Source organism: Dendropsophus ebraccatus, chromosome 2 (genome assembly GCF_027789765.1).
Source record: "Dendropsophus ebraccatus isolate aDenEbr1 chromosome 2, aDenEbr1.pat, whole genome shotgun sequence".
Lineage (NCBI taxonomy): Eukaryota > Metazoa > Chordata > Amphibia > Anura > Hylidae > Dendropsophus > Dendropsophus ebraccatus.
Window position 1 is genome coordinate 40,172,420 of NC_091455.1, and position 139,665 is coordinate 40,312,084.

Consider the following 139,665-nt stretch of genomic DNA (forward strand, 5'->3'; position numbering starts at 1 on the left):
GAGGGTAGGGTGGGGGCAGACGGTCTGCACCAGTACCTAGAGCTGACTAGTTTACAACAGGACCAGGGTGGGAGCCAAAGGGGGGACTATTCGGGAGAGTAGGCGTTAGTAAGTTAACTGTGGCAATGAATTTGGAATCTAGCCAGGGTTGCCAAAAGGGCTCTAACTCTGGACAACTCCACCAAATATGTGTCAGGGAGCCAGTGTGGGTCAGACACCTCCAGCATTGATCAGTAGTAGCCAGTTTATAGGTGTATAACCACTCTGACATCTATTATACCACCTTGATAGAAATTTAAAGGTGTTTTCCTGCAATAAATGCACCTAGAGTACCCATGTGAATGGGTCAGAATTGTGTGGACTTCTGTGTCTGTTAGTGTGATTTTCAGTTCCTTCCCCTAAGGCCTTATGTACACGTTCTGTAATTTACGGATCCGAGTTAGTGCACATTGATGTCTATTGGGCTATTCACACTATCAGTAGCAGAAATGGATGAAAATCAATCCTGAAAAAAAAAGGACATGTCCTAGTACGGACCCTGATTTTTTTTTTTACGGATTCTCTCATTGAAATCAATTGTTTATGGATTGTTTACGGATTGTAACATGTTGGCATCCGTATTTCCGCAAAAAAATACGGATGAAGTGCATTGAAAAGCATTGGAGTAGTAAAAATGGATTTACGGAAATACGGATGGAATACGGATGCAATACGGATGTCCAATCCGCAATTTTTAGCGGGTTGTTTCAGGACCAGAAAAAAATTACTGAACGTGTGCATAAGGCCTAAGACTGGAAGAAGCCCGGCTTATAAGAGGACTGTAATGAGGTGAGAAGTTGGTATAAATGCCAAGTGGTTCTAGTTTTCCTAGTATACTTGATACATTTTTTCGAACTTCGTAGGTTCCCTGGGGATCGTGTTCTCAGCCAAAAGTTGCTTAAAGCATTTGGCGATGTGAGCCTTGTGGAGAAAGGTCACAAACTTTCCACTTTCGGCAGGTCAGGTTTGGAGTCAGCATCTAAGAGGTCTGCCAGTGGCATATGGCTGAAGGATTGTCATAAATTTAGGCAGGTTGGGGAAGGGTCCTTTACTACCCAGGGAGCGAGAGAGGCAGGCACCTGGAGTAGTCCTTTGAGTGTCGGAGGTAATAGAGGATCGTTTATCCCTCCTTGAGGGATTTCTGGTATAGAGAGTCCCCTAGCCTGGGGAGTGAGGAGGGGCTGGGTTGGGGCAGGTAGTGCCATGTCCAACCACTCCACCATCCCCTATTCTGATTCTGATTCTGTCCGGTTTGGTTAAAATGTTAAAGTGGGTTCACACCAAGGAATCCGCACGGAAAACCCGCTGCGGATTCCTCCCCTCGCACTCATCTGCTCCCGTGCCATATACATGTCAATTCTTTCTGCAGACAGGAGAATTCGCCCGACCATAGAATGGAGTCTATGGCACAGGCGCAGATCCATGCGGGCGCAAGCGGCGGGTTGTATGCCCGGATTCCTCAGTGTGAACCCACCCTTAGGGGGCAGTCTCATGTTCGCAGAAATCTGCCCATGCATGGATGGTGTTCTGTGGACCGCACCTTGACATAAGCGAGTGCTAATGATGCACTATGTAGGGGGCGGGTGGGGGAGCGGTTAATGTATTCCTTTATGGTGAGGGGTGCACTTATTCTTTTTTTTTCCATGTCAGCAAAATTCTCCACAAACTGGTCTGGAGAACATATATCCAGCTGTGCTTCCAGAAAATGCTTTTTACTCTACAGTGAGTCAAATAGGCTTTCCCAAGCTCCTGAAGTGCAACAATCTGTAACACCTCCTTACCCCCCTATATCTGACCCTGCTTGGAACTCAGCTTCCAGGTGTCAATTAAACAATTAGCTTGCAGCTATTCAGGGTCATGGAAAAGCTGGGGGGGGGGGGGGGAGGCGATCGGGGCTGCAGGCGGGCGGCTGGATTGAGCATATACTTTACCTGATCCCGGCTCCGGCTTGCTGAAGACACCGGGAACCGCCGAAGCAAGCCGGAGCCGGGATCAGGTAAATTTTTATTAAAGTATTGCATTGCCCCCAAAAGTTATACAAATTCCCAATATACACTTATTACCTGAAATGCTTATAAAGTGCTTTTTTCCCTGCACTAACTACTCCATCATGGCTTCACTTCCTGGATAACATGGTGATGTCACTTCCTGGATAACATGGTGATGTCACGACCCGACTCCCAGAGCTGTGCAGGCTGTGGCTGCTGGAGAGGATGATGGCAAGGGGATACTCAGTGTCCCTCCAGTGCCCTGTGTCCCTCAGTGTCCCCCTGCCATCATCCTCTCCAGCAGCCACAGCCTGCACAGCTCTGGGAGTCGGGTCGTGATATCACCATTTTATCCAGGAAGTGAAGCCTTGATGCAGTAGTAAGTGAAGGGAAAAAAGCACTTTATAAGCATTTCCCGTAATAAGTGTATATTGGCGATTTGTATAACTTTTGGGGGTTAATACAATACTTTTAATAAAAAAAATTTTGCCGGACTTCTCCTTTAATGATTTTTCTAACCAGGGGTTATCCACAGCAGACAACCCCCTCAACCAAGTGTCCAGCTTCTTGAGAGGCGGACCTAGCTCCCTCCACCTGTCCATAAATAGAGTTGTTATTATTATCGCTGGCAGATCCTTCCCACATCAAACTCAGTATAGTTAGTCTATGTTTCTGGTATTCTCTGTAAATCTAGTATAATGTACACATTCTAAAGCTACGCTAAGCTACATATTAGCATTAACCCTCTAATCCAAGGAAAGGGCAACTCTCCAACCATGGTGATCTAGAGGTTTCCTCCATAGGGGGTTTTGCTCTTTTGAGTGCTGGGGGTGTATCCTCACAGGGCCATGTGATTTAAAATAAAGTTGTGGCCATATGACACCTGATCACAATGTGTTGCTTCTCTATTTTTCAGTCTTTCATTTCATTCTTTTTTCTTGAGAGTTGGGATCCATCTTAGGGTGGGTTCACACATAGCGGAATGGCAGCTGATTTCACACTGAGAGTTCGCACTGTCAGTTTCAATAGGTTTACATAATCGCAGTGGAATTTTCATCCTGACGCAAGTGTATAAACGCTGCCCCCCATAACAAGTCACGGCCGGGGAAATACTTCACAACTTGTATAATTGTATAAATAACGGCCATTATTTGACCTCAAATTGCCAGCCTTCTTGAGAGATGTCTGTCAAATGGCAGAAAAAGACATGGTGGGAACAGGTTATGGGTATTTATTTGCCCCAGTTGGTGCCCCTATTGACCTACCCAATGATAATGTTCTCTTCAGGGTGCCTTCACACGTCCCGTATCGCTGTGTATTTATCGCTGCGAGTTTCTCGCACATAAATCCACAGTGATACTGATTGATATAAAGTCAATGTATGTGTACTCTCGCTGCGTGTTTGGTGCGATTTTTACATGTGAGTTTTGATTTTCACATGATATTTACAGGAGAGTTTAACACCGCAAAAAAACGCAGCTACTTTCATGCGAGTTTCATGCGATAAATACGCAGCGATACGGTATGTGTGAAGGCACCCTCAGTGTGGATTTTTGGGGAGGAATTTTTACAGATGGTAGAGAGTATATTATCTCATATTTGCAAGGATCTTAGGTAATATTACATCACCTATGGGAGAGAACCACAAATATCAGCAAGTACGGGCTGAAAACAAGAGGGAGAAATAGTCTTGCAGGGTGAAGCAGTTGCCCATAGCAACCAAAAATGAAAGCTGAATCCTGATTGGTTGCAATAATCAGCTGCTACGTTGAAACTCTGAACCAATTTAAAAACGTTTCCCTCAATATTTCATAGTAATAAAAAAGAACTACAAATCCCAGCAAGAGGCATTAAAGCTAGTGTTTCCTAATCAGAGGCTTTCCAACTGTTGCAAAACTGCTCGGACGCATGATGGGAATTGTAGTTTTGCAACAACTGGTAAGTCGTAGGTTGAGGAATCCGCCATCTTTCTTCCTGGATCCCTTTCCCACGTGACCGTGACGTCAGCCAAGGTCCCGTCCTGCCCGGTTTCTACCTGGAGGAATGAGTGAACTGTGCTCGTAGGTTTACACGGGGCTGTGCAGGATGGCGGCCGGGGCACGGGGCTCCCTCCTGAGCTGGGGACGGCGCCTAGGACGCGGCTATGTCACCGGACTGACGGGCAGGAGCTCCTCCCGCTCTGTGAGCACTCATGTAAGCGGGCGGGCTGGATGTCCCATATGTATATCAGCTATAGCCCTGTCTGCGTCCTGCTGCCGGGACAAAACTACAACTCCCAGCATGCCCCGAGTAGCGCGCTCTGGATGGGAATTCTGGGAGATGTAGTTTCACAATAGCAGACAAGTTACAGGTGGTTTTGACAAGATTTAATATGAGATACAAATCTACAATACTTTGATAAGAGGATGGTGTAGGTATTGCTTTCTGGGACTTGTAGTGCTTCATCCTTCTTTGCTTTTTCCAGCTACAAAAAGCTCATATATATGTCATAGAAAACCCTGCCAATATCTGAGAGAATTATCTGTCCATCATATAGCATAGTATATGCTGATGATGGGAGTAGTAGTCTCTGAGGCCTACATGGGGACATTGCATGCTGCGGTTTTAACATGCATATTCGCCCTATACAATGAGGAAATACTGTATGGTAGTCAATCACCAGTTTTTATTTATTTTTTTTTTATATTTTTTTTGCTCCTCCGAATCTTCGAATCCATGTTGGGAAAATGTGCACCATAGAGACTACAGTGCAGGTTCCTATAGAACATATTGGGACATCAGCAATGCTTTGCTGGAGCTGAGTCAGTGCTAAGGTCCTGGATCCCTGGGTTGGGTTTATTAGCTGGAAATTGCAGTTTGAAGCTCTCCCTCCTGTAGTTATGGTTTTCTATGGAGAGGGGAGGGGTGGAGGGAGATGAGGCACCAAACCAGGACAAGAAAGAGTTAATTTACAGCTACATCACTGGGCTATCTCCTCTGACAGTCAGCACTGACCTCTGTAAACCGGCTCTCGCACAGGTCCCACTGTGTAATCCTTTGCTCTCTGCTGGTGACTAATCTCCCCCATCCCCTCTCCATAGGTAACACAGGATCCGACTGATGTAAAAGAGTCGAGATTTGCTGATAATGAGCAGTGGATGAGAGGGAGGAGGGGGGACTTGGGGAAAGTCTTTTTGAATGCAGATAATGGCATATTTACCTAATAAACCCAATTTAAAGTTTTTTTTAAAATCGCCTGTACTATTGATATCTGCAAAAAAAAAAAAGTGACACTTTAAAGAGTCATCTTCAGGAAGCAACAGAGAGATGGGTAGTGTCACCGGAAGGCACAAAAGTGGACGTCCTTTGGCCACATCCCACACTGATGACCGATTCATTGTGAACAAGTGTCATGTCAGACCATTCAAAGTTGTTGACATCAGCGTGGTCTGTATGCTAGATGACCTGCAAGGATACCTGACCTCACCACCAGGCACAGGCTTCATCGTCTGACACGGGCCAGGGAGCATTTAAGCTGGGCGAGGGAGCAGCCGGCCTCGGTGCTCCTTTAATGCCGGCTGTCATGATATCATATCACATTTTCCATAAATTTCACCCTCAAGCCAAATATCCCTAACTTTTTGTGCGAAGTGTATATATATATATATATATATATATAACACAATAATGTCTTTTTGTTTCTGCTATAGGTATCAGGGAAAAGTGCCTTATTGGAGAAGGGTCTTGTGTTGTCATCCCTGTCTTTGCTCGCCATTGGATCCTATAGATGGAAGAGCAGGCGTGCTGTTGTATACGCTAGTATTAAAGGTAAATGTATAAATTATTCAAATTATTCACCGCACCCGGTGTGCCCCCCACAAAAAAGAAAAACATATTTGCTTAAACCTACTCCCATAATGGGTGGTGTTGCTCAGGTTGTGGACCTCTTCCTCCTGTGGCAGCACTGTCAGCATTGGGGTGCAGGTTATGATGCAACGAGGAAAGTATATAGTGGGATACTGGATCTGTGCTCCACTGTCATATTAAACTGTATAGGGGTTATCCAGGCTTAGTAAAACACTGTTTAGTTTTTGCAAAAACAGCACCACCACTGTCCCCAGGTTGTGTGTTGTATTGCAGTTCAGCTTCATTCACTTTAAGGGAGCTGAGCTACAAAACCCCACACCCAAACAAGAGGCACTGTTTGGAAGAAAGGGCCATATGTTTCACAGCCTGGATAACTTTTTTAAAAGGTTCTGATAAACACATCGCCATTAAGACTTAAAGGGGTAGTGCGGTGCTAAAACTTTATTCACAAAATAACACACATTACAAAGTTATACAACTTTGTGATGTGTGTTATGTAAGTGAATGGCCCCCTTCCTTGTGTTCCCCCCCCCCCACCCACCCACGCTAGACCCGGAAGTGTGGTGCATTATACTTACCGCATTCGTGTCGACCCCCGGCCGCCATCTTCGGGACGTTGGCTGAGCATAACTGTGCTCAGCCAGTCGCGGCAGAGGGGGGCGGGCATGAGGGACGGCTGGAATGCGGTAAGTACAATGCACCACACGAATGCTGTAAGTATAATGCACCACACTTCCGGGTCTAGCATGGGTGGGGGGGGGGGGACACGGGGAAGGGGGCCATTCACATACATAACACACATTACAAAGTTGTATAACTTTGTAATGTGTGTTATTTTGTGAATAAATGTTTAGCGCCGCACTACCCCTTTAAGGTACTATTACACGGAACGATAATCGGCCAAACTGGCCCTATTCGGCCAATTATCTTTCTGTGTAATAAACACAATGATCAGCCGATGACATTGAACATAGGCTAATCGTTTATATAGGTTTGGACTTATAATTGTTGGGCACTGACCTTTACGTGTAATAGTGGTGCGTGGCTAGCGGCTGACGATTTGCTAATTGCATACATTACCTATCCATGGTCCAGGGCTTCTCCTGCATTCTGCTTCTCGCCAGGTCCCGCACACTGCAGCTTCAGAGTGGCCTGTCTTAGCTGACAGGCCGCTCTGAAGCTGCAGCGCGTGGGACCGCAAGAGAAGCCCTGGACCATGGATAGGTAATGTATGCAGTTTAAGCAAGGGCTGCAAGGACATCGGTAACGATGTCCATGCAGCCCTTGTTAAATGATTATCGGGTCGTGTAATAGGCCCAGTAAAGCAGCGCCGATCTAGCAGATCAGTGCTCATTTACAGCTATTGACGGGCCCCCATCGGGCCATGTAATACCACCCTTACTCAGTTGTATTTATTCATTGTTTCCCCCAAAAACCTATTGAATCCTAAAAGTCAGTGTTCTCAGATGTTACGTTTGCCAAAGGAAAAAAGTGAGTGTATAAAAATGTTACTACTGTTACGTCTGCACTGACTTTGTAGTGTATGAACTGTCAGAGCAGTAAAGGACTCCAAGCATTGAACTATTTGTATTACAGTTGAAGACGTGAAGGAACAAGCGGATTATCTTTACGGAAGCGCAGAGACCGAGAAGTTATATGAGCTGTTGAGCCAGCACAGGGACAGGTAATGTGGGCACCATGTTCATGACCTTCCAGCTGAGATTTGTGATTATATTTGGATTCTCTTTGTACTAGTAATACTTTACATGGTCTAAGAATTGCAGATTTTTTGTCTCCCCCACTGAGCAAAGAAGGGATTGTGCTTCACATGCTGGGCAGCAGCTCTGATCAGCGTTAAAAGAGCAGAGCTGTGATGTGTGAAGAGAGTAAATATTAGCATAAATATTAGATAAATTTCATGGGAATTGCCTTCATCAGGCCATGGCAGCATCCATGAGGATAATGCTGAAAATATCATCTTCTGATCTGTTGTGGTCCACATTCACATATATGGATACTTTATTTACTGTTGGTTTGGAAACACCCCCCCCCCCCCCCCCTTAAGGGGCCATTAACTTGTATCTGCTATAATTGATGATCGTAGATCCAGTGAAATGTGACTGCTAACAACACTAGAATGGCCAGAATGGAGCACTGTTCCCTCTTAGGTTTTTCCTAGTTAGTCCATCAGTGACTGGCCGGTGTGGGGAGGACTTGTATACAATAATGGCAGAGCATGTGCGTGGCTGCTCTTCACAAGTCTATGGATTTTTCTTTAAAATCCACTGATATTATAAAGTTATACAGATTTGTAATTTACTACCATCTCTGGCCAAGACAGGAACTCTTTCTTGGTTTTCTATGAATCCCCATAGAAAACCTCTCCTGCTCTGGACAGTTCCGGTCTTGGCCAGAGATGTCAGCAGAGAGCACTGTCAGACTGAAAATAAAACAACATTTCCTGCAGGACATACAGCAGCTAATAAGTATGGGAAGACTTCAGATTTTTAAATAGGAGTAAATTACAACCCCTTTTAAAGTGCACCTGTCACCGAGGAACTTTTGATACATCAGAGACATGTCAAATGTTTTTATCGGTCAAGGTCTGAGTGCTGTACACTGAGATGTTGTATAATAATCCACAGAACGGGTATATAATCTAATGCTGCCATCTTTCTTGTCAGTAATGATGCTGAAATCCTCTGGAGACTTTCCCGGGCGTCTAGAGATCTGGCCCAGCTCAGCAAGACTGCCCCCAACGATAAGAAGCGATTGGTGTATGAAGCTCGAGATTTTGCCAACAAAGCCCTGGAAATAAATGAGTCCTGCTCTGCCGCCCATAAGGTTTGTGTACTGACCCGCGTCAGCATGGAGATTGGTTTAAAGGAGAAATCCGGCGAAAATTTTTATTAAAGTATTGTATTGCCCCCGAAAAGTTATACAAATCACCAATATACACTTATTACGGGAAATGCTTATAAAGTGTTTTTTTCTCTGCACTTACTACTGCATCAAGGCTTCACTTTCTGGATAACATGGTGATGTCACTTCCTGGATAACATGGTGATGTCACTTCCTGGATAACATGGTGATGTAATTTCCTGGATAACATGGTGATGTCACTTCCTGGATAACATGGTGATGTCACTTCCTGGATAACATGGTGATGTCACTTCCTGGATAACATGGTGATGTCACTTTCTGGATAAAATGGGGATGTCACTTCCTAGATAACATGGTGATGTCACTTCCTGGATAACATGGTGATGTCTTGCCCCGACTCCCAGAGCTGTGCAGGCTGTGGTTGCTGGAGAGGATGATGGCAGGGGGACCCTGAGGGACACAGGGCACTGGAGGGACACTGAGCATCCCTCTGCCATCATCCTCTCCAGCAGCCACAGCCCACACAGCTCTGGGAGTCAGGTCGTGACATCACCATGTTATCCAGGAAGTGACATCACCATGTTATCCAGGAAGTGACATCACCATGTTATCCAGGAAGTGACATCACCATGTTATCCAGGAAGTGACATCTCCATCTTATCCAGGAAGTGACATCACCATGTTATCCAGGAAGTGAAGCCTTGATGCAGTAGTAAGTGCCGGGGGAAAAAGCACTTTATAAGCATTTCCTTTTAATAAGTGTATATTGGTGATTTGTATAACTTTTCGGGGGCAATGCAATACTTTATTAAAAATGTTCGCTGGACTACTCCTTTAAGTAGCTGTCCAGTTTTTTTTCTATTCTTCTTCCCTGCTTCTGGCTGGCAGATATACTTACCAATGGTAAGTTTAAATGCCAAAAGAAAAAAGAAAAAACAGCGTCCCACTCACTTAAAACCGCCTACAACCAGAGTCCACACTCCAAAGTGTACACCAAATGCACTTCAACAACCACAATAAGGAAAAAAGAAAAAACGTGGAGAAGACTACAATGGTTGTAGATACTATGTAGACAATTTATACACAATTAAAAACATAGGGTAAAAACATCAAAAGGTTTTTCAAAGCATACAAAAATACAGCAGCATAAAATGTCCCAAGATGGATACCTGTGATTGCGAGCTGATGTTTGCAAATGCCAATTTTACTCACGCTATCCGGCCGGATAAGCAGCTATAGTTCAAGAGCCTAGTCCATACGAATGGAACAACCAGATGGTATAATCCTCGGCAGCTGATCTCCCGGACGTCGTGCCGTGGCCACAGCACGTGATGTCCGCTCGTGGTATAATTGGTTGTTCAAGACGCAGAAGTACTCCCAACAGAGTCGTATTGGAATCACAGTTAAAGTAGATTCAGTAGGTGTATGATGGGGGTAGTTGTCCACCCGACTGTACTGTGCTAGACGCGTTTCGGAAACTCTCTTTCCATCCTCAGTAGCGAAATGGTTAATTCATTATTAAAGGAGACAATTTATAGTAACGGGAAAATAGAAAAAATGTATAACAAAGTAAAAAACAAAAAGATGAATGGACGAATATGACCTGGGTCTTTGGTGGATTCTAAAACCTGGATCCTGTCTGTTCGGTTAGAATTCGCACCTGCAGTCCTGCAGGGAGGAGGAGCACCACCTACACACAGTATATAAGGCACTTATTCTAACCGAACAGACAGGATCCAGGTTTTAGAATCCACCAAAGACCCAGGTCATATTCGTCCATTCATCTTTTTGTTTTTTACTTTGTTATACATTTTTTCTATTTTCCCGTTACTATAAATTGTCTCCTTTAATAATAAATTAACCATTTCGCTACTGAGGATGGAAAGAGAGTTTCCGAAACGCGTCTAGCACAGTACAGTCGGGTGGACAACTACCCCCATCATACACCTACTGAATCTACTTTAACTGTGATTCCAATACGACTCTGTTGGGAGTACTTCTGCGTCTTGAACAACCAATTATACCACGAGCGGACATCACGTGCTGTGGCCACGGCACGACGTCCGGGAGATCAGCTGCCGAGGATTATACCATCTGGTTGTTCCATTCGTATGGACTAGGCTCTTGAACTATAGCTGCTTATCCGGCCGGATAGCGTGAGTAAAATTGGCATTTGCAAACATCAGCTCGCAATCACAGTTATCCATCTTGGGACATTTTATGCTGCTGTATTTTTGTATTTTTGTATGCTTTGAAAAACCTTTTGATGTTTTTACCCTATGTTTTTAATTGTGTATAAATTGTCTACATAGTATCTACAACCATTGTAGTCTTCTCCACGTTTTTTCTTTTTTCCTTATTGAAGTTTAAATGCCAGCCTGCATCAGGGGGAAGAATAAAAAAAAAACCTGGGCAGCTACTTTAGAGGGAATCTGTCACTAGGTTTACGGTGCCTTAAATGAAGACAGCAAAAACTAGTGATGGAAATGCTGAACTGATTGGTGTAGCAGTTTTCCTAACATGTAGTAGAATAGGATTGTTGCCACACACAGTTTCTGACTATACACAGCATGGATAGATAGTGGCAGAGTTTTCTGCTTCTCATGAATATCCAGGACTACTGAGTTCATGCACATAATGGAGTGAACTACTTATTGTCCAGGAGAATATCTCTGGATCAGTTGCACAGAACTATGTAAGTGATACATCATTCTGTTCATCTTCTCTGTCACTAGTTTATGCTACCCTGAGATAGGACAGTATAATTCTACTGACAGAGTCTCTTTAAGATTAAGACCTCCACAGCTGTACAGGTGTATGGACAGACAGGAGATATTTTTACCCTGCTAACTTTTTCATTATGTATACTATTTCCTTTCCAGTGGTACGCCATATGCCTCAGCGAGGTGGGAGACTATGAAGGCATGAAAGTGAAAATTGGAAATGCCTACATCATCAGGGATCACTTCCAGGTAAAGGACCTAATAAAAGGATTTGTTGTCCAGACAGCACAGGGTTAATATAAGTGCTAGTATAAGACCTACAGGTGGTGGAAACAGATCGGTAAAGGTGGCCAAGTTGTTGACCCTGATGCCCACTTACATGTTGTTTTATGGAGGGGGAGGGGTGACAATTGGTGAGACTCCTCAAGCAGTATTTACCTTGTGGGCCAGGGTGCGGGAACCATAGACAACAGGAAAGCCCAATATTGTCATTGTAGATTCTTTGCTATGGTAAGGGACAGCCTTTGAGCATACACATTATAGTATTATACTATACTGCTCCTTTCATTGCAGAGAGCCATAAAGCTGAATCCTAAAGATGCCACCACTATCCATCTTATCGGCGTTTGGTATGTATGAAAAGAAAAAAAGTTGATAACTATAAATCTAATATTGGAGGATTATTCCAATGTGCAGCCTTTGGTTAGCCAGCGCCGTCTTGTCCGCTCAGCGCTCCTTCCCCCGCTTGCTGCCTGTGCTATTCTACGCACAGACAGCAAGTGTGGATCAGTGGGAGGCTCCACCCAAACAATCATTACATCGTTCGGGCAACCCATTGAGGTCAGTGGCGATCTGCTACCGCTGCTCCTATTGCACGGAAGGACCATAATCAGCTGACATCCGGCATGTCGGATAATCGTTGCCTTTTAACATGCACTATTACGCTGAACAATTGTCAGCCTGAACAGTTGGTAAGTGACCAAGTATGGGCGATAATCATTTAGTGTAATGGGGCCATAAGACTAGCGTTATGTATGAGAGATAACAAGCCCTCCTGAGCCTGAAGATTAGGCAGATTTCAGTGAAACGGGTGAATTTATAATGTGTTTAATGAGAATATGGTGAGGCTGGTTCTTTACTACTTAGGCTAGGTTCACACTGCGTTTTTGCAATCCATTTTTTTCATCTGTTTTTTTTTTCTCAAAAAAACTAATGAAAAAAACGGATGCATTTGTGTGCATCCGTTTTTCCATTGACCTCCATTGTAAAAAAAAAAAACGGATCCGTTTTTTTTTTTGACTGACACAAAAACGTAGCTGACACTACTTGTGTCCGTTAAAAAAAACTGATCCGTTTTGATCTGTTTTTTTTACAATGGAATTCAATGGAAAAACGGATCAAAACGGATGCACACAAATGCATCAGTTTTTTTCATCCGTTTTGCAAAAACGCAGTGTGAACCTAGCCTTAGTTATAGCGTGATCTCTGCCCATATATATTGCTGTCCTGTCTGCTGTATTAACAGGTCAGTATCTTTCAGGTGTTACACGTTTGCTGAGTTACCCTGGTACCAGAAAAAAATAGCCGCAGCCTTATTTGCAGCGCCGCCTTCCTCAACGTTTGATGAGGTAACAAATCTGAATACACACAAGCTTCTTTTTCTTTGTAATCACTATAATTATTTTTTACTTAAAGGGATTTTCCAATGCATAGAAAGGCCTTTCCCACTTCAGAAACATGCAAGAACATAAAGATGTGGCTGCAGGTGGGAAAGCATTACCCACAGAGCATCAGAGTGTTAAAGGGGTTATCCCGAAATTACAACTGCTCACTGATAAGTAATAGATGTCAGCTGGGACCCCCACAGATGAGAATGGGGTCAGAGTGCCCCTGTTTGAAAGGAGTAGTGGTTGTATATGTACACTGCTACTCCAACACGAAGATAGCTGAGCGCTGTAAGAAGTATATAAAGATGTGCAGAGGTCATACACTGACCCTTACATCCATGTCTGTATCTGCTCCCTCAGATCTTCACTTATTCAACAAGAAAATGAAACAAAAATATCAATGATATTGATGGCTGAAGTTATGGCTTCAGCAGGATTTGATCCTTCTTTCTCATGTTGTTTGCAGTTTGCCCTTGCCATAGGCAGGCTGTACTAGTAGAAAGCACCCATTGAACAGATCAATGCAATACATATGTATAGCATTGATCTGTACAAGCAATTATTGCATATAAAACTATATAAAAAAAATATATATATACTTATTAGTATAGTGGTATCGTTGTGCGGGGGACACCCAAGGGAATGTGCTAGTTGAGAACAAGTTGTTTATTTTTTATGCAACAAAAAAATATATAAAAATATAAGTGCCTGGAGTACCCCTTTAAACAGTGCCGTACCCTTAATATTTCACATAAATATAAATCATTGGCAGCTCAGACTTAAAACACTTTTACACTCTTACACTTTTATGGTCCCCATACTCCTCAAACTTTAGTCGGATGTATCAACCACTCGCGATGGGGTCGGTCTTCAACAGGTGATGTTGATGGAGATAGGGGTCAGGTGTGATGGAAAATCACTGCCCAACCCCTTTGTCTGGTGGGAGAGAAGCCACAGCCAGAGCTTTCCCCTTTCCTCCCCATAGAGAATAAAAGAACGCTCGGCCATGCCAAATGTTCCTGTGTATGGGGAGGATGGGAGAGATAACTGACAGTCAACAGGTATTGAAGGTCTGTGGGGAGCGTTATGTACATACTAGACATTAGACTGAGGCTTCTATATAACTGATATACTGTACAGCTACAGGATACACTGCTTGATGGTAATTGTTTCTTCTTTTTTTTTTTTTAAGGCTTTAATATATTTTGAAATGGCTGAAGAAGGTAAATGACATTACCTCAGTGATGTATAGATGGATATTTGGCTGTTAGAAGTTTTTATGTGATTTTAACCCTCAAAAGTGCAAAATAATCCTTACCTAACCCTACCACCCCCTCCAACTAAGATATCCAAAGTGTATAGTACAATATTATACAAAATACTGATTTTATGTCTTTAAAGGGGTTATCCAGCGCTACAAAAACATGGCCACTTTCCCCCTACTGTTGTCTCCAGATTGGGTGGGGTTTTGAAACTCAGTTCCATTGAAGTAAATGGAGCTTAATTGCAAACCGCACCTGAACTGGAGACAAGAGAGGGGGAAAAGTGGCCATGTTTTTGTAGCGCTGGATAACCCCTTTAATGTTTTTTTTTTCACCCTTTGGTAGTTGATCCCAATTTCTACAGCAAAAACCTATTATACTTGGGGAAGACGTTTCTAAAGCTGAAGAACAATGAGTTGGCCGTCCAGTGGCTGCAAAAAGCCAAAGCCTATCCTGCAAGAACGGAGGAGGACAAGGAGGTAAGAGGAGGTATTGCGGGAAACATTACAACCTCCAGTGATGTGATCTTACGTTTCCTGTCTGTCAGGATATATTAGAAGTTGTTCCTGGTCTGATATGCTGAAAACTTAAGATTGAACAAATACATTTTGACAGGTTTGTGAATGGGGACTTAAGGGTCGTCCAGGAGTTGGAAAAAAAACTATACATGTTTTCCGGTAACGACGCCACTCTTAGATGTAGGCAGTGGCTGGTATTGCATATAATCTCTCCTGTAAATTGGGGATAATATGGACAATAGTGGCACTTCTTCTGGACGTTGTTATAACCTATAATATAACTTTTCCCTCTTCTTCTTTAAAGGTGTATAAGGAGGCTACTGATATTCTGAAGTCACTGGGAGAAAAAGTCTGATTCTGCAGCCTACAACAATACAAAAATGATTTGATTTTAGTGTAATTTTTGTTTCTATTTCATAAAAATTTAATTAAATTAAAGCATACTTGTCAATTCAAAAGATTTATAAAAACCAGCCTGGTTTGGTTACATTTACCCCTCAGAGTGGCGTGTTTGGTGCTCCTACTACTGTTATTGAGCCCCTGGCAGCCCCCTCCACGGTACACAGCTATATCTCATTCACTCCATTCCAGGGGGTGAGACCAGAGCTGGGGCTGCTTGACAGTAGTATACATATATAGACTTCCCTTACCTCTCTGCTTTGCCTTGAACTTGTGATGGTGAACTTGACTGAACAGACTGGCAATGTGTCGGGGGATGATTTTCACAGTACAATAATACATATAGCATGTGGGGAAGACAAGGCTTATTGATGCACTGGCTTTGCACTATACTTTGTGAGCAGAAAGTTAATAAAAACAGCTGCATCACAGCAAAGGGAGAGGGAAGATTACACCATAGCACACTCTACATACTGCAGTAAGTACAGAAGGGAAAGCTACCCTAAACCTTCAGTAGTGAGAGAGAAGCCTTGATTATCCCTCCACCAACAGTATGGATAATCTCAGACTTTCCTAAGCACACTCTTTCTCCTGCCCAAAGCATGCGCTAAGCCCCGCACCCACCTCCTGTATTCTGCGCTGATCTAGCTGTTAGCAGAGACAGGATTCTTCCTACAACACACAGTAGACAGCAGTTTTCAGGGAAGTGAGACACCTTGTGGCCAATACTTTGGAGGTGTTTTTCTCAGGTTAAGGAGTCATTTATGTTACATGAAGTCATTTGCAAATACTGTATGAATCACTTAGGTGATTGCATGGAGGGAAGTTGTTTAATGAACGATAGTGATCATTTAAACAAAACTAAAACTGGAAATTTCAGCGTGATGCCTTAACCAACACAAGCACTTGCAAATGTGGAGCATAAAAGGAAATTTAATGCAGGATGGGGGAAGGGTTTTTTTTTTTTTAGGTAACTTAAGTTTTCCAAAAAATGTACCACCTATGTCTATAGGCTGTGTCTGGTGCTACTGTTTTGCATTGTTAAAGGGGTACTCCAGCGAAAATCTTTTTCGTATAAACTGGTTTAAGAAAGTGTTATAGATTTGTAATTTACTTCTATTTAAAAATACTTACTGTAGGACATACTTATCAGCTGCTGTATGCCTTACAGGAAGTGGTGTATTCTTTCCAGTATGACACAGTACTTTCTGCTGACACCTCTGTCTGAGACAGGAACTGTCCAGAGAAGCAGCAAATCCCCATAGAAAACCTGTACTGCTCTGGACAGTTTTTGACATGGACAGGGGTGTCAGACTGAAAACAAAAACACCACTTCCTACAGGACATACAGAAGCTGATAAGTACTGGAAGACTTGAGATTTAATAAAAGTAAATTACAAATCTACATAACTTTCTGAAACCAGTTCATTTGAAAGAAAAAGATTTTAAATTTAAAAGCCTGAGCTTCAATACCTGAAGAGTCTATGGACAGAAGTGGGGCCTGCCATGAGAAACAAATGACTTTTTATATCCCCTCTAATTCCAGACAAGATCTTTTAACAGAAACAGGTTTACAACAAAACAGCTATAATGAATGAAGAGAAGATGTCCCTATACATAGTAGGCTGTACTGTGTTGTAGAGTTAGTACAATATACTGTTTGCAATGACTGCCGGTCACCATTTCACTTCTATAGACATGTACAACTTGTTTGGGGAGACCTAGAATTTGCAGCTCCCTGCGGTCACCAGAGGAATAAAGAATTGCTGCAGATGTGCAACTACTCAGGGTTCAGCATTACACCATGTACCAAAGGAATGATGTATTACAGTGATGAAACAATGCTAATAAACTATCATGGAATATCTGGTTTACACTTTGTCTCCTTTGATCAGTACATTAATTTGCTACCATCTCATGTGGTAAAAGACATTAATAAGTAAAATCTTTTTGGTTTGGTAAGGAATATGTGCAAAACTGAACAGAGGATTTAGCATCGCTCATCCCCAGAGCAAACATGTGGGCTGTTAGGTGGACCTTTTGTTTGGGCACTACTTCAAGGGAGCAGAGGTTTGTAAGTGGTAGAAGCATATATAGTATTGGAGGACATGGAGAGTATGTATATGTCATGCACTATTAGTTACAGTAGGCAGAGCAGTAATCTGTAAAGTAAAAATGGCTCAGATGGCTGCAGTCTGCCTGGGCTAACTACAAGCATCTATTTAAAGTGTCACTGTCATTTAAATTTTTATTTTTTTGTTGTTGCAGAAATCAGTAGTACAGGCGATTTTGAGAAACTTTGTTATTGGGTTTATTAGACGAAAAATGCATTTTTATCATCAGAAAGTAGTTTAAAGCTCTCCCCCCGTCTTCATGGTTCTCTTATGGGGAGGGGTGCAGGGAGATGAGGCACCAAAACAGGACAACAAAGAGTTAATTTACAGCTACATCATCCTCTGAAGTCAGCTCTGACCTCTGAATACCGGCTTTTACACAGGTCCCGCTGTGTAATCCTTTTTCTGCTGGCAACTAATCTCCTCTCTCCATAGAACAGACAGGGCATGTCTGATGTAAAAAGACATGATTTCCTGATAATGAGCAGTGTATGAGAGGGGGTGGGGGAAACCAGGGGAAAGTCTTTTTGAATGCGGATAATGGCAAATTTGACTAATGGAGATGAGTGAACCTGCCGAGGTTCGGGTTCGTAGGAACATGGACTCTCGGCGTCTGATTCCCACTGTCTGCCCGCTCCGTAGAGAGGGTGGATACAGCCGGAGGACCGCCTGGGAAACAGCCTATGGCTATGGCTGTATCCCAGTTTTCTAGCCGGTCCTCCGGCTATATCCACCCTTTTCACGGAGCGGGCAGACAGTGGGAATCAGACTCCGAGAGTACATGTTCATACGAACCCAAACCTCGGCAAGTTCGCTTATCTCTACAAATAAACCCAATTACAAAGTTTCTTAAAATCACCTGTACTATTGATTTCTGCAAAAACTCGACAGTGACACTTTAAAAGTTCTTGCCTGCTGGCTTTAATAAAGCCTATGGCTGAATCCAACTTCTACAGCCACTAGTAATCAAATACTGAGTGATTGCGCTCACACAAACCTGAACTTACTGTAAGTTTGCTCATTTCTAGTTATGTGCCAAATACAATGGTAAGATCGGAAAACAATTTAGAGGTACTGTCTTTGTTAGGGCTCTATTACACAGAGTAATAATCTGCCAAATCAGGCCGATTCAGCAGATCATCTCTTTGTGTAATAAAGACAACAATCATCAGCTGATTGTGGCTTAAGGCCCGGAACTAAAATCAGCGGCCAGGCACGCATCGCTTCGTGTAATAGTGATGCACAGCTGATGAATCTGTAAAGAAAATATTAAAGTTAATACATTCCCTCTTCCTGCTCCCCGGTGTCTTCCTGTCTTCTCCCGGCAGCTTCAGAGGCAGTGTTTGAAGCGACAAGCCGCTCAGCCAATCTCGGGACAGGACCAGTGATTGGCTGAGCAATCACTTCACACACCACCTCTGAAGTTGCGGCTGGGGGAAGACTGGAACCCTTTTAAAGCAAAGGCTGCACGGACATCACTAAAACACACACACAGTCCTTGCTGCACAATTATCAAGCCATGTGATAGGCTCAGTAAACGAATGGTGATCTAGCAGATCAGCGCTCATTTACTATAGTGATCGAGCCATCTACTATGGCCCTTACATGGATCTTTCCTCTGAAGTGTCTGTGTATACCTTTTGTCATGTGTACTGTAGCTCATCTGCGTTAATTGTATTGGTTTATGGGCTATAAACCTCTTCATAGTAATCCGATAAGACATCTTAGTATTTTTATCGGCTTAATCTCGTCTGTAAAACTAACTATGTATATGACATAACAAGCGCTTCTGATATCACAGCCTCGAAATTTATAATGTGATGAATCTGTACACTGCTGTCCTGGGGTCCTGTCCATTGTATTAACCGCCTTGTATCTTTTAGGTGTGGCATTACAAACAAATCCAAATATATCACTAAGTTCTTGTCTTCTGGTAGGTTATATAAATTTGTTTAATTAAGATGAGCACAACTCGTTTGGCATTTGATTACTGGTGGCTGAAGTTGGATGCAAAACATGGATACAGCCATAGGCCAGAAGCTTGTTTTCCAGGGCTCCACACAACTTCAGGCACTGGTAATCAAATGCCGAACGATCAGCATGTTTGAGTTGCACTTATCTACAGTCTGAGTTCACACATAGCAGAACTACTAGGTTATAGTACAAAACATCTTCATGGGGTTCCCAGATCCATATTCTTTTATGGTAGAGGGAGAATAAATAGGTTCACATACAACAGCTAAGTAAATAAAGTTTACTTGATAAAGAGTAATGGCCCCATTATACCAACAGATCTGGATTTTTTTTAAGCCAAAGCCAGGAATGGATTTGAAAAGAGGAGAAATTTCAGTCTTTCCTTTTTGACCTGTTCTCTGTTTATAATCCATTCCAAAATCTGTCAGATAATCTGCTGGTGTAATAGGACACTAAGGGTCCTTTTACACTTGCCGATCCTTGGCCATAAATAAGCACGATCAGCGAGATTGGCAGTGCCTTTACAAAGCACAATGTGTTTGACTCCCCGCCGCTGCCGTAGTTGGGTGCTGCCCTAGGGCTATATCCATGTTCTTCAGGACTCCCTAGGGCGGCACCCAACTACTGCAGCGGCGGGGAATAAAACGCAGTGTTTGAATAACATTGTACAAAATTAGAGAAAAAGGAGCTGTTGCACATCACACCTATGGCTGGAACGAATGCCTCTCGGCTACATTTAAAAACCAACGCCAGGATCTTGGTATATACTTTGATCAAACCATATTGCCTCATGTACCGCATGCAGGTCCCCTGGCCCACGAGTCCCTACACTAAACCAAACACTGTGTCAGTCAGCAACCGCCAGTCCCACAAAGCAAGCAACAACAGGGGAGTGGGGGGGGCTCAGAATAACCCTGTGACCCCACTGTAACAGGTCCAAACCCACTGGGCCCCCCACACCCCGCAGACTGAGAAGGCGGCTGCCAAGCAACAAGTGTGAACAAGGTCTTACTACTCACCACTGCACCAGCAGGTAGAATGGGAAAAAGAGTAGGTACTTACCATATGTGCACAGGTGCTACCTGCTAATTGGGGGTCACATGGGTTTTACAAGGAAGAGTGCTAGCCACTCAAAAAGAACATACAAAATTAGAGAAAAAGGAGTTGCTGCACCTCACACCCATGGCTGACACTAATGCCTCTCGGCTACATTTAAAAACCAACGCCAGGATGTTGGTATATAATTTGGTCAAACCATATTGTGGGCTGTGAGGGGCCCAGTGGGTTTGGTCCTGTGACATTCGGGTTGCAGGGCTATTCTGAGGCCCCCCCTCCCCTGTTGTCACTTGCTTTGTGGGGTTGCCGGTTGCTGACCGACACAGTGTTGGTTTAGAGTAGGGACTTATGTGTGCCAGTGCAGTTCTGCTGCACAAGTAGTTATCTGACCATCCAGGAAGTGAAGAAAACTGGCCACCCTGCAATCCAATCTGTCTCCTGCTCCCTCTGCTCTCCCCGCAGGAGAATTAGACCGTGTGACCATCGTCTAACACTCGGTTTGTTTGCTGCCCACAGACTGAGATGCAGATGTGCTTGAGTGTAAGGGGAAAGGGTCGTGGCATAAATGCAAGCCAAGGAAAGGGGTGGGGTAAGTAAGAGGGGGATGGATTAGAGGAGTAGGAGAAACAGGATGTTCTAAGTGTGCACGCAACGACTACTGGGAGATGTAGCCCGATAGCAGTGCAGGGGAAGAGAAACAGCAAGAAAGATGGAGCAGGCAGAAATCAGCATTAGAGAAGCCGGACTAATGTACAACCACATGAAGATTGTCAGGGGAACATACACTCACCGGCCACTTTATTAGGTACACCATGCTAGTAACGGGTGGTCTTCTGCTGCTGTAGCCCATCTGCCTCAAAGTTGGCCGTACTGTGCGTTCAGAGATGCTCTTCTGCCTACCTTGGTTGTAACGGTTGGCTATTTGAGTCACTGTTGCCTTCCTATCAGCTCGAACCAGTCTGCCCATTCTCCTCTGACCTCTGGCATCAACATGGCATTTCCGCCCACAGAACTGCCGCTCACTGGATGTTTTTTCTTTTTCGGACCATTCTCTGTAAACCCTAGAGATGGTTGTGCGTGAAAATCCCAGTAGATCAGCAGTTTCTGAAATACTCAGACCAGCCCTTCTGGCACCAACAACCATGCCACGTTCAAAGGCACTCAAATCACCTTTCTTCCCCATAATGATGCTCGGTTTGAACTGCAGGAGATTGTCTAGACCCTGTCTACATGCCTAAATGCACCGCCATGCGATTGGCTGATTAGAAAGTAAGTGGTAACGTGCAGTTGGACAGGTGTACCTAATAAAGTGGCCGGTGAGTGTAGGTAAGAACCTTTCACCGTTTTGATATTTTTTTTTATTTCAACAAGGCTGCCTGGAGTTCCCTTTAAAGGGGTTATCCAGCGCTACAAAAACATGGCCACTTTCCCCCTACTGTTGTCTCTAGTTTGGGTTGGGTTTTGAAACTCAGTTCCATTGACGTAAATGGGGCTTAATTGCAAACCGCACATGAACTGGTGACAACAGTAGGGGGAAAAGTGGCCATGTTTTTGTAGCGCTGGATAACCCCTTTAAGTCAGTGAGATCCATCAGATGCTGTTCCTATCTTGTGTGTAACGGATCTGCCAGCAACGGTTTATTTGTCATTTACTCCAATGATGGGACAAGACAACGGAACCTCCAAGGTAGGCGTGAAAGTAGAACATCTCATTAAAAAATACATACAAACAGATTTTATTTTGGCTAGTGTCCTTAATAAAAAAAAAATAAAAAAAAAATTCTAATCCCTAAGTATTCCTGTTACCGCTATATGACAAACACCAATTGGCCTTACTTCAGTTTACCAATGAACCGTTTTACGACGTCGCTAAAGGAAACACCCAAAACCAATGAGGTTAAAAAAATTTATTCAACTTCTTTTTAAAGTTCTGCATTGTATTTTTGATATTCATCCAAGACATTTTTTTTTCAGTCTTGTACCTAAAAATCTTGCTCGTGGCCTCGCACGCCACTTGTTCTCTCGCTAACACTTCAACGTAAGGGCGCGAATCACAACTCACTGCGGCTGCGAGCCCCTCCGCTAGTATATGTTAAGAATCATGATAAAACTACCTCTGCGCGACTCCACTCTCGGCCTTGGCTACTTTTGCTCCGTTCACAAAAAAAAAAAATATATCGGCTATCACACTGAAATAAATGAACGACAGAACTGTGCGTATTCTGCCATCTTATAAAGCCAGCAGCAGTTTTTTTTTTTTCTTGTACATTTTACTCAAAAGATTTTTTTGTATATTTTTATTTTTTGGCATTAGCTTTCAACAGCTTTGTTGGCAGCCATGCAATAAACATCTGTTGAAAAGATGTCATATGTGAACAGCCACTGTTTGCAGGTTTTATTGTACTGAATAAAGCAAGTCCAGGCCTCATCAAATGGCTGTGATGTCTTATAAGACCTCGAACCCTATAAAACTAGAGTTCTCGGTACGTACACATAGATATATAAATCTTAAAATAAAGTTTTCAGTCAGCATTTAAAATTAAAAGTTATTTTTTTTTTCTATTCAGTCATTTTGGAGGAAAAAAAATAAATAAAAATAGAAAAAGGCTAAAGTGTTTGCATATCTATGTGGAAGAACAGAAATCTCTACGCATTAGTATCAGAAAGATCACTGTACAGACTACACAGCTTATGTACAATTAAGAGTGTGCAATTTTTCTTGGCTGGGCAGAAAATAGATGTCCATAACCGTTCAATGCTCCTGTTCACACACAGCAGCTGCTACTGCTGCTCATTCCTGTCCAAAGCCTTCTGTTTCTTCAATGGCAAAAAGCAGCTTCTCTTTTAACTGTTCGTAGCTTTTATACGGTGGTAAATCCAGGCGATTGAAGCTGCGGAGGAAAAGAACATTTTAAAGGTCAGGATCTATAAGCCACAAATCTTAAAGGGATATTCTGAGATCAGGAAATTGCATTTAAATAACACTATCACCTCAAAATATATAATTAACTAGTATATTGGTCCCACAACTTGTACTGGCTTCAGCATGTTTTTGCTTGAATTATGCCTTATAGGAAGTTGTGTAGTCCTTTTATTCTCAATGTGGTATTGTCTCAGCATCATTCTCTGATGTCACAGAAGGCTTGGCTAGATATTGTCTCTTAAAGGGATCAGTACATTCCCTTTAAGTTTTGAACACTGATAGAACGGCGCCGGTGTGGGGAAGCCTGTGCCGTGGTCCTTTTTTGAACTGTGGCCCATCAATGAAGTCGCAAGATAGAGGGGCAGGGGTTTCCTTCACTGGGGGCGGCCCGGCCCGCATCCAGTGCTTCACCCCCTGGCCAATGCCAAGGAATAGAACAGTGCCATACGCTGGAACTGGCTAACAATTAAAAAAAAAGGCGAAGGCACTGGCTTCCCCGGCGTCATTCTATCCATGTACAAAACTTAAAATGAATGTACTGATGATACACTCGCTTTAAAACAAGATTCACCCACTGAGAGAAGTCGGCACCTCTGGCCAACTCCTCCAGCCTACATCACCATCTTCTTTACAACAAAAACATATTAGAGATGAGAGCAACTCAAGCTCAGATTGTTTGCCATCAGAATCTCTCTCATGCACACAATTAGCATTATTAGAAATTAGCGCAACTCAAGCCCAGATTTGTCGGCATTAGAATACCAGTGGCTGAAGTTGTTGGATGCAGCCCTAGGGAGTCCGGAACTCCCTAGGGCTGCATCAACATTCTTCAGCCACTGGTATTCTAATGCCGAACAAGCAGAGCTTGAGCTGCACTCATCTCTAATCTTGATGCTTATATCCGCAGGATCGGTGATCAGTTTTGATTTAGTTAAAACCGCTTTAATGGATTGTAAGCAATTCAGAGACTTGTGTAGTTTGTAGAGACTTGTAAGTTTTTCAGTGATCAATGTGTTCTTAAAAAAAAAGATAGATAGATAGATAGATAGATAGATAGATAGATAGGCATAGCTGTGATGTCTGCATCCTGGATGTAATTCATCATTCAGAGTGAAATTTAACGTACCATGTATGACTTCTTGGCAGCCATGTTTCCTTCCCAACTTTTTCAATGCAGAACTTCTGAGGACCATTGCTTCCTGTAGTGATAGAATTGTAAATGAGTAAATACAGAGTAATTCACTGAGATTTAAGCTGCCGATCTAACACTCACCCATCAGCTCAGCAAATCCTCCTAGAGGTAATCTACAGGTGCCAGTGACAAACTGCAGCAACCGCAGGCGGACCTCATTGTCCATCTCCTTCACAAACTGCAGGAGAGAAAGAAACTCTATATAATCCAAAAAAAAGTGTGAAGAACTCACCTGAGCAACACATGATGTATAGATAAAGATATAACGGGGAAGCGTACAGATTTAAAGGGCTTAGAAAAACATAATTATTTTCTTCCAAAAACAGCACCACTCCTGTCCTCAGTTTGGGTGTGGGGTTTTGCAGCTCAGTTCTATTTAAGTGAATGGAGCAATACCACACACAACCTGAAGACAGGGTTGGTGCTGTTTCTGCAAAAAAGTAGCTGTGCTTTTTCTAATTCTGGATAAGCCCTTTAAGGGTTCATTCCGGGGGGGGGGGGGGGGGGGGGGGGTTATAAACACCTGCTCATGTGCAGGTGTAGATTTCTGCTATGATTTATGCCTGTTTGCACAGAAAAATGTGCCTTTTTCTGTGGCACACGCCAGGGGGCTTAGTTTATAAATCTGCCCCATTGACTTATTTTGGGGCAAAAACACTACAAATTTTCTGAAACAAATCTGCAGCGGATAGACAGTGTGTGAACAAACCGTAATGCTGGAAACCCTTACCTGCCAGAACCAGATGATCTGCTTGCTGTTTCTCGTGTAATGGCGATAGACTGTGTTCCGCTGCCAGTCAGACAGATCCACTTCTTGCATGCCGCACAGCATTACCTGAGAAACATTACACAGGGCTTACATTTCTTACACTTGTTTATCAGAGGCAGCGAAGGTTAACACCACAGCAGAAGAATGACTCAATTGTAAGAGTGAAACACAGTATAAAGAAACTTCTCAATACACGGCCTCTAATGGCTATGGACACGTCAGTGCATTATTTTGTTCTTCTTTTCTATTTATTATGGCAGATAAGATTTTATAATACATTTTGTTCCCAGGGAAGTTCCATCAGGAAAACCGGAATTTTTTTTTTAAAATTAGGCATTAAAAATGTAGACATTATAAAGTACCAGTATATGAATAAAGTGCAAAAGTATTACTACCCTGTTTCTCCAAAAATAAGCTCTAGCCTGATTTTTGTAGGGTTTTTGGAGTAGGCCTTAAATATAAGCTCTACTGGAAAAAAAAAACAAAAAAAAAAAACTTGGGGTAAGTGAAAGGAATCCAACATAACAAGTCATTGTTTTTCATGAAAAAATAAGAAGAAAATAATATAAGACCCAACTCTGTCTTGTTTTCGGAGAAACACTGTTCATCTGCTCAACATGCACAACTCTACTCCACCACCACCACCCACCCACATACACTGACATTCAGTGTGTATACTCCCATGTTACAGTATGTGCAGTGTGGAGGTGGGAGGGTTGTGTGTGTCCTAGAGCAATAACAAATAGATATGTATATATGTACATTTGTAGGAGCCGAACCTCTAACTCTTTTTCATCAAAATACTGCAGCCACTGTAGCGGAACGACGGCATTAAAGCCATCAAGAAATGCTTTGGTTTGTTCTTCAACACCTCGCGAAAATCTCCATTCAGCCATCAGACTAGAAGGGAAGAAGAAAGAGGTTCAGGACAGGAGTCAAATGAATTACCTGGATATACACCATGTATTCAGCCATATTACCACAGGCTTAACCCTTTCCTAACCACAAGCATTTTGGACCTTCATGCTGAGAGGGTTTTTTTCTTTTCTTAAAGGACAAGTGCCATGAAAAACTTTTCCCCAGTAATTGAAGCACATTACAAAGTTATACAACTGTGTAATATGCTTCAATCACCTATCTGCCTCCCTTCCCTGTCTTTTCCACCCTCCACCAGGAAGTGTAAGAAACTCACACAGACCTGATTACTGTCGTCACCGTCACCAAGCTCTTCTCTCAGCTCCTTCTCCTGTTACAGCAGCCCCCCCCCCCTCCCCTGCTTTGTCAGGTGACTCAGCTTGCTCAGCTCCCATTGGCTGAACAACTGCAAGCCATCACTTGGACTGGGGAGGGGGGGGGGCTGCTGTAACAGGACCTAGAGCAGCCCTCCTGCTGATGACTCATCCTCACAAGAAGGAGCTGCCTGGTGACGGTGACGGCAGTCATTAGGTCTGTGTGAGTTAGGACACTTCCTGGTGGGGGGTGGAGGGGGGAAAAGACAGGGAAGGGAGGCAGATAGGTGATTGAAGCATCTTACACAGTTATATAACTTTGTAATGTGCTTCAATTACTGGGAAAAAGTTTTTCATGGCACTTGTCCTTTAAACCTTTTATGCTTGTTTTATATTTTACCCATTTTTTTTTTTTTTACAGGACACATAAGAGCTCACACCTGTAGGCAAATGCAAATTATATTGTGGAGGTTCCACCTTATTGTTATAAAATGTCAATGTAATTTGGAAAATCTTTTATCATGCAGAAAAATGTCAAAAGTTTTGACCGGTCAAGGTCTACGTGCTCAGAGCTAAGTTTGTTTTTGTTTATACTTAATTTCTGAAATATACATAGATAAGTTTTTCTTTTACATTTTACTATAGTTATGAATCATTCTCTTTACTATGAAGAGGGAGGTTGACAGGAAACATTAAGTCACCTGTTGTCACCATATAACAGAGATGTAATAGTGAGAGCCCATTACATTACTGTTGTCAGTGCCCTAGGTACCAAGCACTCTCTGACCAGACCACTCGGGCAGTCTAAAAGTGCCCTTATTTCCATTGTCTGAACACCTGCTTTACTATACTACTCATCCTCTGAAGACAGAGAATCAGTAACACCCAGTACTATAAGCAAGAAACAGGTTTATAGCATTTTTAACCCCTGCAACATACATGGGATCATCAGCCTAGTATTCTGCACATCCACTTTCAATCCACTTACCCAATGTATTCTTCCTTGTTCTCCTCAGTAACAAGGATATTAGACCCCCCAGGTTTGAGGTCATGGGATGTGACTTTTCCTAGTATCTCCATATCCACAGAAAAGTACATCTCCAAGTTACATTCTTCAATGTTATTGTCTCTGGAAATAAGCAGCAGAGAAGAACATTAACACAGGGAACCCCACAGACAAGATGGAAATCTGCCAGAACTGCTATTATACATTCACACAACATGTATAGGGATTTCCTTTTCTTTTTAACTCTTGGAAGGTGCTAGTTTTCCTGGCTGGTGTATGGAGTCTCACTGGTGATGCTCCTGGGAAAACATGGACAAAACAGCTCTCCTCCAGAAGGATGAGAACAGTCTATGCCACGTATAGGTAACTATCATGTCAGTCAATGTTTGACTCCTAGAATATCCTTAAAGCAGCTGAGCAAGGGACTGGTTGTCCATCTGGGCTCTCTATTGGGACACCCACTGCAGTACAGGGTAGCTTCCTGTAGGTGGCACTAGACACTGCTTTCTTTCTTCTGGACGATATACTTAGCTTTTCTTTTTAAACTAGGTATATTAAGGCCAGGGCCCTTAGTATATGGACACACTTCACAACTTACTTACCTGATCCATATGAGGGAATTATAGAACTCGGGATCAATTGACTCCAGGTCTTTGATGGTAAGCTTCTTGCTCAACATCCGTTTGTAGAATGGAAGAGAGAATCCGGTATCAATGAACTTGCCATGGAACAAAGCCTGGAAAAAAGCATATAAATCTCTAATTGTTACACACCTAATGCAGAGAGCTTGTCCCTGTATACCCTAAGTCAAGGGTGGAAACCTAAAGCCTGTGAGATCCTTTGGTCCAGTCCTCATGCATCTCCCCCACCCCGCCCTGCACTACATCAATGGGATTTAAAGGGGTACTCCAGGGAAAATCAACTTTTCCCCTATGCACAGGATTGGGGAAAAGTAGGAGCTTGCGGGGGGTCTGACCTCTGTACCCCCCGACGATCTCCGTATTAGGCTACGGTACTGTGTAATGAATAGAGGTGCATGTATGGCATGTGACCTGCGGCTCTATACATTTCTATGGAGCGATGGAAAGAGATGAGCACGCCGGAAGAACAATGTACTCTGCTCTTCCTGCTGGCTCCATAGGAATAAAAAGAGCCGCGGTACACGCACCTACATTCATATTACAGAAGCCGGGGGCCTGATACGAAGATCCTGAGGATAGGGGCAAAGTTGTTTTTCCCTGGGATATCTCTTTAATGAAGTCATTTCTGGCAGAAAAACATGTCTGATAATGTAGTTATGACCTATACGGCAGAGTCTACTATATTTAGGGTACTACATATGCAGTATATGTTAAATGTGAAGAAAGATCATTTCTAATCCCATGGCCCATTACTTAGGTTTCCGCTATTATACTGGTCCCGATGACGCCTCTCTGCACAATGATGAGAAATGCCGCACGCACAATGAACCCCTCCTAACAGAATAAAGTAGTATCCTGTGGAAGCGAGAACTCACCATAGCGATGAAACGTCCGATAAAGCAGAAGTATGACAGGTGATCGGGATTGATGGTGGAGGCCGGGTTGATCTGCAAACAGTAATTGCTTTTCCCGGCGTATTCAAATAGACAATACATGGGATTGAGGACTTCATGGGACAGAAGGAAGAACCACTCTCTGAAAGAAAGGACAGACAGCGTCAGGGTGACTGACAGCAGAAGTAATCACAGGTTACACAGCAAAGTGCAATGAGCAGGCAAGTGATCACTAGCTAATGGGTGGGGGGGTCGACAACTGAAACTTGTGCAGAACAGAAGAAGATTGTACCCCAGAGTGAATGAAGCGGCTGTGTGCATGCTCAGCCACTGCTTTATTTACTGTCTATGGGACGGTGGCCGAGCATGAGCGCTGCAGCCAGGGCTGTGGAGTCGGTAAGCCGCAGCTCCGACTCCAACTCCAACTCCTGAATTTTATCAGGACAGACTCCTGCTCCTTCATAAATGGCCGGTCATATTCCAGGGGAGTTATTTATCACACTGGCTCAGCAGCTTCTCCCTAATGTCCTACATGATCCTGGGGCGACTTCTGAGGAATAAGGAAAGATATAAAGCAGCTTCTCCTGTGTGTGCAGTGGATGCAGCCAGTCTCCAGCCTCCATGTCCTGAACAACTCAGAACTAGACTAGATGGAGCAGGTGGTCTTTTCCTGCTGACAATCTTCTATGTTTCTAACTAAATATTCACCATACTTAAAAAAACACTGCTAACAATGCCAGATACCTGTACTATAGAGGTCAGCCATAGTGATTTACAGGGGGTCACACATAGTGATATAGAAGGTCACTCTGGGGGCACGCAATAGCACACGCACACACACAGCCTGCTGCAGCCATAGCATACACACACACCCACACAGCCTGCTACAGCCATAGCACACATACACACACACACACAGCCTGCTGCAGCCATAGCGCAAACACACACACACACACACAGCCTGCTGCAGCCATAGCGCACACACACAGCCTACTGCAGCCATAGCGCGCGCACGCGCACACACACACACACATAGTCTGCTGCAGCTTTAGCACACACACAGCTTGCTGCAGCCATAGTGCACACACACACAGCCTGCTGCGGCTATAGCACACATACACACAGCTTGCTACAGCCACAGTGTGCACACACACACACCGCCTGCTGCAGCCATAGCACACACACACAGCTTGCTGCAGCCATAGCACACACACAGCTTGCTGCAGCCATAAAGCACACACACACACACACACACACACACACACACACCCTGCTGCGGCCATAGCACACATACACACAGCTTGCTGCAGCCATAGTGTGTGCACACACACACACACAGCCTGCTGCAGCCATAGCGCACACACACAGCCTACTGCAGCCATAGCACGCATACACACACAGCCTGCTGTAGTCATAGTACACACACAGCCTACTGCAGCCATAGAACTCACAATCTTCTCCCAGAGAGAAAGCTCCACACTGAGGGCAGAAGTTACACCTACACTACTTATGTCTCCCCCTCCTCCTCTATATTACACAGGATATCTTCATATTACACTGCTGCTCATACACAGTCATCCAGCATCCAGGAAGAGAACAGCACAGATCTCCCCCCACACAATGGACTCTTTCAGCTCAGAAACAAACTGCCAAATAGTGACCGACAACTTTTCCATGATCCCCCTTATGTAATAGGGCCAGTGTCCTATCAGAATGTTGCTCATAATATATATTCATGAACAAAACTTGTAAAATTCATATCAAAATTCAATTCTACATTTTTTAAAGATTTTTTTAAAGCTGGAGTCTGAGTCGGTACATTTTTTTCCGACTCAGACTCCAGCCAAAGCTAGCTCCGACTCAGACTCCACGACTCCGACTCCACAGCCCTGGCTGCAGCACCCTTCACATGGGGGGAAACTGATCTCAGTTGTCATCATCATTGGGGAACCCAGTGGTCAGACACCGACCGGTCAGCTAGTTATGATCTGTCCTGTGGATAATCTTAGGATAACCTCAAGTCATTTATTCACTAAAATAGTCACCAAATAATGTGAGTTACACATTTACTCCATAAGGTTTAACCTTTCTCAGATGGATCAGAAATCTTAGCAGAGTGGTCAACCATCTGACATGTTGGGGGAAACAGTGGATTTCAGTTGATCTTTTTGGTCTAGGGGAGACAATCCCTCCCCCCCCTTCTTTTTAGAACATATATACTTGGATAAATGTGTATGAGTGGATATGGGGGGAGAGACAGAGAGAGACAGAGGCCAAGGCTTTCAGTTGAATGCTTCACTGGCTATGTTAAACAGGTACTATAGATTTGTAATTTACTATTTAAAAATCTCAAGCCTTCCAGTACTGATCAGCTGCTGTATGCCCTACAGGAAGTGGGGTATTCTTTCCAGTCTGACACAGCGCTCTCTCTGCTGCCACCTCTGTCCGAGACAGGAACTGTCCAGATCAGGAAAGGTTTTCTATGCGGGTTTGCTACTGTTCTGGAAAGTTCCTGACAGAGAGCACTGTGTCAGGGTACATGCACACTAAGAAATCCGGGAAGATCACCTGCCGCAGATTCCGGCCCTGCTTACGGCCGCGTGCATCTCCACCGGTCCCATAGACTTCATACTATGGTCAGGCAGATCCCGCTGTCCGCCCGAAGATTGAACAGCTGGGACGAGCTGCGGCATCCGCGGCAGGTGATCCACCTGGATTCCTTAGTGTGCACATACCCTCAGACTAGGAAGAATAAATCACTTCCTACAGGACATACAGCAGCTGATAAGTACTGGAAGACTGCATATTTTTTAAATATAAGTAAATTACAAATCTATATAACTCTCTAACACCAGTGGATTTGAAAGATTTTTTTTTTGCTGGAGTTCCCCTTTAAGCCATCTGAATCATAGGGAGTAAAGAAAAATTAATAAGCCCTTTCACTGCATGGACAAATGGACCCTAGCTATACATTTAGAAGTCCTTTTTATAATCCCATTATGTGGCCATTACATTTCAGAATCTAATCACCCTTAGGGCCCTATTCCACGGGACGATTATCGTTCTCATAATCGTTAAGGATAAACGATCCAAACGACCGCTGTTGCAAAAGACCTGAAATCATTCACCCATTTACATGGAACGATAATCGTTACTTATGATCGTTCTTGCGGTCGTCTTTTCGTTGCTATTGCGTTCGTCACTACTGCGAACGACGTCTTATTCAATGCGAACGATTTGCGAACGAGCATGATAAAAATAGGTCCAGGTTTATTTAACGATCAACGATTTCTCGTTCGGTCATTAATCGATAACTGCTATTCAAACGAACGATTATCGTTTAGATTCGAACGATTTAACAATAATCTGAAAGATAATCGTCCCGTGGAATAGGGCCATTACTGTAAAGACTCCTTCCTTATATTATTGCACCATATTTGCTGTACAGTTTATGTCACCTCTATGGATATGAATAAGATCTGTTTTCCCAGCCATAACAAGCCTTCCCATTCCTTGTATTGATCTTGCACAGAGGTGCAGCACATGTTCATGTTATGTTACCTCGCCAAGCCTCCATAATCCAGACCTTCTTCGCCCCTGAACATAACGTATAATCGTCTTCTTAAGTCATAAGGCTTCAGCGCCATTATCTGAATGGGAAAAGAGAGAAAACAATTAGACCTTGACCAACTTCCCTTAATCACCTTCCACAGCTCGACACTTTTCATACAGGAAAACCTGAATTCATGAATACTAAATATGTCTGAGCGCAATTATCTGGATGTGAACGGCAATGAAGAAACTGGGTCACTGCGGCACTCTGCGCTGATCCTGGCTGGCTGAGAAGGGCGATGAACTGTATGTCAGTACATGACATGGAGACTGAAGCAGATCTGCCAATAAGCAAAGCTTAGCTGAGACCGCTTCTTGTGCCGTCATGGGGTGCTGAGCCTTATGTATGCATGTCATGACCTCTTCTGACTATAATAGACAGGTTCAAGTAGTAGTTGAAGAGGTTATCCAGGATTAGAAAAACATGTCTAATTTCTTCTAGAAACAGTGCCACTCCTGTCCTCAGTCTGTGTGTGGTATTGCAGATCAGTTCTATTGAAGTAAATGGAGCCAGGTTGTGGCGCTGTTTTTTGGAAGAAAGCAGTCATGTTTTACTAATTCTGGATAATCCCTTTAAATGGGATTAGCACCAGATTAATACTCATCCCATATCCACAGGATAGGCCATATGTATCTCATCAGTGGGGTCCGGCTGCTAGAACCCCCACCAAACACAGGGTTCCCTTGTCCCCCATGTGAGTGTAGTGGTACCAGACACAAGTAGAGCACTCAGCTGTCCCATAGAAATAAATAGGGCAGAGGCTGAGCATACAAGCTGTCGCTTTATTCACTCCCTATCCTTATGTTATAATCTTGGTAAACCCCCTTTAAGATTTACTACAGGAGGTTCAGAAGTAGTAGTTGCAGCTGAACCTGTGAGCCTGAGGAGGTCCACAATGGTGTTCTGTCCCATATGAGGATAAGAGGAGAATGAATGATAAGTGATAGCTGGGGGGATGTGATACAGGACTTGCACTGGGGGTCTAAGTCAGTCACACTCCATGGAAATACATAGTCCCTGCCCTCTCCTTATAATGCAATAAAAACCAGGGAAACTCATTAATAGGACGTAGAATGAAGAGTGACTTGTACTATTCCAGATCAGTGATGTACATATGTGAGTGTACAAGGGTATGTTACTCCATGCCTTGGAACCCTATAGGAACAGAAAACCCTTTTAGAAGTTTTTGCAATAAAGTAGTGATATGAACAAGGCCCTAACTCCCTCCTCTCTGCTACATACAGTATATTAGAAGCAGATGGATGTCCCCAGTCAGTGAGGAGTAGACCAGGGGTTCAGACACAGCAGCTGCAGAGTATACAGCAGGATACAGAACACATTCCCCTTCCTATGGTGTTGCTCCCCATTGTTAGTCACCTTAGTGCTGATATTTACCTGTTGAAAAGAGTCTTCAAATAGTGTCTGCCGGGAGACGGTTATCTTCACATGGCTTGGCAACGCGTTTGACTGCAAGGAAGTTAGGAATTAGTAAGCGCTTCATGTCCGCAATGTCTGGGGCAGAAGGCAGAGAACACTGCGAATACGGGAGGAATAAGACGAATGCCATCTCCCTAATGACAGCCTGCACGGACTGATAGGAGGGCCCCGTCCTGTCCGCTAGCTTCAAAGGATTCGGCATTACAATAACCACCTTAAAAAATTATTACCTGACACAAATAACGGAAATGGGCGAGCTTCCACCGAAAACTGCGCTCATAAGCGATCTGCGGCCCTTTAGTCCTGAAACCGCAAAAAATAAAAATAAAAATGAGGCTTTTAAAAAAAAATAAAAAATAAAAAAAAAGGAAATAGACAGAAATTCAGATTATACAGAAAACCCCATAATAATCCTAGAGACACTACATAGTCTGTGTAATATCAGTTATAATGTTAAAGGGACAGCCGTTTTTTTTTTTTTTGGTCCAATACATCTGAAACAGAATTCCAAGAACCTTGGAAAAGGGGTTAATCCCAGGATTAAACATCCCCACCTAACCACAGTACAAGTGACGGCTAGTACCCGAATAGTTTGACAGGTCTACTTAACACTAGTAATAACCCCTTTTACCCATAAATTTCATACCGTTTTATTTCTAGATCACAGACATGTTATGTCCATGGTAACTGAGTACAAAAGACTATTAGTCTGATCCTGTAGTCCTAATGCCATCCACCCATCCGCTCTTTTGCCAACTGACAATATGTACGTTACCTCCCATACACATCAATGGTCTGACAACATTACAGTGTTTGGCATATGTCCAGCTAATGTTTATGGGTTAGACTGCCTTACACCTTACACAATTAGCAGATATGTCCGACTTTAGTATAAGGTGTATGGGCACCATAAGGCTGCAGGAAACGGATTTGTATGTAGTCTGTTACCATGGAAACATACAAGTCAGCATAGGAGCTGTATACACAGAGCAGAAAATAGTACATTGATAAGAAGATTCAGTTAACATGTACTGGGATAGTCCAGTTTTATTCAGAGTTTCTGAACATCACCGCTCCTCATCTACCAGAACACAGAGCTGTTTTGAAGCTTTAGTCCTGTACAATATATTAAAGGCACATGCGGAATTCATGGCAGATGAGCGTCAGCATCTTGATCCAATCTTCAAGGCTTTGAATCACAGAAGTATGCTGCACTCCAGGAGACGGCTCAGATCAAAGGGGGCTACTTGTGCAGGTGGGGAGGGGGGTTCTGCCCATAGCAGCCAATAGAGCGGTCAGCAGCAGCAGGGATATAAAGTAAGAGGCGCTCTGCACTGAAGCCAGGGTGCATGCTGGTTTCCTAAGGATTCCCGCACATGAGCCATTATTAAAGCAGGGATAGCATGCGAGAGATCAGCTCCAGATTATAGAGCGTGTGCTCTGTGACCGCCTATCTGTTACTGTCATGGCTGCGATCACATGACACAAGTTAGTTGTTCTTTAAGTAAATGGACAGACGTTGGATTCTCTTCACATCTTGTCTTTGTGCATGTTGGGAGTGATCACCTACATCTGCCTCCAATGCATTCATAGGCACCCAGCGTATGCCAAAAGGCACTTAGGTATACACTGGGCCTTAATGTACCAACATACACCACGCATATATAGAGGTAAAGGTATATCCCCGTATTCCTCTATAGTGATATATGTAGCATCCGTCTGTAAGTAGTATAAGGCACAAATGCTCCCAGCGTATAGACTTAAAATAAAATGTGAACAGAACCTTAAGGCTGGTTTTACACTAATGTAATACAGACATATTTTTGTGTCCATGTTATGGCTGTAAATACTGGGCGTGCAAAAATGCATCCGTATTATGCTAGTGTGAAAATAATAGTACAACATAAGGCCCAATAGTACAACATAGGAACCACAAACATCAAGTGGGTGACAGCAATGTAGGGGCAGCAAACACAAACTGGCAAGCTATTGCAGTACCATCTCTGACCAGTGAGGGGCACTGTCATCTTAACAAACAACATCCTCTAATCTGGTGTTTGATTTCTCTGATAATAGAGTACCGCAAGACTGACTCACAATTTGCTTTCTGCAGGATAATGCAGAGTTTGGCGTCCTGCACCACTGAGGCCGCATTCATGCCAGTAGAAAGGAACCTAACTGTAGGAGTGTTGTATGTGTGATTATATATATGTATATATATATATATATATATATACAGTATATAATACTAAGCAAAATTAGTTACCGTCCATGACTATATTTGCCTCATTTTGTCATGGGACACTACAGTAAAAGTCTGTAATAGAAGAGTGATCGGGGCACTGGACAAGGATCCGGAGGCTGGATGAGAATTACGGCAGGGAACAATTACCTGGATCTGATTTTGTCATCTCATTACAGATGACAGTCCCATGGTCATGACTGTCACCAGATCACACCATTATGTACGCACAGCTTAAAGGACATTTTCCTGAACATAGGCCATTAATATCAAGACTCTTGGCACGCCAACAACAGCTCAGCTCCCATTCACTCCTATAGGAGCTGAGCTGCAGTAACCCAGTATGACCACTACACAATGTATGGCGCTGTCTGCTTTTCTCTCTTTTTTGGTATGTGCAGCGATAGACTCTGCCAAAAATAACTCATTACCTATTCAAACTAGTTGTCTGGAGCAGCGGCTGAGTGTAAAAATCTATGGGAGATGTGTAAATCTCCGCTGGATTGGATAGTGTGTCCCATGTACATTCTCAGCCATTGCTCTCATGCAACTCCTCTGAATAGGGGGAAAAGATCATTGATGTCCCCCAGGGTACATAGGATGCATAAGAAAACCCAAATAAACTACATGGCATAAGGGTGCCACCCTCAAGTCCTTCTTTAGCAATGGGTGTTGGTCATGGGTTGTGATGAACATATAGAAGGCATACTATATACACTATGGGGAGATTTATCAAACATGAGGTAAAGTGAAACTGTCTCAGTTGCCCCTAGCAACCAATCAGATTCCACTTTTCTTTCCTCACAGACTCTTTAGAAAATGAAAGTTGGAATCTGATTGGTTGCTAGGGGCAACTGAGCCAGTTTCACTTTACCTCATGTTTGATAAATCTCCCCCTATATATCCTGGAGTTGAGATACTGAGAACCAATGGTGTCCATACATGTTTATGGACTAGAAGCATCTACAGACTGCAGCATATAGGCATGGTCCATGTCAGCACCATTCAGAACCTATTGAAGTCGGCCGTAATGTTTGCATTATCTATATAGACGGCATAGCTACACATGACGTGGGAATGCCAATGTGAATAAAGCTGCATATCGGATGAGCCAAAACAGAAATAAAACATGTGTTACACAGCGCGGATGAAGAGCTATACATGCCGCATGTATATTCTTCACATGAACATCTGGGAGGAAGCTGGCTCGCTGTACAATGAGCGTATATTTTACAGATACATATACAGATGGAAATATATAGCAGTACCACCACGGTGTAAGGCCGGGGACACACACACGTCACTTTACGGCAGACAATAAGAAGCAATCAGCCGTCTATTCTCACTGGGAGTGACCAGAGGAGGCCGACAGTCCATCGCCATAGACAGTGATGAATGATCAGCAGCTGCCATATCACTGCCGAGGGAGAGGAGGAAATAAACACGTGTGTGTTCCTGACCTTTGTGTTCACACTATATCCCAACATAAGCTGTAGCGCAGCTCAGATCTGACTGCGGCTCATGCTTCCCGTTACTTACACTGATGACTTTCCAGTCCGGGGGTCATTGAATGTAGTGGTCTTTGTGTTGTGATCTACAAAGTACTTTACCCCTTCTCTTGTGTACCGAATTTCCCAGCCCTCGGGCAAAGGGTCCTCATTTTGTAAACTGTGGGGAGGGAGCAACCATTAATAAGAAGCCTTTCTAAGCACAGCAAGGTTTCACAATAATACAGATTATTAGTAATAAGAGGACCCCTCAGCCCCCTGACGTGCCTGCTGTAGTATATACTCTGGGAATAGTAACGCCCCGTTGTCAATTTATTCATATACATTTATCGGAGGAATAATAAATGGATAACACAACACAGTTCTGAATTGTTATTCAAGTATTTTCTACCACAGACATGTCAGGAGAGTTGTGGGTCTTCTTTAACAAAGTTGTTACTCAATTCTGTACAGCAGCCTACAATATATGGTTATCCTGTTAGCAGAGTCTGCTCTGGAGACTCTTTAAAAGGTATTCCCATCTCAAAGTAGGACATGGCATCAGATTATGATTGGTGGGGGTCTTACCTAATCATGACAATGAAGGGGCTTTCCGCAGTACAGTGCTCCTGTCTGACTGTGCAGATGCAGATGCATGCAGAGACGGGCAGCCAAAGATTTTTTGGATGCGGGCGGCTGCAAACAAGCGCCGATCAGCGAGATTGGTGCTGGTTTCCAGTGCCCTTAAGGTCTATCTACACAGAAAGATTATCTGACAGATTATCTGCCAAAGATTTGAAGCCAAAACCAGGAATAAATTTGAAAAGAGGAAAAATCTCAGACTTTCCATTATGACCTGATCTCTGTTTATAGTCTGTTTCTGGCTTTGGCTTCAAATCTTTGGCAGATAATCTGTCAGATAATCTTTGTGTAAATGGACCCTAGGGTGTGTTTACACAGACAGATTTATCTGACAGATTTTGGAAGCCAAAACCAGGAATGGATTTGAAAAAAGGAGAAATCTCAGTCTTTCCTTTGTGACCCGTTCCCTGTTTATAGTCTGTTCCTGGCTTTGGCTTAAAAAATCTGTCAGATAAATCTGCCTGTGTAAACGTACCATTACACAGCACAATTAATCAAGCGGCTGGGATGTACAAACGATCCTTGTATCATCTGTGCGGCCATGGAAACTGACAGCATGGACATATATCCGTGCTGTCAGTTTCCTGATCACACAAGTGCATACATGCTGTGTGATCCGGCATCCTGCTCTCCGTCGCTGGCTGTATCTTCAGGCCGCCCCACCTCTTCCGGATGTCAGTCATTGTGGAGCAGGCAGCGACCTGAAGATACAGCCGGCCAAAGGGAGAGCCGAAGCGTGGGATGCCAGATCACACAGCAGCACAGAAGGTATGTAGGAACTGCTTGTGTGATCTGGAAACTGACAACAAGGATATATGCATATCTGTACTGTCTACCTCCCTTTGCCATCGGCTGCACATTTCCTGTTTACATAGGGAGATGTTTGGCCGATAGCAATTACTTTTAAAGTAGTCGAAAAGATGCGATCAGCCGAAGATCGGGGGGTTTCCCTCTCACTTTTATACGGGCCGAACAACACTCCTGCCCAATAATCGGGCCATGTAAGAGCATTGCAGTGCAGGGGTTGTACCCCAACCAACAACATGATGGCATATAATATCTGGATGAGATGGGAATATGCCTTTAATAACGAGTCAAGTCAAGTCAAGCAAACACAAATATATAACTATATCAATTATATCTGCTGACAACACAGGCTGCCCCTTGCTGTAGAGACGTTGTCTACCTAAGGTACCAAAGAGAAACAGAAGCTTTCAGCAGGGATGAATCAAGCAGCAAATCACAGCATGCCGCTAGTGTTCATGAGGGCGCCCTCTCTCTTCCACTCCCAGACTTACAGCTGGGGTGGACAAATAGTGTAAACTTTAGAAGCCAGTCCCATCACTCCAGAAGCCAATCTGACCCGTTTTTAAATAAACTTTTTACTAGCCGGGAAAAAACCTGAATATTATAAGAACTGATCAGAATCTTCGGGGCCAAGTGCTTGCTTTTTAGATGCCCTGGCTTCTGGGATTCGTCCAGCTCTCACATACAAGGTTAAGGGAAGGGGAGGTTTACTTGTATAATTGACAGCCGGTAACAAGTCTGCAAAAATCACATGCATATATACAGCAAAGAGGAAGGGGAGATAAGGCAATCACTCATGTATAGGTGGTGTGTGTACATACAGATACACACTATGCTCACATTCACAGGTGCTGCATTCTTATACAGTACATAGTCTTAGGCATGCGGCAATTTCTTCTCAGCCTGTTACATTTCCTGTACTGACATTTTGTTCAGAAAAAAAAAGACCATTTGTGTCGGGGACTGTTTTGCTATATGATCCCCATTCATTCTCGTACGTGGATCTCTGCTTGCTGCTACCGAATGGAAACTTTTATTATTCTAATCCAGGGAATAAGAAATAATTAAAAAAAAAAGGCTCTAATGGTCATGTGATCGACACCGATTTGCCAGGTTCTCCCATGCAAAGCCCCACCTTCTCTTCCTGTGTTTTGTCCTGATCTAGCTGTTACTAGAGACAGATTTCCTCTACCAGGCAGTAGACAGTCGACCTTAGAGTGTTTTCTTTAGGGTATGGAGAGTAAATGATTTATAAGTACATTGACCATATAACTACAGCTTCCCAATAAATAGCTGTAAGCAGAGATCAGAGACTGGATCTGAGTAAAAAACAATATCATTTCTACTGGTCCAGCCTACAAAGCATTCCTAGTGTCCAGAGATGACAGGCATTGTTGAACACATTTCTTTAAAGAATCCAACCTCCTTGCACTGACCTGAAGACAACCTTACCCAGCAATACCACACATATATCATGCGTACATTTACATGGAATAATGGCACATTTATGGTGACAATAAGAATCGATGCTTTCATCCTGCAAGTGAGCGACATGAAGGCAAACATCGGGATATTCAAATTAAAAGGAAAAGAGTCTTCTACAACATGGAATGGAGCAATGTGATGGACAAAGCTAACATAAGTGTCAGAAGCACATAGAGGGTGTATTCCTACCCTTGAGTTCGAGGGTCTTCCCACTGGGTAGTTTTTGTATTGTGATTCACAAAATACACTCTATCTGTAGAGTCCACTCTTCTTTCTGGAAAACAAATGGTACAATAAGAAGTTTTACCATGAGGTCATGTTACTAAAGAATGCCATAAAAATGGTAAATGTGCTCTTACCCCAACCTGGCGGTAAAGGACCCAGGGGATCATTTTCTGCTGATAGCATTGAAGCCTAGAATTAAGCATTTTGCATGTTACTATACTTGCTACAATAAGTGTAATGTTTAAAGTGTGAATGTATGTGCGTTTGTAATGTTTATAATGTGCATTTGTGTATGTGTAAGACAATGTGTACATAATGGAGCAATGTGTATGTGTACGTAATATGTATAATGTGCGTATAAGGTGTATGTGTGTGTATAACATGTAATGTGCATATCAGTGTGTACCATATCAAAATTATTCACTTAAAGGAGAAGTTCAGCAAAAATTTTTATTAAAGTATTGTATTGCCCCCCAAAAGTTATACAAATCACCAACATACACTTACTACGGGAAATGTACATAAAGTGCTATTTCCCTGTACTTACTACTGCATCAAGGCTTCACTTCCTGGATAACATGGTGATGTCACTTCCTGGATAACATGGTGATGTCACTTCCTGGATAACATGGTGATGTCACGACCTGACTCCCAGAGCTGTGCGGGCTGTGGCTGCTGGAGAGGATGATGGCAGAGGGATGCTCAGTGTCCCTCCAGTGTCCTGTGTCCCTCAGTGTCCCCCTGCCATCATCCTCTCCAGCAGCCACAGCCCGCACAGCTCTGGGAGTCGGGTCGTGACATCACCATGTTATCCAGGAAGTGAAGCCTTGATGCAGTAGTAAGTGAAGGGGAAAAAGCACTTTATAAGCATTTCCTGTAAAAAGTGTATATTGGTGACTTGTGTAATTTTAGGAGGGCAATACAATACTTTAATAAAAATTTTCCCCGGACTTCTCCTTTAAGTTACTAAATAGATTCAACCCTCACACAATGTATATATTGACAGTTGCATTTACTACACAGAAGTGTGAAACGATGGTCGATATGACGATAATGGGTGTGACTTACCGAATAGAGGTATCGCTGGTTGAACTGCTGCATAGCTCCCTGGAGTTGATTGCGTTGTGACTGCCACTGCTCAAAATTGCGGACAGACTCCATGGTGGGTCTCTGCCATGTTGTAGTTCTAGTGTTATGGTCAACATAGTACACCCTACCACGGTCGTCGACCCTTCTTTCCCATCTGAAAGGCAAAAAGGAGTTTTTTTTTTTTTTCTATTATGTTCAGGATTACAGAACAGGTAAGCAGCATAATTTCTTGCCTGAGGAAGTGAAGGAATCAATGTTCATCACATGCTTCGTAAGGCCGCAAAGCCTTTATTGTAATCAATAGGAATAACAGAGCCGGCTCCTCTGCTCTCCTAGGCAGCACTTATTTCTTAATGTAAGTGTAGTTATATGCTTTCTTTATAATTTATATGACCATGTAGTGGGCCCTATGTACAAACACTCTAATCATCCTTTTAATCCGTTTTCCCCTTTTCAAGACTCCATCCATCATTCCCACTCCAATGTGACGGCAAATCCTGTAGCTACATGATCCTGCTGTGGCTTTCATGATCGCATAATTACACATACGCTCAACTAGTTCCGCTATATACTGTTTTGCTAACTTTTTTTTAGGGTTTAGGTGGACATAAGGAACATACCCAGGTGGTAAAGGCTGTGGTCGTTCCCAAGTTGTAGTCCTTGTGTTGTGATCAACGTAATAAGTTCTACCATGTGGATCTTTTCTCTGCTCCCACCTGCGAAGAAAGAGTTAACAGATCATTATACAATCATACAAGAAACAAAGATCTCAAACTAGAACCCATGAATGACCAATATTTTTAGTATATATTACATAAGAAAGGTGGTATAACAACCTACATCTATGCTGAGACATGACCATTTGATGATAGGGATCCATTGTTTAATGGTGCAGTGGACAGACCCTGATGACGTGTCATGTGCTGTGCTGACATAGAATCCTTATGTGGGGATCCACATCACCAAAGACATCATAATCCACTTCATACTGTGTATAGCTATATATTTGCATGAGGTGCCCATATCACCCTGCACCTACCCTTTCGACCAACATGGAAACACGTGTGTGTAGTAGATACAGCAATGAAAAGGGATCAGGTGTCTCCTTTATACATTTTTTTCTTTTTAGATCCGCTCCTGCCACAAACACTGCATGTGTGATCCCAGTCTAGACATACATTTTCTGGCTCAATCCTTTAGGATATTTCTGCTGAGCTCCGGGGTTCTGATAGGCTATGGAATGCCATGGCCTCTGTGATTTAGGAACTGGCAGTGTTCCAACCCCCTCCCCAAAGATATACAGGGATCTATCACTATATGTTTTACATGGCTTGCCCCATTAATAATATATCAGAATTTCTTTTTCTTCATTCCCTTATATTTATAATGAATACCTTCACTCCAAAAAGTGCTCTATAGGGTAAAAACACAAACAAGCACTCTCACACATCTATGTAGGAACAGGGCACAGGTAGAAGAGAGCAGGCTGCAGAATCAGACAACAAAGGGCTTGGTTTGTAGTCTGTTACTATGGAGACGTATAGGTCTACATAAAAGTTATAGACTCAAAAGCTGAACGTTTTAAAGTGGTACCTTCAAGCTAAGATAAAAAAAACAGGGAGGGCAGGGGGTGGTGGAAGCATAACCATGATACTTACCTGTCCCAGTGTCCCCGCAGTGCCACAACTCACTGTCAGCCTTCTGTATCTCCCAGTTCCTGTGTTATGACAGACAGGAACTACCCAGCTTGGGAGATGTGAAGAGATACTTACTTGTTCTAGTGCCCCTTAAGAGCAGTCTCCTGTATCTCCATATCGTGTTGCGTCAAGGCCAGCTCAGCCAATCTGTGACTGAGGCGGGACATCTCTGCTTTCATTGATTGGCTGAGCTGGCCTTGACGCAACACGATATAGAGATACAGGAGACTGCTCTTAAGGGGCACTAGAAGAAGTAAGTATCTCTTCACATCTCCCAAGCACTTGTGGATAGGCATCAATGTTTGGGCATAGGAAGGATTTAAGCAAGTCCTGAATGATGTGCTATATAACAACCGAACATATTGCAACAACAAGCGTCATATTGTGACTTTAGACAAAAGGGTCCCGGAGCATCACGACACAGACACTAGTATGACCGACCGAAACAAGCGCGCGAAAGGATTAATTCACAAACGCAGATGTGAATAGTAGATGCCTGTACAATTCTAGGTCTGTATTTACCAGAGAAATGGTCATTGTGGTCTCAGCAGACAAAGAGTTAATATACTGGAAATCACTAAGTGCTGTAAAAAGGATGACTACAGAGAAGCCCCAGAGCGAGCCGTCCCTGCACTGCAGACGCTGCTGTAATACAGCAGACCGCGCACAGTTCTGGGAGCACTAACAGACTACAAAGCATACCCAGATGGCAGAGGCTCTGCGGCAGTGCCAGGCTGCTGTCTCACAGGATCCACAGAGGCAGCGACAGACGATTGCCTGGGCTTCGCAGCATCGGGACTCGAGCTGCCAGCAGCGGAGGATGACACAGAGTCCGAAACCCTTACAGGTTCGGGAGCAGTATTAGCAGCGGGGGTGCCACTTTCAGAAGCGGTATTAGCTGCTGTATCTGATGTGTTAGTCGTAGAGTCCGTGCAATCTGATATGAGGGATCCCGCAGGAGCCGCTGCAGCTTCATGGCAAGATGTGCTATTGGCTTCCGATGCAGCAGCTGTGCCATTAACTGAAAGGGAACAATATTCAGTGTCAGAAATGGACTAAAGGATTTCATTTAAGTTGTATGTATGCAAAGTCTATTGTTCTCATAGGAAACACAGTACGAGGCCCAATAAAAGCTGAATGCACCCTATCTCCATCTACATGAGTAGTAGCAGTGGATCGGAAATGAAGCACAGTAGTATATGGATGCTAGGGAATCATATACTAGATATACTAGGGAAACACATCGCTCTACAATATTGCAATTTGGTGTCCACTCCCTGGATTCATATCCGACTTAAAGGGGTTATCCAGCGCCACAAACACATGGCCACTTTTCCCCCTCTCTTGACTCCAGATTGGGTGCAGTTTGGAACACAGTTCCATTGAAGTAAATGGAGCTTAATTGCAAACCGCACCTGAAATGGAGACAAGAGAGGGGGAAAAGTAGTGACGTTTTTGTAGCACTGGATAAGCCCTTTTCGGTGGAAGTATCAGCAGGTTAGATTAATCTAACATGCTAATGTGTCCCTATTGCACAGGAGCAAGGTATGTCTCACCGGACCAGGGACCAAAAGACTAACGGCACCGGAACAGCACTGAGGAGGAAGGTAAGAGATATACCTTCCTCCTCAGCGTCTCCTGTGCAGAAGGGATATATCAGCAGGATAGATTCTTCTAACCTGCTGATAGTTCCCCATGTACTTTATAATTGCGGAAGGTTCGGCCCTTAATATAAAGTGTATGGGGGGGGCTCTGGAGATTATACCAACAGATGTTGGTGGAGATAGGTCAGTATAGGGCTGGGCGATATGGCCAAAAAATAAAATCTCGATTTTTTTAAAACAAATTTTGGATGATTCTCGATTTAAATCTCGATGTTTTTTTTATTTTTGCTAAATAAACAGCACATTTTTCTCCCTGCAGCATTAGATACTATCTTAATTACGTTTGAGACATCGGTATTGCTTCCTAGTGTGACAGTGCTCCACCTGTGCCCCCATGTAGTAGACAAGCCCATTGTGTGCCCCATATAAGTAGTTTTCCCAAATATGTGCCCCATATAGTATAGGAGATCTTCTTTGTGCCTCCATCTAGGTAGGGAGTTGTAGTGGGGGTATAGTGGATAAGGGGTGTAGTGGTGTAGGGGTGTAGTACAGTTATAGATGAGGGGTGTAGTAGTAGTACAGGTAAAGATGAGGAGTGTGGTGGTAGTAGTACAGTTATAGAGGAGGGGTGTAGTAGTAGTACAGGTATAGAGGAGGGGTGTAGTAGTAGTACAGGTATAGAGGAGGGGTGTAGTAGTAGTACAGGTATAGAGGAGGGGTGTAGTAGTAGTACAGGTATAGAGGAGGGGTGTAGTAGTAGTACAGGTATAGAGGAGGGGTGTAGTAGTAGTACAGGTATAGAGGAGGGGTGTAGTAGTAGTACAGGTATAGAGGAGGGGTGTAGTAGTAGTACAGTTATAGAGGAGGGGTGTAGTAGTAGTACAGTTATAGAGGAGGGGTGTAGTAGTAGTACAGTTATAGAGGAGGGGTGTAGTAGTAGTACAGTTATAGAAGAGGGGTGTAGTAGTAGTACAGTTATAGAAGAGGGGTGTAGTAGTAGTAGTACAGTTATAGATGAGGGGTGTAGTAGTAGTACAGGTATAGAAGAGGGGTGTAGTAGTACAGGTATAGAGGGGTGTAGTAGTAGTACAGTTATAGATGAGGGGTGTAGTAGTACAGGTAAAGATGAGGGGTGTAGTAGTAGTACAGGTATAGAGGAGGGGTGTAGTAGTACAGGTATAGAGGAGGGGTGTAGTAGTAGTACAGGTATAGAGGAGGGGTGTAGTAGTACAGGTATAGAGGAGGGGTGTAGTAGTACAGGTATAGAGGAGGGGTGTAGTAGTAGTACAGGTATAGAGGAGGGGTGTAGTAGTACAGGTATAGAGAAGGGGTGTAGTAGTAGTAGTAGTACAGTTATAGATGAGGGGTGTAGTAGTACAGGTAAAGATGAGGGGTGTAGTAATACAGGTATAGAGGAGGGGTGTAGTAGTACAGGTATAGAGGAGGGGTGTAGTAGTAGTACAGGTATAGAGGAGGGGTGTAGTAGTAGTACAGGTATAGAGGAGGGGTGTAGTAGTAGTACAGGTATAGAGGAGGGGTGTAGTAGTAGTACAGGTATAGAGGAGGGGTGTAGTAGTAGTAGTATAGGAATAGATGAGGGGGACTGGGGCAGCTGAGGGTGACTGAGGGGGCTGGGGCAGCTGAGGGGGACTGAGTGGGACTGGGGTGACTGAGGGGTTATGAGAAAGACTGGGGGTGACTGAGGGGGTATGGGACAGACTGAAGGTATGGGGCAGACTGAGGGTCACTAAGGGGGTATGGGGCAGACTGGGGGTCACTAAGGGGGTATGGAGCAGACTGGGGGTATGGGGCAGACTGGGGGTCACTGAGGGGGTATGGGGCAGACTGGGGGTCACTGAGGGGGCATGGGGCAGACTGGGGGTCACTGAGGGGGCATGGGGCAGACTGGGGGTCACTGAGGGGGCATGGGGCAGACTGGGGGTCACTGAGGGGGCATGGGGCAGACTGGGGGTCACTGAGGGGGCATGGGGCAGACTGGGGGTCACTGAGGGGGCATGGGGCAGACTGGGGGTCACTGAGGGAACATGGGGCACACTGGGGGTCACTGAGGGGGTATGCGGGCATAAGGCAGGCATGGTAAAGTGTCGGGTCCGGAGAGTTGCAGGACGGTGAGATGCAGGGCCGGCAGTCAGGAGAGATGTGGCACCGGCGGCTCCAGCCTCTTCACGCTTTCGCTCTCTTCCTGGTACACGTGCAGGTCCCTGGTCTGTGGAGGAGGCGGCAGGGATTGCAGCAGAAGGAGATGGTGTCGCTGCCCGCTGTACAGCTTCAGGACCCGCAGCGGCGCTATCTCCTTCTGCTGCAATCCCTTTCCGCTTCCTCCACAGACCGGGGACCTGCACGTGTGTCGGTAAGAGAGCGGGACGCAGCTCAACGCGGCTCTGCTGTGTAAGGGGCAGGGACAGGTCAGCAGCGGCTCTGTGAAGAGGCTGGAGCCGCCGGTGCCACATCTCACCGTCCTGCAACTCTCTCCGGACCCGACACTTTAACGCGCCAGCCGCCCCAGCACCGCTCTGCCCGCAATGATTTTTTGTGAAAATCGAATTTACGATTTTCACAAAAATCTAATCGATTCTAACTGTCTGGGCAAATTAATCGAATTCAATTAATCGCCCAGCCCTAGGTCAGCATAATGCAATTTCGATGCCCGACCCCTAAGTGTTCCAAGAAAGAAGCTGCGGCCAGAGCAGTACTACTCTGGTTGCAGCTTACCCCACCCCATAAACAACACAGGTTCGGCCAAGACGAACATTCATGTGTATGAGGAGGACAGGAGAGATAACGGTCTGTCAAAAGATTATTTGCCCGACAGTTATTGAAGGTGTATGGCCACCCTTTGGCCCAATCAGGTGGCTCAACCACACAGGCCTTGGGGGCACGGTCTTAGCCACACAGGCTCCATTGTGTGCAGGAGGTATTAATAGTCACACATCCTCAGCTCCTTCTAACCACCCCAGTGCATACTGGAAAGCAGAATGGTTAATCCCTAATGCTACAATCACATGGGAATGTTAAAGAGCAGGAATTTTAAGCTTCTAGGGGACATATTTTCGCTGCAGTCGACACAAAGGAGCACAGGAAAGCAGCCCCTTATGTGTTTTGACTGGAGTCATCATATTATTGCACTGACTTTCAGCAGGGAGAACCAGGAACTGACCAACAAAAAGAGATGAAAATGGAGTTTCCTGTTTGTCTTCATGACGATTGGCTGCCGTGAGACATAGCTGCATTATAGCAAGGCAGGAAATCATCAGCGTATACTCCGCAGCATGTACAGAACCATCCACCGTAAAGTGTCACAGTCCAGGCGATTTTAAGAAACTTTGTAATTGGGTTTATTAGGCAAATATGCCATTATCTGCATTCAAACAGACTTTTCCCAGGTCCCCCCTCCCTCCTCTCTCTCCTTCACTGCTCATTATCAGGAAATCTCGCCTCTTTTACATCAGACATGCCCCTGTCTGATCTATGGAGAGGGGAGGGGGGAGGAGGGAGATTAGTCGCCAGCAGAGAACAAAGGATTACACAGCTAGATTTGTGCGAAAGCCGCTATTCAGAGGTCAGAGAGGTCAGTGCTGACTTCAGAGGAGATAGCCGGTGATGTAGCTGTAAATTAACTCTTTGCTGTCCTGTTTTGGTGCCTCATCTCCCTCCACCCCTTCCCTCTCCATAAGAGAATCATGAAGACAGGGGGGGAGAGCTTCAAACTGCTTTTTCACGATAAAAATGCATTGTTTGGTTAATAAACCCAACTACAAAGTTTCTTAAAATCGCCTGTACTATTAATTTCTGCAGAAAAAATTTAAATGACAGTGACACTTTACAAGCTTCCCATTCCCATTTGTATTCTTCAGGTCTGAATGGGTTAAATGGGGCCTGGGGTACAATGTCGGCATCCAAAAGCCTATGCTGTAACCAGAGACTTTTTCGTCTTGTGACAGCCACTTGTGCCGGAGCCAAGATGAATTTATTGCATAACTCATCATCATTTAAGTGCCCTGTACTCATTTACTACATACACCGGCTCCTCGCAGCGCATAGCAATGAGGTGCCCTTGCTTATCGGGTGATGGAGTTCATACACAAGCATGCTCGAAGATGTAGTCGCAACGTACCAGTTCTAGTGCCAGCCTGTGCAGTAAGAGGATTTGGTGCTGGTGTATTTTTGGGTCGGGCTGCAACATGAGAAGGGGAGCGAGTGCCATCTCCATTTGCTAGTTGTGCATTAAAGGCATTCTGCTCGGCGTAACTGGATGTTGTTTCATTAGCTGTCCCATTGGGAACGTCACTAGAAGATCTTCAGGAGAGGAATAAAAGAACATTATTAATTCACAGCGAGTGATATGTAAATAAACAGTAAGTAAAAATGGGAGTACTATAAAAAGCCTAGGTGTACACAGGAAAGGCGGCTGCATATAAAGGGGTATTCTCATCATGAATCCTTTAACCAGCTGATTATAGGGGCCTGAGCGCCGGGACCCCCACCAAATGAATGGAGAAGCAGCGATCATGCATTGTCTTTTCTCCATTCTCCAGGGGCTTCATAACACTGCTGAGCTCTGCAATGCATAGAAGCCCCTTAGAGAATGAATAGAGCGCTAATCTAGCATGCTTGTGGCAGCGCCATTCATTTAACGTCCATCCTCATCATCAACGGCCCACAGGGTGTAAAGACTATCAGTAAGTAGCGTTGCATCTTACACCACTACTTACTGTAAAGGAGCAGGGATTCCAGTCATAATGACAGGAATCCCCACTCTTTTACAGGGTGTTCCCCGCAGCTGTGAGAAGCAGGAGCAGCGTAGCAAGTTCAAACAGCCAGGCTCTCCTGCCTCTCTCTCTGCTGTGGGGGACACCCGTTTAGAGCGGGGATTCCCCTCATTATGATGGGAATCCCCGCTCCTGTAACCTTGGTGTTCCCTGACACCTCAATAACTGTCAGCTGAACAATAGTTTGGCTGACATTGATCTCCCTTGATTTTGTACGGATAGCGACGAAACTTCAGGGGGGAATTTTGTTCGGATAGTGTTCAAACGCCGAGGATATCTAAGTGTGGTCAAACACAGAGGTGCATGGGGCCTTATTATCTTTTTGTATACGGCAATGTTCTCATTAAAAGGCCCTATGACCGATGTACTCTTCCCTAGAAGTATTGCCCTCCATATCCTCCACATACACTGGCACACAGAGTCATAGCATCCTGCAGGGCACGCAAGGCATTAGTACAGCCCTTCCAGGCCTGATCTCATTCACCTCTAAGTAAGCCACAACGCCAAACACAAAAGAAGAGCTTCATACCTGACCTTACTTATTTCCTTTCACTTTTCTTACTTTCTTAAAAGGGAAATTAGCAGCAAGTTAGAAGACGCAAAACTGCTGTTATGTTTCCATAGCGCACAGAATGAAGGAAATTTTCTCACCGTGGAGTCTGACCTGCTGTTAGTCTCCAGGGCAGGTGTTTCCCCATCCACTGTTCCGCTGAACACTCTATTGCTTGCTGACAATTTACTACCTCCTCCTTGCCCAGCGGTTAAAGGTGCTTGTTTACCTTTGTCAGGTTTAGCTAAATTCCTAAGGTGTTTGGGGGCCTCCCAATGCTGCCCCAACAGATTGCGTTGGTGGAGAGAAGGATCAAGGGCGTTGTTTTTTTGTTTTTTTTCCCCACCCGACCCTGTTGTTCTATGTGGAATAAGCCAGAGCAGTCAGACTGCATCTTATCCCTGCCTTGTCCTTGGGATTACACTCTTTAAAGGGGTTATCCAGTGCTACAAAAACATGGCCACTTTTCCCCCTCTCTTGTCTCCAGTTCGAATGTGGTTTGCAATTAAGCTCTATTTCAATGGAACTGAGATTGAAACCCCACCGAATCTGGAGACGAGAGAGGGGCCATGATTTTGTAGCGCTGGATAACCCCTTTAAGGCTACAGTGACCTCTAAGACCATGTATAGAGGGTGCTTACTGTGCTGTATACAGAATACATTTATCCCATCTAGTGCTCGATACCACGTCACATACCCAGCTCTAATGTCCGACGAACACTCTCCTCCATTTTCACGGATCGCGTTGCCATTTTGCTGGATTTCTGCTAAAAATACAAAGAAAAACTGACTAAGTTTGAAGTGCCTTCACATACCGAGTCCAAGTCCCGTATACACACACACACACAATACTTACTGGGTGCTGGGGCTGTGGAATTACATGGCGCATTGGACTCCGGTTCTACACTTAACCCATCCAAGATGACGGTCAGCTCACCAGTCTGGACTGTGCCATGCTTTCCATCTAGCGACAGCTTCAATTGCTCTTTTACTCTTTCCACTAAAGCAGGAAAAAAAGGAGTTTAAGGGTGCGTTCACACCTACAGGATCTGCAGCAGATTTGCAGCAGATTTGATGCTGTGTTCAGTTATTTAGATGAAATCTGCTGCAGATCCTAAATTTTAGCAGTCCCACAAATAACGTCTTACGTGTTGAATTATACTGGTCAAATTTTATTTATTTTTAACAATGAAATGTGTCAAGAAATTCCATGAGATGACAGGATGGGCGGTGGGCCTATCGTCGCTTCTGCATTAGAGTGGGATTACATGTAGAGCAGATTTTCTAATATAAATTAGAGTTGTTTTCTGCTGATCTCCTTACTATTGTAGCAATGTTCACACATCTTACATTGCCCCTTGCCTCTTTAAAGGGGTACTCCAGCAAAAATAAATTTCTTTAAAATCAACTAGTGCCAGAAAGCGCCAGAGTTTTGTAATTTACTTCTATTAAAAAAATCTCATGTCTTCCAGTACTTATCAGCTGCTTTATGTCCTGCAGGAAGTGTTGTATTCTTTCTATGGGGATTTGCTACTGCTCCGGACAGTTCCTGACACAGACAGAGGTGGCGGCAGAGAGCGCTGTGTCAGACTGGAAAGAATCCGCCACTTCCTGCAGGACATACAGCACCTGTTAAGTACGGGAAGATTAGAGACTTTTTTAATAGAAGTAAATTACAAATCTCTGGCACTTTAACACCAGACGATTTTCACTTTTCGCTCGAGTACCTCTTTAAGAGTTGTACATGGCATGAAGGAGGCTTTCTCACCCTGCCTGAGGCCACAGTATGGGTCACACTGCAGGCGGATGTAACAATGCCTCAGCTATGACAGGTACATTGTACAGGATACTATACAGGAACTTGGATTTATTGTAGACTTGGTGCAAACACAACCTTTTCATGGATTTCTCATCTATGCTTATCACTGAGGCCCTCATGTTTGCCTGGAGACACTGAATCAGGGTGAGTCACAATTGTTTCTACTGATTCTCCATCCCGCAGGATACAATGGATAGAAGATGGATTAACCCCTTAGACCCAGTAAAAGTGCATCTCTACTTCATCAAGGAGATTCACCCAACAAGCATGAACAACAAATTGCTAAAACTGGAGCAAGTCCTTACCCCGGCCCCATCGCTCACCCCCGGCCCACCCTCATACTCATCACTTACATTTTCTATTATGCGTTTCCAGCGCTTGCCTTAGGTCCACAACCGTTTTGCCGAGCAATGCATCAGCTTTCAGCGTATGGTGACTCCATACCTTGAATTCAAGTGTAGTTTGCGGGGTTACCTTCCTGGAAACACAGCCGATGATACTATTACAACATGGAGCTTTTTTACACAACACAACACTGAGCAGATAACATTTATTGGCTATTTTAGGGTGTGATGAGGAGACCCTTACAGGACTGACAGGAGACCTCTTAAAGGTGAAGTAATTATGCTGACAACGGAGGCCCATATGCCCTAATAGAGTATTGTGAGACCAATGAAGGGATTAGCTGAAAGGCCATTACATTGTATGGTCCATTGTAGCTGACTTGTAGAGTTTTAGGAGCTGGCCCCACTGTTGATGTCTTGTCACCACACTTAGGGGGAGATTTATCAAACATGAGGTAAAGTGAAACTGGCTCAGTTGCCCCTAGCAACCAGATTCCACCTTTCATTTTCCAAAGAGTCTGTGAGAAATGAAAGATGGAATCTGATTGGTTGCTAGGGGCAGTTTCACTTTACAGCATGTTTGATAAATCTCCCCCTTAGTACATGTATTCTACAGAAAATGAGAATTCTGGAGCATCTCTGCACTGTGCCCTACATTGACAACTGGGCGTCATTATCCCAACTGTCAAAGGGGTGTGTCCCAAGACAGACTGATACTGTCAGCACTGATTGGATAAGGTTGGACAGTGCAGGGACACACCCAGTTGTTAATTTATGCATAAATTCTGAACAAAAAGCCACCCAGCCCCACTAAGCCTGTGTTTGGGTATAGGGTCATCTATCAAGGCTGGTGAGGAGAAGAGAAGCTGCCAGGCACCGCCCCATTAACTAATGGTTCAGGGAGCATGAAAATGATGCCATGCTCCCTTTAAGGTGAAAGGTTACAGTAGTCAGTCCACCGCCAGGCAAGGGCTTACCGCCATAATACAGACACAATGATTCATCCATAGTACGCTTGTGTGATACTGGCCTTAGACAGTTTTGTCTCTTTGGTATTGCTGATATAATATATGATGAATATAGATGTTAAGAAAAATCCATGAGTGGTCTCGGCAATAGACATGTATAGTTAAAGTGTCTCTGTACCCACAATCTGTCCACCCCAAACCGCTTGTACCTTCGGATAGCTGCTTTTAATCTAAGATCTGTCCTGGGGTCCGTTCGGCAGGTGATGCAGTTATGTCCTAAAAAACTACTTTTAAACTTGCAGCCCTGTGTCAAACTGGCGTGGCCTAGAGTGTGTGTGCATTGGGCTGGCACAACCTCTCTGTCCCTCCTTCCCACCCTCCTCATCATTAGGAATGCCCCAGGCAGGTATTCTCCTATTCATCACCTGTGTCAGCACGGCACATGGGCTGGATGGTTAAGGCACCTGTGCAGTGTTCACTGGAGAGAAATAGGAAATATCCTGCCAGTGGCATTCCTAATGATGAGGAGGGTGGGGAGGAGGGACGGAGGGGTGGTGCAAGGTTAGGGCACAAATATTGTAAGGCCACGGTCGTTGGGCACAGGCTGCCAGTTTAAAAGTTGTTTTTTTAGGACAATAACTGCATCACCTGCCGAACGGATCCCAGGACAGATCTTGGATTAAAAGCAGCTATCCAAAGGTACAAATGGTTTGGCGTGGGCAGATTGTGGGTACAGAGTCACTTTAAGCATAGACTCTGTTCTCCCCAGTAAATACTGTGTATTATGGATTTCACTGTAGGACTATACTATCGGTATAGGGCTAAACCAATCTGCAACATTACAGGAAAAAAGTTTAACATTTTCTGAGCAACCTTGTAATGTGACCGTCAGCTTTGGATACAAATGGCTAAATCTTTGGCTGACACATGAAAAGCTTTTAGTGTCGCAATACGGGCCTGGGCTTAAAGGAGTCCTCCAAGAAGATGCTTTAAAAAGGTCAGATAGTGTGCAAACAAAAGCTTCTTTTGAGTATCTAACTTCAATTCCAAGACTGGATGTAACATCTAGACACACGAAGTCTCTATAAACATTTTAAAGCAGTTTTCCAGGACCGTGACAGGCTGCCCACATCAAATTGGTAAAGGCCTGACCATCAAGAACTGACTGAAACAGCTTTAGGGTACCTTCACATGTACCAGATTTGCAGCGGATCTCACGCTGCGAGTTTGCAGCGAAATACCCTGCGAATTCTGGTAGTGTGAAGTTCTATGGGGTTACATATCCGCAGCGGAATAAAGTGTATGGCTATTGCAATGCACCATTACAAAATGTATGGATAAGTGCCTAGTAAACCGCTAAATGGTATACTGCTTAGTTGGAGTGCACAGATTTGGAACCTTCAAAAGTGATATCACAGTTCTGTAGTATCCATTTGGGGATTCCTTCTATGAAATTTAAAGGGATTGTGCAGAATTTAAAAAAAAAAACACACAACCTGAGGACAGGGATGGTGCTGTTTTTTAATTAACCCCTTTAAATATTCAAAAAAGAATCTCTGAAGCTTTTTGTATATCTTACCAGGCACATATCTGTACATTTTATGCATCTCCCCCACTTCAATAGTCCAGTTCCATTCAATAGGACTGGGCTGCCATACCATGCACACCCACTACTAAATTTCAATCTACTCAGGTTAATCTGCCAACCACACTCTGCATACGGACAGGACTTACACAGTTAACTGTTCCTCCCATCTTGGATTGCTGGAACTGCTTGCTTTTGCAGTCTTCTTTGTTTCCCCATCAGCAGCTAATTCTGTATAGACCGTTCCAAACCAATTCTTCTTCTTTTTTAGTTTGGCACAAGACACTAGAAAGAAAAAAAACACAAGTGCAGGCGCTTCATTCATGTGTTACATTTACACTCCCATCCCCACCATTGGAATGAAGCAGAGTTAATCCTGCACCCCAGCTCTTCAACTCTTTACAACCCCTGAGGCTTTATAACAGGTACTGCCGTATTTACCCTGCCTCTGCTGAAACACACCCACATGCCCTGTACCTTACAGGGTGGTATCTATTAAAGGGCTTCTCCTAAGAATTAAAAAAAAAAAAAAAAATGTCCAACTTAGATGCTGCTGCTAAACCTTACTGTTAGGGAAGGACTCTGAACGGATTCTTCTTTCCCCTCTGGTACCTGACGGTATAGTCCCTTCTTATTAGTCTGCACAAGGAGTCCTCTCCGCTATGTACTACAAAGGCTTTGCTCCCTCTCTGGCAAACTGGTAAATATTTCTATTAGCTACTTTTTACAGATACCTGGTTGTGGGGAGAGTGACTGAGCATGTGCGTTCTATTCTTCCATGTAAAAATGGTCTAGATAAGTAACCCTTATGCTGCGTTTACACAAAACGATAATGGACCCGATCGTACGATTAACGATGTCGGATTTTCATAACGATCAGAGTTTAGACGGTAATATATATCGTATGTAAATTCGTTTTGCCATCGCTTAAGCCTATCTCACACATTGGTTAAATCGGCGAACGACTGTTTACACGAAACGATCTGCGAATTTTTTGCGAACGACGATTTTAGAACATGTTGTAAGATCTGAATGAACGATTTCTCGTTCGTCGTTTGATCGTTCGCAGCGTTTACACGTATGATTATCGTTCGAATTCGATCGTTATCGTGCGAATTTGCACGATAATCGTTCCGTGTAAAAGCAGCATTTGCTGGATCAATCACTGAGATGCCAATGATCATAGTCTTCCAAAACAGAGGACCTGTGACCTCTCCTGACCTGTTTCAGTGAGCAGTTAAGTTCCCTATATCAATTCTGTAACATCTTTCCTAATGGTTGTACATTGTGCTGTTGCTCCGTTTTTCTTACTAGCAGTTTAGGAATAAATTGACATCTGGGAGTTACCAGTTTAGGGCATGACATAATGTGATACTGTTTTGATTGGCTAGTGCCAGACAATGTAGGGACACCCCCCCCCCCCCCCCCCAAACTAGTAAAACCCAGTTGTTCATTAATTTGTTAATTTCTAGAACAACATGGGAACGACACATCACAGAGCTATGTGCCAGTGCTGGATTGTTATTATATGGGGAACACAGGTCCACACACGTACATATTTCCAACATGTGGAACTAGAATCCTTCTGTGGCCCTGAACGGTTACACTTTCCAGTCCTATAAAGTGTTAACAACTTGAGCGCACGCTTTTATGGCACTAGTGTTGGTATTACACAACAGATGAGGCGCACTTTTGTATCTTCCTGAGCTTTTAATAGGACCTGAAAAAGTAATGAAATCAATCTAAGGGCAGAATGAACTGTGTTGCAACAAGTCTCCAGTGATTCAGTATCAGCCGGTAGCTGCATAAGACGGCTGCCAAATCAAACAGGGGTGGAGATGGGATCAGAAGACTCCGAGATAAGTGACGGCTGTGGATATAGTGGTTTCCAGCCATGTCCGTGCATTTTTCTAGAGTAACACTGTCTGCCATATGGAGTGAGTTAAAAAAAGAAAGAAAAAAAAAAAAGCCCTGAACTTAGTGGATCAGGGCCTCCTGGTACTAATTGGGTGCAGAGTCGAGGCTCTTAAAATCGTCCAGAGTCTTATTGTAAGATGTCAGGCCATCCAGCTGTTCCACCTTAAAGTCCTCCAACCTCCAATACTCTGCATTTGATTACTGGGGGCTGAAATAGTTGGATGCAGCCCTAGGGAGTCCTGAAAGACATGGATGTAACCTATGGCCTATGGCTGTATCCATGTTTTCCAGGCAGTCCTAGGGCTGCATCCAACTTCTTCACCCACCAGTAATCAAATGCCGAGACTTACGGTTTAGATGAGCTAGAGCGTGCTAGAGGTTCACTCATCTCTAGTAACTATACATCTTTGGAAATGGCTCAAAATTAGTCTAGTGGCTATGTACATCCTATTAAACTAAATGGACCTGCCAAGTGCACACCATGGTATATGCTGGTACCCCTTTCTGCCCGATGGCTATATGTGACTCCCCAAACACAGTGTAAACCCAGCGATAACTTAATACATGTGTGAGTCTCTGCTTCTCCCTCTATACCACCTTCCTCCTCCTCCTTCCTTTCCCAGAGAATATGCCCTACTGTAATCTGATCCCTCAGTAATAATCTATATAGTCTCTCAAGACAAATTTTAGTTAAAGGGATTGTACCATCAGGCTTGGGCTGAAGCACTGGAGGTGGGCCGACTCACCCCCAGTGGGAGGAAACCCCCGCCCCTCTATCATATGGCTCCATTGATTCTAATGGAGCCGCGTCAAAGAGGGGTGGGGGGTTCCTCCCACTGGGGGGTGAGTCGGCCCGCCTCCAGTGCTTCAGCCTAAGCCTGATGGTACATTCCCTTTAATAATGATAAGTGAATGATTAAAAGGGGTTTTGCGGGCCAAAATAGACTATATTAAACACCGACCATATAATGCATTTAGCCTGAGTGTAAAAATTTTTTTTTATATATATATATATATATATATCTATATATATATATATAGCTTCTTTTTTGAACGCCGTCACTGCCACTACATTTGGGAGACGTGACTGTTGATAACTAGCGGTCCCAGCAGTTGGACCCCAACCGGTCAGCTAGTTATCTCCTATAATGTGGGTAAAGGAAAAGTTTACGGACTGTGGGGAGATTTATCAAACATGGTGTAAAGTGAGACTGGCTCAGTTGCCCCTAGCAACCAATCAGATTCCATCTTTCATTTTCCAAAGAGTCTGTGAGGAATGAAAGGTGGAATCTGATTGGTTGCTAGGGGCAACTGATCCAGTTTCACTTTACACCATGTTTGATAAATCTCCCCCTAACTTCTGAAACTCTTGAGGGTGTCTGACAGTTCCATTGCTAGCGCTACAACAGAGCTTGACAACTAGCTCCCTATCAAGTTGTCAGAAAGCCATACCCTAGCAACAATACAGAGCTGTGCCCATGTCATGTGTTTCAACTGAGAAGTAGGCTTGATGGGAAATAATTTTTTATTTTGTCCATCTTCAAACTTCTGTATAAACTGTAAGGATGAGGCGAATTCTCCATGGTCTGTATTATGCACCTCATGATTCACTCTGGATGATTCCTCCCTTGCTGCCATGATAAGTAATGATAATAATGACAGCGGAATCATCATTTATATTAACCTGCATTTGTCACCTTAATTCTGATATTAATCTGGGATTATACCAACCCACAGTATATTAACATAATCGCCTCCTTATACCTTCTGCTCTAGTTATAGGAGACCTGTCTGCAGATTTATGCAGCTCCAATAGGCAGGTGGCCCATGGGAGATAAGCCACCTCCTGGAGGGGAGGGAGGGGGCTAAAGTGTCTGGGGGGCATCAAAGGTGCTTGGAGGGAGGCAGAGGTACCTGGGAGGGGGGCTTCAGAGGTTCTGAGAGGGAGGGGCAAAGGTGTCTGATAGGGGTGGGCAGAGGGAGGTGTCTGGGGGGCTTCAAAGGTGCTTGGAGGGGAGCAGAGGTATCTGGAGGCTTTCGGAAGTGCTGGGGTGTGGCAGATGTATTTGGGGGGCTTCAGAGGTGCTTGAAGGGGAGAAAAGGTATCTGGAGGGTTTCTGACGTGCTGGGGGGGGGGGGGGGGGGGGGAATGTAGACGTTCAACATTTATTGTTACCAGCAATTCTGTCATCTTACTGATGAACAAGTGAAATCAGGATGAACAGTCCTATGGTGTGTATGAGGAGATTAAAAAAAACAATAGTAGACCTATGTTATTGGAGATGGAAACATCCCTCTAAATTCGTTAAAGGGCTTGTCCATGATAATGGGGGTCTCTTTTCCCACTAGAAGCAACATCACACTTGTCCATGGACTGTGTCTAGAACTACAACTCCTCCCCACTGAAGTGACAGGCTGTGGGAGACATATGTCCTAATGACACAAACCCATAATCCTTACACAGCTTTAATTATAATTATTACAAATTTATTCATGAAGCAAACCTACCACCTCCTTCTGATAAATGATTGTATTTACTAAACTATTCAACCTGACCAGATCTAGTAGTATAATTACAGTGGTAGTTGAAGTGGTAGTACCCCTTTAAAAAGGGAATGTCTTGCTCCGACTATGGACGACACTTTGTTTTACTACAATCTCAGTTTGGAAACATGAATCCTCAGTGGTACAGACCCTGCAGGAAGGCGTATACAAGAAACGCTGTGCTCAGCAGAGGCGGCAGGAAGACATGAAGCCGGCTGATAAAACCCGCTCTCTGTTCTCCCATCTCATCAAATAACAGATGGACACACGGGGATAAGGTAATCCGCGCTGTATGACACAAATGCTCTGCTTAGATTGTATAATATACATGTAGCCCCATTACCTCTCCCTGTGTATGGAGGAAGTGGCACATACTGGGCACATCTGCTACGCCGCCTCTGATGTCACACAAGTTTTACAGATCTCATACCACTGCTTTTTGCCTTCTCTTTTCATCATCCCTCTTCTGATCCTCAGAGATACAATGAGCTGCTACTGGCCTCTATCCACTACTGTGTATCTCATTGCTACCTATACTAGTAACTGCAGGGGGCGCTATTCATGACTATCCACTGGACTGGAGAAGACTGGGAACTAAAAGGAGTCCACTAGATGGGAGGAGAGTGGGATCTGATGAAGACCACTGGACCAGAGGAGACTGGGATCTGATAGAGATCACTGGAACCAGAGGAGACTGGGATCTGATAGAGACCACTGGGCAGGAGGAGACTGGGATCTGATAGAGACCACTGGACTGGTTGAGACTGGGATCTGAAAGAGACCACAGGACTAGAGGAGAGTGGGATCTGATAGAAATCAGTGGAGTGGAGGAGACTGAAATCTGATAGAGACCACTGGACAGGAGGAGACTGGGATCTGATAGAGACCACTGGACTGGTGGAGACTGGGATCTGAAAGAGACCACAGGACTAGAGGACAGTGGGATCTGATAGAGACCCCTAGACGGGAGGAGACTGGGATCTGATAGAGACCACAGGACTAGAGGAGAGTGGGATCTGATAGAGACCACTGGACAGGAGGACACTGGGATCTGAAAGAGACCACTGGACAGGAGGAGACTGGGATCTGATAGAAACCACTGGACAGGAGAAGACTGGAATCTGATAGAGACCACTGGACAGGAGGAGACTGGGATCTGAGAGACCACCATATATTTATTAGCTTTTTTAATAAAATAAAAATTCTGTACTCAAGACCAAATGATGACTTGGGGGGGGGGGGGGATTTACGAAGGGTACACTACAGGCGTGCGCCAGGGAAAAGGTGCAGATTCACCCCTTCTCCCTGGCGTATGCCTCCCGTACGCCCTGCTCGCCCGATGAGTGGGTAGGCGGAGCTTGCGAAGGCGTGATGAGGTGGGGAGGAGGCGTGGCCTCCTCCCACACCTCATTTGTCATGATTTACGCCTGTTCGCAGGCGCAAATCATGATGCAAATCTACACCTGCTTCCAGATTTAGTAGGCCGGGTGCAGATTCGTACGCCTCTTAGTGAATCCTGCCGCGAAAAAAGGGGCGGGGCTTAATATAAGTATTAGGCCATACAAATATGCCAGTCTTCATGAATTCCCCCCATGGTGTATCAGAAATGCTTCGATACTTGAATCGACTAAACTTGACAGAGCCCATCCTATGTCAATGGGGTCCACCGGGCCATGGTTAGGATCCAATGTGCCATACATGACATCCCTACATCATAAGTGACGCCAGTGAGAATGATCTGCGTCCATTTAGGCGACAGACTGTAGCAGCGCGTTATCAGGCCCCACTACCACATCCGGACAAATAGGTGGGCAGCAACTATTTTCTTTCATAAAGATTTAGGAAACAGACATCATGGCTGAGATAAGCCGTGCGGCTAAAGGGTGAGAGGTGATTTTTTTGCAAGATATGAGGCAGCAAAAAGTTTGAGGAAATTATGTCACAAACATCTGATTTCCTGAGCGCTCGCTGAATCCTACATTAATACACAAAGATTATTTTTCTTACTTTCTGCAGAAGGAGGTTATAGCCGAAGAGTCTGAAGAAAGTTTCCCTGTTTGTCCCATGTAAAAATTACATCTAATGAAAAGAAGATCTGTTTATCCACGAGCCGGGAAAGGGGTTCTTTTTGGGTTTCCCTTTTAATTTTTTAAAAATTATTAATATCCAGAAACAACAAAGTATTCAACACAAATGCAATCTAGTCAGGGTACGTCATGACCTTGGCTCGAGGTCACAGACGGGTGGGATTTAGCCAACTAGTGACTACAGCGATGTCCCGCCCCAGTCACTGACTGGCTGAGTGGGGCATCAGTCAGCCGGGTCGTGACGTAGCTGAAGGGGAGCTTAGAAGACAGTCATCCAGGAGGGGGGCGCGGTTCCACACGAGGGCTGGGATAGGTGACTATAACTAGTTTTTTTATATTCCACCACCCCCTGCCCATAATTCATCCCCCCCCCGCAGGACTTCCCCTTTAATGCCCAGGGATCCTGTGCCACAGCGCATTTGCTGAGGGATCGGTGGAAGAAGTCACATGACTGTATGAAAAGAGCAAAAGCGAGAGTAAAACGATTTTAAAAAATTTGTTCAAAGTAAACTGAGAAAACGTTGAAAGTCCATCCGTCTATAGCAGGGGTCCCCAAACTGCATCCCTCCGAGGTCGTTTATCCGCCCCCCCCCCCCGCCTCGGCGTGGCAGAAACTTCCTCTCTCCACCTCCTCTAGGGGGCGCCCAGCCACCGAGACTCACAGCATAATCGCAACCAGCGACAGCAACGCCCCCCGCGGCAGGTACAATGGACCTTGAACCCCCCCACTCCTCGGCGCCACCCCCCTCCCCCCGGATCTCACCTCCCACATCAGCCTCTCAGCAGAGGGATCCTCCAGCAGGCACAGTAATCAGTGTTGGACTGGGCCCCTCCCCCACTCCCACTGACCGTCCAGCAGCTAGGGACCCCAGACAGCCATAGAGTGATGCTGTCTGTCCTCAGTGGGCCCCAGCGTCGGACGCTGCGGCAGGTGTCAGGCCCTTTTGACACCATGTCCCGATATGTCTCGGGAAGCTCCGCCCCCGCCGCGGGAAGCCCCACCCCCTGTCGGCACAAGTTATGTCACTGATGCACAGCAGGAAGAAGAGTCGCTGGGGGACAAGAGGAACCATACAGGTGAGGTAATTATAGCTGTTTTTTGTTTTAAATACAGATGCAGGGGCAGGAGAATGATAGAGGCAGTAGTATGGTGATGAGGGGCAAAGGGTTGAGAGAGGAACTACTATGATGATGGAAGGGCAGGAGGATGAAGGGGGTAGTAGTATGATGGGGTAGGAGGATGATGGATGGGTAGTATGATGATGAAGTGGTAGTAGTATGATGGTGGAGCAGGAGGATGAAGGGGGTAGTAGTATGATGATGGAGGGGTAGGAGGATGAAGGGGGTAGTAGTATGATGATGGAGGGGTAGGAGATTGAAGGTGGTAGTAGTATGATGATGGAGGGGCAGGAGAAAGAAGGGGATAGTATGATGATGGGGGGGCAGGAGGATGAAGGGGGTAATAAAATGATGATATGGGGTGCAGCTGCATCATATGGGCACAAACTACCAGTATATACAGTCAGAAGAATGCTATCTCTGAGCCACAGCCTGCTCTGACTGAAGGGAGTTGTCGCAGATCCAGATGAATCCAGAATAGGGCAGGGTCAGTATGTCGCTTTTTACTGATTCTTCTTTGGTGGGCCCCAAGAATCATTTCCTCTGGTGGGCCCCAGGTATCCCAGTCCGACATTGGCAGTGTTGACGTCATTGCGCCTGCTGGGGGATCCCTCCGGAGGCTGGAGAGGTGAGAAGAAGCCAGAAGAGAGAAAGGCTGGCTCCATGCCAGGATTAGGTGAGTATAATGTGTTTTTTTTTTATGTGTTGGGGCAATGCAATAGGACATTATCACTATGGAAAAAATGCAGGGGGACATATGGGGGCAATGCAGGGGAACTTTATTACTATGGGGGAAATGCAAGGAGACATTATTACAATGGGGGGACACCACAGGGAGACATTAGGGATGCTTTTATCAACATTAGCTTATTGCCAAAAAAAACTAGATACTGCCCTGTGTGTTTGTCTGTGTTAGTGGAGTGAGAATGTGTGTGTTAGCGGAATATGTGTGTGCGAATGGAGTGTGTGTGTGTGTTAGTGCTCATGTGTGGCTGAGGTAGAACTACAACTCCCATCATGATCCTGCTTAGCTTTGGTAGAACTACAACTCCCAGCATGTTCCTGTGTGGCTGTGGTAGAACTACAACTCCCAGCATGCTCCTGTGTGGCTGTGGTAGGACTACATATCCACCATCCTAAGTCACCCCCAATACTCCTCCTCCAGACCAGAGACAGACGAGCAGTATGATCCTCCCCTCCACTTCCTCCTCATGGGCAGAGACATCCTCCAGTGGGAACGGCTCCCCGCGGGCCAGATACAGCAACAGCATATAGTCCGGCCCTCCACAACTCTGAGGGACAGTGAACTGGCCCCCTGTGTAAAAAGTTTGGGGACCCCTGGTCTATAGTATATAATACCATCAAAAGATCATTTGGTGCAAGGGGCAAGGCTGATGATCATTAACGGATGCTTGGGACTTTAGCAGCCATATATTGACATGATCCAAAATCACTGCCATCTGGGTCAAGGTTCATGGTGGTCAGACGAATGGAAATCTGCAGACTCAAGGGGAGAGGGACCATCAATCTTGTAAGCAACATACAGTTCAAAAGCCTCCATCTGTGACGGTACAGGGTTCCATTAGTGTCTATGACGTAAGCAGCTTACACATCAGGAAAGGCACTGTCGTACAGGGATGTTAAAATCGGTCATAGACATCAGATTGATGTCAAAAAGACCTCTAGAGACTGATGGATCATCTGATGTGTATGGGCAACTCCCATCTTTGGCATCGGCTCCCTACCTTTTTTCTCTCTATTCAGAATTCATGCATGTGTAAGGGTCTTATAACACGGGCCAATGAAGGCCCGATCAATACTGTACACGGCCTAATAATCATTTAGCAAGGGCTGAACGGACATGGTTAGCGATGTCTGTGCAACCCCTTACCCAAATAAATACGTTACCTCTCCAAGCTCCTGTCTTCTCCTGTGCTCGTTATGCATACCGGCACAGCGTGCTGCAGCTTCATCGGGGCCTGTCTGTGCTGATAGGCCACTAAGCCAGGCCGCTCTGAAGCTGCAGCACGTGGTTCGGTATGCATACAGAGCAGAGGAGAAAACCAGGAGCATGGGGAGGTAACTTATTAACTGTTTGGGCAATCGCCAGCAGTCGTGGACCAATGATTTTAGGTCTGGGCCTAAAGAAGCGATCAGCCGATGATCGTTTCATCAGCCGATCCTTGTCTCTATTGCACAGAGCGATAATCGGCCAAATTGGCCCGATTATCGCTCCATGTAATAAATACAACAATCAGCCGATTACAACCATCATTGGCTGATCGTTGATATAGGTTTGGAACGATTTTAGTCGGGCGCCCACTGCGCACCGCTACGTGTAATAGCGGTGCGCGGCTGGCGACTTCACGATATACATTACCTATCCACATTCCAGGGCTGCTGCTGCGGTCTTCTTCTCCCCAGGTCCTGCGCGCTCTAGCTTCAGAGTGGCCTGTCAGCCGACAAGCCGACTGGCAAATCACAGGCTGCGGCGGTCCCGGCCTGTGATTGGCTGAGCGGCCACTCTGAAGTTAAAGCGCGCAGGACCCGTGGAGAAGAGGACCGCAGCAGCAGCCCTGGAACATGGATAGGTATTGTATATAGTTAAGCAATGGCTACAAGGACATCGGTCCCTGCAGCCCTTGTTTAACGATTATCGGGCCGTATAATAGGTCCAGTAAACGAGCGACGATCTAGCAGATCGCTGCTCATTTACAGGTATTATTGGGCCCCCATGGGCCCGTGTGATACCACCCTGAGTGAGGGGAGATAGCTAGGTGTCAGACAGATGAGCCTTAGGCCATGTAAGCATTCATCTAAGGCTCTGTCTGGGAGCAGGCAGCTTGGCTGCACCATGGACACTAATGAAGAGCGATGGACTTCATTGACTTTAATGGGGTCCGTTGGGTTTTATCAGCACGATTTGACCAGACTAACAAAAAAAAACGAAAAAAAAAAAACACTGCATGCTGCATTTTGCGTCCGATCCCCAGTGGATCCAATGCAGTAATGTATATGGCCTATGGCCCTCGAGTTTCAGCTCATTGGCTCCAGGATGTGACAAGGAGAAGCAGCTCACACTGACTGCAGATAGAAGGGAGGAAGACGGACAGGTTAGCAGGGTCCGGCACAGAGACAAAGCAGAGCTTTATGCCAAGAGAAACACATTACAGAGGGATACTAGTACTACAGCAGCTATAGATCAACAGAGAAGCATTTCACCTACTGTATAGCACTGGTCTATCATCAACCGGGGTGTGGAAGCATAAAAGGGTGAATGTGATGACCTTTTGTAATTTTTCAACCACCGATGATGTAACCACGATAAGGAGGCAAAAAAATGTCTGCACAGCTAAGCTTTAACCCCTTAAGACCTCATGGCTTACTACTACATCTGGTCTCACGAGCTGAATCGGTTGTGGTGTTGTGAACACTTTTCCACGATTATTACAGGATATAGAGAGCCAGAGTGATGACAAGTTCATATGTCACTACAGCGACACCTTATCAGTACCTGGAACCATAAATATGTGACCCCAATAGAGACCCCAGACTCTAAAGCAGTTAGATGGAGGCACAAGGGTCTCCTCCATCCCCCAACTTGCCGGCTTTGGATCCTATAGGGCAAGGAAAGAAAACAAAAGGGAATATTGTCAGTGTCCTTACAGGGTTAAAGAGAAGGACGGGCAGAGTTACTGCAGATGAGGAGTCGGTAGCACATAATCCCTTTGGCAGAAGATTCTCATAACTAAGAGTCCCTGCCGGCACCGATCTGGACGTACTGCCTGGGTGGTAATACTTTTATTTATTTACAGAAATGGACAAAATAATAGAATAATAGAAATCCTGGAACCAATGAGAACTCTTTAATCTGACCTTCCATAGACATCCATGTGAAATAGGCGGAGCCTTTACATGTGAGCTGTGTCCGGCCTCGGCCTGCGGCGTCTGGGGTACAGTCACCAGTCTCTTCATGCATACGGCTCACTATAAGTCTGTCAGCCACATAACTCCGTCCATGTAACGTTTAATGATTAATCTAAAGATTAACTTCTCCAAACAGGAGCCATTGTTCTGGGAACATACGACGCCGCGCAGAAGGATTCTGCTTCACAGAGGCCATACAATCCATCTCACTCATTGTTATCATCCAGGAACACAAACAGCCTCCATTCCTAAGGATCCTGAATGTATGGACTAAGGCCATCATGGAGGGTCTGGCATGATGTGAGCCCCTCCGAGCCGTGCACAGTGTTATCCTCGGGATCTCTAACTTCAAAGGACAGTCAGAAACACATAAAAACTAAGACATCCATTAGATGGCCAGATGCGTGATTCACTCCCTACAGAATAAAAAGTCCAATGGTGGCGTACTCCATCTGAAGCTTGGCATTGTGCACTGCGGCACTGGTGATGTAAGGTTGCAGGGTTGCATGCAGCTGCTCAGCCATGCAAACCCCCGACATTATGCTCCCAATGCACATTTTCTGGTCTCTGCAGTTATTGAGTGAAGAAAGTGTTGGGGTCTTCTATTCCCCTCAGCATTTAGCAACACTGCTCAGTAACTTTCGGCAAGTTCACTTAACACTAGTAGTGACACATGTGAATAGCTGGCATGTGGTGTGTACCCCTGCTTTTGGTTTGTTTGTCTTCATTGTTTTCTGCTGTGGCTTTTATGTGAAATGTTTGAAAAATTTAATAAAATTGAGAATTAAAAAAAAAAAAAAGAATAGCTGGCATGTTAGGCTATATTTCCCCTACAGTAACACACACTATGAGAAATACTGTATCTGGCCAGACGCCATTTCCCCCACCAGAACAGCTGATCACTAGGGTTATATATTGATTAGCATGTAAATGGATAAAGACTTATTACACTTAAAGAGTCAATGTCATTAAAAGTAACTTTTGACATGTCATCAGGCATGTCAAAAGTTATTGATCGTAGCTTGTCTCAGTGCTGAGACTCAAGAGATATAGCCAGGGAGAGACCAAGGCAACCATGCCATCCACTCCCCGGCCACTCACTAATGCCAACAGTTTGGCCCTTTATAGTCTATATCTATAAGGCTAAACTGTCAGAACTAGTGAACGACTGGGGAGTGGATCGCACTGCTGCACTCTCTCACTGGCTATAACTACTACAATCTTTGACATGCCTGATGACCAAGTCTAAGAAGATCCAACAGCATTAAGGTACATGGCCCAATAAGTGGCCTCAACGTAGGTAGATGGAGGATGCAGGCAGGAAAGTCCACAATCCTAGTATGGACAAAGGAACAGACTTGAAGAATAGTAGATTCTCACAACATCCGTAGTGCGTTTAAAATTCAAGCTTTATTTAGAACGTCTGGTGAAGAAATGTGACGTTTTGACGCACATGGGTCTTTATTGGGGCTCGATGGACCATAACCACAGGCATAGACCTCTCCTTCAGACCCCTATACCCCAAGGGTACATTCTCTTGTATGGAGTCTGTATGCATGTGCCTGGCCTGGGTGGCCCTGGCATCTTCGTTTTCAGTGCGGCAAGCGGTCAGCACGATCGCTAAGAGCATGGTGTTTGCTAATGTTTCTCCCACTTGGCCTAGCCCATGGACTCTTCAATTGGCCGGGGCATGTGATCCTTCTCGTGCGCAGCAACACAAGAGAAGCCCTTGGCGTCTTGGGGCATTAGGAATCGTCCTCCTCTGCTGGGAGACATGGCCTCACATGGTATCTTTTTTATATTCTGTGCATAGATTTAGTTTCCATTTCCCTTATTGATGTACTGATCATTCTTTGTGTTATTATTTGAATGGCTATTTCAGCATCAATTTTTCACATATGCATATGTTTCTTGGTTATACCTACATGTATATACATGCTTGACTGACTGGATGTACTCCCAGATTTTGGATCTGTGGCTCCACATTTTCTGCCCTCCCCATCCCCCTCTTACCCCAATACGTCACAGGGTTATTCACTGCATATTTAAAGGAGCATGGTTTGATGTGTTGCAATGTTTGGACCAGTTGGGTCGAAACGTCGCATTTCTGTACCAGATGTTGTAAATAAAGTTTGGAATTTTGAATGCACTAAGGATGCTGTGGGAATCTACTATTCTTCTTGCCCGATGACTTGTCAAAAGTTAACTTTTAATGATGGTGACTCTTTAAAGGGATTGTTCGGTCTCATAACTAAAACAGTTACTATGAAATGAATAGTAAAGCAACACTAACACACTTGGCGCCTCAATTCTTCACTATGATCATTAATTTCAGAAAAAAACAAAAACATAAATTGTGGCTGAAAAAGCATAAAAGCGAATGCACCACTAGGTACATTGCTTTGTGTTTTTTTACATGAATAGACGAGGGCGCCGGTGCGGGGATGCTGGTGCCGGGTCTGCCGGCCCCTAACATTACGATCTCCCCTCTGTGACGAGGCCCGATTGATTCTAACAGAGCCGCATCAGAGGGGGGGGGGGGGCGTGTGGTCACACTGGGGGGCGGCGGGCCTGCCACGGTGCTTCATGCTGGTGCCCAAGAGTAAACCGATGCCATGCATGGGAACCGGGTCGCGGTTCATAAAAAGCCATAACACCGGCATCTCTGTGCCTGTCTATTCATGTAAAAATCCACATAGTGGTACATTCGCTTTAACCTAAAGTTCTGCAAATCCATCCAATTTCTTAGTCTTTTGCACCTTTACACCAATGTATAAGCCTCATCCTAAATTGAGTTTGCAGTCACTGTAAAAGATGAATCACAGCGCACAGAACTGTATATAAAACACTGCGTGACAGGGAGAGGCAGTAGTGACAGATTATATATAAAGCACCAGTACAACAGAACATCTGTCTATAGCACAACATCCAGTCTTTTCCATGGCTCTCTTTCTTTATACTATGTATGGAAGGCTTCCAAAAGATGCAAAATAAGTCATATAGGGGGACAAAGGGGAATAATAGAAGAAAAAGGCATGCTGGGAAGTTTTCCAGTGTCAGCTCCGCCTGCTCTACATGAGGCCTACATAGTGGAGAAGTTCTATGTCTTCTGCATCCAAAACTACAATTCCCATCATGCCTGGGCAGCCAAAGCTAAAGCTTTGGCTGCCCAGGCATGATGGGAATTGTAGTTTTGCATTAGCAGGAGGGCCGCAGGTTCCCCATCCCTGATGTAAAGGCTTGTGCACCGATAATAATAGATGAATGCACCTTACCTGTCACGTGCAGCTGTAAACCTTCATGACTATTTCTATTAGCCGGCCCTGGTGAGGCTGTGGCCATGTCAGGTTACAGGGTCAGGCCTACGAGACACCAAAGGGAAGCATAATGTGAGAATGGTTACAATGTAAACAGGTCCGTGCTCTGTATAACAGCTGAGCGAGGCAAAAATCACTCATGGGTGACCATCTCAAAGTACAGAGGTGATAGCAAAGTGCAGCCGCAATGAAGAAATAGCCTTTACTGTAACCCTGACATAGTCAATAACAATTAAAGCAACCTTGGGGTCTGAGGATGAACGTTGAGATCCTTCTGCGCTCCTCCATACTTGTAGTATGACAATGGCCCTCTTATAGTATCCCGGCGCATGACGTCACCATGCGTGTGTATGCTCAATTGGGGTGAAGAAGAACACATTGCATAACCATAAAATCAGAGCGGACTGGGGTCTCGGGGTGACTGCTCCGCAGCAACAAACACGCAGTTGTTGTGAAGTGTTACAACCTATTTATAACCTGGCCGGGAGACAAGCTCATGTTCTGGCACTGCTACTAGGATCATATTTATAGCCTGCAGGGGGATGACAGCCTTCATCAGATCCATTAATAAATGATTTAGCATCACGGGGGGGAGCCGGCACATTATAGACGCTGCGGCGGATCCTTACAGTCAGCAGAATAGTATTTATGTATATCCCTACCGCCTGTACGGTGGCTTTACTCCACCACAGTAGGCTTCCTGTTGCCCCTATATGTTAATAGGCATACGGCACGCCAAAAGATGAGAGCCGGAGTATCCAGGGGGTGAAGGGAAGCACATGAGAGCCATGGTGTGACTTGCTTCAGCTATTGAAGAGTCCTGGAACAAGTCCAATGTTCCTGCTCCTCTAGCTGACAGTCAGCAGACCGCCGCTATCTGCTGACAGGCAAGCAAATGGTCCTTTTAATTCCCCTGCTGATGTAGTAGGAGAACGCGGCTGACGCTCCGGGAGATATTCCATTCACTAAATACATTCATACAGATAGGGGGAGATTTATCAAACATGGTGTAAAGTGAAACTGGCTCAGTTGCCCCTAGCAACCAATCAGATTCCACCTTTCACTTTCCAAAGAGTCTGTGAGGAATGAAAAGTGGAATCTGATTGGTTGCTAGGGGCAACTGAGACAGTTTCACTTTACACCATGTTTGATAAATCTCCCCCACAGTAATGACGTGATGGCTAACATGTATGCTACTTCATTATAACTATGAAAGACCCCTGTTCTCTTGATGGTTGGGGTCTTGTGGATAGGGAAGACATTTTAATGTTGGGATAACCCCTTAAAGGGGCTCTAGACAAGTCATACCAATGTGTGAGTGATGGAAATCTAATGTAGCAAGTAGTCCACTCACCAGTCCTAATCTCCCTTGTTGTTGCACGGTAAGGGCCAGTTCAAACACAGCGTAATTCTGCGGTGGACCTCTCCGCCACGGAATCCCGCCATGCTCAGTGTGCTGCTGTAAGTGAATGAAAGGGGGCGCACGCTCGTCCGCTCCCTCTCCTCTCCGCTCAAAGTAGTAACACGCTACTTCCTCGGGCGGAGAGAGCGGCGGCAGCGGACAAGCAAGCGCCCTCTCATTCACTTACAGCAGCACACTGAGCATGGCGGGATTCCGTGACGGAGAGGTCCGCCACGGAATTACGCCGTGTTTACTCCGGAACTCCTAAAGGCCCGGAACCAGGCAGCATGGAATTTAGAGAAAAGTTCCAGCACTCAGGGGAGATACAATGTGAATACTTCTTTATTGCAAAACCAGCATAAAAAAACAGGAACAAAGCAGTTGATGTGTTTTGGCGTGCCACAAGTCTTGATGGAAATCTAACCCCCATTTATTATGAGAATGAGGGGACCTATGGGCTTTTACCATAGGCAGCTCCCCTCTGTCTGTGCACTGGGTCCTATTCAAGTGAATGGGGCTTTGATGCACGTGGGCAGCAACGGCGGTGCGGTGTCTGAGAAAACAGTGTTCTTGTGAAGTCTATAGAGCCCAGACTGTATAAGTGCAGCTCTGGTATCCACACTCATGTGCATTTGCCCATACAGTCATGTGAAGGAGGCCGAACGCCTTCAACATGCGTCAGCTGACAGCTATACTTCCTGACTTCATCGCTCTGTATTGTACATTTACACTGTGGAAGGAAAGCTTCTGATGTATACAGCAAAGAGTATCTATAGACTCCCTGTTACCCAACAGAGACCAAAAGAGGGTCATCTGGGCCGTCATTAGGCACTATGCATAGGAATTTAGATTTATTTGCTGTATGGACGAGCACAGGCTGATGGGTGCTGATGGGTGATGTTACTGTATGGCGGCCATCTATATATCATCACTCGGAAACGTATATCAAAGCCCTCTTGCGAGATATAATAACTCACTCTTTTCTAGACTGTCTCTTTCTGTTCTGGTCTTTCCAATAACCCCCAACTTTCCAATAAGTTGACTTGTATGGGCAGTATGTAACCTGATCAGTCAATGAGCCGGTAAATACAAGACAGCAGTCAAGTGTAATGCGTAGAGTGCAGGTGTCTGATAAGGGAAATAAACTTTTTTCTCTGATAAGATATATAGAAAAGTTCCTTACCGTCATTTGTACTACTGATTTATAAGTTTGTTGACACTTTTAAATGTAATACTTCCCACAGATGATGTCAGCTACACATATATGCAGCCTAGGCAATCAGTGTAAAGTTCCATTCTGTTGGTTTGTTACAGTGTGTCGGTGTAGATAATATCCCAGCACAAGATGAATGTGAAGAGTACTCGGTGAGTACAGGCTACCAGTACACAATGTCTCATTCACCGACAGCAAGCAGAAGCCAATGAAATGTTAAGGAAGTAAAAAACAAGAAGCATATTGCAAAGCTGGACACAAGGCGATGTTCACACTATGTTTTCTCTATAGGATGGATTTGTCACTGTCATGTGCCTGCGGGTTAGGGCAGTGGCCGACAACTTTCCCTTCAGCTTAGTGTGATCACATAAACACAGCTTCTATACGGAACCCAGTAATAGAAGGGAACGTGGTATATACCCTGTATACACTGCTCAGTGCCATCTAATGAGACGTTATCATGTGCTATATACCTGCTTTTCCCTGTATACTTCATGTGACGGTCATGGAGCCTATAGAGACAGCAGAGAACATGACCACATTACAGGACAGGCTGGGATCAGTATTCCTTCCTATATATAAATATATACATATATACACACACACATATATATATATATATATATATATATATATATACAGTGAGTCCAAGAAGTATTTGATCCCTTGCTGATTTTCTTTGTTTGCCCACTAATAAAGACACTATCCTTCAGCACTTTTAATGGTAGATGTATTCTAACATGGAGAGACAGAATATCAAGAAAAAAATCCAGAATATAATTTTAAAGAATATATTTTAATTTGTATTTCAATGAGGAAAATAAGTATTTGATCCCTCTTGCAAAACACACTCAATACTTAGTGGCAAAGCCTTTGTTTGCAAGCACAGCGGTGAGAGGTTTGTTGTAGTTAACCACAAGTTTAGCACACACACCAGGGGGAATTTTGGCCCACTCTTCTTTGCAGATTCTCTCTAAATCATGAAGGTTGGTGGGCTGTCGCTTGTCGCAGCTCCCTCCATAGATTTTCGATCGGATTGAGGTCTGGCGACTGGCTGGGCCACTCCATGACCTTAATGTGATTTTTCTTGAGCCAATCCTTTGTTGCCTTTGCTGTATGTTTAGGGTCGTTATCATGTTGGAAGACCCAACCACGGCCCATTTTCAGAACCCTGGCAGAGGGGAGGAGACTGTCCCTCAGGATTGTGCGGTACATGGCTATATCCATCTTCCCAGTGATGCGGTGAAGTAGCCCTGTACCCTTGGCAGAGAAACACCCCCAAAACATTATGCTTCCACCTCCATGCTTGACGGTGGGCACAGTGTTCTTGGGGTCATAGGCAGCATTTTTCTTCCTCCACACATGGCGGGTGGAGTTGAGGCCAAAAAGTTCAATTTTGGTCTCATCTAACCACAAAACCTTCTCCCAATAACTTGGTTCATCTTTCAAATGATCATTGGCATATTTGAGGCGCGCCTCCACATGTGCTCTCTTCAGCAGGGGTACCTTTCGGGCACTGCAGGATGTGAATCCATTGTTGCGCAAAGTGTTGCCAATTGTTTCCTTGCAAACTGTGGTCCCAGCTGCCTTCAGGTCATTTGCTAACTCCTGCCGATTGGTTGCAGGACGATTTCTGACTGTTCTCAGCATCATTGCCACCCCACGAGGCGAAATCTTCTTTGGAGCACCGGGCCGAGGTCTGTTGATTGTCATGTTATAGGGTGCGTTTACACAGAAAGATTTATCTGACAGATTTTGTAAGCCAAAGCCAGGAATGGATTTAAAAAGAGGATAGATCCCAGTCTTTCCTTTATGACCTGATCCCTGTTTATAGTCTGTTCCTGGTTTTGGCTTCAAAGATCTGTCAGATAAATCTGTCTGTGTAAACGCACCAATACTCTTTAAACTTTCTGATAATTGCACCAATAGTTGTTACTTTCACATCCAACACCTTACTAATCTTTTTGTAGCCCATTCCAGCTTTGTGAAGGTCAACAATTCTGACTCTGAGGTCCTGTGACAGCTCTTTGGTTTTACCCATGTTGGAGACTTGAAATCTGTGTGATCTGTCTGATTCTGTGGACAGTTGTTTTTCACACAAGTGATTAGTGAGAACAGGTGGCTTCAGGTCAGGTAACAAGTTGATTGGGAGTGTCTAACTGGTCTGTAAAAGCCAGAACTGCTAATGAATACTAAGGGATCAAATACTTATTTCACTCCATGAAATACAAATCAATTAATATATATTCCTTAGATTTATTTTCTGGATTTTCTTTTTAATATTCTGTCTCTCCATGTTAGAATACATCTACAATTAAAAGTATAGAATGATCATGTCTTTATTAGTGGGCAAACAAAGAAAATCAGCAAGGGATCAAACACTTCTTGGACTCACTGTGTGTGTATATATATATATATATATATATATATATATATATATATATATATATATATATATATATATATATATATATATATATATATTCTATAGATAGATAGATAAAGTGTGTGTGTGTAAGGGCCAGAGGTTTACAGTCTTCACGTAGATGGAGGCGCCATATCTTCTCTGCACGTCCGCGCTGGGAGACAGGGCAGTAGTGTGTGAGCGGAGGACCAGAAGACTGCGTGAGAATAATGGACAAATGTGGCATCACATAGAAGGATGAAGCTCGAAGCAGAGGGAAACATATCCTGATAACTAACAGAGATCAGTGACCTGTACCTGAAAGTTATTGTAACAACAGAGCAATATATACACAAGCAATGTATACTGTCTAGGCTCCATACAGGTTTCAGTGTTCCCCAACCCATTGCTATCGGGCTGTTGTAAAAACTAAAACTCCCATCATTTCCCAACAGAGGTTTCAGCCCAACATTTGAGACATCCTACGAGAACACAGCAGTTTTTTCTCTAGGTGAGGTCCTCTATGTCCGTATTCCCCAACCCAATGCCAAAACTACAACTCCCATCATAGCCTGCCTGACAGCAGTTTCCGCAAAAGTTTGAGACATCCCAGAAAAAAAACACAAAAAACATTATTTTGGAAAATGGGGTCCTCTATTTCAGCGTTTCCCAACTAATTTTTATATAGCTGTTGAAAAACTACAACTACTATCATGCCCCAACAGTGGATTCAGCTTAACATACTGAGACATCCCAGAAGCTGGGGAGGAAGGGGTTTCCTCTATGTTACTGTTACCCAACTTATTACTAATTGGACTACTGCAAAACTACAACTCCCTGAAAGTTGTAGACGTGACAGAAGACAGCATTGCTTTGTCAGTGCTGCCCAATCCACTGACAAAACTACAACTCCCATCATGCCCTGACAGCGGTTTCAGCGTATCATTTTGAGACATCCCGGGGTTCTCTAGACAGAGTTCCACAACCCAAAAGCAAAACTACGACTCCCATCATGCCCTGACAGTGGTTTCAGCATAACACATTGAGAAATCGCAGAAGGCGGCATTGCTTTGCCATGTATGTCCTCTATATTAGTATTCCCCAACCTATTGCTAAAACTACACCTCCCATCATACTCTGACAGTGGCGTCCGCTGTCCGGGCATGATGGGAGTTGTAGTTTTGCAACAGTTGATGATCCACAGATTGGAGAAGCCTGCTGTAACCCCATACCCTGCTAGTAAGGTAGTTACAGTCACAGAGAAACCATCCGTATAGCTATATAGATACATAATAAACGACATATTAGGTTTCCTTATGTAACTCTATAGATGCAAAAAAGCAACAATGTATCTGTGTGTACACAAGTAAATCCCTCTGCACCCAGATCAGCCTGCTGTGTATGACACCAGGTGGGGGAAAGGGAAACCTGAATGCTGGGAGCTGGAGCGCCCCCCGATGCCCAGAGAGGAGACAATGGGCACAGGATCTACACAGAGGATAAAGAAGAAGATGCACTCACAGTGTCTGTACAGCCCATAGCAGCAGCACGTCACACACTCCCAGCAGCTGCTGCCTCCTCCCTGTGCCAGAGACTATAGACACTGCCTGCCATGTGACTCTGATGTCACCGCATACAGGGAGACAGATGGGACAAACATCAGCACATCCACAAGGCTGTTACTGCAGGCAGGGGAGCGAGGAGGGGCAGGATGGGATAGGATGGATGGATGGATAGGAGATAGATAGATAGATAGATAGATAGATAGATAGATAGATAGGAGATAGATGATAGATAGATAGATAGATAGGAGAGATAGATAGATAGATAGATAGATAGATAGATAGATAGAGGAGAGATAGATAGATAGATAGATAGATAGATAGATAGATAGATAGATAGATAGATAGGAGATAGATAGATAGATAGATAGATAGGAGATAGATAGATAGATAGATAGATAGATAGATAGATAATTTTTGGCAAGAATATAACTCCGTAATATGGCACTATTCAACATAGAGCGGTGGTCTCCAACCAATGCCTCATAAAACTACAACTCTCACCATGCCATGATGGGAGATGTCCTTTTGCAACAGCTGAAGAGACGCAGGAACATGTCCCAATAGGTGCACAGAACTTTAAAAAAAAACTCACTAAGTCTCCAATACTGCTTTGATATCTAGCCCCCCTATGTCCTGACCCCCTGTGATCACTAGATAGAGCGTGCAGCACAGAGCGTCACTCCCCACCTCGCCGCTCACACCATCTGGTTGCATAGACTTATTAAGGAGCCTGTCTCCTGCAGTCAGTCACACTGAGCATCCGGTTCTATACACATCAGTCCCATAGTTATTGCAATTTCTGATCTGGGAAGGGATTACTTTATACTGATTCTATAGCAGCAGTGTGAACTTGGCCTTATGTAGCCGACATTTATAAGCAATCACTTCTATGGGGGCATTCTGATGGAGCATCACAGACAGTGAATGGGGTGATAGCCAGATATGCACATGGTCACTCCATCCATCTAGGGGAGATTTAACCAACACTCTTGTGATAGTTGGGGTGCCAGCAGTTGGACCCCCACTGATCAGCTAGTAATCTATCTTGTTAATAGAGGATAACTCAATCTTGGAAGAACCGCATTAATTATGACTGGTGTACCTCTAAGGGCCCGATAATCTTTCCGTGAGTAGGCCGGCAACGATCAAACGACTAACGGAAATTCTCTTTCATATGTCGTTGATTGCATCTTTTAACCTGACCATAAGATCAGGTGGCGCGGGGAGCTGCCCAAATGATCCGAGCAGCAGACCGTCACTATTGTGATCAAGATTTTTCAACATTGACACTGCGTATGTCGGCTGACCGTGATCTTTTAACAGGTGCTGCTACACCAAACGATTATCAAACGGAACGGCCAAGTACAGACGATAATCGTTTGGTGTAATAGGGGCCAAATAGACAGCACTATTTCTTATTACAATGGCTGATGGATAACAATTGGGGCTATCTTGTTCATGGAAAATGGGGAGGCCACATACTCTTTTTGCACATGACCCCCCTGCAGTTATCAATGTGCTGGTGGACTGATAGGGAAGATGTGGTGAAACTACAACCTCCACTGGCCCGGCTGCTGTATTTTCATCTGCAAACAAGTTTTTTACAATAATATATTAAGGGACTTTTAAAGCAGAAGTACTACTTTAGTTCATATTTGACTTACATCCCAAATATAGTACAAAAAAAAAAAAAACCACCTCAGAAAGGCTCCTCCAGAACTGCTGACACATAGATGTGTGTACAGATATACGCCTCCCGTGCTGGAGAACAAAATGAGCAGAACATCCACCCATAGTAAACAGACATGTATCTGACTATTGACGATCACTCACCCACTGGAGCCAAGTCACTCACGCTGGCGGATCACCACATTACACATTGTTCACACTGACAATACTTAGCAAAATTGTGTGCAACCTTTGTTTTTTATACCAAAATTAATTAATAAATCTTCCCATTGGCTATAGGTTGTGTGTGTCTCCATGGTTACAGACTACAAAGCAACCCTGTGTAGTCTGATCCTTCAGTTCTACATTCTTGTCTATAGGTTATGTGTGTTTCCGTGGTTACAGACTACAAACCAACCCTGTGTAGTCTGATCCTTCAGTTCTACATTCTTGTCTATAGGTTATGTGTGTTTCCGTGGTTACAGACTACAAACCAACCCTGTGTAGTCTGATCCTTCAGTTCTGTATTCTTGTTTATAGGTTCTGTGTCTCTCCATGGTTACAGACTACAAACAAACCCTGTGTAGTCTGACCCTTCTTCAGTTCTGTATTCTTCCATTTCTTTCTAACCAGTGGGAATACCACTCAGCTGTGGGCGTCCCGCAGCCAGTTATATTAGATATAACAGCATATTACATCATACCTGGGTCTCAATTTTACTTCGAATGTTATTTGTCAGAGAACATTATTCATCAGTCAGATGTTTGCTGCTCCCATAAATATAAAATACTCTGCATAGTCAAGTAAACAGTAAAATCATATGATTCTACATACATACATACATGCTACAGATATAGTTGTATTAAAGCCCAATACCTATGGGGGACACAAGCTCCTCTCACTTGCACTATAAATGGCATGTTATATTAGAGGGACACCTGACTATATTCTACCAAATAGTCTAAACCTATATGTTTCCAATCCATCACTGCCTGATTCATATGTAGTTCTGCTGACAATACAAAATGTGGATCACATCCGCTGTATCACTAAAACACAGCAAGATGAAAGTCACACAGACAGAAATGCAAAAACAACCAACCTCATATCCTCAGTAATAGTGCAGGTTTCTAGAATAAACCCCAATGCTGCACAACCTAGGACTAGTATCACCAGCCCCAACATTCGGCTATATACAATGTGCTGGTCTGGCTGGTGCAGGCACGTCAGCATACAGTACCTGGGAGCACAGCTCTCTATGCTGCATTGAGCAGCTCCTCTCACTGCAGTGCTCAACCAGGCTGCCCTGCAATTCCAATACTCGCCATCTGCCGGAGATCCCGTCTCCTCATCCTTCTACTCTATCATCACAGAGACGTGTTCTCAAGGCAAGAAAATACAGAAAATCATGCAACAATAATCTCGACTGTTGCAATACTGCATAATAGAAAAGAATAAAAATAAGTGGAAAAGAATAAAAATAAGTGGAAAAAAATCCATCTATCTTCCTATATCTATGTATCTATCTAGTCTGCCCTCTTAGTTTTTCCCTTAGTCGTGTAACATATGTAAAGGTTTTGACCATGTCTTCCCTTTCCCTTCTTTTCACTCCAGCGCTGGTTTGGGGATGCCGATGCAGCAGTGCTTTATTTTTTTTAACTTGTACACCTGTCTTCATACACGTCCCCCCCTTTGTGTGCAGTATTGCAGCTCAGTTCCATTGAAGTGAATAGAGCAGAGTTGTAATACCACACACAACCTGGGGGACAGGGGTGGAGCTGTTTTTACAAGGAAGCAACTATGTTTTTTTTAACATTCTTAAAAACCCCTTTGAGAAATGGCAGATTAAAGAGGTCTGATGCCAGATTGCTAGGAATCCATCCATGTAGCGAGCCATAGACCTTAACTTTTGATCCCCTTTCAAAGTCAGTTCTAGAGTAAACCTACAGACTAGTCCAATGGCGGCGAGCGCTGGCTGCTGAGAATGATGTGACAACACAATGCACCTATAAAATATATGATATACAAGCCATGACGGCGGATCTATCGCTGCCTGCACCGGGCCGTATGAGGTCTCCTGACCAGAGCCGGTCATCCATGATTCAGGATGATCACACAGACTGTGGAGCAGTGAATCAAGACGTCCACAATAAAGTCACAGAGGTTCATCTCTAGTCCTGTATGTATAGTCCATTGTGTAGAAAATGACTCAGTTAGCGAGACACGGACAAAACAAGAATAAGTCACCAACGTAGCACGAGATGCAGCTGAACAATGATGTCTCAGCATATTAAACCGACTCTATGGAGTCATTCTATGGAGTCTGTAAACTTCCCAGAGGTCGGAGGTTTATGACACTACTAAAGGCCCCATTATACTAAACTATTATGGGCCTTGCTCGACCAAATACTGGCCGTTCAGGCCGATAATCCTTCAGTCTAATATGGCATGATAAAAAGCTTCCAACCAGCCATCGTGGTCTTTCAACATGTTGTAATAGCATGATTTGTGCACTGGTGGTCTGCCACGCGTTGCTCTATGTATTAGAAATGGCGGCAGCTGACTTCAGTGCCCAAACTGAATGATCTAAGGATTGTTTGGGCGGCCATGACTGCTGTATAAGAATGAGGGGGAAGCGAGCACTGAACTGACGGGTCAGCAATCGCTTCCCTGGATTATCAGGACGTATAATACAGCTTTTAAGGCCCTATTACACAGGGTGATCAGCGGGAGCAAAACAGGTCAGAGCTCGCCTCCTCCTCGTTCACAGAATGACCATCCTGTTAGTTTAGCATTATTTCTGGCACTATACATAGTATACCTGCTCTCGTAGTAGCTGCGAAGAGTCTAAATCATATGGTGTATTGCTGGGAATACAATAACTGGGAACGTGGCCCAAACCATCCCTACTGACCAAACTAACAACTTGAAAAAGTAAAATCCCAGGAGACAATAGCTGGAAAACTACTCAATGTGCTCCCTATACATGATATACAGTACCGTATGTCAGTGCATCCCTATATCCTGCACTAGGGCAGCAAATAGTCACAGCCAGACATAAGAACTGAATATGATTGCATAGAAGAAGCCCATACACATATAGGGAAAGCAACAGAGACCACAGGATCGGCTGCCAGGGCCCAGGCCCTTGATTTCCAGACGGGGCTCGGCCTCAACTTCAATCTAGGGGATTATCCATGATTGGGGGGGGGGGGGGGGGGGGGGGGGGGGGGTCAGAAAAAAAGGAAAAAAAAAAGAAAGATATTTTCTTGGGAAAACAGCGCCACCCTGTCCTCAGGTCATCTGCGGAATAACACTTCAGCTCCATTAATGTGAACAGAACTAAACTACAAAACCCACACCCAGCTGAGAACAGGAGAGGTGCTGTTTCTAGTAGAAAGTGCCCATGTTTTTCTAAGCCTGTATAACCATTTTAAGTATACCGCTCCTTTGCAGCCTTGTGTGTCTCCATGGTTACAGACTACCAACACACCCTGTGTAGTCCCATCCCTTACATCTGTCCCTTTTCTTTTCTTAAGGGGGTACTCCAGTGAAAAGCTTTTTCCCTTCCCTATCTTTTTCCCCCTCAAGCCCCCACCAGGAAGTGAAGTAAACTCATTCTTACCTAATTACTGTTGACCCCAGGCTGCTCTGTGGAAGCCATGTTGTGACAATGACATCATCAAGATGGAGGCGGGTCTAAGCCCTGTTAGGCCAGTCTCTCTTTGTCAGATGACTCAGGTTGCTCATCTCTGATTGGCTGAGAAAGATGTAAGCCACCTAACAGTTCTACAGAGTCAGTTAGACATCACAGGAGACAAAGTGCATCATGGGAAAGCCCAAACCAGGAAGTAAAGAAAAAATGAAGCCACCAACTGGAGGTTCAGGGAGCTGCAAACAGCGAGAAATTCAAACAGAAACAGACTCAGGAGGGATGGTAAGTGGGAAAACTATGTTTATGATTGATTTTTTTTTTTTAATCAGCACCGGAGTACCCCTTTAAATGTTACAGCCTAGAAACAGGAAACTGATGAAGATTGGAAGACATCAATGAAGAAGCTACCTCAATGGCTCATCCCAGATAGGATGTATACAGGATACATGGAGAACGTGGGGATACATGCATACATACATTAGAGAAGTGCCTAGTCTCTCCAGCATTTAGAAGGTTGTCACTGGATAGAGGGCGGCTTCGCTGTAAATGAATGGCTTTTATGGTGTCTGTGTGTGGGATTGTGGTTTACCATTAATAAAATGCATATTCCTTAGGAGACAATAACTCAGTCCATGGAAAATTAACCCAGTAACGTTAGGTGTGAATGATATAACAACTGCACTATATAGGATTCTATTTAAGGGGTCATCAGGGTGATGTCTGAGAAGGTCTACAGATGGGTGTCCAGTATGACAGATATCCCAAGTCATCCTAAATGGGCTGATTTACAGGAAAGCTGCCTATAGGTGGCACTATAGAGACTGGTTTCTTCCCGTAGAAAGGGAGCCACTTTGCATATTTGCCTAGGTGGATCTCCTCAATGAAAACCAGTATCCACCAGATTCTTGCACGATCATAAAATCCTTATTACTACATAGTAAAAATAGATATGTACCTACAGATGGGTGACCAGTCCTTCCTTAGGGATGGTCACTGACTTAAAGGAGAGCTACCTTCAGACAGATGGCGCTCCTCCTCCTAGAGGGGATACCATCTCCACAATATAAAAAAAGGGGAACAAACAGTTGTTAGAATTGACAGATAAGGAGCGTGAAAATCTTATTGTCCTTTCACCCGACATCTGAAGATCTCAGAGGGTAATAAAACTTTCACACCCCCTTATCTGTGAATGGCTCCAACTATTTATGGCTGGGGAGGTTTACTGCCCTCCTTCCTCTGCTGCTTTACATCACTCCTCCTTATCCACCTCACTGGTCCCATGACTTAAAGGACAATGACACGTTCTGTAATTACAGACGATATGCTACCAGAGTTCCAAACTCCCGGCATTATCATTGATCATCGTGCCGGGAGCGCCGAAACTGTTTAAATCTTCACACTACTGTACTGACACTATTTAGACAGTTATGGAGCTACCACACAGAATATGTGATTGCCCCCTAATTGTATAGACACATGTGACTCTTGAGATATTGGGTTGGACCACGGCTGACGAAGAGACAAAGGTGGTCTGTAACGCTTGCTATCGGACATCCTCTGTCAGATCACAACAGAGAGGATCCTACACTTTATAGGGCAGCAATGATCACTAACATTGCCAGACAGCTAAACTCCGTGTACGCTTGGCTCCCCTTGGTATATAGCCCGTACTAAGTGGTATATAGCCCGAACTGATTTAGATGTATAGATCACTAAGCGCTCTATTACACGGAGCGATAATCAGCAGAATTGGGCTAAATCGGATGAGTATCGCTCTGTGAATTAGAAACAACGATTATCGGCTGGTCGTTGTTTTCAGTTTTGGACCTAAAATTGTCGGACGTTGATGGTTGATGATGGCCCAAACACCTGATACCTTACCTTTCCCTGCTCCAGGTCTTCTCTCCTATGCTCCGCAGCTTCCTGGCCCCGGCGGCTGCAGCGCCTGAGTGTCCTGTCAACTGACAGGCTGCCCAGCCAATCACAGGCTGCGTTGGCTGCTGCCGCCCGGAACGGGGAGCAGCGGAGCACAGGAAAGAAGACCGGGAGCGGAGAGAGGCAAAGTATCAGGTGTTTGGGCAATCACTACTGATGTCCATGCAGCTCTTGCTGCCCGATTATCGGGCCATCTAATAGGTCCAAGTAAACAAGCAGCGATTATTTACTAAAATGATTGTGCCGTAGTCAGCCCGTGTAATAGGACCCAAATTGCTGAGGCAAGATAGCAGCCCCCATAATAATGTACTAAAAAATTACAATTACAATTAGAAAATAGATAGAAACAGATTACAAAAAAAAAGAGCATGTTTAGTATCGGGATCTAATCAGCAAAAGAAAAATGTAGGCGATACGTCCCCTTTAAGCCACAGCTGCAGTCTACAGGCTATTCTTTGGACAGCGTCTGTATATGAATGGTTAAATTGGAAAGCCTCCTTAGAATAGTGTGTGTAGCCGCCTCAGCCTATGCGGCCGGCGAGGACATCTGCAGGCAGATGATCTGCATATAATTACAGTCATTTAGCGAGTCCATCCCAGCTAGGATGAAGAGGAGGACACCATTACATGTTCTGGCCCCTTTCCCAGTGCTGGGCATTGAGAACTAGCACATAGGGAGAACAGATAGAGCTGAGAACGCCTTTCCTGAGGTCAGACATTCAAAGGTCACCGGGCCTTGTCACCTGGGATTCTGCTCCATGAGATCATGAGGTTGGCTCCAGGAGTCTCATACTTATTGAAAACATCCTGACCCTTAAAATCTCCAGTGATTTTTCTTTCTTACAAATCAACTACAAATCTCCAGTACATATCAGCTGCTGTATGTCCTGCAGGAAGTGGTGTATTCTTTTCAGTCTGACACAGTGCTCTCTGCTGCCACCTCTGTCTGAGACAGAAACTGCCCGGAGCAGTAACAAATCCCCATAGTAAACCTCTCCTGCTCTGAACAGTTCCTGTCATGGCAGAGGTGGCAGCAGAGAGCACTGTGCCAGACTGGAAAGAATACACCATTTCACGCAGAACATACAGCAGGTGATAAGTACTAGAACACTTGAAATTTTTAAATAGAAGTAAACTGCAAATCTATACAACTTTCTGACACCAGTTGATTTGAAAGAAAAAGAATTTAGCTGGCGTTCCTCTTTAAGGAACTATTCATTCATTACGCTAAACCTTATACAGAGAGATAATGGAGCACTGGCCTTGCATGAGAGGTGGCTCCTTTATTCGTGAGTGGAGGGGGTTCCCTGCAGTTGGACCACCACCCATCAGCTTCTTCACATGGGAATACCCCTTTAAACCACCTTCTAATGTATATGGGTGGTGGGAACAGACTGAAGGTGTTATTTCTCACCCTTTTTCCCCTACCATAATACCAGTTCTGTATACTGGGTAATCCAGAGTCTATCACGCCTCACTGATGCGATTTTACTGCTTATCTGGAAGCCGGCCTAATGTTTCCCTCTAAGCTGAGGCTTCCTTAGCTCGGTTCTGCTTACCTTCCACAATAAGATACAATTATATAACACTATCTGTAAGAAAAAGGCTTTATATAAGGAAATGAGCAGGAGAGGATCCGCTCGAGCCGCAGCACTGAAGTGTATGGGGATAGCTGTTCAGCTGTCAGCGCTCAGCATGTGGCGGTATTACAACACTGCAGTATGCCGGTGAGAAGAGAGAAATCTACACTGGGATACACGTCACAACAGCGATACGTCCCGGCGTGTTACACACCCAGAGCCTGATGTCATACAGTCCAGGATGATCGGTCACTGATGGGGATTTATGATGGCTGCACGGTCCAGGGACCACATCCCCCTCCTCATACCCTCATACATTGCCTCCATTATTGCCGTGCCCCCTGTTCCTTCCTAAGGACCCTATTACACATGTGAAAAATCGTTATATCATTCGAATGTAAACAATAATCGTTCTGTGCAATTGCAGGCACCGATCGAAAAATCGTTCGCATGTCGATCGTTGATTTAGATCTGAACCTAAAATTCTCGTTAATCGCTCGCTGCAATTCCACATTCGTTCGCTCAAGTCCCGCATTTTTCCACTAATCGTCCAGTGTAATTGCACATGGTTCATTGTTTTGCTGGGAACAGAAGGAGTAAACGATCTTAGTAATGATCGCAGTAACGATCGTATCTAACGACCATCGTTCTGTGTAATATGGTGAACGGTTTCAGCTTAACAATAAACAATCTCGTTTGCAATCGTTAGTCGCTGCATGTAATAGGACCCTAACTGCCAAATCATCTGTACAACTCAGTCTCTATTACCCAACAAGCAGCAATGACATCATCGCATGTGACGTAATCACTGGGAACCATGTATATAGGCACCACTAGGTGACCAGAGTTATATTACAACGGGATAGGACTCTGGGTATAATAACCTATACCTAGCTCCTGTCCACTGGATTGGAGATAAGCGTTTGATGGTAGAGGGTCTGTCTGCTAGGCCCACCGTAAAACACAAGTCTTCCAGTACTTATCAGCTGCTGTGTGTGCTGCAGAAAGTGGCGTACTCTTTCCAGTCCAACACAGTGATCTCTGCTGCCACCTCTGTCCATGTCAGGAACTGTCTAGAAAAGTAGAGGTTTTGTATGGAGATTTGCTACTGCTCTGGCCAGTTCCTGACATAGACAGAGGTGGCAGCAGAGAGCACTGTGTCAGACTGCAAAGTATACACCACTTCCTGCAGGACATACAGCAGTTAAAGGGGTTATCCAGCACTACAAAAACATGGCCACTTTTCCCCCTACTGTTGTCTCCAGTTCAGGTGCAGTTTTCAATTAAGCTCCATTTACTTCAACGGAACTGAGTTTCAAAACCTCACCCAATCTGGAGACAACAGTAGAGGGAAAGTGGCCATGTTTATGTAGCGCTGGATAACCCCTTTAATACTGGAAGTACTGGAAGGCTTGAGATTTTTAAATAGAGGTAAATTACAAATCTATATAAAGCCATTTGATTTGAAAGAAAAATATTTTCGCCGGAGTACCCCTTTAGACTCATGCCTTACCAGCTCCTAATCCCCTGATACTGCAGCACTTAGGGTATGTTCACACACAGCAACTACGCTGCAGATTTGTTTCGGATTTTCAAATTAACTTTAATCTTCAGTGTTTGAGTTGTGTGTGAACACCGCCATACACCGGATTACCGAATACTTCATGGACTTTGCTACGTACAAAGGTGCAGACTCTGTGGAGCGAGGCGACGCTGCGTTCAGCTGGAGGACGCATTGCTTTCTAACAACCGCCGACACGCCAGTCAGACATTTCCACAGCGACGGCTTATCGCTGATACAACCAGTTACGCCTAAGTAGGGTTACACATTCAATTCACCATTTAATTAACTTTTCTCCATTTCTCTCAGGGATGATTTCCTAGAAATCTATGGCAGAAAATTATTTAATACGTCTGAGGGATGAAACTGGCTGCGTTACGGGAAGACGCCTGCAGGCAGCAGACACATTACTATACGCCAAACAGGACTGACACTGGGATGAGATGATAAACAGCAGTGTCTGCAATCTGTGTCTCTCGGCTATCGTCACACTACAACTCCCAGCATGCCGCACTGATTGCCGTGTGCAGAATGTTATGCTGCCTGTATATACTGAGAACCAGTATACTTCTCATGATCTGATGAGTAATTTTTAAAGGAGTTGCCAGATTTGTAATTTACTTTTATAAAAAAAAAATCTTGTGTCTTCCCGTACTTATCAGCTGCTTTATGTTCTGCAGGAAGTGGTATATTCTTTCCAGTCTGACACAGTGCTCTCTGCTGCCACCTCTGTCCATGTCAGGAACTGTCCAGAGCACCAGCAAATCCCCATAAAAAAAAACTCTCCTGCTCTCCAGACTGGAAAGAAAAGCACTTCCTGCAGGACATACAGCAACTGATAAGTACTGGAAAACTTGAGATTTTCTTAATATAAGTGAATTACAAATCTCTGGCACCAGTTAATTTGAACAAAAAATACGCCTTTAAAGGGGTAGTTCACCCAAAAAAAAATTCTTTCAAATCAACTGCTGCCATGAAGTGCCAGAGATTTGTAATTTACTTGTATTAAAAAATCTCAAGCCTTCCAGTACTTATCAGCTGCTGTATGCCCAACAGGAAGTTGTATTATTTCCAGTCTGGAGAGCAGGAGAGGTTTTCTATGGGGATTTGCTCCTGCTTTGGACAGTTCCTGACATGGACAGAGGAGGCAACAGAGAGCACTGTGTCAGACAGGAAAGAAAACACCACTTCCTGCTTGACACACAGCAGCTGATAAGTACTGGAAGACTTGAGATTTTTTAATAGAAGTGAATTACAAATCTCTGGCACTTTATGGCACCAGTTGATTTGAAAGAAAATTTTTTTGGGTGGACTACCCCTTTAAGGCCTGTAAAGAATTCCTGCCTTCCCTCACCTGAGTAGAGATAACTGGTTGCTAAGTAAGAGCTGTCTGACAGACTGGTTGCTAGGGATAGGACGCCTGTTTTCGGAGACAAACTACTAGTTCACAGAAAAAAAAAGAAGCTGTATCAAAATGTAAAGTATGAACTAATCTCTTAAAGGGGTACTCCAGAGCTGCCAGAAAGTTATATAGATTTGTGAATTACTTATATATGAAAACTCCAGTCTTCCAATACTTATCAACTGCTGTATGTCCTGCACGAAGTGGTGTATTCTTCTTAGTCTGACACACTAGAAATGTGCATCACAGAGCACTACACTGAAGATAGCGACCCCATACACATGTACGGACATGTGAAAGGGGCCGATGAAACACATAGGGGGAGATTAATCAAACATGGTCTGAAGTGAAACTGGCTCAGTTGCCCCTAGCAACCAATCAGATTCCATCTTTCATTTTTTAAAGAGTCTGTGAGGAATGAAAGGTGGAATCTGATTGGTTGCTAGGGGCAACTGAGCCAGTTTCACCTTACACCATGTTTGATAAATCTCCCCCATTGGTTTGATGTTCTGTCCACTACCATAGACAGAGCTACAGATATGTGAATAAGGCCTGACTGAAAGTCTATGGGACCCCCTTTCTTTAGCACTGGCTTCCTATACAGTAGATGGGGTGATGGATTGGGATATGGGATTGTCAGCCTCTTGGGGGAGAGGGGCTGATGTCTAACTATAGTAAGGACATAGCGGAAGAATATATAAGAGGGCGATTACACATAGAGGAACTGCAGCAGATCCTGTAGGTGTGAACGCACCTTACTGTGAGAAATAAAAAGGATTACAGCAATGCAGGGGGGTGCTTATTTGTGAATGTTGCCAATGTCAGGGCGGCAGCTCCTTGTTAGACAGTCACATAGGGCACGGCCCGTTTTCCAAATAAAAATGGAGTAAACGTCATCCGATTAGAAGTGACAGTAATGTGACAATGACGGACTGTAGGGACATAGAGGACACACAGTATATCCCCGCCAATGTATATAATGGGAGGGGCTGGGACCTAACCATTACAGGAGCACTCCGAGTAAGGGGCTATGCCCAGTGCAGGGGGTGAAGGCCGGAGCCGGACACACACATCCTCTGGGGTCACCCACTGCACCCTATATCAGTTCTGCCTGGAGGGGTCATTTTATTTGTATTACTAGAATGACTGCCCAAGGTTAGGGATTCATTCTGCAGGGATTTATATCCTTATATTATACGTCTTGTCCCCGGACAAACCCCTTAAAGGGATTATCCTGTATTAGAAAAACAAATCTGCTTCTTTGCAGAAACAGCGCCACTTTGTATTTAGTTTGTGTGTGGGACTGCAGCTCAGTTCCATGGAAGTGTTATGGAGTCGTGGAGTCGGAACTAGCTTTGGCTGGAGTCGGAAAAAATGTACAGACTCCGACTCCAGCTTTAAAAACAATCTTAGAACTATTATAAATTGAATTTTGATATGAATTTTATACGTTTTGCTCATCAATATAAATTATGATCAACATTCTAATAGGACACTGGCCCTATTAGATAAGGGGGGTGAAGGAAAAGTTGTCGGTCACCATTTGGCAGCTTGTTTCTGAGCTGGAAGAGTCCATTGTGTGGGGGGAGATCTGTGCTGTTCTCTTCCTGGATGCTGGATGACTGTATATGAGCAGCAGTGTAATATAAAGATATCCTGTGTAATATAGAGGAGGAGGAGGAGACATAAGTAGTGTAGCTGTAACCTCTGTCCTCAGTGTTGTTATTTTCTTCAGTGTTCTATGGCTGCAGCTGTGTGTGTGTGTGTGTGTGCGTGCTACGGCTCCAGCAGGCTGTGTGTGTGTGTGTGTGTGTGCTATGGCTGCAGCAGGCTGTGTGTGTGTGTGTGTGTGTGCGTGTGTGTGTGTGCTATGGCTGCAGCAGGCTGTGTGTGTGTGTGTGTGTGTGTGTGTGCTATGGCTGCAGCAGGCTGTGTGTGTGTGTGTGTGTGTGTGTGTGTGTGTGCTATGGCTGCAGCAGGCTGTGTGTGTGTGTGTGTGTGTGTGCTATGGCTGCAGCAGGCTGTGTGTGTGTGTGTGTGTGTGCTATGGCTGCAGCAGGCTGTGTGTGTGTGTGTGTGTGTGTGTGTGCTATGGCTGCAGCAGGCTGTGTGTGTGTTATGGCTGCAGCGGGCTGTGTGTGTGTGTGTGTATGCTATGGCTGCAGCAGGCTGTGTGTGTGTGTGTGTATGCTATGGCTGCAGCAGGCTGTGTGTGTGTGTGTGTGTGTGTTATGGCTGCAGCAGGCTGTGTGTGTGTTATGGCTGCAGCAGGCTGTGTGCGTGTATGCTATGGCTGCAGCAGGCTGTGTGTGTGTGTATGCTATGGCTGTAGCAGGCTGTGTGTGTGTCTGTATGCTATGGCTGCAGCAGGCTGTGTGTGTGTGTGTATGCTATGGCTGCAGCAGGCTGTGTGTGTGTGTGTGTATGCTATGGCTGCAGCAGGCTGTGTGTGTGTGTGTGTATGCTATGGCTGCAGCAGGCTGTGTGTGTGTGTGTATGCTATGGCTGCAGCAGGCTGTGTGTGTGTGTATGCTATGGCTGCAGCAGGCTGTGTGTGTGTATGCTATGGCTGCAGCAGGCTGTGTGTGTGTGTGTGTGTGTGTGTGTGTGTATGCTATGGCTGCAGCAGGCTGTGTGTGTGTGTGTGTGTGTATATGCTATGGCTGCAGCAGGCTGTGTGTGTGTGTGTATGCTATGGCTGCAGCAGGCTGTGTGTGTGTGTGTGTGTGTGTGTATGCTATGGCTGCAGCAGGCTGTGTGTGTGTGTATGCTATGGCTGCAGCAGGCTGTGTGTGTGTGTTATGGCTGCAGCAGGTTGTGTGTGTGTGTATGCTATGGCTGCAGCAGGCTGTGTGTGTCAGTTATGGCTGCAGCAGGCTGTGTGTGTGTGTTATGGCTGCAGCAGGCTGTGTGTGTGTGCTATGGCTGCAGCAGGCTGTGTGTGTGTATGCTATGGCTGCTGCAGGCTGTGTGTGTGTGTGTGTGTGTATGCTATGGCTGCTGCAGGCTGTGTGTGTGTGTATGCTATGGCTGCTGCAGGCTGTGTGTGTGTGTATGCTATGGCTGCAGCAGGCTGTGTGTGTGTATGCTATGGCTGCAGCAGGCTGTGTGTGTGTGTTATGGCTGCAGCAGGCTGTGTGTGTGTGTGTTATGGCTGCAGCAGGCTGTGTGTGTGTGTATGCTATGGCTGCAGCAGGCTGTGTGTGTGTGTTATGGCTGCAGCAGGCTGTGTGTGTGTGTGTGTGCGCGCGCGTGCTATGGCGTCCCTTCACACCCACAGTGACCCCTCGATATCACTATGTGTGACCCCCTCTATATCACTATGGCTGACCTCTATATTACAGGTATCTGGCATTGTTAGCAGTGTTTGTGTGTATGGTGAATATTAGTTAGAAACATAGAAGACTGTCAGCAGGAAAAGACCACCTGCTTCATCTAGTCTAGTTCTGAGTAGTTCAGGACATGGAGGCTGGAGACTGGCTGCATCCACTGCACACACAGGAGAAGCTGCTTTATATCTTTCCTTATTCCTCAGAAGCAGTGGCGGTCTTTGGCATCAAGCACCCCAAGCGATCGCTTGGGGCCCCCAACATCCAGGGGGGCCCCCACGCCCTGCTCTTGTGCTCAAGACCGCTGGACAGGGCTGCTGCCCCGCTCGCTGCTGCCATCTGAACTGTAACTATGAGCACTCGTAATGAGCGCTCATAGTTACATGCAGCAGCACTGACAGGGCGGGAGACATTGGCTCCCTTCCTGTCAGTCACTCTTGTGGCTGCAGGAAGAGTTTTCCCTGCGGTCACAAGTGGCAGCTTTGTCCTTGTGGTGCCGGCGCTCCACTGACATCACTGGAGCATTGGCGCCAGGACAAGGGGAGTGCGGCCTCTTGTGATCGCAGGGAAAACCCTTCCTGCGCCCACAAGAGTGAAGAGAAGAGGAGACGCCCAGACCCAGGTGAGTATAATTGTTTGTTTTATTGTGTTATATACTATATGGGAGGGGGAGCACACTGGGGTCTGTTTAACTGGGGGAGCGCACATCGGGGGTCTATATAAATGGGGGGAGCACACAGGGGGGCTATATAACAGGGGGAGCACACAGGGGGGCTATAGACTACTGGGGCTTCACAGAGGGGTCTATATACTACTGGGGGCAGCACACAGGGGGTCTATATACTACTTGGGGCAGCAGAATGGGGTCTATATACAACTTGGAGAGCACACAGGAAGTCTATATCCAAGTGGGGGAGCACACAGGGGGGCTATATACTACTGGGGGAGCACACAGGGGTCTATATACTACTGGTGGGGCACACAGGTGGTCTATATATAACTGGGGGAGCACACAGGGGTCTGTATACTACTGGGGCAGCACACAAGGGGTCTATATAATACTGGTGGGGTACACAGGGGGTCTATATACTACTGGGGGAACCACACAGGGGGTTTATATACTACTGGAAGAGCACACAGGGGTCTATATCCAAGTGGGGGAGCACACAGGAGGTCTATATCCAAGTGGGGGAGCACACAGGGGGGCTAAATACCACTGAGGGAGCACACAGGGGGGCTATATACTAGTGGGGGAGCACACAAGGGGTATATACAACTGGGGGCAGCACACAGGGGGTCTATATACAACTGGGGCAGAACACAGGAGGTCTATATACTTCTGGGGGAGCACACGGGGGGCTATATATAACTGGGGGAACACACAGGGGTCTATATACTACTGGGGGAAGCAAACAAGGGGTATATACTACTGGTGGCAGGACACAAGGGGTATATACTATTGGGGGGAGCACAGAATGAGTATATATTACTGGCGGTAGCGCACAAGGGGTATATACTACTGGGGGCAACACACAGCGGCCTATTGTTTTGGAACGCGTGTCGAGTGGGGGGGGCCCAGACATAACTTCGCTTGGGGCCCCAGAAATGCCAAGACCGCCCCTGCTCAGAAGTCGCCCCAGGATCATGTAGGAAATTAGGGAGAAGCTGCTGAGCCAGTGTGATATATAACTCCCCTGGTATCTGACCGGCCATTTATGAAGGAGCAGGAGTCGGACCTTATAAAATTCAGGAGTTGAAGCTGCGGCTTACCAACTCCACAGCCCTGGTTATAATAGACTCCTCTGTTGGCGGCTTACCTCTCAGAGAACAAAAAACATGCCCAATCCCTCTCCCCCACAACATCTGCTGTGATGAATCAGGAAGCCCCTCCCCCCCCCCCCATATATATCAGACTCAGTCACATGATCGCACTAACTTCATTCTATAGTCGGTAAGCCTGGCCCTGCGCTGTGTGTGAGGGTTGTGCGCTGGGAGAGCTAATACACAGATGAACACATGATGAAATAGTTTGTCACTAGCAGCGGCCTGTTAGGAATTAAGAGCTCACACAGCCGTCATAACATCACTCATCCAGAGCAAACACTATAGAAATCCTGCACCTATGCAGCGCACTGTATAGCTGAGAACTGAACACCGCCGTCAGCGCTAAGGGCCCAGCAACCGCCGTCAGCGCTAAGGGCCCAGCAACCGCCGTCAGCGCTAAGGGCCCAGCAACCGCCGTCAGCGCTAAGGATGTACAACCGTCGTCACCGCTAAGGGTCCAGCAACCGCCGTCTCTGCTAAGGGCCCAGTAACCGCCGTCACCGCTAAGGACGTACAACCGCCGTCACCGCTAAGGACGTACAACCGCCGTCACCGCTAAGGACGTACAACCGTCGTCACCGCTAAGGACGTACAACCGTCGTCACCGCTAAGGACGTACAACCGTCGTCACCACTAAGGACATAGGACTGGTAAAGCGATGGTGTATCCTTGTGCAGCTGCTGCCCCATTCATTCTCTATAGAAATGATTTTCACAGAGGGGCACATCAGCTTTATGGTTGCCTTCAAAGCTCCAAAGCTGTACCAGGCATGATGGGAACTGTGGTTTTGCAACAGCTGTGAGGCCACAGGTTCCCCTTCCCTGCTTTAGATCTGTGACTAGTTTTCCACCTGACACTAGGAGACGGGTGCAGACTATACATCAGGCTCCTCATGTGACAGACGTGTCAGAGACTTAGGAGGAAGCCTGATGGGCTCGGACCACAGAGGCCGCTGTCAGTAATAAGCGGGTGGGGAGCCAGGCTGCAGGATCAGACAGGGTTTATTTGTCTGTAATCATAGAGCTGCACCAACCTGGCACACAGGAGCTGCGTACACTAAACGGGGGAAGCTAGTCGCAGAGTTACTTCTCTATTTATTTCCATATATAGGAAAAATGGTGGCAAATAACCTTCAAGCAAACTCACTAAGGAAGGTCACTCACTGTGGGTGCAGGATCTTTATGTCCACAATAGAGAGCAGCGCTGAAGAGGGTCTCGCCTTCCGTCTTGAATTACACCTAACACCCACAGAATTGAATAAACACTGTAATACTCAGGTCCCCCTGCGGAGGCGCTGCAGGGAAACTGAACAATTAGGGGACATATTACATGGCGCGGTTAGGAGGAGGAAGGGAGTGGCGACCTGTCAGGTCAGCACTGGCTTCCTCCGCGGTCCCCACTCCTTGCCTGTGCTATTACACACACAGATAATGAAGGATTATTGGCCAGAACGTCCGGAAATCTGTCACATACTGCCGCTAATCGCTTTGTTAGATAGGGCCCTTACTGAAGACAGCTGATGCTAGGGTCTCAACAGGAGGACGCACTACAAGGGACTGTCCAACGCAGAGAACCCCTTAAAGTCAAGTGTCACGGTCATTTCATTTTTTTTTTTCAGTAATCAATAGTACAGGCGATTTTAAGAAACTTTCCCCAGGTTCCCCCCCCCCCCCTCTCTCTCATTCACTGCTCATTATCAGGAAATCCCGACTCTTTTACATCAGCTGAGCCCTGTCTGTTCTATGGAGAGGGGAGGGGGGAGATTAGTCGGCAGCAGAGAGCAGAGAACAAAGGATTACACAGCTGGACCTGTGTGAAAGCCGGTATTCAAAGGTCAGAGAGGTCAGTGCTTACCTCAGAGGAGATAGCCCGGTGATGTAGCTGTAAATTAACTCTTTGTTGCCCTGTTTTGGTGCCTCCACCCATCTCCCTCCACCCCTCCCCTCTCCATAAGAGAACCACAAAGACAGGGGGGAGAGCTTCAAACTGCTTTTCCATGATAGAAATGCATTTTCGGCTAATAAACCCAATAACAAAGTTTCTACTGTACTATAGATTTCTGCAAAAAAATTTAAACGACACTTTAAGGCTTTATACCCTGTAACGGTGTATACCCTGTAATATATGGCGTATACCCTGTAATATGCCCTGTAATATATGGTGTATACCCTGTAACGGTGTATACCCTGTAATATATGGCGTATACCCTGTAATATATGGTGTATACCCTGTAATATATGGCGTATACCTTGTAACGGTGTATACCTTGTAACGGTGTATACCCTGTAATATATGGCGTATACCATGTAATATATGGCGTATACCCTGTAATATATGGCGTATACCCTGTAATATATGGCGTATACCCTGTACTATATGGCGTATACCCTGTACTATATGGCGTATACCCTGTACTATATGGCGTATACCCTGTAATATATGGCGTATACCCTGTAATATATGGTGTATACCCTGTAATATATGGTGTATACCCTGTAATATATGGCGTATATACACAAGTCAATATTTGCCAGTAACATTTCCTACAGATCGATGTGAAAGTTATTCCTAGAGCAGCGAGAACAGAAAGAGTCAGAGCTGAGAGGAAGTGTAAGGCGGAAGCCTCGTACAGGTGACGGGACCGACTATACAAGAGACTGCCAGGAAATGCATCACCGGGAGCTGGCACACACTGGTATCTATAGCTGCCGAGACACCAGCAGGATCCCAGACACCAGGACCTCGCAGCACCCACCACCCGCACACAGGGACCCCGCAGCACACTGCTCCCATACACAGGGACCCCGCAGCATCCACCACCCAGACACAGGGACCCCGCAGCACACTGCTCCCAGACACAGGGACCCCGCAGCACACTGCTCCCAGACACAGGGACCCCGCAGCACACTGCTCCCAGACACAGGGACCCCGCAGCACACTGCTCCCAGACACAGGGACCCCGCAGCACACTGCTCCCAGACACAGGGACCCCGCAGCACACTGCTCCCAGACACAGGGACCCCGCAGCACACTGCTCCCAGACACAGGGACCCCGCAGCACACTGCTCCCAGACACAGGGACCCCGCAGCACACTGCTCCCAGACACAGGGACCCCGCAGCACACTGCTCCCAGACACAGGGACCCCGCAGCACACTGCTCCCAGACACAGGGACCCCGCAGCACACTGCTCCCAGACACAGGGACCCCGCAGCACACTGCTCCCAGACACAGGGACCCCGCAGCACACTGCTCCCAGACACAGGGACCCCGCAGCACACTGCTCCCAGACACAGGGACCCCGCAGCACACTGCTCCCAGACACAGGGACCCCGCAGCACACTGCTCCCAGACACAGGGACCCCGCAGCACACTGCTCCCAGACACAGGGACCCCGCAGCACACTGCTCCCAGACACAGGGACCCCGCAGCACACTGCTCCCAGACACAGGGACCCCGCAGCACACTGCTCCCAGACACAGGGACCCCGCAGCACACTGCTCCCAGACACAGGGACCCCGCAGCACACTGCTCCCAGACACAGGGACCCCGCAGCACACTGCTCCCAGACACAGGGACCCCGCAGCACACTGCTCCCAGACACAGGGACCCCGCAGCACACTGCTCCCAGACACAGGGACCCCGCAGCACACTGCTCCCTCCCAGACACAGGGACCCCGCAGCACACTGCTCCCAGACACAGGGACCCCGCAGCACACTGCTCCCAGACACAGGGACCCCGCAGCACACTGCTCCCAGACACAGGGACCCCGCAGCACACTGCTCCCAGACACAGGGACCCCGCAGCACACTGCTCCCTCCCAGACACAGGGACCCCGCAGCACACTGCTCCCAGACACAGGGACCCCGCAGCACACTGCTCCCAGACACAGGGACCCCGCAGCACACTGCTCCCAGACACAGGGACCCCGCAGCACACTGCTCCCAGACACAGGGACCCCGCAGCACACTGCTCCCAGACACAGGGACCCCGCAGCACACTGCTCCCAGACACAGGGACCCCGCAGCACACTGCTCCCAGACACAGGGACCCCGCAGCACACTGCTCCCAGACACAGGGACCCCGCAGCACACTGCTCCCAGACACAGGGACCCCGCAGCACACTGCTCCCAGACACAGGGACCCCGCAGCACACTGCTCCCAGACACAGGGACCCCGCAGCACACTGCTCCCATACACAGGGACCCCGCAGCACACTGCTCCCAGACACAGGGACCCCGCAGCACACTGCTCCCATACACAGGGACCCCGCAGCACACTGCTCCCATACACAGGGACCCCGCAGCACACTGCTCCCATACACAGGGACCCCGCAGCACACTGCTCCCAGACACAGGGACCCCGCAGCACACTGCTCCCATACACAGGGACCCCGCAGCACACTGCTCCCATACACAGGGACCCCGCAGCACACCGCTCCCATACACAGGGACCCCGCAGCACACCGCTCCCAGACACAGGGACTCCGCAGCACACCGCTCCCATACACAGGGACCCCGCAGCACACCGCTCCCATACACAGGGACCCCGCAGCACACCGCTCCCATACACAGGGACCCCGCAGCACACTGCTCCCATACACAGGGACCCCGCAGCACACTGCTCCCAGACACAGGGACCCCGCAGCACACTGCTCCCAGACACAGGGACCCCGCAGCGTCTACATCCAGGGGATCAGACACAGGACATGTGTACAGCACAAGTTGTGAGCGTGGGGCCCCGTGTCCCGGATTAGGAGCCCACATGATCCCTGTACTGTAAGCTCTGTGTGTACAGAGGAAGCGAAAGAAATCCCACCGAGGGTCTACAAGGAGGGGGCCGCATACTGCGAGAGAGAGGAGATGAAAGAGGGGCCCAGAGACACAACAGAGACAGGACAACAAAGGGCGAGGAGATCCGGCCCAGGTCACACTGTGGACTACAGCTGCTGTACACCAACAGCCTCGCTACACTGCAGGGGCCCGCCGGCACCGGGCACCCCAGGGTGGTGGAGAGTTCTGCCATATACTCAGCTCTTCCTATTCCTTCCATGGTAGTTTTCCTCACTCTCTGCTCCTCTCCTGGTACTGGGTACAAATACTGAGAACATACTACATACTACCTGAGCTCTACATAGTGGTGTCCACCAGGAAGGTCACTGACAGAGGCAGTGCTGGCACAGGTGGCATCAACGGAGGCTGGAAGAGGTCAGATGACGCCACAGGTGACAACACTCAAGCTTTGGTCAAGGAGCAGTGGTGACACTAGATGGGCACAGGTGGCAGGAACAGGTTAGGCAGTGCTATATGTTATAGGTGGGCATAGGATGGACAATTACACACAGTGGGCACAGGTTAGGCACCAGGCATCAGTAAGGTGACTACACAGGCAGAGTGCAAGATGGGCAAGTGGCACACCAATGGTCGGCACGAGCCACCCAATGACACAGGCTTTAGTCACAAGGCAACCAGAGACACAGGTGGCAAGCAGAGGGCACACAACAACTCACAGACAAGGGCATCCAGCGACACAGGCAGTTGGTATGGGGCACCTGGCAACACAGGCAGCAGGTATGGGGCACCTGGCAGTAAAGGCAGCGGGTATGGGGCACCTGGCAGTACAGGCAGTAGGTATGGGGCACCCGGCAGTGAGTATGGGGCACCCGGCAGTGGATATGGGGCACCCGGCAGTGGATATGGGGCACCCGGCAGTGGATATGGGGCACCCGGCAGTGGATATGGGGCACCCGGCAGTGGATATGGGGCACCCGGCAGTTGTTATGGGGCACCCGGCAGTGGATATGGGGCACCCGGCAGTGGATATGGGGCACCCGGCAGTGGATATGGGGCACCCGGCAGTGGATATGGGGCACCCGGCAGTGGATATGGGGCACCCGGCAGTGGATATGGGGCACCCGGCAGTGGATATGGGGCACCCGGCAGTACAGGCAGAGGGTATGGGGCACAGGCAGCGGGTATGAGGCACCAGGTAGTGGGTATGAAGCACCAGGTAGTACAGGCAGTGGGTATGGGGCACCCGGCACTGGGTATGGGGCACCCGGTACTAGGTATGGGGCACAGGCAGTAGGTATGGGGCACAGGCAGTAGGTATGGGGGCACAGGCAGGGGGTAGGGGGCACAGGCAGAGGGTATGGGGGCACAGGCAGTAGGTATGGGGCACCCTGCAGCGGGTATGGGGGCACAGGCAGGGGGTATGAGGCACAGGCAGTAGGTATGGGGCACAGGCAGTAGGTATGGGGGCACAGGCAGGGGGTATGGGGGCACAGGCAGGGGGTATGGGGGCACAGGCAGGGGGTATGGGGGCACAGGCAGGGGGTATGGGGGCACAGGCAGGGGGTATGGGGGCACAGGCAGGGGGTATGGGGCACAGGCAGGGGGTATGGGGGCACAGGCAGGGGGTATGGGGGCACAGGCAGTAGGTATGAGGCACAGGCAGTAGGTATGGGGCACAGGCAGTAGGTATGGGGCACAGGCAGTAGGTATGAGGCACAGGCAGTAGGTATGGGGCACAGGCAGTAGGTATGAGGCACAGGCAGTAGGTATGGGGCACAGGCAGTGGGTATGGGGGCACAGGCAGTAGGTATGGGGGCACAGGCAGTAGGTATGGGGCACAGGCAGTAGGTATGGGGCACAGGCAGTAGGTATGAGGCACAGGCAGTAGGTATGGGGCACAGGCAGTAGGTATGAGGCACAGGCAGTAGGTATGGGGCACAGGCAGGGGGTATGGGGCACCCAGCACTGGGTATGGGGGCACAGGCTGTAGGTATGGGGCACAGGCAGGGGGTATGGGGCACCCAGCACTGGGTATGGGGGCACAGGCTGTAGGTATGGGGCACAGGCAGGGGGTATGGGGCACCCAGCACTGGGTATGGGGGCACAGGCAGTAGGTATGAGGCACAGGCAGGGGGTATGAGGCACAGGCAGTGGTCAGGGGTCAGCCAGCAGCTGCACAGTACCTAGACCCCAGCACAGCGCCCCTGAGTGTCACTGGAGGAGACCAGCAGCCTAGAAGAATGAGACAGTACAGGCAGCGCCGTACAAAGGGTGTGTGATCTCCAGAGGGGGGAGACAGCCGAACACAAGATGGATGAGGCTCGGGCAGGGAGCCGGCTGTGCACCGACAGTCACCAGGGTCACCGCGCTCATCCAATCACCGCTCAGCACAACACGTACCGGGCAGATGTCCCGTCCTCGGCCTCCCGTAGCCGGGCCGTCCTGCTCTTCTCCCCGCTGCCGTCCGCCTCACACTCTCCCCTCTCCCAGCACCTCTGCGGCCATCACAGAGCTCCGCCCAGGCCCCGCCCCTGACACATCTCCCAGGGAACACCCACCTGACGTCACCGCCCACTGTCCTATGAGAACGACCGCCTCCTGGGATGTGTGACGTCAGCGGTGTTACAGTTGTCGGCCGGCGCTGGTTAGCCGGGAGTTCGCAGGGTGGTCACCGCCGTGCTGCAGCATTACATGGGGAAGCGTTCCTTCTACCTGGGCTCACATAGGACGTCCTGGAAGGCAGTGTTCGACAACTTTTCTACAGCTGTTGCAGAACTACAACTCCCAACATGCACTGACACTTTAAGGCAGCCCCTTGAAGCCACAGCTCAAGGTACTGGCTAACCACTCAGTGTCAGTGAAAGAGTCAGGTTCATACACATGAAGCGATTTTTCGACGATCAACGATAAACGAACTCAAACGACCGCCATGGTGAACGACCTGAAATCGTTCACCCAATTACACGGAACGATGATCGTTATTGAGTTCACCGCTGCTACCCCAGACGTCTTATCACATGTGAACGATAAGCGAACAATCAACGATAAAAATCGGTCCAAATTCTATTAAACAACCGATTTGTCGTTTAATCATCTGCTATTACACTAAACGATAATCGTTCAAATTCGAACGATTTAACTATTTTTCGAACGATAATCGTTCCGTGTAATACCACCCTCACATTATGAGCCTGACTCATTACCTTAGGGTATATGCACACAGAGTAATTCTCGCTGAATACTCCATGCAGAATCCGCCGCTCGTCCCCTCGTTCTCCCGCTTCCCTCCACCGCCTCTATAGACTCCATTATATGCGGCTCTCCAAACTCATTGATTGTAATGTACCTTTTGGACAGTTTCTGCAGTTTGTTTGGTGGTGACCATGTGATCCAAGGCCAAGATCGGAGTTAGCCCTGATCCCAGCCACTGTAGCAGCCTTAGTCCCCTTTCACATATCCGTATGAAGGGGTCCTTGCTGCTGCTTGCAGGTTGTGGATGGCTTTGGATCTGCAGCTATGGGTGACTATGTTTCTATGTTTCTTCTATATAGGATTATGCGTCGAACATGGCCCTGAACCATAAAGCTAATGGGGCCTTATACACGGTCCTACCTCTACATTACCTAACGCCTTCTGATCCTAGGGAAGACAATGTAAGGGTGGATTCAGACTACGGAATCCGCATGGATAAATTCTGGCTGATTCTGTCGCTAGTACGGGCTCACGGCCGAGCGCCTTTCTGCCAGCTCCATAGACACCATTCTATGGGTGGGCCGATTCCGCTATCCGCCCAAAAAAGTGACATGTCAATTCTTTCGTCGGAATGCGGAATCCGCCCGTCCATAGAATGGTGTCTATGGCACAGCGGAGAGGTGCGCGGCCGTGAATGCGTACGAGCTATGGAATCCGCCGAAATTTATCCATGCGGATTCCGTAGTCTGAACCCACCCTAAGGGGGTATAGATGTATATTAGATAGCAGAGATGGCTGCGGGTCATCAGAGAGTCTGTCACACTCCATAGTGGATTCTGGTTAGCGGCACTGTTTGCTGAGCAGCAGCCTGACTATGTGCCATCCGCTGCTTAGTAACAGAGACCTCCGGGGCACGTGGGGTTTGATAAGCATTTATGTATTACTAATGGTGTGATGTGGGGCTGCTGGGGGCTTTGGTTTGACCACTAAGAATGTTCTTTTTAATTTTCAAATAGGAAAAATATCATCCCTGAGTGGAGACCCTGATGATGGGCTGTACATCACACCTATGGCTGACACTAATGCCTCTCGGCTACATTTAAGAATCAACGCCAGGATGTTGCTATATAATTTGATCAAACCATATTGCCTCATGTACCACCTGCAGTCCCTACACTAAATCAACACTGTGCCGGTCAGCGACCGCCAACCCCACAAATCGAGCACAAGCAGGGAAGAGAGGACACGGAATGGCCCTGCAACCCCAATGTCACAGGACAAAACCCCAAGGGCCCCCTTAAGCCCGCAGACACTGCCGGCAGAGAAAGCGGCCACCAAGCGTGAACAAGGTGTTTCTACTCACCACTGCAAAAGGACGCTGGTTGACCTCAGGGACATCAACCAAAACACCGCAAAGACACCATCATGTGTCTCGACGTCAGTGTATTCTAGAACATTGCCCCCTGGGAAATCAAATATGAAAAAGAACACTGCAGAGACACCATCACATGTCTCGACGTCAGTGAACTAGCCAGACCTTCCTCCGGGAAGGAACAACCAAGCCAAGAAATCAAGGAAACCACCCAAGCAAGACATCCATCCACAGACAGCTTTTTCGGGGTATTTGCCCCTCATCAGTGTGGAGTAGGATTCTGGCTAGTGGGGGCAATGACTAGTAAGTGCATGCAAGAGGACGCTGGTTGACCTCAGGGAGATCAACCAAAACACCGCAGAGACCCCATCACGTGTCTCGACGTCAGTGTATTCTAGAACATTACCCCCTGGGAAATCAAATATGCAAAAGAACACTGCAGAGACACCATCACATGTCTCGACGTCAGTGAACTAGCCAGACCTTCCTCCGGGAAGGAACAACCAAGCAAAGGAATCAAGGAAACCACCCAAGCAAGACATCCATCCACAGACAGCTCCCACTAGCCAGAATCCTACTCCACACTGATGAGGGGAAAATCCCCCGAAACAGCTGTCTGTGGATGGATACCTTGCTTGGGTGGATTTATTGATTGCAGACATTCCTTGGTTTGGTTGTTCCTTCCCGGAGGAAGGTCTGGCTAGCTTACTAATGTCGAGACATGTGATGGTGTCTCTGCAGTGTTCTTTTGCACTAATCACCACTGCACCAGAGGTAGAATGTAGAATGTGAGAAATAGGAGGTACTTACCATGTGTGTACAGGTGACATTTGGGGAGATTTATCAAACTGGTGTAAAGTGAAACTGGCTCAGTTGCCCCTAGCAACCAATCAGATGCCACCTTTCATTCCTCACAGACTCTTTGGAAAATGAAAGGTGGAATCTGATTGGTTGCTAGGGGCAACTGAGCCAGGTTCACTTTACACCATGTTTGATAAATCTCCCCCATTGATTCTATAAAAAAAATTTCTGTGCCAACCCCTCTAATTCCCCCCACACCCCCATGGTTGAACTTGATGCACTTTTTTCTTTTTAACTGTATCATTTGCTTTCTTTGCATGTCCACAGAAAAGAGGAAGAGAGTGATCCCACCATTTCAAAATGTGATATTGCTGAATATACAGATTTTCACCCTCTTAACTATAAGAATAAAGAAGTTACATGATGATTAATCTAAAGCTATTAAAGGGAACCCATCACACATTTTAGATCACCATACCACCATCATGTCTTTATGCAGTGTCCGACTAAAGCTTGTACTAAGCCTGCTCGGTCCACCCTGGCCTAGTAGAGGCGGCTTATGGGACACCTAAAGACATACTCAGTAGAGAAAAAAATATTTTTAAATCGACTGGTCCCAGAAAGTTATAAAGATTAAAAAAAACCTCAAGTCTTCATGTACTTATCAGCTGCCAGACTACCCCATTAACCTTAGCAAAAGATTAATTGAAGGTTACATAGTTATATATAAAATTGTACATTGTACAGAATTAATATACTAGGTTTAGGGGCTGGTTTGCAGCATGACTACACATGTTAGGCTTATGTTCACACACAGGAAAAAAAAAGGACTGGTGCTTCTGCTAGTACAGAAAAGGGTTTCTGGTTTTTAGAAAGTTATACAATCTTTAATTAATTTCTATTTAAAAATCTCAAGTCTTCTCATACATATCAATTGTAGTATGTCTCTGCTGCCACTTCCTGCAGGACATACAGCAGATCATAAGTACTGGAAGACTGGACATTTTTAAATAGAAGTAAATTACAAATCTGTAAAACATTCTGATACCAGTTGATTTGGAAAAAAAAAAAAGTGTGACAGATTTATCAAACAGCCTGATACATCTGACGCATTTAAAGATGATCTAGTCCAGGGATGGGGAACCTTAGTCCCTCCAGCTGTTGCAGCTTCGGCTATTCAGGCATGATGGGAATTGTAGTTCTGCAATAGCTGGGGGGCCGTAGGTTCCCCATCCCTGATCTAGTCTAACACTTTTAGTAAATGTGGGCCAGTGTGTTTAAATATCTACTAGTGATGAGCGAATAGTACGCTATTCACGCTATTTGATTGCGTTCAAATATTTGAATGATAACGCAGTAAAAATTCGATTCGTCCTCCCACATTCTGACACTTTTTTCCAGCCAATAAAAATGTGTGTGTGTGGGGGGGGGGGGGGGACAGGCACAAGGAATAGGCAGGACTTTAAAAAAAACCTCTAACTGTGATTGGCCGGCTAAACTACGTCTCCTCACTACGTCACCTTATTTATTTAAAAAAAAAAAAACGCATGGGGTCCCCCCTATTTTTATAACCAGCCGGGTTAAAAACCAAACGACAGCAGCCTGGTAACACCAGGGTGGGAAGAGCCATTGGTTTAGGCCCTCCCCAGCCTAAATCTTACCAGCCTGCTGCCGCCCGATCCAGCAGCGCCAATTTTGATGCTCCGGGACCACTGGCACCCAGCTCTTCCCAGTACCCCTGGTGGCATTGGGTACTGGGGTAATAATAGGGGGTTAGTGTTAGCCATTTTATACCGGCTAACACTAGGCCCCAACTTAGTAATGGATTCCGTCTATTAGACGACTTCCACTACTAAGTCTATAAAGTAAAGAAATAAAGACAAGACACAAGTTAAAAAAATTTTTTATTCAAATAAAAACACCCCCACACCCCTCATTGACCATTTTATTAAAAAAAAACAACAAACAACCGCTGGTCATCGACGTAGTCCACGGAATCCGACGTAATCCCCAGGATACCGATATCTGAAAAACAAAAAGGGAGAAACACACAAAAAACACACAAACAGGAGCACAACACCCATCATTGTGAGCGGTGTTGTGCTCCTTACAGTATGCAGCATCTTTACAGATCGCTGCTTACAGTCTGGCCCCAAGGGGTTAAGGGAGGATGTATTGCATCCCCCTTAACCCCTTGGGGGCCAGACTGATGTCAGACTGCACCCATCCCAGCAAGGAAGGGGTTAAGTGACCCCCCTTCCTTGCTGGGAGGGGTGCAGTGCTGGGGAGGGGGTGGGGAGAGCTCTATACTCACCCCGATGTGTCCTCTTCGCTGGTCCGCAGCACAATGAAGTCACTGTACTGCGGACCCGCTAATTATATGTGCGCTCAGCCGATCAGCCAATCAGCTGAGCGCACATATAATTCTAAATGTTTCTTCTAATAATGCTATTGTGATAACATAATTAGAAGAAACATTTGATGTTTTCATTAAAGTAAAGTGATGATTAGTACAGAATGCTCTATTGCCGGCAATATGAATTAACGGCTTATGGAGCTTCCTGTACTAATTAATATTTAATTAATAAAACACATTTTCGTTTAAATAAAATCAGTTTCGTTGGTCAATAATTTAATTTAAACGAATCCATCATTGTGCAATTAAATATACTGTCAAAAAATAAATGTATATATAAATATACATTTATTTATATATATTTATTTTAACAGTATATTTAATTGCAAAATGATGGAATCGTTTAAATTTAATTATTGAACAATGAAAGGGACTTTATTACAACGAAAATGTGTTTTATTAATTCAATATATTAAACATGAGAGGCATCGGCATCGGCATACTGCAGAGGATCGCAAACCCCGGTAATAGCGATTCATGTAAACTGTTTCCCTGCTTTCCCAGATGCATCCAGAGGTGTTTCCATCACTTTCTTAAGATTTTATTTGTTATTTTTAGTTGAACCAGATTTCCAAGTAAATGACCGTATGTTTTCAGCCGCATGTCTATTTTTTCCCACGGCCGGAGTTTCATCCACACATTTACAGCCGCATAAAAAATACAGCCGCACAGTTACATAGTGTGAACCTAGCCGTATACTGTGAGTGTGGGATAATAGCTGTTATGTTGCTACTCCAGATTTGCGCAGTCTGCGTCCTGTAAAGGAGTTGAAAGGCTTTTTCATTTTATTACTGTAAAAACAATTATATATCCAGTATACGGCTGTATACTGTGATTGCGTTATAATCAGTCCTGTATTTAGAGTTTATGCTGCCCTAGGCATTTTGCACGCTGAGGCGTCCCCCCCCCCCCCCCATTACTGTACATGCATGGTATATACCCTGGCACTTGGGTGCTGCTCTGCTTGATGCCCGCTGTTCTCATCAAACAAATGTGATGGAGGAAGGAAGGAGGCCGGGGACGTCTTAGTTTGGGGGCCGCTTCTGTCCAGTGTCGGACTGGGGGACCTGGGGCCCACCAATATAGAACCAGTGAGACACGACATGCTGACCCGCTCCTTTCCTGAATTCATCTGTATTTGTGACAAATCCCTACATTTATACAGCTCTCAGGGTATGCTGGGAGTTGTAGTCTCTGAGAGGACAACCCTGTAATAAATCACTGTGTGCAGAGGCTCCTGGTGGCTGCAATCTGTGGGTGACAACCATCAGCCCTGAAGGTCCAGCAATACATCTGTCTACACTGTACTACAACTCCCAGCATACTCTGAGGGCTGCAGACTGTCAGTACATGCTGGGAGTTGTAGTGCCTGCAGCTGTTGTAGTTAGGTCCTATACACTGTATGCTTTGTGACATATAAGAATACATAGATCTGTGGGGGCTCAGTGTAGGGAAGTGACCCCAGAACATCACTAATAGGGAATAGAACAAAAACATCTCCCCCTATCCCCTATTAGTGATGTTCTGGGGTCACTTCACTACACTGAGCCCCCACAGATCTATGTATTCTTATATGCTACAAAGCATCCAGTGTATAGTGCACCTAGGACCAAACTACAACAGCTGCAGGCACTACAACTCCCATCATTTACTGACAGTCTGCAGCCCTCAGCATATGCTGGGAGTTGTAGTGCCTGCGGCTGTTGTAGTTGGGTCCTAGTTTAAAAGTTTGCGCTAGTGTACTGTAGTGACCCCGGGGCTGTGTCAGTACACTACCGCAAACAATACACTGACCCATTTAGACCCCAATGGTACACAGGCTCTGCACACTATAGAAGTGATTACAGTGCAGTTACTAATGACTCACAGGTGACGTCTTCTCCGATTGCCGTCGCTCACTTTTTTCTTTCTTCTCCATCTGGCGCAGCAATCAAGAAGACTTCTCCGACCACAACTAGTCTGCAAGCAGGCAGCTGGGGGTGACTGGGGAAGGGAGGCAGCTGGGGGTGACAGGGGAAGCCGCTGGGGTGACAGGGGGAAGGAGAGCAGCTGGGGTGACGGGGAGGGGGAGCAGCTAGGGGTGGCAGGGAGAGAATCTGGGGAGGCAGAGGGAGCAGCAGCAGATGGGGGGCAGAGGGAGCAATGTGGGGCAGAGGGATCAGCTCGGGGGCAGCAGCTGGGGTGGCAGGGGGAGTAGAAGGGGGGCAGGAGGAGCAGCTGGGGTGGCAGGGAGAAGATTGGGCAGCTGGGGTGGCAGGGGGAGAAGATGGGTGACAGGCGGAGGAGCAGATGGGGCAGGGGGAGAAGATGGGGGGCAGGAGGAGCAGCTGGGGGGCCGGGAGAGCAGCTGGGGGTGCTGGTGGAGAGGCTAGGGGGTGCAGGAGGAGAGGCTGGGGGGTGCTGACGGAGAGGCTGGGGGGTGCTGACAGAGAGGCTGGGGGTTGCTGACAGAGAGGCTGAGGGTTGCTGACAGAGAGGCTGGGGGGGGGGTGCTGACGGAAAGGCTGGGGGGGAGGCTGTGGGGTGCAGGAGGAGAGGCTGGGGGGTGCAGAAGAAGAGGCTGGGGGAGAGGCTGTGGGGTGCAGGAGGAGAGGCTGGGGGGTGCAGGAGAAGAGGCTGGGGGGTGCAGGAGGAGAGGGTGTGGGGTGCAGGAGGAGAGGCTGGGGGGTGTAGGAGGAGAGGCTGGGGGGTGCAGTAGGAGAGGCTGGAGGAGAGGCTGGGGGTGCAGGAGAAGAGGCTGGAGGAGAGGCTAGGGGTGCAGGAGAGGAGGCTGTGGGGTGCAGGAGGAGAGGCTGGGGGGTGCAGGGGAAGAGGCTGGGGGGGGGTGCAGGAGAAGAGGCTGGGGAGAGGCTGTGGGGTGCAGGAGGAGAGGCTGTGGGGTGCAGGAGGAGAGGCTGTGGGGTGCAGGAGGAGAGGCTGGAGGGGGGTACAGGAGGAGAGGCTGGAGGGGGGGTACAGGAGGAGAGGCTGGAGGGGGGGTACAGGAGGAGAGGCTGGAGGGGGGGTACAGGAGGAGAGGCTGGAGGAGGGGGGGTACAGGAGGAGAGGCTGGAGGGGGGTACAGGAGGAGAGGCTGGAGGGGGGGGTGTACAGGAGGAGAGGCTGGAGGGGGGGTACAGGAGGAGAGGCTGGAGGGGGGTACAGGAGGAGAGGCTGGAGGGGGGGTACAGGAGGAGAGGCTGGAGGGGGGGGTACAGGAGGAGAGGCTGGAGGGGGGTACAGGAGGAGAGGCTGGAGGGGGGGTACAGGAGGAGAGGCTGGAGGGGGGTACAGGAGGAGAGGCTGGAGGGGGGGTACAGGAGGAGAGGCTGGAGGGGGGGGTACAGGAGGAGAGGCTGGGGGGGGGTGCTGACGGAAAGGCTGGGGGGGAGGCTGGGGGGTGCAGGAGGAGAGGCTGGGGGGTGCAGAAGAAGAGGCTGGGGGAGAGGCTGTGGGGTGCAGGAGGAGAGGCTGGGGGGTGCAGGAGAAGAGGCTGGGGGGTGCAGGAGGAGAGGGTGTGGGGTGCAGGAGGAGAGGCTGGGGGGTGTAGGAGGAGAGGCTGGGGGGTGCAGTAGGAGAGGCTGGAGGAGAGGCTGGGGGTGCAGGAGAAGAGGCTGGAGGAGAGGCTAGGGGTGCAGGAGAGGAGGCTGTGGGGTGCAGGAGGAGAGGCTGGGGGGTGCAGGAGAAGAGGCTGGGGGGGGTGCAGGAGAAGAGGCTGGGGAGAGGCTGTGGGGTGCAGGAGGAGAGGCTGTGGGGTGCAGGAGGAGAGGCTGTGGGGTGCAGGAGGAGAGGCTGGAGGGGGGGTACAGGAGGAGAGGCTGGAGGGGGGGTACAGGAGGAGAGGCTGGAGGGGGGGTACAGGAGGAGAGGCTGGAGGAGGGGGGGTACAGGAGGAGAGGCTGGAGGGGGGTACAGGAGGAGAGGCTGGAGGGGGGGGGTGTACAGGAGGAGAGGCTGGAGGGGGGGTACAGGAGGAGAGGCTGGAGGGGGGGTACAGGAGGAGAGGCTGGAGGGGGGGGTACAGGAGGAGAGGCTGGAGGGGGGATACAGGAGGAGAGGCTGGAGGGGGGGTACAGGAGGAGAGGCTGGAGGGGGGTACAGGAGGAGAGGCTGGAGGGGGGGGTACAGGAGGAGAGGCTGGAGGGGGGGTACAGGAGGAGAGGCTGGAGGGGGGGTACAGGAGGAGAGGCTGGAGGGGGGGTACAGGAGGAGAGGCTGGAGGGGGGGTACAGGAGGAGAGGCTGGAGGGGGGGTACAGGAGGAGAGGCTGGAGGGGGGGTACAGGAGGAGAGGCTGGAGGGGGGGGTACAGGAGGAGAGGATGGAGGGGGGGTACAGGAGGAGAGGCTGGAGGGGGGGTACAGGAGGAGAGGCTGGAGGGGGGGTACAGGAGGAGAGGCTGGAGGGGGGGTACAGGAGGAGAGGCTGGAGGGGGGGTACAGAAGGAGAGGCTGGAGGGGGGGGTACAGGAGGAGAGGCTGGAGGGGGGGTACAGGAGGAGAGGCTGGAGGGGGGGTACAGGAGGAGAGGCTGGAGGGGGGGGTACAGGAGGAGAGGCTGGGGGAAGAGGGAGCGGCCGCTGCCGAGCAGGAGAGAAGGACCACAGGGCTGCAGCTGTGAGCTTCCGGCCAGTGATAAGAGGCAGCGTGTGCCGGAAGCTCACCGGACCGAAGCGGCACAACACCCCCCCTACCCCCCCCACCCCCGGGTCGTGGACCAGGCACCCATGGGCCGGTGCCTACGGCGGCGGGGGTAAAAAATTTTTTTTTTTTTTTAGAAAAAAAAAAAAATTGTTCCCAGCAAGGCGCCGCCCTAGGCACCGGACCACGGGTGCCGAGTGGTAAAAACGGCCCTGGTTATAATACCTGTCATTTTGCTACTAGTGATTTGCGCAATCTGCATCCTGTGAAGGAGTTGAAGAGCCCTTTCATTTTAATATATGTTTTATTATATATATTATATATACGCTAATATTACGCAAGTGCGTACCGCTAGGCCAAAACGTACGCTTCTACTTTACGTTCATCACTAGTCTTAGATGCAGCCAGGCATGCTTCCCCTGCTGTCCTATATGCATCCAGAGGTGTTGGCATCATTTCCACAGGTGTCATTGTGCACTTGGTAGCCTTCAAGTCGTCGAATATTGATTTCCAGGTCCCAAGTATTTTTCATCCATAGACTATAATGGGATCCAATATTCGTTCGAATATACGAATATTGGGAGCTATTCAAATCGAATATCCATCACTTTTTAAATAATATAATTATTATTTAATAATATTAAATTATATTTATATGGGGGCACTAGGGACACAATTACTGTATGGGAGCACAGAGGGAATTATATTTGTATGGGGCATTGGGGACATGCTTACTCTATGGGGGCACAGAATGCATACAGTGATCATCTAAGGCAGGGGCGCACAAACTTATATTGGTCTCAGGGCCGTAAGAGGGGCTGGAGATCAGTCCATGAGATGAGCTCTCTGATGTTTTTACTTCAGAGCTGGTCGCTTTTTTTTTTTTTTTTGTAGCATAGGGCGTTTATATAATCCGCATAATATACTATATAAACATACAGTGCAAATAGAATGATGCCCGGCTGACAACCAAGGTTGTTTCAGGGACAAAGTTTTTCAAGGACAGTGAATTCTTGGAAATCAAGGACGGTTGGCAGCTCACTTGCGGTGGGTGAATGATACCATGTGATCAAATTAGAAAGTGTTAGCGGTGCCCAGATATCCTGCTCATACTGCATATGAAGAGTAACCTAGAAACACTGTGTATTAGAAACTGAAGTCACCCCATTTGTTAATATAGTTTCTGTACCATGTCCAGATCACAGTGTTGTAGTATACAGCAACCTGGATTAATAATAATAATAATAGTAGTAGTAGTAATAATAATAATAGTAGCAGTAGTAGTAGTAATAATAATAATAATAATAATAATAGTAGAAGTAGTAGTAATAATAATAATAATCATTATTACTATTATTAGTAGTACTATTATTATTATTAGTACTATTACTACTATTATAAATTTTATTATTAGTACTATTATTATTAATTTTATTATTATTATTATTACTAGTACTACTACTACTACTACTATTATTATTATTATTATTATTACTAGTACTACTACTACTACTATTATTATTATTATTATTATTATTATTATTATTATTATTACTACTACTACTATTATTATTATTATTATTATTATTATTATTATTATTACTATACGGCTGGTGTAATGAATTCTAATCAGTGCTGCCATTGCATCATGTCTTGGCTTTACTTGTTTATTGACCTGTAAAAATTCCTATCTTATGAAATAAGACACAGGCACAGTTGTTCGGACAAAGATTCTGAAGTTTTTTGGCTGCTTCCACATCAAGGTGAGCCCTGCTTTCTTTACTTTATCATGAAAGATGAATCGTAAACCACACAAAGTCTCCTTCAGTGGACCAGATCTGGGCTCGGAGGAGCTACTGTACGAGGATGTGCATTGTCATGGCGTAGCAAGACTGCTTTGCAGAATACTCCTCTTAAATTTCTTCCTATATATACTGGGGCTGTACAAAAATAATAACAACAACAATAATAATAATAATAAGCTATACTTTCCTACCCCTGTTCCTCCACAGGTCCCTTCTACCTGCCTCTAAAAAAACAGAGGTCAGAGATAGACCTGCTGACTAATTAGCGGTCACATCGGTGTCCCGTCATGGCCAGTGATCCTGCTCCAACCTCTTGTCTTGTCTCGGGATCAGGTAGAAGAGATAAGTATTAGCAGACAAGAAATTAGATGAAAGGATCTCAGCAGGACCTGGTATCAGAAAGTTTGTAATTTACTTCTATTAAAAAAATCTCAAGTCTTCCCATACTTATCAGCTGTTGTATGTCATGCAAGAAATGTTGTTTTATTTTCAGTCTGACACAGTGCTCTCTGCTGACATCTCTGGCTGAGACAGGAACTCTGTCTCAGTTTTCTATGAATCCCCATAGAAAACCTCTCCTGCTCTGGACAGTTTTGGTCTCGGCCAGAGGGAGCAGCAGAGGGCGCTGTGTCAGACTGAAAATAAAACAACATTTCCTGCAGGACAAATAGTAGCTGATAAGTACTGGAAGACTTGGACTGGATTTTTTTAATAGAAGTAAATTACAAATCTATATAACTTTCTGACACCAGTTGATTTGAAAGAAAAAGATTTTCGCTTGACAACCCCTTTAAATACCCATTTAGGTTATCTCATTGGTTACACCTCCTGTATTCATCTTTTCTACCTACTCACAAACCTTGTACTGAAATCAGGTTTCACTCCCCCTACCCAAATAAATACCCCTACTGTAGCACACTGTTCTTCAATGGTGCAATCATGCAATAGAGGTTTTATATTGTTGTCCTTTTGCCTGCTGCAATAAAGGACCAGCACTTCACTATGTGTATTTAGACTATTCATCAGACAATGTACATATGTTACATTTTATTTTATTCTCTGCCTTCTGTCTTTGATTCCTTCATGTATATTTAAGGGGTACTCCAGCAAAAAAATAATCTTTCAAATCCACTGATGCTAGAAAGTGCCAGGGATTTGTAATTTACTTCTATTAAAAAATGTCAAGTCTTTCAGTACTTATTAGCTGCTGTATGTCCAGCAGCAAGTGTTGAATTATTTCCTATCTGGAGAGCAGGAGAGGTTTTCTATGGGGATTTGCTGCTGCTCTCAACAGTCCCTGACATGGACAGAGGTGGCAGCAGAGAACACTGTGTCAGACTGGAAATAATACATCACTTCCTGCAGGACATACAGAAGCTGATAAGTACTAGAAAACTGAAGATTTTTTTTTAAGTAAAATACTTCTGACACCAGTTGGTTTAAAAGATTTTTTTTCCTCTCGAGTATCCCTTTAAGAATGAAATAATAAACATCCATTACCATGCATATGTGTGCGACAAAAGCCAGGTCAGAAATCAGCTTTTTAGTATTCTACATCTTTAAACCGGTTGGTGTTCACCAAGGGACACGACTCTCCATGTCAACCTCCTAGATGCCAATCTGACTGACAAAATAATTATAAAGTTTCCTGCTGTCCTGTAGGTAAAGGAATATTTATTGGTCACTTAGGTATTTGAACCGAACACAATCACAATCAAATGCTTATCCTTAGGGATCGTCGTATCTAATGACATGTCGAGTACATTGGTGTTTATTACTTACATCTGCTTCCTTTATTCTGCTCATATAGCCTGGAATGAACAATGCAAACCAAAACTGAAATATTGCTTTTGTTTTTTAGGTGCTTTACTATATACTATGATGTCATCATCCTGAGAAACCCTGGGGATCCCATCACATAGTAGTGCAGGATGAATCAGGTTTTTTATGTAAAACATATTTTGAAAGCTTTTTTTGGAGATTTTATTCTCATTCCTGATATATATATGTGTATATATATATATATATACATATACACACACACACACACACATATATATATAAAATACATATTTCAGGTGGGGGTCAGGGTGATGAGTGGCTACCCACCCAATGACCACCAAGGATTTTTAAGTGTTTTTTAAGTACAATGGCAGTGAGGGGGTTAAACATCTGTAAACCTCCTGACCACTAGTAACTAAAAGTGTTTTTTAGGGTACAGTGGCAGGAAAGGGAGTGGGGGGGGGGGGGGGGGGGGTTAAACAGAAGGAAGTGTAATTATTTACAGCCTTACATATAGTAACTAATGTGTGAATTTCACATACATGTACATCTGGTTGCTATACTTTAGTGCAGGCCCATGTACATGTATGTAAAATTTGAAAAACTTTAAAAAACTTTTAAGCTCTATAACATCGTAAAAAGACCTTTACAAAAATAATACTGACATTATGCCCACTTTTTGGATCAAAATATTTTTTCCCCTATTTTCCCCTCTAAACCCTGGGTGTGTCTTATAATCAGGTGCGAAAAAATAGGGTAAATTGGGGTTTTGTTTTTTAAACACGTTTAAACATGGCTTCCATCCAGCCATTAATAAGGTGACAGATATTGCAGCCAGATCTCTCCTACATCCGGTGTAGTATATTTATAGTCTATTTTTGTTTTATTATTGTCTCTAAATTGGATAAAAAGTACAAATTTGTAAACTATGTTATATTGGTATTACCTTCTAAGCCCAGGGGAGGGGCAACTCTCCAGCCATGGCTCCCTCGAGGTTTCCCCCACAGGGTTTTTTTCCTCGCTTAAGTGCTGGAGGGTGACTCTTCGTGAGTCAGGTGTCTGCCATTTTTAGTGTCATGTGATTTTAAATACAATTGTAACCAATGACACCTGATTACAATGTGTTGTGTGTTTATTTTGTGTTCTTTGGTTTCATTCATTTTGCTTGAGAGTAGTGGGTCGATCACATATTACAGAGTCATGAAGCTCCTTTGGTCGACCTCACCATCAAAACTGGGAATTCAGGAAAAGGATTGGGCGTTAGAGCCCATTTACTTCTATACCAGGGCCTGGCTGTTTAGGACACATCACACCTTTATTTGTGAGTATTTTTGCTTTATAGTATTGGTTGCAACTCTTAGTTTACACTTATTGTGGCAATGTAGGCCACAGAAGGTAACCCTGCCTTCCCAGGTGCCTGAATTTCAATATTGCCTATTTAAAGGGAATCTGTCAGCTCCTGGGCCCTACCTAAAGTGCTGACAGTGTACGTAGCTGGCAGTCCCCTAGTGAGTATGGTACTTTTTGATAATTTGTCAGTGCAGTGGATTATGCACAATCTCACGTCTCCTACTGTAATGAAGTGTCAAAGAGTTGTTTGTGCCACACTCTGCCACACCTCACCACTCCTTCCTCCTCCCTCTTCTTCGGGAATAATCAATGCTGCACGGCCTCCTGCTCACTCAGCTACCAGCCAGTGTCTCTGATAGCAGATCAGTCCTCTGTAGGCAGTTTATGTCTGAAAGAAACACTCCAGGTATAGTTGAATTTCTGAACCCAAATATGTTGGGGCTATGGTCTAGGGGTAACTCACTTGTCTAGAGACATGCCAACAATTCATCCTCTGGTTCAAGAGTCATGCTGTCTCTGGAAGAAAGTGGCCATGTTTTTCTAACGCCCCTTTAAGTCCTTAAAAATAGTACAATACAAAAAAACAAAGCTTGTCTTGCATAATGCCCTTACATAACAACAATCTCTCACAATGTGATAATGCAAAAAAAACAACCTGCATCCTCAAGGCCTAAACTGGGTCATGTTCTCCTTAAGGTGTTAACTGCATACAATGAAAAACAACTTCCTTTCTATTATATGTAAGAATTAATTCTACAGCCTATTGTAGTTTCACTGATCAGGGTGAAGGAGCTCTTTAGCTATTAACATGACATTACAATGCAAAATGATTCATTTGCATTATGTGATCAAACTGCGGCTCGCCAAGAACATGGCTCTAATAATAATGAGTGACCTCTTCCTGGGCGGCTTCTGGATAAGGATATAAAGAAGAAATAGTTCCATTAAACAGTGTCAGTAGCCTCTGGAGATCATCCTGCCCCCTTTGCTTGTGTTCTGCTTCCCATCCTTTTCCATTATAACACATATAAAAGCAGTGGCAATCTTTGGCACCAAGCACCCCAAGCGATCGCTTGGGGCCCCCAACATCCAGGGGGGCCCCCACGCCCCGCTCTTGTGCTCAAGACCGCTGGACAGGGCCGCTGCCCCGCTCGCTGCTGCCATCTGAACTGTAACTATGAGCACTCGTAATGAGCGCTCACAGTTACATGCAGCAGCACTGACAGGGCGGGAGACATTGGCCCCCTTCCTGTCAGTCACTCTTGTGGCCGCAGGAAGGGTTTTCCCTGCGGTCACAAGTGGCAGCTTTGTCCTTGTGGTGCCGGAGCTCCAGTGACATCACTGGAGCATCGGCGCCAGGACAAGGGGAGTGCTGCCTCTTGTGACCGCAGGGAAAACACTTCCTACGGCCACAAGAGTGAAGAGAAGAGGAGACGCCCGACCCAGGTGAGTATAAGTGTTTGTTTTATTGTGTTATATACTATATGGGAGGGGGAGCACACAGGGGTCTGTTTAACTGGGGGAGCGCACATCAGGGGGTCTATATAAATGGGGGGGAGCACACAGGGGGCTATATAACAGGGGGAGCACACAGGGGGGCTATAGACTACTGGGCCTTTACAGAGGGGTCTATATACTACTGGAGGCAGCACACAGGGGGTCTATATACTACTTGGGGCAGCAGAATGGGGTCTATATACAACTTGGAGAGCACACAGGAGGTCTATATCCAAGTAGGGGAGCAGACAGGGGGGCTATATACTACTGGGGGAGCACACAGGGGTCTATATACTACTGGTGGGGCACACAGGGGGTCTATATACTACTGGGGGAACATACAGGGGGTCTATATACTACTTGTGAGGCACACAGGTGGTCTATATATAACTGGGGGAGCACACAGGGGTCTGTATACTACTGGGGAAGCACACAAGGGGTCTATATAATACTGGTGGGGCACACAGGGGGTCTATATACTACTTGGGGAACCACACAGGGGGTTTATATACTACTGGAGGAGCACACAGGGGTCTATATCCAAGTGGGGGAGCACACAGGAGGTCTATATCCAAGTGGGGGAGCACACAGGAGGGCTAAATACCCCTGAGGGAGCACACAGGGGGCCTATATACTAGTAAGGGAGCACACAGGGGGTATATACAACTGGGGCAGCACACAGGGGGTCTATATACAACTGGGGCAGCACACAGGAGGTCTATATACTTCTGGGGGAGCACATGGGGGGGCTATATATAACTGGGGGAACACACAGGGGTCTATATACTACTGGGGAAGCAAACAAGGAGTATATACTATTGGGGGCAGGACACAAGGGGTATATACTATTGGGGGCAGCACACAAGAAGTATATATTACTGGCGGTAGCGCACAAGGGGTATATACTACTGGGGGCAACACACAGCGGTCTATTGTTTTGGAACGCGTGTCGAGCGGGGGCCCCAGACATAACTTCGCTTGGGGCCCCAGAAATGCCAAGACCGCCCCTGTATAAAAGAAGTATGGATGGAAAATGCTTATATTCCTATATATATATCCAATTCAGGATACTGGTACAAGGAAACTGTAGTAAACTTGGGCAAATTTGGTCAAAGTCCTACAAAACTGAAAAAAAATGTAGACAGGCAGGAGGTGCAGGAAAATAATAAACAAAGTGCTGGCTAAGGCCCCCTTCACACGTCCGGAAAAACCATCCGGATTTCCTATCAGGAAATCCGGACGGATTTCCGGACCCATAGACTTTAATTGGTCACGGACACCCTTTCGGATTTTTCCAGAAGGGTGTCTGTTCCGGAAAATATATCCGGAAAAAATAGGACATGTCCTATTTTTGTCCGGAATTCCGGCCCGGACGCCCCCATAGAAGTCTATGGGAGCGCCGGAATCACGGGCACTTTCCTGATGTACATCAGGAAAGTGCCCATGATTCCGGATGATTGACAGCCCGCCGGCACCCCCGCTGCCCGAAGGCCGCGCCGCCACCACCCCAAGGGATCGGACAGGACATCAGCTGCCCGCCGCGCCGCATCGCATCACCCCGCTGCCGCCGCCTGATGACCACGCCGCATCGCATCACCCCGCCGCCGCCTGATGACCCCGCCGCCGCCTGATGACCCCGCCACGCCGCATCGCATCACCCCGCCGCCGCCCGATGACCCCGCCGCGCCACATTGCATCACCCCGCCGCCGCCCCCCGATGACCCCGCCGCATCGCATCACCCCGCCGCCACTCCCGACCTCTGTTGGCCCCGCCCCCCTGAGACCGCAGCAGGTTGCACCCGCTTGCGACTCCCACCAGCTGCCGCCGCTGTTCTTCCGCCGACAGGTGAGATACACATCCCCCTCCCCCCCCAATACTAAAACTCCCACCATGTCCTTCTAACAGGCCATGATGGGAGTTGTACTTCTGCAGCCTGTGGCCATCCAGGTTGCAGAAGTACAACTCTCATCATGCCCCTGTTGGCAGGCCATGATGGGAGTTGTATTTCTGCAGCCTGTGGCCATCCAGGTACACTCGATGTGGAAACACTTTTTACTCATCAGGAAATCCTGAAGGTTTTTCCTGATGGTTTCCTGATGGTAAAAACTGGATTACTGTCAGGAAATCCTGATACTTTCCTGATGACTTTTGAGGTCTCCTGATCAGGATTTCCTGACAGTAAAAACTGACACGGACGTGTGAATGGGGCCTAAGTGATTGCGTGCTCAGCCAATCAGCAACTGGGGTCATTGACTGGCTGAACGGGCAATCGTTCAGCAGACCTCAACGTTGCAGCAGAAGATGACAGGAGGAGTGAGTTTACTTTTTTATTATTTTCTCTCACCCCCTCTGCCTGCCAGTTTTCATTTTCGTGGGACTTCCTCTTTAAGGGCCAGTTCACACGGAGCAATAGCGGTGGAGCTCTCTGCTGGGGAATCCCGCCTGCCTCAGTGTCACACAGTGTCTCTATTGGAGGGCTCACGCGCCTCCGCTTCCGTCGCCCTCTGCTCAAAGAATTGGCAAACTTTTTCCATACTATAACAGCACTATCTATGGGCTGGGTCTGGTATTGCAGTAGAATTAGGGTAGAATGTCAAGTTGCACGAAAAATTTACTTTTTAAAAATGAGTGCTGATTGGCTTGTACATAATAGATCAGCTATTACATTGGGTAGCTCTCTCTCTGTCCAAAGGTCCCCATGCATCTTATACCCAACCTCTCCACTAACAGGAAAATGTTTAGGATGGTGGATGTTCAATGCTGGACCCCTCCTCTCCCCATGGAAAAAAATATATATATAGGTTGCCTGGTAAGAACATCCCAATTTGAGGTTGCAATGCCGCCTCCCCCTCAGCTAATCATGGGGGTACATAAAGCATATTGGGGGCACTTAATAAAATCTATCGGAGACAATGTTGTCACTTTTTTTTTATACTTCCAGTCCACGGAAGGTGTCAGGATCAGAGAAAGCAGGTTGGGGAATCAGGTGAGAGCCACAGAACGCCATATGCTGCCATGTTCCTTTATGCTGCATTATATGTGTATGTCTATATGGTGGCTATAATCAGTGTCGGACTGGCCCACCAGAGGATCCTCCGATAGGCCCCCAGCTATAAAACCTGCACAAACCCTTACTGACATTTTGTTTCTCAATGGTTCTTCATTGGTGGGCCCCCAGGATCATTTCCTCTGGTGGGCCCCAGATACCACAGTCCGACACTGGCTATAATATATGTTGATGGTACTCTAGAAACAATGTGTCTATAAGAGGATAACTCTACAATGTAACAGATTAAAACAGGTCCGTTTTGGGTGGTAGCCCGGGGCTCTGAGCTCCTGGGGGGGCCATGGTCACCTAAAAAGACTTATACTTTCAGTGGTGTGTTGTCTCCTGGCTACAGTTCTGCCATGATTTGCTAAAAATGGCTCATTTTTTACCACAATTTTGAACAGATCATGACATTATCTATCCTGTACCATAAACACCACGCTAGTGCTGCTATAGGCCTGGTGAACAGCCTATGGTAAAGTTAATCCGCCCCTGCTCTACAACATAGCATCTGGCAGAGCACGCCATGTATTAAATCAGAGACATACATTATGGCCCCATTGGAGTGTAGGGGTGACCTATCACTGCTCTGCACAACCTGGAGCTGTCATACTGCCATATGTTTTTTCCTCCCCCCATCCTTGGAATACATTGCAATTGCAATTACATGAACATTCCTGCTATACATAAAACAACTGTACATCCATACCACAGGTACACAGCTCAGGTACTGGAAAGAGGTGGCAGGAGTGTCAGTCCCGTCTAACCTGCTGATTCTATGTGATATCTGGGAACGCCTTGATGAGCTGTCCTTCATATGATATTGTATGTTTTCACACAAACAATCACAAATGAATTAGAAATACCATTGTGATGTCAATGGCCTAGAGCAGAAATGTGGATGAGGATTAAGTGGAGTTAAATATACAGTGGTTCTAAAAAGTTCTATAAATATCACCTCTCTTAGTCCCCAAAAAGTAACAATTTTGGAACGTCTTGTCTTGTCTTCTGAAAATTCTTTAAGAAATTCACAATTGGGTTTTACTATTCTCCTTGTCAAAGGGGTGTGACCCTACATAGTATGACACTGTCCACAATGATTGGATGGAGTGTGTAGACACACCCACAAGTAGTAGATTTATCCATAATCTTGTAGGGGGAAATACAGAGGAAATGACAATACAGAAATCTAAGAAAAGATGTTCCAGAATGGTTATTTCATGGGAAGTACATGTATTTACCAAAATAGATGTGTCAGGAGAGCCGACAAGCCAGTGCTAGAAAACATTCGACAGTCCCATAGAGAATGAATAGAGCGCAGGCCGCGGTGGCCAATCAAGCACCATGAGGGCTCCATGCATTTCGGGGGAGGATTGTGCTCCCATCCTGAGTAATGGGTGGTCCCAATCTTGGACCCCACCAGTGGTCAGCTATTTATAACATATACCTTCTCCAAGGACAGATTTGGTGCTGTTTGTAGAAGAAAGCAACCATGTTTTCTACAGTCGTACAAACTAAATTAAAATCTATATTAAGTGGGAAAAATTGTCTGCTTTAGGCTACATTCGCACAACGTCTTTCTTCGGCCGCTTCACAGCCGTTTTTCTGAACGGACGTCATTTTAGTGCCAAAATGTGATTGTTTTCTGCAAATGACGGTCATGATTTTCATGAAATAGCCGACCGAATAGTTTTTGGCTCCAAAATGACGTCCATTCAAAAACGTGGCTGAGCGACGGCCAAAAAAGGACATTTGATTTTTTTTTTTTAGCCATGTTATACAACACACACCACATTGTCAGTAGCGCTGTAAACCATTCATTGCACAAACCTATACTTTACATTTTTACATAAACTCCTTTACGTAAGCACAAGAGGCCGCGGCTCCTGCTCGCCTTTACATGTAGTGAATGAAAGTTGAATAAACTCTTCTACATTCTGCTGCTGCACGGCCGACATCTTGATCAACAAGCTTTGTAGGTAATAACAGCAAGAGGAGTCAACGCAGAGGGAAAATATAATGGGCTGAACTTGATAGACTTGACTTTAACTTGATAGACGTGAACAACGTATCCTGCAGGGCAGGCATAGTTGATCCCTATCTGCTGCCAAGTTTAGAATCAAAGCAATATCATCTGTCAAAATGGCTAAGAGCTAGAATGGCTGCAGACACATGTTTATTCCGTGTTTTATTGAGAATTTATCTAAAAGGAAATGATGGTATCCTATTGTTCAGATACAAGACATTTACCCTCTCATGTCACCTTAAAGGGGTTGTATGGCGTTCATGTATTTTTCTTGTAAAAAGTCCAGGCCATCCTTATCTCGACTTGCAAAAATACTCCTCTCACGCTGACAGTAAAACTGGCTGGCCCCTGCCCCCCTGCTAACCTAAATACTGCATCCCCCCTCCCTTAGCAACCTACCTACTACCCAATCACCTACCTGCCATACCCCCTAACCCCCCAATCCCCTGACCCCTATTCCCCACTGCCCACCCCAGCCCAGTCATGCAGGTCTCCCCTAAGCCTGCGCCTCAGTCCGGCCTGTACTTGAATGACATGATAGAGAGACCAGTAGGTGTTGTTCCCTGACTGGCCAAAGAAGTAACGGAAAGAAAGTCCAGGTGTGAGCACTGCCACAGACAGTCCAGCTCTGTTCCTACACCCTGAAATGAAAAGAATGAAAGCCCCAAAATCATCCTGTCACTGCTCTAAAGGTTTAAAGGAGAAGTCCGGCGAAAATTTCTTTTAAGGTATTGTGTTGCCCTCCAAGTTATGCAAATCATCAATATAGACTTATTGTGGGAAATGCATAACAAAGTGCTCTTTTTCCCCTGCACTTACTACTGCATCAAGGTCTCACTTCCTGCATAAAATGGTGATGTCACAACCCAATTCTCAGAGCTGTGCGGGCTGTGGCTGCTGGAGAGGATGATGGCAGGGGAACACAGGGCACTGGAGGAACACTGAGCACCCCTCTACCATCATCCTCTCCAGCAGCCACAGCCCGCACAGCTCTGGGAGTCAGGTTGTGAAATCACTATTTTATCCAGGAAGTGACATCACCATGTTATCCAGGAAGTGACATCACTATGTTATCCAGGAAGTGAAGCCTTGATGCAGTAGTAAGTGCCGGGAAAAAAGCACTTTATAAGCATTTCCCGTAATAAGTGTATATAAGTAATTTGTATAACTATATACTATACTTTAATAAACATTTTCGCTGGACTTCTCTTTTAATGTAACACAACCAGGGAACTTTTGAACATTCCTTTAAAATGAAACTTACACTTTAGGCATATGCAGCTCTCTAACTTATTGAGCCTGGAAATGTTTATAGAAACATAGAAGATTGTCAGCAGAAAAAGCCATCCTGGTCCACCTAGTCTTTTAGTATTTCCCTTCTTATTATCTTAGGATAGATGTATGTTTATCCCAGGCAGATTTACATTCTGTTATTGTAGATTTACCAACCACATCTGCTGGAAGTTTGTTCCAATCATCTACTACTCTTTCAGTAAAGTAATATTTTCTCACGTTGCTACTGATCTTTCCCCCAACTAATCTCTCACTTTGTCCTCTTGTTCTTGGGTTCAGTTTGGCTAGTTTGGCAAACTTTATGTGATATGTATAGTCAGCAGCTTTAGCTACTTTATTACCCCCTTTTACCTTATACAAACTCAAAGATGACATTTGATGATTTTACATAGTCCTAATGGGGACAGAAAAAAAAAAATAGTCCAGCCACTTGTGCAGCTCATGAACATTTCATTACCGGTGTGAAATATGACAGGTTCTCCTTCTGCACATGGCTTTCAGTGTTGTTAAATGATGACTGCCAAGTCCTACATTACAGGGAATAATAGCCCGCAGCAGTTGACCTACATAAAACCTGCATATAAAATCAGAATTAAATAAGCATTTAATGGCCGTTTTATTACGTGTGCCACCTTTCACCCACACGTTGTAGAGTACAGTACAATGCAGGACATTACATTTAGAGGCCGAGACCAGATTCTCTCTTATGTTAATGTTACATGTACTGTAGGTCCGCTTGTATAGTCCCTGTTAAATACCACACACTGCGTTTTTGCAATGTGTTTAATATATATGTTTTATGGAAAAAACGGATGCAAAAACGTTTGGATCTGTTTGAATTCATTTTTTGATTGACTTTCATTATAAAAAAAAAAAAAATGGTATTGAAACGAATGCGTTTTTTAACACACAAAAAAGTAGTGTGGACGACTATGTTTTTCTGTCCGTTAAAACTAACCAATTAAAAACAGGTATGTTGAACGGATTGCAAAAATGCATTGTGAACCCAGCCTTACCACCATAAGCATGGAGGGCTTATGGGATGGTTGCTACTCTATGCTCTACCACATACGGTATATCTATATTTTTATCATGTATAGTAATAATAACCTAGTTGATCCTTTGCCCTCCTGCTAGAGGTTTCTGCTAGCCACTTATTTTGCTAATGGCTATAAACATGCACACCTAATGTCTATAAGAGGATTTACATATACTTTAGTCTGGCCAGGGTCAGAGTAGTAGACAGTATGTGTAATAGGGTTATGAAGGGGGGATTTTTCAAACATGGTGTAAAGTGAAACTAGCTCAGTTGCCCCTAGCAACCAATTAGATTCCACTTTTCAATCCTCACAGACTCTTTGGAAAATGAAAGGTCGTATCTGATTGGTTGCTAGGGGCAACTGAGACAGTTTCACTTTACACCATAGGGGAGATTTATCAAACATGGTGTAAAGTGAAACTGGCTCAGTTGCCCCTAGCAACCAATCAGATCCCACCTTTCATTTTCCAAACAGTTTGTGAGGAATGAAAGGTGGAATCTAATTGGTTGCTAGGGGCAACTGAGCCAGTTTAACTTTACACCATGTTTGATAAATCTCCCCCTATGTTCGATAAATCCCCTCCATGGTGTAAAGTGAAACTGTCCCAGTTGCCCCAGACAACCAATCAAATTCCACCTTTCATTTTCAAATAGTCTGTAAAAAATTTCCCCCTTCATAACCCTGATTGGTTGTTAGGGGCAACTGAGCCAGACTCACTTTACACCATGTTTGATAAATCTCCCCCTTCATAACCCTATTACACAGAGGCGGGGGATTTATGAAGACTGGCATACAAGTACTCCAGTGTTATATTAGGCCCTGCCCCCTTTTCCCAGGATTCACTAAGAGGCGCACGCCCGGCGTACTAAATCTACATCTGCTTCCAGCAAGTGTAGATTTGGATCCTCCCCCCCTTGTCAAGCTCCCCCATCCCGCCCATCGGGTGAGCGGGGCATATGGCAGGCGTACGCCAGGGAGAAGGGGCAAATCTGCACCTTCTCCCTGGCGTACGCCTCGGGCAGACGTTGGTTTGCCTCAGGCGGCATAAAGCCTGGAAACGGCCTTGTGTATAGGCCTCTTTCAAATCTGATCCCTTTTTTGTTGGTGTCCAAAAACATAGACAAAAAACATAGATGTGGATGGAGCTTTTACTGTGCTGCTCCGGAGGTCTCCTTCTATCCACGGCTGAAGCCTGGGGATTTTCTATGGGAAATACTACAAGTGACAACCACTGTAGTTAGGAGATGGATTATTTCCTATAGAGTCTGAGAGGTTCATAACTGAGCTGCTGGGACTGTAGCCAAAAGCTGAATTACTGAGCTACTACAGAACAGACCACACAACCAAGCACCTATATAAACAATCTACAGCTGATCCTCCTGCACCCAAGCCTGTATATTTTATAGTCCATACTAATAGTCCGTAGTCCATTTTTCTCTAACAATTCCATGTGCTACTTACATTTATGTCCTGTGGATAGGGGACAAGTTCATTTTAAAGGGGTTGTCCAACAAAAAATTTTCTCTTTCAAATCAACTGGTGTCAGATTCAGAAAGTTACATAGATTTGTAATTTACTTCTATTTAAAAATCTCAAGTCTTCCCATACTTATAAGCTGTTGTATGTCCCGCAGGAAGTGTTGTTTTATTTACATTTAGAAACAGTGCTCTCTGCTGACATTTCTGGCCGAGTCAGGAACTGTCCAGAGTAGCAGCAGATTCCCATAGAAAACCTCTCCTGCTCAGGACAGTTCCTGACTCGGCCAGAGATGTCAGCAGAAAGCACTGTTTCTAAATGTAAATAAAACAACACTTCTTGCAGGACATACAGCAGCTTATAAGTATGGGAAGACTTGACATTTTTAAATAGAAGTAAATTACAAATTTATATAAGTTTCTGACACCAGTTGATTTGAAAGATATTTTTTTTCCCTGGACAACCCCTTTAAGTTGGAATACCCCTTTAATCTTAATCTGAAGTAGGCTGTGTTCACACATTGAATGTTTAATGCATTTTGGCAAAAAATTGACTATAAAACACAGTGTGTGAACACAGCTGTAACCTGGATTGTTTATAGGATTAGAAGCATCCGGCCAAACAGAGTTAAATGCCTAGTTCACCAAAAATATTTTTCTTTCAAATCAACTGGTGCCAGAAAGTGCCAGATATCTGTAATTTACTTCTATAAAAAAAATCTCAAGTCTTCCAATACTTATCAGCTGCTATATGTCCTGCAGGAAGTGGTATTCTTTCTAGTCTGCAGAGCAGGAGAGGTTTACTGTTTAAATATATTTTATTAAAGCCGTAAAGAAAAGCTCTTTGGCCTGATACACAGAGGTGCTGCTTATAGTGACACTATGGGGACATAGAGCGGGCTATCCTACTTCATGCTATTTTAAGCGAGGTGCTCTAGGAGAAAATCCATACTATTGTCTATGGCAATGTCTGCAAATCCAAACAATGTTTACAGCCAACCAGGCTTGTCGCTCACTCATCCCTAGTTAACTCCATATTTAGGTATATGGACCTGAATATTTACAATGCAACAGGACACTCGTCTGCCAGCAAGTACAGCAGCCAAGTTACCAAGGCTAAAAAACACCTCAAAAACAAACAAAAACCCCTTCATAGCCTGTATTCTCTGCCCCATAAAATGTCACCCATATATTCTCTGTTTACATTATTTTATTTGTAAAAAAAATAATATATATATATATATATATATATATATATATATATATATATATATAGTATGGTACTGGGTAAACCAGAAAAATTCTGACAATTCTAAAAAAAAAAAAAAAAATGTTGGCCAATAAAGGTATTACTCCTAAAATAATTTGATTGGAAGTATTTACCACCATAAGGATTTATGATGTAACAAAGTAGAGAAGTAGCTTAAAGGAAAACAAACAGCAGATGAGAAGCCTCTAACTTGCTGTAATGTTCCTATAGGGTTCAGAAGGCTGAGAATGAAGGTCATTGTCTACGTTCATCCTCAGGGCCCTTTTCTTTAAATCTTTTTACTTTAATCTAACCTGCTGTTAGGTTTCCTTTAAAGGGGTACTCCAGCTTGTGTCAGAAAGTTATATAGATTTGTATATAAATTTTCCAGCCTTCCAATACTTATCAGATGCTGTATGTCCTGCAGGAAGTGGTGTATTTTTTCCATTCTGACACAGTGCTCTCTGCTGCCTCCTCTGTCCATGTCAGGAACTGTCCAGAGTAGTAGAGGATTTCTATAGGGATTTGCTCTGGACACTTCCTAACATAGACAGAAGTGGCAGCAGAGAGCACTGTGTCAGACTGGAAAAAATACACCACTTCCTGCAGGACATACAGCAGCTGATAAGTACTGAAAGACTGGAGATTACAGAAGTAAAAGCTGTTTTTCCCCCTCTGAAGTACCCTTTTAATGTGAAAGCGCTGTCAGATCCAATTTTACTTTATACAAGGTGTATTTTATGGGGGTGGGGGGAGGGGTTGTTGTGGAAATGTTCTGTCCAGTCCACATTTGTGGGGCTGAGCCCCCTGGTAGCATGTATACACCTGGATTAATAATGGAATAATTGTAAATCATGGTTGTGGATTATGGCAGATTTCCAAACCTGATCTGAGAAACAGGTTGGATCAGATATGGGTGATGTGTGAACCAGCAATGTTTACTCGGTGGCTGCCCAGCTAATTTTTATTTTCATTTTCAGTGTTAGTTTTTAAACATCATCTGATACATAAAAGATTGTCATTTAGGCAGGTTTACATTCTCTTACTGTAGATATACCTATCACATCTGCTGGAAGTTTGTTCCAAGCATCTACTACTCTTTTAGCAAAGTAATATTTTCTTGTGTTGTTTCTGATCTTTCTCCCAAACTAACCTCTCACTGTTACCTCTTGTGATCAGTTTCTTATTAAAACACTTCCCTCCTGAACCTTATTTAGGCCTTTAACATATTTAAGATTTCAGTCATGCTCCCCCCCCCCCCGTACTTATCAGCTGCTGTATATCCTGCAGGAAGTGGTGTATTCTCTTCAGTTGACACAGTACTCTCTGTCCATGGGAGGAACTTTGCAGAGCAGGATCAAATGCCCATAGAAATCCTTTACTACTCTGAACAGTTCCTGACACGGACAGAGGTGGCAGCAGAGAGCACTGCGTCAGACTGGAAAGAATAAACCACTTCCTGCAGGACATACAACAGCTTATAAGTACTGGAAGACTTGTTTGAAAAGTAAATTAATTAAATTAATTAATTTGTTGGTGAACTACCCCTTTAAATGGGCACTGTCATAGGGACATGTCAAAAGTTTCCATCAGATGAGGAGAGTGAGCTAGGGAAAGCACGCATTTCCATCCCTGCCTCGCAGTCATCTCCATTAGAAGTGTATGAGGCTGCCTGGAAGGAGATGATTGACAGCATGCTCATTCTCCAGAGACCCTGCCTGATCAAAACTTTTGACATGTACCTGTGACATGTCAGAGGTTTTCTTTTTATTATGACAGGTACTCTTTTGGATCAAGACGTAATATCGTGCCTATATGCGGAGTCCGTGAAACCAGAAAAGATTACTAGCTGCTGGAAACTCAGGCGGACAGTATAAGAGAGGGATCTGCAAATTGTCCGAGCCCAAAGAATAAGGGCCCTATTCCGCCGGACGATTATCGTTCAGATTATCGTTAAATCGTTCAAATCTAAACGATAATCGTTCGGTTGAAATGCAGTTAACGATTAACGACCGAACGAGAAATCGTTGATCGCTTTATAAGACCTGGACCTGTTTTTATCGTTGCTCGTTCGCAAAACGTTCGCAAATCGTTCACATTGAATAAGACGTCGTTCGGTCGTTCGCAGTAGATACGAACGCAATAGCGAAGAGTTAGCGAAGAAAAAACTATCGCAAATACGATTATTGTTCCACGGAAATGAGTGAACGTTTTCAGGTCTTTCGCAATAGCGGTCGTTTAGGATTGTTAATCGTTAACGATTATGCGAACGATAATCGTCCGGTGGAATAGGGCCCTAAGAGGGCTGCTAATGCACCCATATATCTAGCACAGATCCATGTAGGGCAAAATATAGCCGAGCTTATGTGAACTGTACAAAATATAGCGCCATAGTCTCCCAGTTTTTCTTTGTCATAGAAAATTCCGGTAACTGACAAGTATGTAAATGTCTCACAACTGGGGACTCCCATAAAACTGTTAATTGGGAAAGTCGGGATTATTTTCTCTTGTATGGACGTCACTGCAGCTAGAGATCACTGTCCTGGGGCCTATTAACTGCAGGCCAGATGGCAGACACATTAACTTAACAATAAAGACCAAGAAAATAGCATCAGACTGGCAGAAAGTATTAGTAAACTGCTCGGCATCACTTCTAAATGAGGAGGAAAGGGACAATCCTGCAACTTCCACCCACTACTATGTGTATGAGATCAGATCTAGTGAGAGCTGCCTGTCTGTCTGTAGCCCTGGGAGTGATTATCTAATAGATCAACATAGACTGTACCGAACAACTGATCACCTACTGGACAACCATTGATTCATATGATTATTGGGGATTTTAAATACAGTGGTACCTTGGTTTAAGAGTAACTTGGTTTAAGAGCGTTTTGGTTTAAGAGCTCACAGTTTTTCAAAATTTTGACTTGGTTTAAGAGCATTGCTTTGGTTTAAGAGCTCCCAGGACTGGGTGGGAACGCGAGTGGAGGAGGGGCATGTTCTGCATAGCGGGGTCTACAGCACTGTACTCTGACCCAGCAAGTCTCCCTCACCTTCCAAATCATAGCAGATCCACTTCAGGCTGGGGCTTACATCAGGGGACAGGACTGTGGAGGTAATCTCTCCATAGCTGTAACCCCTCTCTCCCCGGACAGAGAGTTCTGCATGTATGTGCCCACATCTGTCCTGCTCATTCCTTCATGTTCCCTGCAGTCTCCGTCAGCCCTTGTGTTTCCCATCCTCTCCATTACTGTACAGTAACTTATAATATCACATATTCTGCTGTTTCTAAATGTTTGTTTCATCTGTTCTACATGTTGTTCAGAATAATAAATCATTATTCTTGGGATGTGGAACCAATTGTCTGCATTTCTATGATTTCTTATGGGAAAATTTGCTTTGGTTTAAGAGTGGATTTGGGTTACAAGCACGGCCCCGGAACGAATTATGCTCGTAATCCCAGGCAACACTGTATTATATTTTTTCAAGACACTGTTTTTTCTTTTGCTCCCCTAGTATTGTTAGATATACTATATGGACAAAAGTGTCGAAAGCAGTAGCAAATCCCCATAGAAAACTTTTCCTGCTTTGGACAGAGGGGGCAGTAGAGAGCTCTGTTTCAGACTAGAAAGAATATACCACTTCCTGCAGGACATACAGCAGATAATAAATACTGGAAGACTGGAGAGTTTTAAATAGTAGTAATTTACAAATCTATATAACTTTTTGACACCGGCTGATTTGAAAAAAACAAAACAAACAAACAAACAAACAAAAAAAAACAGTTGCTGGAGTCTCCTTTAAAGGGGTTATCCAGGAAAAAACTTTTTCTTTCAAATCAGCTGGTTTCAGAATGTTATATAGATTTGTAATTTACTTCAATTTAAAAATCTTAAGTCTTATCAGCTGCTGTATGTCCTGCAGGTAGTGGTGTATTCTTTTCACTCTGACACAGTGCTCTCTGCTGCCACCTCTGTCCGAGAGTTCCTGTCTCGGACAGAGGTGGCAGCAGAGAGCACTGTTTCAGACTGAAAAGAAACATTTCCTGCAGGACATACAGCAGCTGATAAGTATGGGAAGACTTGAGATTTTAAATAGAAGTAAATTACAAATCTATATAATTTACTGAAACCAGCTGATTTGAAAGAAAAAGATTTTCGCTGGATAAGCCCTTTAATGCTTCAGCACACCAAGGCATTTCGGACAGTATTTCGGATTTTGTTTGGGACAGTATCGGTTCTGCTCTTTGCTGTACCGTGACTGTGCCCCAGTACATTCAGGAAGGTCCTCAAACTTATCCAACACCTTTGTTATGAACTATGATTGAGATTGGCCAGCCAGGTCCTTTCATCCAACATCATGCTTTGACTTCTTCTGGATGGACAAAAATTCCCATAGACATTTTTGTAGAAAATGTAGAGAATGACCCCCAAGGCTGAACACTCTATGGATTTAGAAAAGGAATGACTCCTATAAATGTAATGTGTAGGTGTCCCAGTACCATATACAGTGAAACTTTGTATTATGATCATAGTGGGAGATTTATCAAACATGGTGTAAAGTGAAACCGGCTCAGTTGCCCCTAGCAACCAATCAGATTCCACCTTTCATTTTCCAAAGAGTCTGTGAGGAATGAAAGGTGGAATCTGATTGGTTGCTAGGGGCAACTGAGCCAGTTTCACTTTACACCATGTTTGATAAATTTCCCCCATAATTCATTCCGGGAACATGCTTGTAATTTTTCCATAACAAATAATTCTAGCACATATGATTCTTTCCACAACCCAAAAATAAGGTAGGTAAGATGTTCTGTATCAGCAAAGAAGGGGTTAATTAGGTACCTTTTCATCCACACAAAACTCCCCAGGTGGCTGCAAACCTGCTGGTGCTGGTACTAGTGCTGGCTGCCTGGAGTAACTATGGGAGAAGGGTTCATTTAGGTGCCAGAGGGAAGCAGCAATCTCACACCATCCAGTGCCATGTGTAGGCAAGATGGTAGCGGGAGGTATCTGGATGAAACCCTGGAGAGTTGAAGCACTCACTGCTTGGGTTATGTCTGTGCATGCAGGATTTTGACTGCCTGAGCACCAGACCAGGAGGGCACAGCAGCCTCACTCACACTCAGTCCTCCTGCAGCAGGGAGAAGCGATAAGGCCAAGCTGCTCGCTTCCACAGGAGGATCTCTGCAGTTCTACAAGGTCCCTGACGTCGTAGTAGAGCAGGAAGGCATCCAATAACCGGCAGAGTTGATCATGTAGCAGTAGGTTAAAATGAGGGGGCTTTTTATCCAGTACAGTATTAGGATGGGGATAAATGGGGCTCGGATTATTAAAAGGAGAAGTCCACTAAAAATGTTTTTTAAAGTATTGTATTGCCCTCCAAAAATTATACAAATCATCAATATACACTTATTACAGGAAATGCTTATAAAGTGCAAAGTGCTTTTTTCCCTACACTTACTACTGCATCAAGGCTTCACTTCCTGGATAACATGGTGATGTCACTTCCTGGATAACATGGTGATGTCACGACCCAACTCCCTGAGCTGTGCGGGCTGTGGCTGCTGGAGAGGATGATGGCAGGGGGATGCTCAGTGTCCCTCCAGTGCCCTGTGTCTCTCAGTGTCCCCCTACCATCATCCTCTCCAGCAGCCACAGCCCACACAGCTCTGGGAGTTGGGTCGTGACATCACCATTTTATCCAGGAAGTGAAATCACCATGTTATCCAGGAAGTGACATCACCATTTTATCCAGGAAGTGACATCACCATGTTATCCAGGAAGTGACATCGCCATTTTATCCAGGAAGTGACATCACCATGTTATCCAGGAAGTGAAGCCTTGATACAGTAGTAAGTGCAGGGAAAAAAAATCACTTTATAAGCATTTCCTGTAATAAGTGTATATTGGGGATTTGTATAACTTTAGGTGGGCAATACAATACTTTCATAAAATTTTTTGCTGGACTTCTCCTTTAACTCTTGTTTGTTTGTTTTTTTAAAATAATTTTTAGCTTGTCTTGCAAACCGCTGTTAGACCAAGTTACTTGTAACCCAAGGTATTTGTTTTTCTTTCCACAGTTTGCAGTACTAGCGCCCACATTTGCAGCAGAAACACAAGGCTCCATGTTCTCCGTTGTTTTTTCTTCCCTTTATTTCTTTGGAGAGTTCCCTTTTACTGTTGCTGAGTTTAATAGGATATGAAGTTGAAAATTGTTCCCATTAATGTTAATAGGTTGATCTCTGGGTAGTGAAGGCATTTGGCCTAGAGAGAGGCAATCAGAGCTAAGTGTGATGTGCTTATCCTTCAGGAATCCCATCTGCTGCGCTAAGATAACCTGAGATTATTTCACAAATCATTTCCTCCTATATACTTCATGAACAGTAATAACAAGAAGGCGGGGGCAGTGATGGAATGTTATAGCGGAAATGGAATAGGCAAAAAAGAGGTATTAGTACGAGATCAACTGCAATTGGTTTACACCGAGGTTAACCCCTTACCCTTATACCAGAGGGGAAGAAAAAGTGTACAAAGAGATCAAAATTGGTGTTGGGGTCCTCAGATGTATTACCAGTAGTGTATTGGCCTATTGGTTTGGTCAATATGTTTTAAAATGAAGACACATAAATTAATCAAGTGATAATATATTCAACACATCATATTATAAAAGCATATGGTACATGTATAGATTGTTAAAAAACATATAATATGTAGAATCGCGATGTATATGAAGGAAGAAAAAATTAAAATTAAAAATCTAGAAAAAAATGAGAAAAGATGAACAAAAATAAAAATAAAAATAAAAAATAAAAATAAAAATGAAAATGAAGTTCTCTATGTATAATAAAATCTTAGTTTATATGGTATGTTGTAGTTAATTTCATCCAAATGATCCTTCTTAATAGTAACGATCCTTAATTGATTGAAATATACCAATATACCAATTATTTCAATCAATTAAGGATCGTTACTATATATACCAATTATTTCAATCAATTAAGGATCGTTACTATTAAGAAGGATCATTTGGATGAAATTAACTACAACATACCATATAAACTAAGATTTTATTATACATAGAGAACTTCATTTTCATTTTTATTTTTATTTTTATTTTTATTTTTGTTCATCTTTTCTCATTTTTTTCTAGATTTTTAATTTTAATTTTTTCTTCCTTCATATACATCGCGATTCTACATATTATATGTTTTTTAACAATCTATACATGTACCATATGCTTTTATAATATGATGTGTTGAATATATTATCACTTGATTAATTTATGTGTCTTCATTTTAAAACATATTGACCAAACCAATAGGCCAATACACTACTGGTAATACATCTGAGGACCCCAACACCAATTTTGAATGTTATAGCGGACCGACCATAACCGGCTAGGATAGAAGAGGAGAACATTTGGGGAGATCTCTATTGATCAGCTGTCACATTGACAACCAAAAATACATTCTGGAAACTATTTATATCCTAGATACAGGTCCACTGAAATTTCACATGTGCAAATTCAAGCTCCGATGGCAAAAAGGGGAGCGCAAAAGGCAGCTTTTATATACTAATAAATACAGAGATGGATCCTGCCGAGTAAGCAATCAACTTCTGATTGAATTCACTTTTAGGGTTCAAACCCACTTGCCGAATGTGCAGCGAGTCTCCTTGCTGCGTTTTTGCAGCGAGACTCGCTGCAGATCCTGGCCCTATACTTTCATTAGCAGAGAAACTCGCAGCAGGGATGTACATCCCTGCTGCGATTTTGTCTGCAGCCCGCCCCATTAACCCCCTAGCCGCCGGACCTTATACATTACCGGGTCCCCGTTCCTGCTTGCTTCGGGGCTCCCGGTGTCTTTACGGCGGGGCAGCGCACTGATTGGCCGGGCGGAACGTGCCGGGAGCCGCCGAAGCAAGCAGGAGCGGGGACCTGGTAATGTATATCCTGCCCGCCCCCCCTGCAGCCCCGATCGCCCCCAGCCCCCGGCCGCATGATCGCCCCCCGCAGCCCCCGGCCGCACGATCGCCCCCCGCAGCCCCCGGCCGCATGATCGCCCCCCGCACCCGGAACGGGGACCCGGTAATGTACAATGTCCGGCGGCCGGGGGGGCTAATGGGGAGGGCTGCAGACAAAATCGCAGCGGGGATGTACATCCCTGCTGCGAGTTTCTCTGCTAATGAAAGTATAGGGCTGGGATCTGCAGCAAGTCTCGCTGCAAAAACGCAGCAAGGAGACTCGCTGCAGATCCGGCAAGTGGGTTTGTACCCTTACAGGTAGAAAGGAATGAAAAAACAATAGAAACAATAACGAAACAACGAAAGGAAACTTCAATCTTTATTAGAAAAACTGACATGTTTCAAGTCTACTGACCCTTAATCATGGCTGTAGTAGGATACACTTAATACATAGCAAACATGCAACTGTTTTATAGGTTATAGGGATCTGGACTCCCGCTGTGGCAAACGACGCATGTGCTGATTCTGCATGTTCACTATGCTATGTATCAAGTTTATCCCACTACAGCCATGAGTAAGGGTCAGTAGACTCGAAACGCGTCGGCTTTTCTATGTTCCAATAATGATTGAACAGTTTTCTTTTATTGAGCCGGAAAATCTGTTGTCGTCTCTTCAGTCCTTTGGTAACCCCCCATATTCAAGGGTATCTATCTCACGTGCCCCCTAAAGGGGCTGGGGGGCTTTTTTGTCTATGACTGGGGAGGAGGTGGATGAGGGCAATAACGTCCTCTTACCTCCCCGTTTACAGCGTCATGTCCCGGATCGCTCCGGTCTGTGCTGCCCGGCCGCTTCCTGGTCACTGACACAGGATCCCGCCTCTGCCACTGAGTGGCTGAGCAGACTGGAAATGTCACGTCTCAAGCCCCTGGAGAGACCAGGAAGCAGCCAGGCAGCTCGGACCGCAGCGGTGCTATCCGGGACATGGCGCTGGAATCGGGGAGGTAAGGGGACGTCATTGCCCTCATCCATCTCCTCCCCGGCCATAGACAAAAAAGCCCCCCAGCTTGGAGTACCCCTTCAAGGGAACCATATTCTAGAAGATAAAGCTTTTGTACATCATATAGGAGTGCTGACTACCATTGTTCTAGAATTAGATTTTTTCTGAAAAGTCTATTACATTTGGTTTAAACTGATCTGACCGATGATTCCCAATTGTTTCTAAATGGATAACAATAAGTAATAGTTAGAGATGAACACTACTCCAGCATGGTCGGTCCAATCATTCAGCGTTTGAATACTGGGGTCTGTAGAAGTAGGATGCAGCCTTTGGCAGTCCTGGAAAACATGGATACCGCCATAGGCCATAGGCTGTATCCAACTTCTTCAGCCACTGGTATGCCAATGGCGACCGCGCTTGGAGGGACAAAAAAAATGTTTAATTGATTTTAGAGAATGTACAAAATTTGCAAGTTGTACTGTTTGTGATTTTTCTATTCTTATACACTGTGGTGTGCCTGTAAAGTTGTAGAAAGGGGTCAGGGTATGAAACATGTTGCTAAACTAAAAAAAGAAAAGAAAAAATAAATTGAAAAAGAAAAAAGTAGTTATACTCACCTACCCTGAACTCCTGCTGCTTCCATGCCAATGATCATAGTCCTTGCTCATCAGTGTTATTTCCTGGTGATGCGCTATCCCAGCAGGACATGCCCCACTCAACCAATCACTGGTCACAATAGTATCCTGTCTCAGTCAATCTTATAGGGATAAGCGTCACCAGAAACTACCAAGTAACAGTGATGACGAGGGGCATGGCAGCTGCAGGGGTTAGGGGAAGGTGAGTACAGCTTAGTTTTAATTTTAACACCACTAGATGAATTTGGTTTATATGGTTTTCTCTGCTCTGATCTCTGCTTGATCATTCTCTAGCTGCATTGATCCATGAACTAATTTCCACTCCTGCCTACTATCTTAGTGTCGGTTCTCTTTGCGCCAGTCATTGCTAATGACAACTACTCTGGGGTAGGAACCTGCAGATTCGCTGTGGGAAAATCCAAACCTCATTGCTGGACCCTTAGGCTTTACCGCCAGGTTTAAGGCCTCGGTCAAATCTAGTAGTAACTCAGTGGGTCCACTTCAGATATTTGCTGTCATGGGCTAATTTTACTGCCACTTGTTGTTATCAAGGTCTTTTAGTGAGATGGAGAGAGGACACAATTTACACCATTTATACTTGCTCCACAGAGTCTCCTGTGACCACTTCATATATATTAGGCATGCAGCACATCCCTGAAGAGTAAATGGGCCTATAATGTAGGAGTAGTCAAGCACAGTCTCTAGAACAGTGTGAGCTGTAAGTGTAACTCTATGTCTATAATAGTTGTAGTCAGTGGCGGATTAAATATACCCTGGGCCCCGGGCTGTCCACCCAACCTGGCCCCCCCCGGTCAATTCGCCTAAACCGCCCGCATTATAATCCGCTACTGACCCCATGCTGTCCCACACTGCCTGCCTCCCCTCCCTGCTGGCCCCAATAAACATAATGTTTGGTCCCTTGCTGCTACCCCCAGTAAGCATTGTCCACCCCACCTCCGCTGCCCCCAATAAACATATTGCCACTTGTTCACCCGCTGTTGCCCCCAATAAACATATTGCCACCTGGTTTCCTGCTGTTACCCCCCCCCCCCCCCCCAAGGTCACAGCTGCACAGAGGTTGTCAGGAGAGGAGGGGGCTGATCTTATAGGGGAGGTCACAGGGTCACAGCAGCACAGAGGATGTCAGGAGAGGAGGGTGCTAATCCAATAGGAGAGGTCCCAGCAGCACAGAGGATGTCAGGAGAGGAGGGTGCTAATCCTATAGGAGATGGTCCTAGCAGCACAGAGGATGTCAGGAGAGGAGGGTGCTGATCTTATAGGGGAAGTCGCAGGGTCCCAGCAGCACAGAGGATGTCAGGAGAGGAGAGTGCTGATCTTATAGGGGAAGTCACAGCAGCACAGAGGATGTCAGGAGAGGAGGGTGCTAATCCTATAGGAGAGGTCCCAGCAGCACAGAGGATGTCAGCTGGCCCCCTCTTCCCCCCTTATAGATGGTCCCCCTCTTCCCTCTTCCCCCCTTATAGATGGTCCCCCTCTTCCCTATTTCCACCTTATAGATGGTCCCCCTCTTCCCTATTTCCCCCTTATAGATGGTCCCCCTCTTCCCTATTCCCCCTTATAGATGGTCCCCATCTTCCCCCCTTATAGATGGCCCCCCTATTCCCCCATTATAGATGGTCCCCCCCTTCCCTATTCCCCCTTATAGATGGTCCCCCTCTTCCCTCTGCCCCCCCCTATAGATGGTCCCTCTCTGCCCCCCCCCCCCTTATAGATGTTCCCCCTCTGCCCCCCCTTATAGATCCATAAGAGAAACAGATTGCTGAACTCAGGGAGACCAGCCAAACAACAACACCGCCGGCTGCTAGTGAAAGCGCTCAATGCAGTGAAGTCCTAGGTGCATTGCCCCCTGGGAAACATGAATATGCAAAAGAGGAGCCCATGGAGCCTCATTGAAGAGTCTCAAAACACAGGACAACAGATATCCCTCCTAACAGGAGCTGCCCCTTGGCTGGGTCCTTCCCGGAGGGATATCTGGCTAGTCCTGTGTTTTGAGACTCTTCAATGAGGCTCCATGGGCTCCTCTTTTGCATATTCATGTCCCCCTTATAGATGGTCCCCCTCTTCCCTATTCCCCCCTTATAGATGTTCCCCCTCTTCCCTATTCCCCCCTTATAGATGGTCCCCCTCTTCCCTATTCCCCCCTTATAGATGGTCCCCTCTCCCCCCCCCCCCCCCCCCCCCCCCCCCCCCCCCCCCCCCCCCCCCCCCGTGCAGATAACACACAAAAAAACAAAAAACACAACTCACCTGCCATCCGTTCCCCCGTCGAGCCTCTCGCCTCCTGGTCTTTCCCCGGCTGATGTGCGGCTGCGGGGGTGTCCTGTCCTATCCCCAGCAGCGC

At 45.6% G+C, this 139,665-nt stretch overlaps 2 protein-coding genes across 3 annotated transcripts; one reads left to right on the top strand and one right to left on the bottom strand.

Moving 5' to 3' along the window:
• The first annotated feature begins 4,006 nt into the window (after nucleotides 1–4,006).
• Nucleotides 4,007–17,190, top strand: RMDN1 (regulator of microtubule dynamics 1). Its single transcript, XM_069957397.1, has 10 exons — nucleotides 4,007–4,220; nucleotides 5,717–5,834; nucleotides 7,470–7,557; nucleotides 8,558–8,717; nucleotides 11,639–11,728; nucleotides 12,053–12,108; nucleotides 13,020–13,107; nucleotides 14,339–14,369; nucleotides 14,754–14,887; nucleotides 15,231–17,190. Exons 1-10 carry the CDS (start codon nucleotides 4,113–4,115, stop codon nucleotides 15,279–15,281), a joined length of 924 nt encoding a protein of 307 aa, XP_069813498.1. The 5' UTR covers nucleotides 4,007–4,112; the 3' UTR covers nucleotides 15,282–17,190.
• Nucleotides 17,191–22,360: 5,170 nt separating this feature from the next.
• Nucleotides 22,361–101,271, bottom strand: WWP1 (WW domain containing E3 ubiquitin protein ligase 1). Of its 2 annotated transcripts, none has more exons than XM_069957398.1 (24): nucleotides 101,148–101,271; nucleotides 70,375–70,461; nucleotides 55,655–55,790; nucleotides 52,962–53,086; nucleotides 51,646–51,789; nucleotides 51,487–51,556; nucleotides 49,585–49,766; nucleotides 44,548–44,866; nucleotides 42,769–42,864; nucleotides 42,128–42,302; nucleotides 41,194–41,248; nucleotides 41,024–41,108; nucleotides 37,953–38,081; nucleotides 34,402–34,474; nucleotides 34,130–34,201; nucleotides 32,683–32,771; nucleotides 29,104–29,263; nucleotides 28,190–28,323; nucleotides 27,570–27,710; nucleotides 26,132–26,252; nucleotides 25,314–25,418; nucleotides 24,665–24,761; nucleotides 24,518–24,590; nucleotides 22,361–23,359 (listed from the first exon to the last, which is right to left on the bottom strand). In XM_069957398.1, the coding sequence occupies exons 2-24, from the start codon at nucleotides 70,439–70,441 to the stop codon at nucleotides 23,260–23,262; spliced, it is 2,748 nt and encodes a 915-aa protein (XP_069813499.1). In that variant the 5' UTR covers nucleotides 70,442–70,461; nucleotides 101,148–101,271; the 3' UTR covers nucleotides 22,361–23,259. The 2 variants fall into 2 exon arrangements, with proteins under 2 accessions (XP_069813499.1, XP_069813500.1); XM_069957399.1 differs by lacking the exon at nucleotides 101,148–101,271 and adding an exon at nucleotides 76,957–77,024.
• Between the last annotated feature and the right edge of the window lie 38,394 nt (nucleotides 101,272–139,665).

Excerpts from the sequence above, each read along its gene's own strand:
- RMDN1 (XM_069957397.1), top strand. The coding sequence starts at position 4,113 with ATGGCGGCCGGGGCACGGGGCTCCCTCCTGAGCTGGGGACGGCGCCTA. Across the intron at positions 12,109-13,019 it reads ATCCATCTTATCGGCGTTTG|GTGTTACACGTTTGCTGAGT; the intron begins GTATGTATGAAA and ends AGTATCTTTCAG. Across the intron at positions 14,888-15,230 it reads GAACGGAGGAGGACAAGGAG|GTGTATAAGGAGGCTACTGA; the intron begins GTAAGAGGAGGT and ends TCTTCTTTAAAG.
- WWP1 (XM_069957398.1), bottom strand. The coding sequence starts at position 70,441 with ATGGCCACAGCCTCACCAGGGCCGGCTAATAGAAATAGTCATGAAGGT. Across the intron at positions 41,109-41,193 it reads TCCTTTACCGCCAGGTTGGG|AAAGAAGAGTGGACTCTACA; the intron begins GTAAGAGCACAT and ends TTTGTTTTCCAG. Across the intron at positions 29,264-32,682 it reads GATTATGGAGGCTTGGCGAG|AGAGTGGTTCTTCCTTCTGT; the intron begins GTAACATAACAT and ends CCTTTCTTTCAG.